This window comes from Pseudophryne corroboree, chromosome 9 (assembly GCF_028390025.1).
Source record: "Pseudophryne corroboree isolate aPseCor3 chromosome 9, aPseCor3.hap2, whole genome shotgun sequence".
NCBI classification, from domain to species: domain Eukaryota; kingdom Metazoa; phylum Chordata; class Amphibia; order Anura; family Myobatrachidae; genus Pseudophryne; species Pseudophryne corroboree.
The window spans coordinates 75717215-75837996 of NC_086452.1; the positions used below are offsets into that span (position 1 = coordinate 75717215).

The following is a 120782-nucleotide window of genomic DNA, read 5'->3' on the forward strand; positions in this document are numbered from 1 at the left end:
CGGACCCGGCCGCAGCGAATCTTCTTGTAGGCTGGGGTGTATGAATTGAGTCGGCGGGGGTGCGATCGTAACTGCAGTGCTCTATTTGCTGTCCGGCACCAGGCACTACAGTTACAATCGCACCCCGCCGACTCAAAATCATACACCCCCACCTGCAACAAGAAGACTCCGTACAGTTATGATGGCATCCCTCCCACCTGCTGACTCAAACATCATCCCACCCCTGCTGGAAGACTCCGCCATGGCCTGGTCCGTACGTAATCCATGCACGCCGGTCCCGTGACGTCATCCCTATCTCATCCACTGACATGATAGAGACACGCCGCATTCATACCTGCTCCTCCACTGCACCAAGCAGCGCAGTCACGCCTACACCTCCACCAACTACATGAGCCCATCTCAAACACACCTGTCTGAACACCACCGCCGCCGCCGGGCCCGTACTGACAGTCTCTCAGCCAGGAAGCCGGTGCCGCTGGCCACATCCTGCACACTGCCGCCGCTGCCTACGTCCTCCTCACCGCCGCTGCCCACTTCCTCCTCCACTGCCAAGGGCCTTCAACTCCGCTCCACCGCTGACTACACCCCCCTCCACTGCTCAGGTATTCTTACCCTGCTTCCCCATGTCTCTGTCACTCTTCCTGTTCCTGCTGTCACTCTCTCTGTCACTGTCCTTGTTGCCACTCTCTGTCATTGTCTCTCTGTCTCTCTCCCTGTCCCTGCTGTCTCTCTCCCTGTCCCTGCTGTCACTCTCCCTGTCCCTGAATTGTGGATCATACCATGTGGCATATGTGAATTTTGGATCATATTGCTTGGCATACTGTGAATTTCAGCTCATTTCGGTGCTATAATGTGAATTTCGGCTCATTCTGTGTTATATAATGTGAATTTCGGCTCATTCTGTGTTATAATGTGAATTTCGGCTCATTCTGTGTTATAATGTGAATTTCGGCTCATTCTGTGTGCTATAATGTGAATTTCGGCTCATTCTGTGTTATATAATGTGAATTTCGGCTCATTCTGTGTTATAATGTGAATTTCGGCTCATTCTGTGTTATAATGTGAATTTCGGCTCATTCTGTGTGCTATAATGTGAATTTCGGCTCATTCTGTGTTATATAATGTGAATTTCGGCTCATTCTGTGTTATAATGTGAATTTCGGCTCATTCTGTGTTATAATGTGAATTTCGGCTCATTCTGTGTGCTATAATGTGAATTTCAGCTCATTCTGTGTGCTATAATGTGAATTTCGGCTCATTCTGTATGATATAATGTGTACTTTGGCTCATAACGTGCTATAATGTAAATTTTGGCTCTTACGGTGTGGTATAATGTGAATTTTGGTTCATACTGTGTGCTATAATGTGAAAGGGGCTCCAGTGCTAGATAGTATAAGGGCCCTCATTCCGGGTTGTTCGCTCGCAAGCTGCTTTTAGCAGCATTGCACACGCTAAGCCGCCGCCCTCTGGGAGTGAATTTTAGCTTCTTAAAATTGCGAACGAAAGATTCACAATATTGCGAAAAAACATCTCTGTGCAGTTTCTGAGTAACTCGAGACTTACTCGGCATCTGCGATCAGTTCAGTGCTTGTCGTTCCTGGTTTGACGTCACAAACACACCCAGCGTTCGTCCAGACACTCCTCCGTTTCTCCAGCCACTCCCGCGTTTTTCCCAGAAACGGTAGCGTTTTTTTCCACACGCCCATAAAACGGCCTGTTTCCGCCCAGAAACACCCACTTCCTGTCAATCACACTCCGATCGCCTGAACGAAGAAAAAGCCGTGAGTAAAACACCTAACTTCTTAGCAAATTTACTTGGCACAGTCGCAGTGCGAACATTGCGCATGCGCACTAAGCGGAAAATCGCTGCGATGCGATGAAATTTACCGAGCGAACAACTCGGAATGACCACCAAGGTGCATAATGATAGTATTATGGGGTGCATAATGTGTATAAGGCAGGGCTGGCCAAACCAGTCCTCAAGATCTACTAACAGTTCACATTTTCCAGACCACCTAGCTGGTGCACAGGTGTAGTCATTACTAATTAAGATGTGCTGCATTCATTCCTAACTGACAATTCTACAGATCTCCAGGAGGCCTGGAAAACATGAACTGTTGGTAGATCTCGAGGACCGGTTTGGCCAGCCCTGGTATAAGGGGTATATGGTGTGGTAAACTACACTAAAGGACACGTCCCCTTTTGAGTGGCCACGGCCCTTTTCCGAAGGGGCGCACATAATTGCAACCTTCACTTTTTCATACCCCCACTTCAAAATTTCCGTGTGTGTGTGTGTAGTCCCGGCAACATGGGGGTTGAATGGGACACCTGTACCGGGTCTCGAAGTTTACAAGGGCCGCTGGAACAAGGAGCACAAAAATCAGGACTGGAGTGCCTAATAATGTTTTAATAATGCAGCACCTAATAATGATCCGCAAATTAAGTACATGGCCTTATTAAAAGCAAATTAACTGCAGAGACCCCAAGCACTGGAAGTAGCCACTGTGCGCTCCATAGTGCATTCCAGCACCCAGGAAGCATGCAGCAGAGTCGAGCGGAGCAAATGCAGCGGGAGCTGTACCATCACCACTGCACAACGTATAACAAATGTGGGAGAGGGAAGCCTAACACCGCAGAGAAGACGCCAGCAAAGAAAGGTTACCTATTAATCATAACGGCTGGTATAGTCATCTATACATCAGGACTGTCCGTTCTCTCCTAATCATCTTCGCTCTCTCTCTCGCTTTAAAATGCCTTAACACAGTGGTTCCCAAACTTTCTTTCTATCATGGTACCCTAGGGCACAGGTTGTCAAACTCGGTCCTCAGTACAACAAACAGTGCATCTTTGTTGTACTGGGTCTCAAAAATCCTAAAGCTAAATACAGTATTAATGGCACTATACTGGAAACTACTGAGGAGGAAAGGGATCTAGGAGTCACTATTTCAGATGACTTAAAGGCAGGTAAGCAATGTAACAAGGCAATGAGGAAGGCTAGTCAGATGCTTGGCTGCATTGGGAGAGGAATCAGCAGCAGAAAGAAAGAAGTAATAATGCCACTGTATAGGTCATTAGTACGGCCTCATCTAGAATACTGTATTCAGTTCTGGAGGCCATATCTTCAAAAGGATATTAATACATTAGAAACTGTACAAAGAAGGGCAACTAAAATGGTGCATGGCCTACATCACAAAACATACCCAGAAAGACTAAGAAATCTCAATATGTATAGTTTGGAGCAGAGAAGGGAAAGGGGGGACATGATAGAAACTTTCAAATATATCAAGGGTTTTAACAAAGTCCAGGAGGGAAACATTCTCCAAATGAAGAGAAGCAATAGGACACGAGGACATGCACTGAGACTGGAGGGGGGAGGTTCAGGGGAAATTTGCGGAAAAATTATTTCACAGAAAGGGTAGTGGACAAGTGGAATAGCCTCCCATCAGAGGTGGTAGAGGCTAAGACAGTAGAGCAATTTAAACATGCATGGGATAGACATAAGGATATCCTTACAAAGAAATAAGGATCAAATAAGGTGAGAGATAAAAAATAATATAAAAAAAAAAAAACGGGGGCAGACTAGATGGGCCAAGTGGTTCTTAATATATCTGCCGACAAATTCTATGTTTCTATCTTTTCCAGGTCTCCTCGCAGACTCACAAGTGAAATAATTAGCTCCATCTGTTCATCTTTTGAAATGTGTTTAATGAGTAATGAATATACAGACAGAGCCCTCCTCATCTATGCCTTTAGCAGGATTAATTGAGCCAGGGCAGTTGGACTTAATCCCCTGCTGTAATGACTAAATCCCCTGCTGTATTGGTCTCCCTGTATTGTATTGCAGCTGAGAACAATAGATGAAAGGCTTATGTGCCTCTTGGTGCACCTAGGTGCAGCAGAGAAGCCTAGATGAGCGTGGCTCCATCTGTACCTGTTCACATGCCTGATTATCTGCATAACGTGAGCTGTTTGTGGTCCTGAGGACCGAGTTTGAGAACCACTGTAATAGAGTATAGCATGAAGTAGCTATAATTGCTTTAAAATGTATTTAGTGAGTGTGCGCAGGATTAAATGTCACCCGTTTTAATTTCTTAACTACTTCTGCAACAACACAATACCATCTACACTTTTTAATGTGTTAAGTTTAGCTACTATGACATGCTCTGCCTTTTGTTGCTGTAACTCTGCCTACATTACATTTTAAAGCATTAATCCCGCCTACTTTGATATTGGTCCCGCCTACAGTTGATTTAGTGCCGCCCACAAGGCCACTTCTAGAAATGTTTCCAGGGCCACTTTTATCTCCCAATCCGTCCCTGCGTACACCCACTCTCTCTGCTCCCTACACCCACTCTCTCTGCTTCCCTCACTTACTGCTCCCTACACCCACCCTCACTGCTCCCTACACTCACCCACCCTCACTGCTCCTTACACTCACCCTCGTTGATCACTACACCCACTCTCTCAGCTCCCCTCACTCACCCTCACTGCTCTCTACACTTACCCTCGCTGATCCCTACACTCACCCTCCCTGCTCCTTTCACCCACTCTCTCTGCTCCCCTCACTCACCCTCAGTGCTCCCTGCACTCACCATCGCTGATCCCTACACCCATTCTCTCTGCTCCCTTCACTGACTCTCACTGCTCTCTACACTCACTCTCTTTGCTCCCCACACTCACTCTCTCTGCTTCCCTCACTCACTTCTCGCTACACCCACCCTCACTGCTTCCTACTCCCACTCTCACTGCTCCCATCACTCACCCGCCCTCACTGATCCCTACACCCATTCTCTCTGCTCCCCTCACTCACCCTGACTGCTCCTTACACTCACACTCGCTGATACCTTAACCCACTCTCTGCTCCCCTCACTCACCCACCATCACTGCTCCATACACTCACCCTCGCTGATCCCTAAACCCACTCTCTCTGCTTCCCTCACTCACCCTCACTGTTCCCTATACTTACCACCACTGCTCCCTACACTCGCCCCCAATGCTCCCTACACCCTCTCTCTGCTCTTCTCTCTCACCCACCCTCACTGCTACCTACAGTCACCCTTGCTGATCCCTTTACCCACTCTCTGCTCCCCTCACTCACCCACCCTCACTGCTCCTTACACTCACCATCACTGCACCCTACACCCTCTCTCTCTGCTCCCTTTACTCACCCACACTGCTCTCTACACTTAATCTCTCTGCTTCTTACACCCACTCTTTCTGCTTCCCTCACTCACTGCTCCCTACACCCATCCTCACTGCTCCCTAGACTCACCCTCATTGCTCCCTACTCTCACCCACCCTCACTACTCACTACACTCACCCTCGCTGGACCCCTCACTCACCCTCACTGATTCCTACACTCACCCTCGCTGATCCCTACACTCACCCTCGCTGATCCTTACACCTATTCTCTCAGCTCCCCTCACTCACCCTCACCGCTCCCAACACTCAGCCTCGCTGATTCCTACACCCATTCTCTCTGCTCCCATCACTCACCCTCACCTGTGTTGAACTATTTAATTGATAAGAAAGGTATTTCAACACAGGTGATTGCAATCATAAATTAAGAAGGAAGTCCAGGTAGAAAGCATTTTATCCCTCTTGGAATGGGTCATGTTGAGAGGTATGGATTGTGTATATTAAATGTAAACCAATGGTGTATATTAGTTTTAAACTAATAGTTTAATAATGCCTGTTTACTTTTTACAGCTCCCCCTAATTGAAAGACAACTGTTATATAAACGTCTCTTGTAGTGTAACAAAGACAACTTAACCTTAAAACACACATAGAAAAATTAAATAATTTATCTTGTCACATGCAAGAATAGCAGTAGCCTCTGTACTACTTACACACTGGGACAGGACTCTATCTCTAGACCCAAATGGTTTAGTTGCATAACAGTTTATACAAGACTCTGACACCCAAGCAGGGAGGAGGAGAAGCTGGGATCCCAGTGTCACTTACAGCTCTCTCCACCCTCCTATCTCTCCTCTGGTCGGTAAGCTCTATCGGTGGCTAATAAAACATGATACTCCTGTGTCTCTGCCTGCACTGCATACTGTCCTGCTTACATCCTGACAAAAGGGGGCCTGGGGTACAGTATGCCCTGCATCCCCCCCTTAATCTGGCTATGGCAGCAGCCTCCACCCAATCAGATTGCAGCATTAACGAGAGCGACGGTTGCCTGCAGCAATACCACGCTCTCCCTTTCTCCCTTTGCATGACGGACATCGTGAAGGGGGGACAGGTGCTACTGCTGCCAGCCCGATACCTCAGGATTCCTCTCCCCAGTATGCTCCACTCCTTCCATCTCCTCCAGTTTCTGAGAAGGGACTGGAGTATAGGAGCCATTCCTTGGCAGAAGAAATGTAAGTAGCAGCATAGCTGCCAACCACATTATATAGCATGACCCAAATGCCCACTGCACAGCCGCAGATAGCAGTCATGAATTTCTTTTGTGCATATGTTGAACATCAAACTTAGTGTGAGACCATGCATCTGACTGTTCTCTACTGTGGTATAAAATGTATAAAGTGTACTTCTATGTGGTGTGGGCTTTACATGGCGTATTGTGTAAAAGGAGCTCTACCTGGTGTAATGTGTATAAGTGGCGCTACTGTGCAGCGTAAGTTTAATAATGGAGACTACTGTGCAGCGTAATATGAATTGGTGGTATTTTGTGGTCACGCCCCTTCCCCATGAAGCCATGCCCCTATGCATTTGGCCCAGTCTTGAATATAGGGGGGGGGGGGGGCACCGATGCTGTTTCTTGCACACAGCGCTAAAATGTCTAGTTACGGCACTGCCTGGCAGGCAGTTTTATATTTTCGTTGGTGGATTGCTCTGTCTCCTGAACTCTGATCCCCAAGTCCCTAGTACCTCCTGAAAGGTGAGACTCTCTAGTTTGTTATCCCACTATAAATAAATCTATTTCCAGGAACTTGAGATATCTGCAGTCAACCAAGCTGCCCTCCTACTGGAAAATGATGAATATTAAGCCCACTCCACTGTCCACCGCTCCCCTGCAGATCATACACCCCCTACCACCCTGAAAGTAATGTACCTGGGACCCATTCATTCATCCCAATGCCCCCTTCTACAGTTTAGTGTTCTCCCACCCCATCTCCCACCATCTGTGCAGTAAAGGAGTAATTATCGGGAATTACTGCTCCAGGCCCTACATGCTGTGCAAAAGATAGAACACCCCCCTACCGCCCGCGGGAGATCAAAGCTGCCACTGATACACCCCTCACCCCTATCGCAGGAGGATGGGTAGGGGCCTCAGTGCATTGCTTTGACTGGGGGCCTAAACTGCTATTAAGACGGCCCTGCACAGCTGCTCATCGCCAGGTGACGTGAATTATTGGAGATGGAACGATGCATGATAGAGGGTCCATGACGTATAGGACATTCCATTTCTGGAGTTGTGCGGACATTCAACATTCCCCAATCCATACCAACCAACTTAAGCGAGGTACAGAGACTCCATCCGTAAAAGGGTCGTGGCCTCACAATAAAGTCAAGGCCACAAGCCACGCCCCCTTTTCCCGTCACTATGGGGGCATGGCCAGAGCTCTGTGAGCTGCTGACATGCCCCCTGTCCCTCTAGTCTCCATGAATAGACTCTGTGCACAAGCACACAGCGTCTATTCACCGCTGCTCTACTAAGCGAGTGACAGAGCATCCCAACCCCCCACCGCGGGACACTGCAGCCCGCGAGTGGAACAGTGGGACAGTACCAAAAAAATGGGACTGTCCTGCGAAAATCAGGACAGTTGGGAGGTATGCCCAATCTACAGTGTTATATGTGTACTGGGAATGCTTCATGGCAGGCATTACCACCCACCGTGGACAGCTCAGTGGCCAACCAGTCGTGTTTATTAATGATCATGACCAGTGGCGTCTGGCCAGAATTGTCCGTGGTAATACACAAGCGACACTGGCACAAATCACATCCACATATAATGCAGGAGGTACCAGATACATATCCAGCAGGTCAGTGCAGCGTTCTTTAGCTTACATGGAATATGGGAGTAGAAGACCATCCAGTGTTCCCTGTTAATCACCTAGGCTCGTGACGACACTGACTGGACTCTGAAGGACAGGCAACATGTGGTGTGGGCCGATAAGTCATGGTTGCAGTTGTTTCAGGCTGATGGTAGGGTTTGCTTGTGATGCAGACTCCATGACACCATATACCTCAGTTGTCAACAAGGCACCGTGCAGGCAGGTGTTTGTGTGAGGTGTGTTCAAGTGCCCTGGGTTGGGTCCGCATGTCTGACAACACATCACGCATACCTCCCAACATAACCTTCTCCAGGAGGGACAGAATGCTCTGCTTCTGGACTTCCCTCTTCATTTAAGATTGCCATCACCTGTGCTGAAACACCTTTCTTATCCATTAACCTGTTAAAAACAGGTGCCGGCAATCATAAATTAAGAGAAAAGTCCAGAAGCAGAGCATTGTGTCCCTCCTTGAGAGGGTCATGTTGGGAGGTATGACATCACTGACCGGAAAGCGCTATGTTGCAAGCGCTTGGTGACCATTTGTAGCCCTTCATGGACTTCATGTACCCCCACAACAATGGGATATTGCAGCAGGATAATGCACCGTATCATCAGTCCCATATACTGAGAATTACATGCTTTACAAAGGATTACACAAGTGGTACTGTGCAGCTGTCAGTGACATATACTGAGAATTACATGCTTTACAAAGGATTACACAAGTGGTACTGTGCAGCCGTCAGTGACATATACTGAGAATTACATGCTTTACAAAGGATTACACAAGTGGTACTGTGTTGCTGTCAGTGAGTTATACTGAGAAGTACATGCTTTACAAAGGATAGCACAAGTGGTACTGTGCAGCTGTCAGTGACATATACTGAGAATTACATGCTTTACAAAGGATTACACAGGTGGTATTGTGCAGCTGTCAGTGACATATACTGAGAATTACATGCTCTACAAAGGATTACACAGGTGGTATTGTGCAGCTGTCAGTGACATTTACTGAGAATTACATGCTCTACAAAGGATTACACAGGTGGTATTGTGCAGCTGTCAGTGACATATACTGAGAATTACATGCTCTACAAAGGATTACACAGGTGGTATTGTGCAGCTGTCAGTGACATATACTGAGAATTACATGCTTTTCAAAGGATTACACAAGAGGTACTGTGCAGCTGTCAGTGACATATACTGAGAATTACATGCTTTACAAAGGATTACACAAGAGGTACTGTGCAGCTGTCAGTGACATATACTGAGAATTGCATGCTTACAAAGGATTACACAAGTGATACTGTGCAGCTGTCAGTGACATATACTGAAACTTACATGCTTTACAAAGGATTACACAAGTGGTACTGTGCAGCTGTCAGTGACATATACTGAGAATTACATGCTTTACAAAGGATTACATAAGTGGTACTGTGCAGCTGTCAGTGACATATACTGAAACTTACATGCTTTACAAAGGATTACACAAGTGGTACTGTGCAGCTGTCAGTGACATATACTGAGAATTACATGCTTTACAAAGGATTACACAAGTGGTACTGTGCAGCTGTCAGTGACATATACTGAAACTTACATGCTTTACAAAGGATTACACAAGTGGTACTGTGCAGCTGTCAGTGACATATACTGAGAATTACATGCTTTACAAAGGATTACACAAGAGGTACTGTGCAGCTGTCAGTGACATATACTGAGAATTGCATGCTTACAAAGGATTACACAAGTGGTACTGTGCAGCTGTCAGTGACATATACTGAAACTTACATGCTTTACAAAGGATTACACAAGTGGTACTGTGCAGCTGTCAGTGACATATACTGAGAATTACATGCTTTACAAAGGATTACACAAGTGGTACTGTGCAGCTGTCAGTGACACATACTGAGAATTACATGCTTTACAAAGGATTACATAAGTGGTACTGTGCAGCTGTCAGTGACATATACTGAGAATTACATGCTTTACAAAGGATTACACAAGTGGTACTGTGCAGCTGTCAGTGACATATACTGAGAATTACATGCTTTACAAAGGATTACACAAGTGGTACTGTGCAGCTGTCAGTGACATATACTGAGACTTACATGCTTTACAAAGGATTACACAAGTGGTACTGTGCAGCTGTCAGTGACATATACTGAGTACTGAGAATTAAGGGCGATATCCAATTAGCCCCGGTAAAACATCAGGTTTTTCCCGATTTTTCCCAATGTTTCACCAATTTTCTTTTACAGGCTATCCTCATAGATCGCCTGTAAAAAAATGCCCTTTCTCCCGAAAACGCACATGTTCAGTGAAACCTGTGTGTTTTCGTGAGAAACAGCCCCGTTTTCGCTTGAAAACAGGGCTGTTTCCGGGGATTTGGTTTCACCTACGTGAGGCAGGCGAAACAAAATCCCAGAGAAGCTGGCGTGAGCAGCAGGCTGGGTCTGCCCTGAGGGTGCTGCGGCCCGGGAGCTGGCACTCTGTGCCGAGACCCCCGGCGGGGAAGCCGGAGCAGCACTGCAGCCCCCTTTACCCATGACCCTGGCAGCAATCATGTGACCGGGAAGCTGGAGGTCAGCGCTGTCCCGGGAGCTGTCAGACGCCAGCACCTGGTGCAGTATCCGAATCCCTGATAAGCCACCGCTCGTGCCAGCTTTTCAGGAATAGTATCACCCCCGGCAGAACAATTAGCCCCCGGGAAATTACCGGGGCTAACTGAATATCCACCTAAATCCAGTATACAGTCCATGTCGACCATGTCAATGTCGACCAATAGTGGTCGACCTAAGGACTGTCAAACATAGTCGACCATTCATACCGGAACCGTTGTTGTGGCACAGCTCTCAGTGAGATACACTGAGAATTACATCCACTATACAGCAATATAGAAGTGTTAGCTGTGTTATGTATAAGAGTAATTATTGTAGCTGGTCTGTGGGTTATAGCTCCCAGCACTGCAAAAATAAAAGAGCAACAATGTCATGTGAGTGACAATGGTGGTCATTCCGAGTTGATCGCAGCAGCAATTTTGTTAGCAGTTGGGCAAAACCATGGGGGTCATTCCGAGTTGTTCGCTCGCAAGCGGATTTTAGCAGATTTGCTCATGCTAAGCCGCCGCCTACTGGGAGTGAATCTTAGCATCTTAAAATTGCGAACGATGTATTCGCAATATTGCAATTACACACCTCGTAGCAGTTTCTGAGTAGCTCCAGACTTACTCGGCTTCTGCGATCAGTTCAGTGCTTGTCGTTCCTGGTTTGACGTCACAAACACACCCAGCGTTCGCCCAGACACTCCTCCGTTTCTCCGGCCACTCCTGCGTTTTTTCCGGAAACGGTAGCGTTTTTTCCCACACGCCCATAAAACGGCCTGTTTCCGCCCAGTAACACCCATTTCCTGTCAATCACATTACGATCACCAGAACGAAGAAAAAGCCGTGAGTAAAAATCCTAACTGCATAGCAAATTTACTTGGCGCAGTCGCAGTGCGGACATTGCGCATGCGCATTAAGCGGAAAATCGCTGCGATGCGTAGATTTTTACCGAGCGAACAACTCGGAATGACCCCCCATGTGCACTGCAGGGGGGGGCAGATATAACATGTGCAGAGAGAGTTAGGTTTGGGTGGAGTGTGTTCAAACTGGAATCTAGATTGCAGTGTAAGAATAAAGCAGCCAGTATTTACCCTGCACAGAAACAAAATAACCCACCCAAATCTAACTCTCTCTGCACATGTTATATCTGCCCCCCCCCTGCAGTGCACATGGGCCCTCATTCCGAGTTGTTCGCTCGCTAGCTGCTTTTAGCAGCATTGCACACGCTAGGCCGCCGCCTACTGGGACTGAATCTTAGCTTTGCAGAATTGCAAACGAAAGATTTGCAGAATTGCGAAAAGAAATTTCTTAGCAGTTTCTGAGTAGCTCCAGGCTTACTCAGCCACTGCGATCAGTTCAGTCAGTTACGTTCCTGGTTTGACGTCACAAACACACCCAGCGTTCGCCCAGACACTCCCCCGTTTCTCCAGCCACTCCCGCGTTTTTACCAGAAACGGCAGCGTTTTTTCGCACACACCCATAAAACGGCCAGTTTCCGCCCAGAAACACCCACTTCCTGTCAATCACACTCCGATCACCAGAACGAAGAAATTTCTTTGTTAAGCCGTGAGTAAAATACCAAACTTTTTTGCAAATTTACTTGGCGCAGACGCACTGCGAACATTGCGCATGCGCAGTTTGCGTCTAATCGCTCCGTTGCGAAAAACACTAACGAGCGAACAACTCGGAATGAGGACCATGGTTATGTCCAATTGCTAACAAACTTGCTGCTGCGATCAACAACCTCTATTCATAGGGCTGAATTCAATTAGGGGAGATGTTCTTGCCTCGCAAGTGCAAGTATATGCCGCAGTTACCGTACCGTTGGATTTGTAGATATTTTCTTGCAATATACTATATACATAGAAACTTAGAATTTTACGGCAGATAAGAATTACATGGCCCATCCAGTCTGCCCTTTAGGATTAAGGCATTAGCGATAACACTGAAAGATATGAACGTACTCATTCATTAATGAACGAGATATCGTTCATACTGTATCTTTCAGTGTGTATGCACCAATGATGAACGATGCTTTGCCCGCGTTTGTTTATCGTTGGTTCCGGGTCGCTTATACATGCATGCCAATATGGACAATCTCGTCCATATTAGCATGTATTGCTATGGATCCAGTCACGCACAACCCCCCCGCCACCGGGTCGCCCGTCGGCCATATCGGCCGTCACGCACCTCAGTGGTACATCGCGCTGTGTGTAGGGCCCATTGGGTCTGGGTTAGGGTCAGGACCAGCAACGGAAATCTTGAGGCCCGATATCTCTGGGGCTCCCAGCAACCCACCTTGACTATCCACTTTTTAAAGCAGAGGGTGGCTTTTAAAAAAATAGTAGTGATAGAGTGAAAATGAGCCCTGTGCAAGTCTGCGTACGCCGTACGAAAAGCGTAAAAAATGCCGGTCAGCTGCAAATCCGTTTGCGACCCACTCACCATTGAATGATTTTTCCAGTGTGTGCAGCCTGTGCGTAGCCCAAGACTTACTCCTACAGTGCGATACAAACAGGCTGGTCGGCTGACGTCACACACCCTCCCTGAAAACGCTTGGGAACACCTGCGTTTTTCTTGGCACTCCCAGAAAACGGCCAGTTACCACCCCCAAATGTCCGCTTCCTGTCAATCAACTTGCGTTCGCCTAGTGATCAAAAAAGACGCTGAGTTCTTTCACAGTTTGGCCTCGCACGTGCTCATTACAATCCACACGCATGCGCGGTATTTCTTTAATCGCCAGGTGTGAGTTCACCACTCTCCACTCGAGTCTTCGGGGCAAGGGACCTAATTCAGACCTGGTCACATGCAGGCTATTTTTTGCACTACTGCGACCAGGTATTCGCCGCCCACAGGGGAGGGGTTTGTGCAGTCTCAGCACAGCTCAGGACTTACTCACCAGCTGCAACGATCCGGGATGTTGATGCCGTCAGGAACCCTCCCAGAAAATGGCCTGGCACGCCTGCGTTTCTTCGGACACTCCTAGAAAACAGTGAGTTGCTGCCCACGAACGCCTTCTGCCTGTCAATCTTCTTGTGATCGCTGGTGCGATCACTTTCTTCGTTCGTTTCGTCGCTGCCCGGTGATGGCCAGCGACGCGCCTGCGCATTGCGACCCGTGCGCATGCGCAATACAGACCCGATCACATGGCTGCAAAAAACGGGTCTGAATGAGGCCCAAGGACTATTCCTTTCAGCTCTCCTTAACCGCTGTGCTCTATGAGACACCCTGTGTTAGACTACATCAGGAATATGGGAACAGTTTGGGCACCACACTATAAAACAGGCAACCATAGCGGATTTAGAGGTGGAGACAATCTCATTAGGATTACAATACAAAGAGTTAAAGTTTGTCGTTTTGGAGAAGAAAAGTATCTTACAGAGCCCTGATTAATGTGTATAAATATATTCAATGAGTTGGAATGCTGGTATTGTAATGTTAACAAAACTGTACCAAGATTTAATTGGTGATCTTCTCACCTATGTCTCTATATCTCAGACATTTTCCCCGGGTGTGGTATGAGTGACCAGCAGTCAGGAGACCGCCGGTCAGCATACCGGCGCTGGGATCCCGGCAGCGGAATCCTGGTGGGGTGGGGTGAGTGCAGCGGTTACCACGGGTTCTATTCCCACTCTATGGCTGTCATGGACACCTACGAGTGGAAAAAGTCCCTGTTGGTCGGCATGCCAACCGTCGGGATTGTGAGAGAGCGGGATATAGGGGGAGGTTATGTGACCATCGGTCTCCTGACTACATCCCATTTTCCCCCTCCTCTGTCCTTCAATAACCAAGCTAAAAAATCTAGTAGAAGTTATAACTGGACACGGGTACAATAGGGAAAGCCAGCAGCCGGGATGCCGACATATAAAATACCGACATTCTGATTGCGAAGAAGCCGGCAGGGGTGAGTAAGGGGCGTTATACCCTCTCCCCTACCCACCTAACCCTCTCTACCCGCTGCTTAACCCTTACCTTCCCCCATAAGTATCTAAAGCTAACCCCCCCCCCGCCTAAACCTAACCCTCCCGCCCCAAAGCCTAACCCTAACCTTCAGAGGGGGTGATTAACCCCCCCTAACAGCCCCGAGACACATGCTAATCCTAACCCTCCCCCTGCAGCCTAAACCTAACCTCCCCCCCTCCCCGTGTGAAAGGTATATGGTCGTAAGTACTCTGATCCAACAGCTGGAACCTATGGGCACCGTATGCATGGTCACATGATGACTTACACTGGATGTAATGCTGTCACTGTGACTGTCTGACTGTATTTACCAGCCACCCCAATCTAGAAGATCAGGATTGGAGTCTCTTTGGGTCTATCTGCATTTGTTTGTGAACAATTGCTTATACAACAACCAAACTGAGCAGTAGATATGTAACTTGTGTGGGTGCCGTAAGATCTGGTAATATGTTTCGTTTCGGGGTGTCCAATAAAGAATGACCCCAAACAATACAACATCCCAAACAATGCATTTTGTGTACTGAGACAGAACAAAGCTCTATTATATGTTCTTGTGTAAATTAACGGTGAATGAGGGCATGTGCTGTTATTGCAACCCTGCACAATGGTTATTTCTATACAAGAACATGACTGAAAATGGCCCTATAAGGTTCTAGCCACCAAATATAAGGCATAACATAGACATAAATTTGACACAAATATAAAAATCAATGTCTGCATGGTGTTGTCTTTGATTTCCGCTCACATTCTATATTTGCAGGCCTGTCTGAGAGCCATCAATGTTCATATCCTTCAGCTGCTCCTGGCAGTTAATGAGAGGATTGAGAGGCGGTGAAATGGATCCTGGAGGAGAAGTGGACCTTCTGACCATGTTCAGTTTCTCGACCAGGGCCAAGAAACTGAACATGGTCAGCAGGTTGTACAGGTTCCTCGGAGGCTGCGCAGGCCTCGTGTCACAACTGAGGGCCTGAGCTGACGGGAGGCAGCCTCAGTTGTAGGGGCTGAGATGTACCGGAACCTGGGAGGTTGTATCAGACCCCTGGACATGTAAGTAACATGAATAATAATAACTGCCCGAAGGCGTGACCACGACAACTTGGATAAAAGTCAATGATGTTTATTATGACAACTCCGCAACACAGCAGCAGTAAAAGAAAACGTAAAAGTCAGCAAAGAATAAATACAGTTCCTGGGTACTACAGGATGGCAGGAGCCACAGGGCACTGGTAGTGTGAGATAGTTCTTATGATCTTCTAGATGGAAAGTCCTTACCAGGCCCGACTGTAGCAATGGAGATAACCCAGGATTGTGCCAGCTGGTGTTCCAGGAAAAGCTGGGTTGCTGAAGATAAAACAGCTGCTGTGGATACTGGCTGGAACCAGACTGTTGTTAGCACGGAGTGGATACTGGCTGGAACCAGTTAAATAATAAATGAACTTGGGAGCGATGAAATATGAACTGAAATGTAGAACTTGAGAGCGGAGAAATAATAATACCGGTGGAGAGTGGTAAAGTGTAGAAAGGACACCGGCCCTTTAAGGGAAGCTGTACTCTGCTGGAAGCTGAGCTGGAAGCAGGCAATGCTGTAGCTGGAAACAGATGAATCCACAATGGATTGGAGAGTCAGGCTACACCGCAGGTGGAATGCTGGTGCGGGTCTCTATGGTGGAAGTCTTGAGACAGGAGCTGGAACCTGGAAGACAATCACAGGAGAGAGACAAACAGGAACTAGGTTTGACAACCAAAGCACTGACGCCTTCCTTGCTCAGGCACAGTGTATTTATACCTGCAGCAAGGAAGGGATTGGCTAGGCAATTATGCAGATTATCAATACTGAGAACAGATTGGTGGAAATGATCAGCTGACAGAATCCAAGATGGCTGCGCCCATGCAGACACTTGGAGGGAAGTTTGGTTTGTAATCCATGTGGTAATGAAAACAGTAATGGCGGCGCCGGCCACCGGAGACAGGAGGCGCCAGGCTGACAGATGCACATCCAACCACGCGGACACAGCGGAGGCCGCGGCTGACGTAATCGCCACTCAGACACTCTGCATGCAGAAGTTCAGGGACGGCGGCGGAGGCCGCGGGAGACGCCATGCCAGGTGTAATATGGCGTTTACTGTGACAGCGTCCCAGAGTGACAGGAGAGGATACAGGAATGTACACATCAGGACAACAGATGGAATCCGGTCCTGGAGCGCTGAGCCAGCCTTAGGAGGCATCTGATGGGTAAGAAATGGCGTCCAGATACCCGGATCGTGACAGCACCCCCCCCTTTAGGAGTGGCCCCAGGACACTTCTTTGGCTTTTGAGGAAACTTGGAATGGAATCTCCGGACCAAGGCAGGAGCATGGACATCAGAAGCATTGGTCCATGAACGTTCCTCAGGACCATAACCTTTCCAGTCAATAAGATATTGTAGTTGACCGTAACGGTGACGTGAGTCCAGGATCTTGGCCACTTCATACTCAACGCCTCGTTGAGTTTGGACTTTCGGAGTTGGAGGAAGTGAGGAATGAAACCGATTCAAGATCAGCGGTTTCAACAGGGAAACATGGAATGTCCTGGGTATTTTTAAGAAGGGAGGCAACTGGAGTCTGTAAGCAACAGGATTGATGACTTGTTCAATCTTGAAAGGACCGATATAGCGAGGTGCAAACTTCATACTGGGAACTCTTAACCTCAAATTCTTCATGGATAACCATACCCGATCACCCACCTTGAGAGCAGGAACTGCTCGACGCTTCTTATCCGCAAACTTCTTGTACCTGAACGATGCCTTGAGCAGAGCTGATCGTACGCTCTTCCAGATATTGGCAAACTGATGCAAGGTGATATCCACTGCGGGGACAGAAGTTGCTGGAAGCGGTTGGAACTCAGGGACTTTAGGGTGGAATCCAAAGTTAGTGAAGAATGGTGTTGAAGCAGATGAAGAATGATACTGGTTGTTATGACAGAACTCGGCCCAGGGAAGTAATTGAACCCAGTCATCTTGAGAGGAGGACACATAGATGCGGAGGAAGGCCTCCAAGTCCTGATTCACCCTCTCGGTTTGACCATTGGTCTGAGGATGGTAAGCCGTGGAAAACTTTAGCTTGACTTGGAGGACTTGACATAAACTTCACCAGAATTTGGCTGTGAATTGAACTCCTCGATCTGAGATAATTTCTTCAGGAAGACCGTGGAGTCGGAAGATCTCTTGTATGAATACTTGAGCCAACTTGGAAGCTGACGGAAGACCGGTGAGAGGAATGAAGTGTGCCATCTTGGTGAACCGGTCAACTACCACCCAGATGGTATTGAACTTGTTGCACATGGGTAAGTCTGTAATGAAATCCATTGACAAGTGGGTCCATGGTCGACGGGGAACGGATAGTGGAACCAGTTGCCCCACAGGCGACTGGCGGGATACTTTATGTTGGGCACACTTTGGGCAAGATGCAATAAACTCCAAGACGTCCTTTTTCAGAGTTGGCCACCAATAGGACCTAGAGATAAACTCCAGGGTTTTTTGGATACCTGTATGTCCGGCAAAACGGGAAGCATGGGCCCAATGCATGAGCTTCTTCCTTAGCATCGGCTTCACAAAACTTTTCCCTGATGGGGGCGTAGAGTCCATCCCTACCGTGGAGAATGCCAACGGATTTATAATAGGATGCTTGTCTGAAGACTCTGACTCATTTTCTTGCTCCCATGAGCGGGAAAGGGCATCGGCCTTGCGATTCTGAGAGCCCGGACAGAACTGGAGTTTAAAGTCGAACCTGGAAAAGAAAAGTGCCCATCTGGCCTGACGAGGGTTGAGACATTGTGCGCCCTTCAGGTATAAAAGGTTCTTGTGGTCTGTAAGTATGGTGATTGAATGAGAAGCTCCCTCCAACAGATACCTCCACTCTTCTAGAGCGAGCTTGATGGCTAGCAACTCCTGGTCGCCAATGGCATAGTTGCGCTCAGCTGGGGAGAACTTCCGGGAGAAGAAACTGCAAGGGTGTAAATGGCCATCTTTAGCCCTCTGAGATAACACCGCTCCTACTCCAACGGAGGAGGCATCCACCTCTAAGATGAAAGGAGAGTCGATGTCAGGCTGTTTCAGAACAGGCGCAGAGATGAACCTTTGTTTTAAAAGATGAAATGCTTGCATGGCTTCTTCAGACCACTTGGACGGGTTAGCACCCTTCTTAGTGAAAGCAGTAATAGGCGCCACAATGGTGGAAAAGTCTCGTATAAACTTTCGGTAATAGTTGGCGAACCCTAAGAACCTCTGGACCCCTTTGAGGGTTAAGGGTACCGGCCAATTTTGGATTGCTTGTAGTTTCTCAGGATCCATCTCTAGTCCGGAACCGGACACAATGTACCCTAGAAACGGAATGGACTTGACTTCAAAGACGCATTTTTCTAATTTGCAATAGAGATGATTGACACGGAGACGGGACAGAACCTCTTTAACCCAAAAACGATGTTCCTCTAAATCGTTGGCAAAAATGAGGATATCGTCTAGATAGACCACGACATGACGGTATAGAATGTCTCTGAAGATCTCATTGACAAAATGCTGGAAGACAGCTGGAGCATTGCTCAATCCGAAGGGCATGACGAGGTACTCATAATGTCCGTCACGGGTGTTAAAGGCGGTCTTCCACTCGTCACCCTCACGGATCCGGATGAGATTGTATGCACCTCGCAAGTCCAGCTTTGTAAAGATGGTAGCTCCGCTAACTCTGTCAAAGAGCTCAGTAATCAGGGGTAAAGGATAACGGTTCTTGATGGTAATGTCGTTCAAACCTCTGTAGTCGATGCACGGCCGCAGACCACCATCTTTCTTTTTTACAAAAAAGAAGCCTGCGCCGGCTGGAGAAGAAGAAGGTCGAATGAACCCCTTTGCTAGGTTCTCTTTAATATATTCCTCCATAGAATGCGTCTCAGGCAGAGACAACGGATAAGTTCGGCCTCGAGGTGGAACCTTCCCTGGAACGAGATCAATCGGACAGTCCCATTCTCTATGAGGAGGAAGGATATCAGCAGAAGCTTTACTGAACACATCCGTGAAATCTTGATATGGAGGAGGTGGAACATCAGACGACCTGGGGGAGGAAGAACAGACAGGCAATACTTTAAACAAACATGTCTCAGCACAGGAGGAACCCCATGCCAGGATTTGCGTAGTCGTCCAATCAATTGTAGGATTGTGAAGACGGAGCCATGGAAGGCCCAGGACCACAGGATGTGTGGCTCTTGGAATCACTAAAAAAGAAATAAGTTCGGAATGAAGAACTCCCACTCTCAGACGAACTGGTAGAGTCCTTAAAGAGATAACTGCATCAAAAATTTTGCTGCCATCCACGGCAGTTAAAGAAATGGACGAAGGAAGTCTCTCGGTGGGTAGGGACCACCGTTTAACATAGGCTTCGGTAATAAAGTTCCCAGCTGCTCCGGAATCAAGGAGGGCAATGACGTTCCGATAACGTTGAGCAACTTGAAGCGAGACTGGGAGATTACAATCTTGAGGAGATGGAGAGGAGATCATTACTCCTAGCCGGCCCTCTCCTTGGCGAGCTAGGATTTGGAGTTTCCCGGACGTTTGGGACAGGCATTAATGGTGTGAGACGGAGCTGCACAATAGAGACAGAGAAACTCGGAGAGACGTCTTCGGCGCTCAGCAGGAGTTAAACGGGAACGGCCAAGTTGCATGGGCTCATCTTTAGATGGTGACAGTTGACGAGGAGGAGGAGCAGAAGATTTTGGAGCAGATGATCTTCCACGCTCAGTTGCTCTCTCTCTGAAACGTAAATCAACTTTCGTGCAGAGTGAGATTAGCTCATGTAACTTAGAAGGTAAGTCTCTGGTAGCTAACTCATCTTTAATACGCTCAGATAAGCCATGCCAGAATGCAGCATACAGGGCCTCGTCGTTCCATGCCAGTTCGGATGCCAGGATCTGGAACTGTATCAGATATTGTCCTACAGTACGTGACCCCTGGCGTAAACTGAGAATCTCGGATGAAGCTGAGGTTACCCGGCCTGGCTTGTCGAAGATGCGCCTGAATGTTGACACGAAGGCAGTGTAGGAAGATAGCAGGGTGTCGGACCTCTCCCATAACGGTGATGCCCAATCAAGGGCTGAGCCACTGAGAAGAGAAATAATGTAGGCAATTTTTGTACGGTCACTGGGAAAATTGCCAGGTTGTAGCTCAAACTGAATCTCACACTGGTTGAGAAATCCCCTGCAGAATCTTGGAGATCCGTCAAATTTTGCTGGCGTTGGAAGATGAAGACGTGGAGCAGAAATGGGTAAGGTGGGTGGGGTTATAGCTGGAGTCACTGTGGTTGACGCACCAGACGCGCCTGATCCACGGAGAGTTGTCTGAATCCCATCCAGCCGAGTAGAGAGATCCTGGAGACAGCGGATGATGTGGCCCTGTGCAGCCTCCTGATGTTCTAGTCGGGCTGCCAGTTCTTGCATAGGCCTGGCCGCTTGATCCTGGTCTCCGGCTGGATTCATTAGGTCAGTGCTTACTGTCACAACTGAGGGCCTGAGCTGACGGGAGGCAGCCTCAGTTGTAGGGGCTGAGATGTACCGGAACCTGGGAGGTTGTATCAGACCCCTGGACATGTAAGTAACATGAATAATAATAACTGCCCGAAGGCGTGACCACGACAACTTGGATAAAAGTCAATGATGTTTATTATGACAACTCCGCAACACAGCAGCAGTAAAAGAAAACGTAAAAGTCAGCAAAGAATAAATACAGTTCCTGGGTACTACAGGATGGCAGGAGCCACAGGGCACTGGTAGTGTGAGATAGTTCTTATGATCTTCTAGATGGAAAGTCCTTACCAGGCCCGACTGTAGCAATGGAGATAACCCAGGATTGTGCCAGCTGGTGTTCCAGGAAAAGCTGGGTTGCTGAAGATAAAACAGCTGCTGTGGATACTGGCTGGAACCAGACTGTTGTTAGCACGGAGTGGATACTGGCTGGAACCAGTTAAATAATAAATGAACTTGGGAGCGATGAAATATGAACTGAAATGTAGAACTTGAGAGCGGAGAAATAATAATACCGGTGGAGAGTGGTAAAGTGTAGAAAGGACACCGGCCCTTTAAGGGAAGCTGTACTCTGCTGGAAGCTGAGCTGGAAGCAGGCAATGCTGTAGCTGGAAACAGATGAATCCACAATGGATTGGAGAGTCAGGCTACACCGCAGGTGGAATGCTGGTGCGGGTCTCTATGGTGGAAGTCTTGAGACAGGAGCTGGAACCTGGAAGACAATCACAGGAGAGAGACAAACAGGAACTAGGTTTGACAACCAAAGCACTGACGCCTTCCTTGCTCAGGCACAGTGTATTTATACCTGCAGCAAGGAAGGGATTGGCTAGGCAATTATGCAGATTATCAATACTGAGAACAGATTGGTGGAAATGATCAGCTGACAGAATCCAAGATGGCTGCGCCCATGCAGACACTTGGAGGGAAGTTTGGTTTGTAATCCATGTGGTAATGAAAACAGTAATGGCGGCGCCGGCCACCGGAGACAGGAGGCGCCAGGCTGACAGATGCACATCCAACCACGCGGACACAGCGGAGGCCGCGGCTGACGTAATCGCCACTCAGACACTCTGCATGCAGAAATTCAGGGACGGCGGCGGAGGCCGCGGGAGACGCCATGCCAGGTGTAATATGGCGTTTACTGTGACAGCGTCCCAGAGTGACAGGAGAGGATACAGGAATGTACACATCAGGATAACAGATGGAATCCGGTCCTGGAGCGCTGAGCCAGCCTTAGGAGGCATCTGATGGGTAAGAAATGGCGTCCAGATACCCGGATCGTGACACCTCGTTTTTTTAGGGGGCGTTTAAACTTGAATGCATTGTCCGATGACAGGGTCATACAGATGTTCCGTCTAAATCGTAACAACATTTTCCGTCTGTATGACCTTGTCAAACTGGGCCTAGACCCTGAGACAGAAAGCTCTCGCCCTGTTTCAGGCCTGCACAAACTCCTGGCTGTGTTGCATTTTATAGCTACTGGTAGCTTTCAGGCTGTGTCTGGGGATGTCATTGGAATCTCACAGCCCTTCTTTTCCAGAATACTAACACAGGTGACATATACCTAACAACCTCATCTGTTTATTTGTTGTTTTAATTACTGTCAGTGGCCAGTGATGATGTTATGTAATTTAATCTCAGTACCCTTTTTTTCACAAATATACACACAGGTGTTGGATGTTTTGCAGCCCCACATCGATGCCTCAATCTGCTTCCCTACGCAGGAGCCTCAGCGGCATGCCGTCAGGGTAGATTTCTATGAGCTGGCTGGCATGCCCAATGTGCTGGGAGCCATAGATTGCACACACATTCAGCTGAGGGGCAGGCAGCACATATATACTAATCGCCATCTAGACCACTCCCCAAATGTGCAGGTGGTTTGTGATGCAAATCTCAAAATAATGAGTGTTGTTGCTGGTTACCCTGGGGGCTGCCATGACTCCTTCATCCTCAGTCAGTCATCCCTCTTTCATAACTTTGAGGATGGACAAATGCCAGATGGATGGCTGCTGGGTATGTTATTTGATATGTGTAGGACTTTGTATACTACGCCAAAATACACTGTGTTACTTATGTGTTGCTGTATCTTAACATGAAACACGTTACTATATCTGTCTTTCAGGTGATGGAGGATATGGCTGTTTCTCTTGGCTTCTAACTCCATTGTCCCGACCTGATTCCCCTGCTGAACACAATTACAATAATGCACATAAGTCCACGCGGAATGTGATAGAAAGATGTTTTGGTGTGCTGAAATCTAGGTTTCAGTATCTGGATAAGTCTAGTGGTCTTTTGTTGTATAGTCCCTTGAAGGTGACCCAAATTGTGTTCTGCTGCTGCTTTCTCCATAACATGTGTTTGCAACAACATCTGCCACATGTTGATGAGGAGGATGAAGAAAGCAGTCAGCAAGCAGAGGAGTTAGAGATATCTGGCGACACTTGGAGTACAGATGTAGGGAGGCAGGTAAGGCAAGAACTTATAAACAGTCATTTTTTAGGTAAGTATGTTTTGTTTGTTTTATTTGTTGTGTAAACCTAAATTTATTTGTAAACTACAAAAACTTTTTAATTAGTCAGAATGTGTCTGAATCCTTTAGACATACAAACATACCCTGGCTTCATGACATACAAATGCAGCATGTGTATTGTGTGTTTAAATTTACAATAAACATCAGATTATGAGGCACATGTATGAAGCCTGGTGAAGCATTTAAGCAATTATAAATTGAAGTTATAAAAAAACCCACATAATCCTGATAGTTATAGAATATGTTATTTACTTTATGAATGTGTGCTACGTCTTAACGTAACACTTCGCCACATTTAAGATATTATCCCTGCTGAATACATGTGTCCCTATGTGTGGTGGTCCATGTGATTTAAGGAACACAAACTTAGTGTCATCCAAAACATTTTATTTGTTTCTGTTTGCTGGAGGAAATCTGCAGATTTGTAAGACACCTCACATTAAACAAGATATATCCATTATTACACACATTACTTAAGATTTTGAAATGTTTTCTATTTCTTTTGTTATGCTTCATGTTTTAGAATCAGATTACTCCTTTTTAGAACACACAAACATGGCAGAACAATAATGTAAATAATTTTTAAAAATATGCCCAAAAATGCCCATTCGAACGGATTCTTCGCAAAAACCCATGCAACGCGCCTGTGCATTGTGGTGCATACGCATGTGCAGTTTAGGCCTGATCGCCCGCTGTGCGAAAACGCAGCCTAGCAATCAGGTCTGAAGTACGATAAAGCCAGATAAAGTACAATACCTGCAAATAAATCTGGTATTATGGGACATAGTATAATATATGTATATGGAAAAATACTGTGTCACACTATATATATGACCCAGATGCACCTACAGTAGTCCCTCAGGGAACAGAAGATAGGGCCTAATTTGTTTTCGCACAGGTCTGAACTGCACATGCGCCGGTGCATGGCAGACAGTCGATGGCTGTCTCAGCCCTGCAATCGCCTCTGCCCGATTGACAGGCAGAGGCAGTCGCTGGGCAGAAGGGTGCGGGCCGGCAGCGTTTGCCTGCTGTTTAGGGGGCGCGGTCCAGGCAATGCAGGCGTGCCCGGACCATGCGGGGGGCGGGCCATGGGGCTGCATGACTTCACACGCAGCAGCTGCGACCCCCACTGTGACGGGTAGCTCCCTGCCAGCGCGCAGAAGCTGTGCTGCCAGGGAGCTGCTCTACAACTACAAAAGCATCGCCACTGTGCGATGCTTTTGTACTTGTGCATGGAGGGGTGTCAGGCCTGACATGCGGGGTGGACTAGCCCTGTGCTGGGCGTCCCCCTGAATGTCTGAGTATCTGATATTAGCCGTGCAAAATTTTGCACGGCTACGATCAGGTCTGAATTAGGCCTATAGTGACATATATATCTGGGAAACACTAAAAGTGAAACCACACAGCAGATACAGGCACCAGTGCCGTTTCTAGCGGCGGGCGAGCCGTGCAACCGCACGGGGCGCCCGCCGCGGCACTTTGTGACTACTCTGCTCGGGGGCGGGGCTTCGCGGAATGACGCGTTTGCGCCGTGACGTCACGACGCAAACGCGTCATTCCACGAAGCCCCGCCCCCCGAGCAGGAGCGCTCGGGTGGAAGAGAGAGGGAGGAGAGGACTGGAGATAACCATCGACGGAGGAGGCGGCCGGCGCGCGGGACCCGAAGAGCGGCAAGTTGTAAGTATTCTCTCTCTCTCTCCTCCCACTTGACACCTGCCGCACTGTGTAAAATGGGGATACCTGACGCACTGTGTAAAATGGGGACACCTGCCGCACTGTGTAAAATGGGGACACCTGCCGCACTGTGTAAAATGGGGACACCTGCCGCACTGTGTAAAATGGGGATACCTGCCGCACTGTGTAAAATGGGGGCACCTGCCGCACTGTGTAAAATGGGGACACCTGCCGCACTGTGTAAAATGGGGATACCTGCCGCACTGTGTAAAATGGGGGCACCTGCCTGCGTACTGTGTAAAATGGGGACACCTGCCTGCGTACTGTGTAAAATGGGGACAACTGCCTGCGTACTGTGTAAAATGGGGATATCTGCCTGCGTACTGTGTAAAATGGGGACACCTGCCTGCCGCACTTTGTTAAATGGGGACACCTGCCTACCGTACTGTGTAAAATGGGGACACCTGCCTGCCGCACTTTGTAAAATGGGGACACCTGCCTGCCGCACTTTGTAAATGGGGACACCTGCCTGTTGCGCTGTGTAATATGGGGACACTTGCCTGGTGTAATGTGTAAAAAGGGGACTTTTTTATTTTTTCCCCCTGTGGTGGGTGTGATATCAGACGAGGCCACGCCCACTGTAATGAGACCACGCCCATTTTAATCAGGCCACACAGCCTTCGGCGCGCGCATGCTTTTTTTCTGGCTATATGGGGGGGGCACGCAATTTTTTTTATAGCAATGGGGGGGGGCGCATTTTTAAATCTCGCACTGGGAGCCAAATTGTCTAGAAACGGCCCTGACAGGCAATGCAGAAATTATTACAACAATAAAGCTGCACTAGATTAGAATATATAATATTTTTAGATTTCTGTGGATCTATAACATGCATGTCCAAACTGTGGCCCTCCAGCTGTTGAGAAACTACACATACCAGCATGCGCAGACATAGCTTTAGCATTCTCTGACAGCAAAACTGTGTCAGGGCATGCTGGGATATGTAGTTTCACAACAGCTGGAGGGCCGCAGTTTAGACATGCCTGATCTATAAGGTCTAAATGGCCTTTATAGTATGGACGTATTGATATCCTTGTGTTTTGCATGTAATAGTGGCGATGGAAAAGGTACTGCCTATATATTTTTATATATCTTCTATTTATTTGTATTATTTTTATTCATTTTCATTTATTTATTTTTTATATTTATTTTCATATTTTTTTTTTATTTTTTTTTATTTTTTTTATTATTTGTCCGAATCACTCACACATATATATATATATATATATATATATATATATATATATATATATTGCACATTTTCATTCACTTATTTGGGTAATGCATAAGAATAGAATCTTTTAGTTTTAGTATTTATAATTGGACCAGAAGTGACGTATCCATGGGAGATGAGGGTCACATTGATTTTGTCCCATATTAATAATGTAAGACCCTGGGCACCTTGAGGTTTATTAATAATAAAATAAAAAAAGTGCATTTTTAAAAACTGATATTGCGTTCCACAACGAATGTTGGTGGAGCGCAGAGAGGGAGTGAGGTCACTTCCGTCACCTCATGCGTTCCGCCGCGGCCAGCGGGTGGAACGCAGAGGAGGCGAGGTCACTTCCGCCAGCATAAGTCCCATGCGTTCCACCGCGGGTAGCAGGTGGAGGGGATAAGGCCAATTCCGCGTGCATTCCACTGTTATAGTGGTGAGAGCGCTGGGCGAAAGTGATGTCATGTGCATTCTACCGCTATGATGGGTGGAACGCAAGGCGGAAATAATGACACTTCCGACGCCCTGGAAAATTTATAACGGATTGGTGGGCTTATTAAGGAAGTGATGTAAGACCTAGGAGAGGTATAAATAGCCCCATAGGTTGCACACACAAAATCATTCACACTTTGGGAGCCAAACACATCACTACACAGGAATTTGTAAGTACATGGAGGAGTTGGTCAGTTCCTCTCTCCCTTTATTTGTATCACTAATAATTAGATTATAATATTTAAAAGAACAGAAAAAAGGAAGGCACATGTATGAGCAGAGTATGAAATCTTTACTAGTAAAAAAGTACAAGCTCACGTACATCAAAGTAAAATAATACCAGCTCCCGTCTCCAAAACCCCACAAGAAATGTGTCCGGATCGCACCCAGCAGTGCTTCAGACAGGGGAACTTTAGCGGTTCACATTCAGCTGTGCTTCCATCCAAGCACTCAATCACAGTGCATGCGGCTGCTCGTTCAGCACGCTCACACCAAGTGCTGAACGAGCAGCCGCATGCACTGTGATTGAGTGCTTGGATGGAAGCACAGCTGAATGTGAACCGCTAAAGTTCCCCTGTCTGAAGCACTGCTGGGTGCGATCCGGAGACATTTCTTGTGGGGTTTTGGAGACGGGAGCTGGTATTATTTTACTTCGATGTACGTGAGCTTGTACTTTTTTACTAGTAAAGATTTCATACTCTGCTCATACATGCGCCTTCCTTTTTTCTGTTCTTTTACATGTATTTAGCCGGCGGATCGGCTTTTCAGGAACTGGCAGCATTTACATCGACTAAAAAGGACTGAATATGTTCTATTTGAATTGAACTGAGAGAAATATCCTATGCGCAGTTAATAACTGTGGTAGATTATATTTATTTATTTATTTATTCACAGAAACACTGAAATTAGTGATTGTTAGAAGCTCACCTAAAGTGGGTATGTAATGGTATTTTTATTTTCATATTTATTTATTTTAATTTATTTATTTTGTATTTTTGGATGAGACACTGATATACACTATTGCAGCTGTGGCCAACCCGCGGCTCTTTCATCCTCCGCATGCGGCTCAATCCGCTCCCGCCCAAGCGCACTCACAGCAAGTCTCCAGCGGCGGTGTCTATCTAAAATTCGGCGCCGACCCGTGAGCCAATCACAGCTCGCGGACCGGCAGCTAAGGCTCCTCATTGGCTGCCGGACCGCGAGCTCTGATTGGCTCACGGGCCGGCGCCGAATTGAAGATAGACACCGCCACTGGAGACTAAGGGGTAGGAGAGGCGCACGCTGCGCTCTCCTTCCCCTCACAGCAGCAGCGTGGTAAGCAGCACTTTTTTTTTTGGGGGGGGGGGGAGTGAGGCACTGTGGGGGCATGTGTATCAGCACTGGGGGCATATCTGGCACTGTTGTAGGCATTGTGGGGGCATGTGTATCAGCACTGGGGGCATATCTGGCACTGTGCGGGCATGTGTATCAGCACTAGGGGCATATCTGGCACTGTGGGAGGCACTATGGGGGCATATGTATCTGCACTGTGGGCATATCTGGCACTGTGGGGGCATGGGTATCTGCACTGGGGCATATCTGGCATTGTGTGGCATGTGTATCTGCACTGGGGGCATATCTGGCACTGTGGGGGAATGTGTATCTGCACTGGGGCATATCTGGCACTGTGTGGGCATGTGTATCTGCACTGGGGGCATATCTGGCACTGTGGGGGCATGTCTATCTGCACTGGCGGCATATCTGGCACTGTGGGGGGCATATGTATCTGCACTGGGGGCATATCTGGCACTGTTGTAGGCATTGTGGGGGCATGTGTATGAACACTGGGGTCATATCTGGCACTATGCGGGCATGTGTATCAGCACTGGGGGCATATCTGGCACTGTGGGGGCATACGTGTATTTGGCACTGTGGGGGCATACATGTATTTGGCACTGTGGGGGCATATATGTATTTGGCATTGTGGGGCATATATGTATCTTGCACTGTGGGGCATATATGTATCTTGCACTGTGGGGCATGTGTATCTGGTACTGGGGGCATATATGTATCTGGAACTGAGGGGGCATGTGTATCTGGCACTGGGGGCATATATTTATCTGGCACTGTGGTGGCACCCATTTTTTGCCATTTTTATATGTATGTGGCACTGTACAACATGACTAAACGGGGTTATGACACAAGGTCACACTCCTACAAATGTCATACCGAAAGGTGTGCACAAAATGGGGCGTGGCTTTGTGACAACTAGGCATGATAGTGGCTCTTGCCCTTGCCTATGGATCTTTTCTGGCTCTTTGCCTCTGACTGGTTGGCCACCCCTGCACTATTGTGATACCACTTTATCCCTGGTTTAGAGTACTCTATTTTGGGATATCCAATTGCGAATGGACTGGTTCACAGCATTAATGGGACTATTTCACTTTTAATTAAGTTAAGAAAGTTTGAATATAGAACTGTTTGGGAGTGACTTATTCCATCTAAACTAACAAATTAAAATCAATATATGTAAGCACTTCATAATGTATCACAAACCAGCTACATTGGCTGATTATTTCATCCTCCAAACTGATTGTGGCAATTATAACAATCCTTTATGTTTTATGTTAAATTCATCATGGATCTTAGGCTATGATGTGGACAGCTAAAATTATAATATATTGTGCTATGTATTATCCATATGATGTATTATTCATATGATTATAGTATATTATGATATGTATTATCCATATGATGATTCATATGATGTGATGCGTATAACATCTAGCACTACATTATATTATGCTACAGTATGTATTTTCCAGTTTATGTTTTATATATTTATACTCATGTACATATGGACATGGATATATTTATTCATTCCTACTTGTGTTTTTATAGTTATGTTTATCTTTTTGTGTATGTATTGATATGCCCATGTTTATGTCCTCTTTTTTCATTGTATGTTCTTACCAGCTGTACAGATCACCCCTCTGAAGAGGTCATTTTAGGACAAAACGCGTCAGGGTTGTGAAGAGCAATACCCCAGTGTCTCAGTCAGGGAGTGAGGGAGAGTGTGAGGCAGCTCCAGGGCGGGAAAATCTACTCAGAGATTGCGCCCTGGGCTGGGGGTGGGGCTAGAGTTAAAGCGCCACCTCCTCTGTGCTGGACTTCCACCCAGGTATTGTGAGTCTTATTAAATGGGGTGTTAGTACACCCGACCTGTACTCAGACGCCCCAGTGGTCTAGTGGTATCCCTGCTCGGAGACAGTGTCCACGCCAGCGCCGCAACCCATCTCCCTAGGTCACGGACGGAATGCAATTTAATGGCGGGTCCCCCTGGAGAACCCTCTTACATCCTCCCCAAAGCAGCCACGCGACCCAGAAGAGCGTCTGCAACCATGTGCCTAAGCCAGAGCATCTCCGCCACAAGTACACGGGAACAGAGCCATGGGAGTATGCAACGCCGCTTGGGAGGTGATGGAGCTGAAGCGCTGAAGTGTCACCCTGACATACAGTGCTGACAACCCAGAGAAGAAATCTTCTTAGCAAGCTTTTTCAGGGCTGCTCAGTGCAGCTCTCCTGTAAGGTGACCTTCTGCTGCGGGCACCAGCTCAAAACTGAGCTCCTAGTGCCTGGAGGCGGGGTTTATAAGGGAGGCGCCAATGCATCCTGGGACAGTCTAAAGCTTTAGCCTGTTCGTGCCTCTGGAACAAGATCCACACTACACCCCTGATGTTTTCCTGTGGAAACCAATGTATCCTGCTGCAGAAATAATAAGAATTTACTTACCGATAATTCTATTTCTCGTAGTCCGTAGTGGATGCTGGGAACTCCGTAAGGACCATGGGGAATAGCGGCTCCGCAGGAGACTGGGCACAAAAGTAAAGCTTTAGGACTACCTGGTGTGCACTGGCTCCTCCCCCCATGACCCTCCTCCAAGCCTCAGTTAGGATACTGTGCCCGGACGAGCGTACACAATAAGGAAGGATTTTGAATCCCGGGTAAGACTCATACCAGCCACACCAATCACACCGTACAACCTGTGATCTGAACCCAGTTAACAGCATGATAACAGAGGAGCCTCTGGAAAGATGGCTCACAACAACAATAACCCGATTTTTGTAACAATAACTATGTACAAGTATTGCAGATAATCCGCACTTGGGATGGGCGCCCAGCATCCACTACGGACTACGAGAAATAGAATTATCGGTAAGTAAATTCTTATTTTCTTTGACGTCCTAGTGGATGCTGGGAACTCCGTAAGGACCATGGGGATTATACCAAAGCTCCCAAACGGGCGGGAGAGTGCGGATGACTCTGCAGCACCGAATGAGAGAACTCCAGGTCCTCCTCAGCCAGGGTATCAAATTTGTAGAATTTAGCAAACGTGTGTTTGCCCCTGACCAAGTAGCTGCTCGGCAAAGTTGTAAAGCCGAGACCCCTCGGGCAGCCGCCCAAGATGAGCCCACCTTCCTTGTGGAATGGGCTTTTACAGATTTTGGCTGTGGCAGGCCTGCCACAGAATGTGCAAGCTGAATTGTATTACAAATCCAACGAGCAATAGTCTGCTTAGAAGCAGGAGCACCCAGCTTGTTGGGTGCATACAGGATAAACAGCGAGTCAGATTTTCTGACTCCAGCCGTCCTGGAAACATATATTTTCAGGGCCCTGACTACGTCCAACAACTTGGAGTCCTCCAAATCACTAGTAGCCGCAGGTACCACAATAGGTTGGTTCAGATGAAACACTGAAACCACCTTAGGGAGAAAATGAGGACGAGTCCTCAATTCCGCCCTGTCTGAATAGAAGATCAGATAAGGGATTTTACAGGATAAAGCCGCCAATTCTGACACGCGCCTGGCCGAGGCCAGGGCCAACAGCATGACCACTTTCCATGTGAGATATTTTAACTTAACAGATTCAAGTGGTTCAAACCAATGTGACTTTAGGAACCCCAAAACTACATTGAGATCCCAAGGTGCCACTGGAGGCACAAAAGGAGGCTGTATATGCAGTACCCCTTTTACAAACGTCTGAACTTCAGGAACTGAAGCTAGTTCTTTCTGGAAGAAAATTGACAGGGCCGAAATTTGAACCTTAATGGACCCCAATTTTAGGCCCATAGACACTCCTGTTTGCAGGAAATGCAGGAATCGGCCTAGTTGAAATTCCTCCATCGGGGCCTTACTGGCCTCGCACCACGCAACATATTTTCGCCAAATGCGGTGATAATGCTTTGCGGTTACATCCTTCCTGGCTTTGATCAGGGTAGGGATGACTTCATCCGGAATGCCTTTTTCCTTTAGGATCCGGCGTTCAACCGCCCTGCCGTCAAACGCAGCCGCGGTAAGTCTTGGAACAGACAGGGTCCTTGCTGGAGCAGGTCCCTTCTTAGAGGTAGAGGCCACGGGTCCTCCGTGAGCATCTCTTGAAGTTCCGGGTACCAAGTCCTTCTTGGCCAATCCGGAGCCACGAGTATAGTTCTTACTCCCCTCCGTCTTATAATTCTCAGTACTTTTGGTATGAGAGGAAGAGGAGGGAACCCATACACTGACTGGTACACCCACGGTGTTACCAGAGCGTCCACAGCTATTGCCTGAGGGTCCCTTGACCTGGCGCAATACCTGTCCAATTTTTTGTTTAGGCGGGACGCCATCATGTCCACCTTTGGTTTTTCCCAACGGTTTACAGTCATGTGGAAGACTTCTGGGTGAAGTCCCCACTCTCCCGGGTGGAGGTCGTGCCTGCTGAGGAAGTCTGCTTCCCAGTTGTCCACTCCCGGAATGAACACTGCTGACAATGCTATCACATGATTTTCCGCCCAGCGAAAAATCCTTGCAGCTTCTGCCATTGCCCTCCTGCTTCTTGTGCCGCCCTGTCTGTTTACGTGGGCGACTGCCGTGATGTTGTCCGATTGGATCAGCACCGGCTGACCTTAAAGCAGAGGTCTTGCTTGGCTTAGGGCATTGTAAATGGCCCTTAGCTCCAAGATATTTATGTGAAGTGATGTCTCCAGGCTTGACCACAAGCCCTGGAAATTTCTTCCCTGTGTGACTGCTCCCCAGCCTCGCAGGCTGGCATCCGTGGTCACCAGGACCCAGTCCTGAATGCCGAATCTGCGGCCCTCTAGAAGATGAGCACTCTGCAACCACCACAGGAGAGACACCCTTGTCTTTGGTGACAGGGTTATCCGCTGATGCATCTGAAGATGCGATCCGGACCATTTGTCCAGCAGGTCCCACTGGAAAGTTCTTGCGTGGAATCTGCCGAATGGAATTGCTTCGTAGGAAGCCACCATTTTTCCCAGGACCCTTGTGCACTGATGCACTGACACTTGGCCTGGTTTTAGGAGGTTTCTGACTAGTTCGGATAACTCCCTGGCTTTCTCCTCCGGGAGAAACACCTTTTTCTGGACTGTGTCCAGGATCATCGCTAGGAATAGAAGACGTGTCGTCGGGATCAGCTGCGATTTTGGAATATTGAGAATCCAACCGTGCTGCCGCAACACTACTTGAGATAGTGCTACCCCGACTACCAACTGTTCCCTGGATCTTGCCCTTATCAGGAGATCGTCCAAGTAAGGGATAACTAAAACTCCCTTCCTTCGAAGGAGTATCATCATTTCGGCCATTACTTTGGTAAAGACCTGGGGTGCCGTGGACAAACCAAACGGCAGCGTCTGAAACTGATAGTAACAGTTCTGTACCACAAACCTGAGGTACCCTTGGTGAGAAGGGTAAATTGGGACATGGAGATAAGCATCCTTGATGTCCAGAGACACCATATAATCCCCTTCTTCCAGGTTCGCAGTCACCGCTCTGAGTGACTCCATCTTGAATTTGAACCTTTGTATGTAAGTGTTCAAGGATTTCAGATTTAAAATAGGTCTCACCGAGCCGTCCGGCTTCGGTACCACAAACAGCGTGGAATAATACCCCTTTCCCTGTTGTAGGAGGGGTACCTTGATTATCACCTGCTGGGAATACAGCTTGTGAATGGCTTCCAATACCGCCTCCCTGTCGGAGGGAGACGTCGGTAAAGCAGACTTTAGGAAACGGCGAAGGGGAGACGTCTCGAATTCCAATTTGTACCCCTGAGATACCACCTGAAGGATCCAGGGGTCCACCTGTGAGTGAGCCCACTGCACGCTGAAATTTTTGAGACGGGCCCCCACCGTGCCTGAGTCCGCTTGTAAAGCCCCAGCGTCATGCTGAGGACTTGGCAGAAACGGGAGAGGGCTTCTGTTCCTGGGAACTGGCTGTTTGCTGCAGCCTTTTTCCTCTCCCTCTGCCACGGGGCAGAAATGAGGAGCCTTTTGCCCGCTTGCCCTTATGGGGCCTAAAGGACTGCGCCTGATAATACGGCGTCTTCTTATGTTGAGAGGCTACCTGGGGTAAAAATGTGGATTTCCCAGCCGTTGCCGTGGCCACCAGGTCTGTTAGACCTACCCCAAATAACTCCTCCCTTTTATAAGGCGATACTTCCATATTGGAATCAGCATCACCTGACCACTGTCTTGTCCATAACCCTCTTCTGGCAGAAATGGACAGCGCACTTACTCTTGATGCCAGTCGGCAAATAACCCTCTGTGCATCACGCATATATAGAAATGCATCTTTTAAATGCTCTATAGTCAGTAATATACTGTCCCTATCTAGGGTATCAATATTGTCAGTCAGGGAATCCGACCAAGCCACCCCAGCACTGCACATCCAGGCTGAGGCGATTGCTGGTCGCAGTATCACACCCGTGTGAGTGTATATACATTTTAGGATATTTTCCTGCTTTCTGTCAGCAGGTTCCTTAAGGGCGGCCGTATCCGGGGACGGTAGTGCCACCTGTTTAGACAAGCGTGTGAGCACTTTATCCACCCTAGGGGGTGTTTCCCAACGTGCCCTATCCTCTGGCGGGAAGGGGTATGATGCTAATAACTTTTTAGGAATTAACAGTTTTTATCGGGGGAAACCCACGCATCATCACACACTTCATTTAATTCCTCAGATGCAGGAAAAACTACAGGCATTTTTTTCTCACCCAACATAATACCCTTTTTAGTGGTACTGGTATTATCAGAAATATGTAAAACATTTTCCATAGCCTCAATCATGTAACGTGTGGCCCTACTGGAAGTCACATTCGTCTCTTAATCGTCGACACTGGAGTCAGTATCCGTGTCGGCGTCTGTATCTGCCATCTGAGGTAACGGGCGTTTTAGAGCCCCTGATGGCTTTTGAGACACCTGGACAGGCACAGGCTGAGTAGCCGGCTGTCTCATGTCATCAATCTTTTGTAAAGAGCTGACACTGTCACGTAATTCCTTCCATAAGCTCAGCCACTCAGGTGTCGACTCCCTAGGGGGTGACATCTTCATTACAGGCAATTGCTCCGCCTCCACACCATTTTCCTCCTCATACATGTCGACACAATCGTACCGACACACAGCACACACACAGGGAATGCTCTGATAGAGGACAGGACCCCACTAGCCCTTTGGGGAGACAGAGGGAGAGTATGCCAGCACACACCAGAGCGCTATATATATACAGGGATAACCTTATAGAAGTGTTTTTCCCCTTATAGCTGCTGTTTTATTAATACTGCGCCTAATTAGTGCCCCCCTCTCTTTTTTAACCCCTTTCTGTAGTGTAGTAACTGCAGGGGAGAGCCAGGGAGCTTCCCTCCAACGGAGCTGTGAGAGAAAATGGCGCCAGTGTGCTGAGGAGATAGGCTCCGCCCCTTTTCCGCTGACTTTTCTCCCGCATTTTTATGGATTCTGGCAGGGGTTAAAATACATCCATATAGCCCTGGGGGTTATATGTGATGTATGTTTGCCAGCCAAGGTGTTTTTATTGCTGCTCAGGGCGCCCCCCCCCAGCGCCCTGCACCCTCAGTGACTACAGTGTGAGGTGTGTATGAGGAGCAATGGCGCACAGCTGCAGTGCTGTGCGCTACCTTGGTGAAGACTGATGTCTTCTGCCGCCGATTTTCCGGACCTCTTCTTGCTTCTGGCTCTGTAAGGGGGCCGGCGGCGCGGCTCTGGGACCGGACTCCGAGGCTGGGCCTGTGTTCGGTCCCTCTGGAGCTAATGGTGTCCAGTAGCCAAGAAGCCCAAGCTGGCTGCAAGCAGGCAGGTTCGCTTCTTCTCCCCTTAGTCCCTCGATGCAGTGAGCCTGTTGCCAGCAGGTCTCACTGAAAATAAAAAACCTAAAACTAAACTTTCACTAAGAAGCTCAGGAGAGCCCCTAGTGTGCACCCTTCTCGGCCGGGCACAAAAATCTAACTGAGGCTTGGAGGAGGGTCATGGGGGGAGGAGCCAGTACACACTAGGTAGTCCTAAAGCTTTACTTTTGTGCCCAGTCTCCTGCGGAGCCGCTATTCCCCATGGTCCTTACGGAGTTCCCAGCATCCACTAGGACGTCAGAGAAAATGGTTTAATGTTAGGGCATGTGGTAAGGGGGGGAGGGGAGTCCTGTGGAAATGACAGCCTGGAGTGAGTGCGGTGAGTAAGGGGGTAGTCCTGTGGAAATGGCAGCCTGGAGTGAGTGCGGTAAGGGGAGAGTCCTGTGGAAATGGCAGCCTGGAGTGAGTGCGGTAAAGGGGAGAGTCCTGTGGAAATGGCAGCCTGGAGTGCTCTGAGTAAGTCCCCCCGACTTGATGATGTGATTCAGTGCAAATCGTGTCATTGGCTGCCAGAACCACCAAGTTTACTTGGGACGTGGACAGCTATGGGCAGACAATGGCGACTTGACTGCTCTTCCGGGCGGCTGCCAGAGACACTCGAGATATGGGAGCCTCCTAGCTGTGCCGGGGGAGTAGACAATATGGGGTGCTGTGATAAAATGTTTAGCTAAAGTCAGATATGTTGACGAGTTCTGTATTACTTGTGTCCCGTGTGCTCTGGATTTCAATAAACCAGTTGTAAACTAGAAACCTAAACTGCTAGACTTTGGCTCTGTCACCTGTGTGACTGCCCACGTGTGCTGCCATCTACCTCAGGAGACGGAGGAGCAGCTGGACGATACAATACATGTTTTAGTATTATTGTTCTCATTTACATACTCACCTGCCAGAGGTCTAGGCCAGTTACTCTAAGCTCATCAAGTCTGTGAAGGGTTGAGTCTGGGGGTTGGGTATGGGATACTGGCAATCAGGATACCGGCAGTCAATACCGGGACGCAACCTGAAATCCCGCCAGGGGCGCTCAGATAAAGGAACCCTAATCCCGACCCTCCCCTTCTGCAGCCTAAGGCTACCCCCTCTCCCCACCCCACAGCCTAACGCCTGACCCTAACCCTCCCCTTAGTGCCTAACCCAGTGATAGCTAACCTTGACACTCCAGCTGTTGTTGAACTACACATCCCAGCATGCCCTGCATCAGTTTTAGCATGGCCAAATAGCAAAACTGTAGCAGGGCATGCTGGGATGTGTAGTTCAACAACAGCTGGAGTGTCAAGGTTAGCCATCACTGGCTTAACCCCAATAATCCATGACATACAGTACTTACATTTGAGATATCGGCTGCCGGGATTCCAGTGCACGGATTCTGACTGCCGGGATCCCGATCACCAGGATGCCAACTACATCTCGAGTCTGGAACATAATCTGGGGACAAAGGGTCTGACATGCGGGGTGTACTAGCCCTGTGCTGGGCGTCCCCCCGCATGTCAGAGAAAGTGATAGTAGATGAGCACATCTACGGTCAGATCTCAATTACCCCTATAAGCTCCACTGTGGCAGGGACTGATGTGAATGGCATATTTTCTGCAAAGCGCAGCGGAATATGTGCGCGCTATGTACATTACGGTAATTAGAACTATCTTTATATTACAGTAAATGATCCATAACACAGAAAATCCTGCATACCCATTTGACATAGTTTCTTTCCATCCACCATGAGGAAACACCAGCTATTCACCAGTATGTAGGGATCCAGAGAGGCAGTACATCTATAGGCAGGGGCGGATTTAAAGGTGAGGTCTACCCTAGGCACAACAGAACCAGCTGCCCCTCCCCTCCCTAATCTTATTGTTTTTATTGATTGGCGATAAGCCCTCATTTAATGATAACCAAGGTAAAAGAATAATAAAGAAAAATCCACTATGACTTGTTTTATTTTTAATTACATACATATTTACTAAGTACTCATTTATACTCCATTCAAGATAGCATATGGTACAGTGGATATATTGTGCAGTTACTGGTACTTTTTGGGCTGACAGTACCAACACAAGCATTGAAGTGCCGCCCCTGGGCACGTGCCGAATGGGAAATTCACCACTGGCGGATGCCTTGAAGTCAGTGACGTGGTTTATTCAGCTGTAATCTGGATGTACAGCCATACTGATGTAACCGACTCTCAGCATGGAGCGGAGCTAGAGCAGAGCATATAGACCACCAGCCAATGACTGCATATTGGAAGCCGTGCAGGATGCAAGCAGTACCAGCGGTTGTAGCGGTAACAGCATTGGTAAAAACACAGGGTCTCACAGAGCTGAGGGAAACACGTCCGTGTCCCACTGTGGCCCCCTAACATAGCAACAAGATGTGCGCAGCACATTTGCAGAAGTACAGAAGGCGGCCATCTTAGTTAGGTATTGAATCGTTCCTAAAGCAGCCAGAATGGAGGATAGCTTCAACACAGTGTTGCATTGCAAATAAGATTATTTGATTTATATTCTACATTACAGGAAAATAGTGTAATTTAAAAAAGCCACTAACTATGAATATTTAGAAGCATGAAGGGACCTCAACAAGATGTATTAACATCTTGTTTGCCGAAGTGGGGGAGCGAAATCCCCCGATCACATAGCGTGTTAGCTCAGAGCTGACGCGCTGTGTCTCCTTCCTGGCCGGCTCCTCTGCGCATACGTGGAATATCGCTACACACGCGAGATCCCCAGCACAGTTCGCTCTGTTTCTTCTGTGGTGAATGGGCATCACCGCTTGCAGCTGTCAAAATCGTCAGCTGCAGGTGTCAGAGTGGTCAGCGATGCTGACCGTTCATACATTGCCTGCGCATATCAGCCTTCTATCTTATAGCCCACACAGCAACCATTATACATGTGGTAGAAGCGGTATAGCGCTCATAACGTGCGCTGATACCGCTTCTCCCCCATAGCCCCAGTTCATACAGTCTGCCTTTCTGTATTGCACAATGTCTGATTTGCGTGCCGGCGGCCACTAGATTGCTCTAGTGTTGCTCTGTTCGGCCGCGCACAGCCGGCGGCGCTGACATTACCGTTATGCTGTTCCGTCATTCTGACAGGCTGGTAACTAGTCTGTAGCATAAAAGCTTACAGCATGTAAGTAGTTAGCGGCTACATGTGAATGAGATGCACACAGGGAATAGGCCGCATACTACTGCATCTTAGTGGTGAGGGTTCACTACGATATGCCGGCGGTCGGTCTCCCGGCGACCAGCATACCGGCGCCGGGAGCCCGACCGCCAGCTTACCGACAGTGTTGCGAGCGCAAATGAGCCCCTTGCGGGCTCGCCGCGCTACGCGCGCCACACTATTTTATTCTCCCTCCAGGGGGGTCGTGGACCCCCACGAGGGAGAATAAGTGTCGGTATGCTGGCGCCGGTATACTGTGCGCCGGGATCCCATCAGTCGGCATACAGAAGACCACCCTAGTGGTGATGACTTTGTAATACATGGCTCCCCCTCTCTGTATCTACTCCAGCTTGATGCCAATTTCTGTATGAGCTTGACCAGGGACCAGAGTCCCTTTCTGGAAAGACTGCACAGAGAGAATCTGCCTTTTCTCTATATTTACATTAAAAAAAGGACTGTTCCTAGAACCGCTGTGCGAACATTAGAACAAACGCATTTCTCTGCAATTAGTTTTTGCAGTGTCTTCAGAGGAAAAATGAACTTCACATCTGCTGAGACCTGTGTAGATGAGTCTTACACTTCAGGCTAGTAGACTGTACTGAGGAAGCCTGATCTGGCTGGTTATGTACACAGCCGCTAAGTGACAATACAGACACCTTCATATAAAACATCCAGCAAAACAGCTTGCAGTGTTATCCAACATCTGGGTTACTTCCCCACTCTGCTACTGCCATCCCCATTGTAGAAGGAAACCACTGGGGATGAGCAGGTCACCACTTGGAAAATACACGCACCTGGGTTTTTTTTTTAAGTTTGATAGTAACACCTGTGCTCTAGAAAATATATTTGTGCCTACAATACAGTAGGTCAGCGGTTCTCACCTCCAGTCCTCAAGTACCAGCAGCAAGCCATGTTTTGGGTATTATTTAATCATACACAGGTGAGTTAATTTATTTTGCTGGGTCAGTAATTATCGCACCTGTTCCCACAGACAGAAATCCTGAAAACATGACCCGTTGGGGGTACTTGTGGTTGAGAAAAACTGCAGTAGGCTATAGATTGATCTATTCTGTATGGTGTGCGGCAGTTACGCTAGAGAAGGCGGCCAGAACGCACAGCTTCTTCAAGATGTGAGAAAGATTCATAGTAACCCTGGCACCAGCCATACAATCCCAGATTCATAACTCTCTGCGCAATACCTCCTGGTATCTCTTGTACCGGGCGGAGGGTGACCCTCTATTACTGTGTGATCCCGGAAACGAGGGGCATGTTTAATGTTCAATTTTTATTTATTCAGGTTGTATGTACGGACCTGATATTGTCACTTCCTGAAGCTTCTTCTCATCTACCTTCTAGAATGTTTCACAATTTATCCTAAACTCATCACTTGATTACAGTCTGTATCTTTCCCTGAACTGTAATGTTTGACTTGGACGGGTGGTCTTCTGTTTACCGGAGGCCGGGCTCCCGACGACCGGCATACCAACATCTTTTCTCCCTCTTGGGGTTCCACGACCCCCCTGGAGGGAGAATAGATAGCGTAGCGCGCCACCATGCCCGCAGCGGGCTCATTTGCGCTCGCCCAGCTGTCGGTATTCCGGCACCAGTATGCTGGTCGCCGGGAGCCCGGCCGCCGGCATACCCTACTACACCCGACTTGGACATATTAGCCCTAATGGGATTGTTTCTATCTGTGGATGATGCCTTGTTGCATTTCTAATACCGAAATGTATCACTCAATGGGGCAGATGTATGAACCTGGAGAAGGGATAAAGGCGTGATAAAGGCGTGATAAGGGCAAGGTGATAACGCACCAGCCAATCAGCTCCCAACTGTTAATTTACATATTGGAGCTGATTGGCTGGCTTATCTCTTCTCCAGGTTACTACATCTGCCCCATTGCTAGTTACTCTGGGCAACTACTCCACTTTCTCTCTCCCCCAGGCGTGATACAGGACCAGACAGGCTTTCTCTGTTTTTACAATGGATGTGATGTACAAAAAATAAACCGATGCTTGCAAATTAATCTCCCTTACATCCTCAGCCTTCCTCACTATCTCCTACTGCTCCATGTGGACGTCTAATTTCCTACTTCACTGTCCTATAGCAAACAAATGACAGAAAGGACAGAAAGAGGTTGGAAGATGAGTTGGAAGGATTGTGCATAAGGACACACATACGTTGGTGTACAATTCATAGCAGCACCATTAGACCGAGATATTAGTAAAATACAGCAATGGAATGAATTTTTTTCAACAAACAATTGTTTGCATTTAAGGAAAGCAGAACAGTGCATTCTCCTCTAACGCAACACAATCTATTGTAAGATTTAGGGCTAGATTTATCAAAGCTTGGAGAGAGATAAAGTACAAACCAATCAGCTCCTAGCTATTCATTTTTCAAACAAAGCCTGTACCATGGCAGTTGGGAGCTGATTGGTTGGCACTTAACCTCTCTCCAATCTTTGCTAAATCTAGCACTTAGGGCCTAATTCAGACCTGATCGATCCTATGCAAATTTGCAGAGGTTTGCGATCGGATAGTCGCCGCCCAGACAGAGTGAAAAACCGTGCAAGTCTGCGTACGCCAGGTGAAAAGTTTTGCAAACAAATCCTTTTGCAACTCACTCACCATCAAATGATTTTTCCAGTCTGTGCTTAGCCCAGAACTTACTCCTACAATGCGAAAAGATTCAGGCTGGCTGGGCCGGCGCTGACGTCACACACCCTCCCTGAAAACGCTTGGGAACGCCTGCGTTTTCCCTGACATTCCCAGAAAATGGCCAGTTACTACCCCAAACGCCCGCTTCCTGTCAACCAGCTTGCGTTTGCCTAGTGATCCATAGATTGTAAGCTTGCGAGCAGGGCCCTCCTTCCTCTACGACTGTTTGTTTTTACCCAGTTTTGTCCTCTAATTGTGTCCAGTTGTAAAGCGCAACGGAATTTACTGCGCTCTATAAGAAACTATAATAATAATAAAAAGACGAAGGATTTTTTTTGCAGTTTGGCCTCGCACCTGCGCATTACGAGCCGTACACATGCGCAGTTGTTCGATAATCGTCCGCCTTGCGATATTGCACAACAGCGATCAGGTCTGAATTAGGCCGTTAGTTCCATGTTAGGGCAGTACGGATGGTGTAGTGGTTAGCATTACTGCCTCACAGCACTGAGGTCATGGGTTTGATTCCCACCATGGCCCTAACTGTGTGGAGTTTGTATATTCTCCCCGTACTTGCGTGGGTTTCCTCCGGGTACTCCGGTTTCCTCCCACAATCCAAAAATATACTGGTCGGTTAATTGGATCCTAACAAAATTAACCCTAGTGTGTAAGTGTACGCGTTAACATGTGGTAGGGAATATAGATTGTAAGCTCCACTGGGGCAGCGACTGATGTGAATGGCCAAATATTCTCTGTAAAACGCTGCGGAATATGTGCGCGCTATATAAATAACTGGTAGTAATAATAATAATAATAGTGTGCCCAAGACTAATATAAATACACTATATCACTAGCCCCTTAGGAATAAATTTACTATGTAGCATTTTTAAAGCTTGGCGTCTTCGCCGGTTCTAGTTGCTGGATTTAAGGAGTAACAGTATTAAATACAAAACTTGTCTGGTTCGTATGTAATAGAAATTGCCCCATTCCTCCTACTCTCTTTTTATTTCTATATTCCTATCTATCTTCTCTGCACATTACCATATGCTATAAAATAATGAGTCTACCTTTAGTGTACATGAGATTTATAGACGGATGCTTATTATTATTGTACCATGTATCTGCCATGGGCCGCTGCGTAGGTCATGTGATTACTGTCTCTCATAACATTTCCAAAATTGCTGTTGTCCCAGTCAGTCCACTGGATGTGTACACACGGTGAGATTAATCTGTAAGATTTTGACTATATAGTCAAAATCTTATGAAAAATAAGAATTTACTTACCGATAATTCTATTTCTCGGAGTCCGTAGTGGATGCTGGGGTTCCTGAAAGGACCATGGGGGATAGCGGCTCCGCAGGAGACAGGGCACAAAAAGTAAAGCTTTAGGATCAGGTGGTGTGCACTGGCTCCTCCCCCTATGACCCTCCTCCAAGCCAGTTAGGTACTGTGCCCGGACGAGCGTACACAATAAGGGAGGAATTTTGAATCCCGGGTAAGACTCATACCAGCCACACCAATCACACCGTACAACTTGTGATCTAAACCCAGTTAACAGTATGATAACAGCGGAGCCTCTGAAAAGATGGCTCACAACAATAATAACCCGATTTTTGTAACTATGTACAAGTATTGCAGATAATCCGCACTTGGGATGGGCGCCCAGCATCCACTACGGACTCCGAGAAATAGAATTATCGGTAAGTAAATTCTTATTTTCTCTATCGTCCTAGTGGATGCTGGGGTTCCTGAAAGGACCATGGGGATTATACCAAAGCTCCCAAACGGGCGGGAGAGTGCGGATGACTCTGCAGCACCGAATGAGAGAACTCCAGGTCCTCTTTTGCCAGGATATCAAATTTGTAGAATTTTACAAACGTGTTCTCCCCTGACCACGTAGCTGCTCGGCAGAGTTGTAATGCCGAGACCTCTCGGGCAGCCGCCCAAGATGAGCCCACCTTCCTTGTGGAATGGGCCTTAACCGATTTAGACTGTGGCAGGCCTGCCTCAGAATGTGCAAGTTGAATTGTGTTACAAATCCAACGAGCAATCGCCTGCTTAGAAGCAGGCGCACCCAACTTGTTGGGTGCATACAGTATAAACAGCGAGTCAGATTTTCTGACTCCAGCTGTCCTGGAACATATTTTCAGGGCCCTGACAACTTCTAGCAACTTGGAGTCCTCCAAGTCCCTAGTAGGTGCAAGGCACCACAATAAGCTGGTTCAGGTGAAACACTGACACCACCTTAGGGAGAGAACTGGGGACGAGTCCGCAGCTCTGCCCTGTCCGAATGGACTAACAGATATGGGCTTTTTTGAGAAAAAACCACCAATTTGACACTCGCCTGGTCCAGGCCAGGGCCAAGAGCATGGTCACTTTTTATGTGAGATGCTTCAAATCCACATATTTGACTGGTTTTAAACCAATGTGATTTGAGGAATCCCAGAACTACGTTGAGATCCCACAGTGCCACTGGAGGCACAAAAAAGGGGTTTGTATATGCAATACTCCCTTGACAAACTTCTGGACTTCAGGAACTGAAGCCAATTCTTTCTGGAAGAAAATTTACAGGGCCGAATTTGAACCTTAATGGACCCCAATTTGAGGCCCATAGACACTCCTGTTTGCAGGAAATGCAGGAAACGACCGAGTTGAAATTTCTTTGTGGGGCCTTCCTGGCCTCACACCACGCAACATATTTTCGCCACACGTGGTGATAATGTTGTGCGGTCACCTCCTTTCTGGCTTTGACCAGGGTAGGAATGACCTCTTCCGGAATGCCTTTTTTTTTTCCTTAGGATCCGGCTTTCCATCGCCATGCCGACAAACGCAGCTGCGGTAAGTCTTGGAACAGACATGGTACTTGCTGAAGCAAGTCCCTTCTTAGCGGCAGAGGCCATAAGACCTCTGTAAGCATCTCTTGAAGTTCCGGGTACCAAGTCCTTCTTGGCCAATCCGGAGCCATGAGTATAGTTCTTACTCCTCTACGTCTTATAATTCTCAGCACCTTAGGTATGAGAAGCAGAGGAGGGAACACATACACCGACTGGTACACCCACGGTGTTACCAGAACGTCCACATCTATTGCCTGAGGGTCTCTTGACCTGGCGCAATACCTGTCCCGTTTTTTGTTCAGACGGGACGCCATCATGTCCACCTTTGGTATTTCCCAACGGTTTACAATCATGTGGAAAAAACTTCTCAATGAAGTTTCCACTCTCCCGGGTGGAGGTCGTGCTGAGGAAGTCTGCTTCCCAGTTTCCATTCCCGGGATGAAAAACTGCTGACAGTGTTATCACATGATTTTCCGCCCAGCGAAAAGTCCTTGCAGTTTCTGCCATTGCCCTCCTGCTTCTTGTGTCGCCCTGTCTGTTTACGTGGGCGACTGCCGTGATGTTTTTCCCACTGGATCAATACCGGCTGACCTTGAAGCAGAGGTCTTGCTAAGCTTAGAGCATTATAAATTTACCCTTAGCTCCAGTATATTTATGTGGAGAAAAGTCTCCATACTTGATCACACTCCCTGGAAATTTTTTCCTTGTGTGACTGCTCCCCAGCCTCTCAGGCTGGGCTCCGTGGTTACCAGCATCCAATCCTGAATGCCGAATCTGCTGCCCTCTAGAAGATGAGCACTCTATAACCACCACAGGAGAGACACCCTTGTCCTTGGATATTGGGTTATCCGCTGATGCATCTGAAGATGCGATCCGGACCATTTGTCCAGCAGATCCCACTGAAAAGTTCTTACGTGAAATCTGCCGAATGGAATTGCTTCGTAGGAAGCCACCATTTTTACCAGGACCCTTGTGCAATGATGCACTGTTTTTAGGAGGTTCCTGACTTGCTCGGATAACTCCCTGGCTTTCTCTTCCGGGAGAAACACCTTTTTCTGGACTGTGTCCAGAATCATCCCTAGGCACAGCAGACGTGTCGTCGGGATCAGCTGCGATTTTGAAATATTTAGAATCCACCCGTGCTGATTGTAGCAGTATCCGAGATAGTGCTACTCCGACCTCCAACTGTTCCCTGGACTATGCCCCTATCAGGAGATCGTCCAAGTAAGGGATAATTAAGACGCCTTTTCTTCGAAGAAGAATCATCAATTCGGCCATTACCTTGGTAAAGACCCCAGGGTGCCGTGGACAATCCAAACGGCAGCGTCTGAAACTGATAGTGACAGTTCTGCACCACGAACCTGAGGTACCCTTAGTGAGAAGGGCAAATTTGGGACATAGAGGTAAGCATCCCTGATGTCCCGGGACACTATATAGTCCCCTTATTCCTGGTTCGTTATCACTGCTCTGAGTGACTTCATCTTAATTTGAACCTTTGTAAGTGTTCAAAAAAAAATTTTTAGAATAAGTCTCACCTAGCCTTCTGGCTTCAGTACCACAATATAGTGTGGAATAATACCCCTTTTCTGTAGTAGGAGGGGTAATTTAATTATCACCTGCTGGGAATACAGCTTGTGAATTTTTTCCCATACTACCTCCTTGTCGGAGGGAGACTTGGTAAAGCAGACTTCAGGAGCCTGCGAAGGGGAAACGTCTCGACATTCCCATCTGTACCCCCGGGATACTACTTGTAGGATCCAGGGGTCCTGTACGGTCTCAGCGCCATGCTGAGAACTTGTCAGACGCGGTGGAACGCTTCTGTTCCTGGGAATGGGCTGCCTGCTGCAGTCTTCTTCCCTTTCCTCTATCCCTGGGCAGATATGATCTTATAGGGACGAGAGGACTGAGGCTGAAAAGACGGTGTCTTTTTCTGCAGAGATGTGACTTAGGGTAAAAAACGGTGGATTTTCCAGCAGTTGCCGTGACCACCAGGTCCGATGGACCGACCCCAAACAAGTCCTCTTCCTGTATACGGCCATACTGTGCCGTTTGGAATCTGCATCACCTGACCACTGTCGTGTCCATAACATCTTCTGGCAGTTATGGACATCGCGTTTATTCATGATGCCAGAGTGCAAATATCCCTCTGTGCATCTCGCATATATAGAAATGCTCTATAGTCAATAAAATACTGTCCCTGTCAAGGGTATCAATATTTTTAGTCAGGGAATCCGACCAAGCCACCCTAGCTCTGCACATCCAGGCTGAGGCGATCGCTGGCCGCAGTATAACACCAGTATGTGTGTATATACTTTTTATTATATTTTCCAGCCTTGTCAGCTGGTCCTTGAGGACGGCCCTATCTATAGACGGTACCGCCACTTGTTTTGATAAGCGTGTGAGCGCCTTATCCACCTTAAAGGGTGTTTCCCAACGCGCCCTAACTTCTGGCGGGAAAGGGTATACCGCCCATAATTTTCTATCGGGGGGAACCCACGCATCATCACACACTTTATTTAATTTATCTGATTCAGGAAAAACTATGGTAGTTTTTTCACATCCCACATAATACCCTCTTTTGTGGTACTTGTAGTATCAGAAATACGTAACACCTCCTTCATTGCCTTTAACGTGTGGCCCTAATAAGGAATACGTTTGTTTATTCACCGTCGACACTGGATTCAGTGTCCCTGTCTGTGTCTGTGTCGACCGACTAAAGTAAACGGGCGTTTTAAAACCCTTGACGGTGTTTTTGAGACGTCTGGACCGTACTAATTGTTTGTCGGCCGTCTCATGTCGTCAACCGACCTTGCAGCGTGTTGACATTATCACGTAATTTCCTAAATAAGCCATCCATTCCGGTGTCGACTCCCTAGAGAGTGACATCACCATTACAGGCAATTGCTCCGCCTCCTCACCAACATCGTCCTCCTACCTGTCGACACACACGTACCGACACACAGCACACACACAGGGAATGCTCTGATAGAGGACAGGACCCACTAGCCCTTTGGAGAGACAGAGGGAGAGTTTGCCAGCACACACCAAAAACGCTATAATTATATAGGGACAACCTTATATAAGTGTTTTCCCTTATAGCATCTTAATATATATATAAGCATATCGCCAAATTAGTGCCCCCCCTCTCTGTTTTAACCCTGTTTCTGTAGTGCAGTGCAGGGGAGAGCCTGGGAGCCTTCCCTCCAGCCTTTCTGTGAGGGAAAATGGCGCTGTGTGCTGAGGAGATAGGCCCCGCCCCTTTTTCGGCGGCCTCGTCTCCCGCTCTTAACGGATTCTGGCAGGGGTTAAATATCTCCATATAGCCTCCGGAGGCTATATGTGAGGTATTTTTAGCCAAAATAGGTATTCATTTGCCTCCCAGGGCGCCCCCCTCCCAGCGCCCTGCACCCTCAGTGACTGCCGTGTGAAGTGTGCTGAGAGGAAAATGGCGCACAGCTGCAGTGCTGTGCGCTACCTTTAGAAGACTGAGGAGTCTTCTGCCGCCGATTCTGGACCTTTTCTTACTTCAGCATCTGCAAGGGGGCCGGCGGCAAGGCTCCGGTGACCATCCAGGCTGTACCTGTGATCGTCCCTCTGGAGCTGATGTCCAGTAGCCAAGAAGCCAATCCATCCTGCACGCAGGTGAGTTCACTTCTTCTCCCCTAAGTCCCTCGTTGCAGTGATCCTGTTGCCAGCAGGACTCACTGTAAAATAAAAAACCTAAGCTAAACTTTCCTAAGCAGCTCTTTAGGAGAGCCACCTAGATTGCACCCTTCTCGGCCGGGCACAAAAATCTAACTGGCTTGGAGGAGGGTCATAGGGGGAGGAGCCAGTGCACACCACCTGATCCTAAAGCTTTACTTTTTGTGCCCTGTCTCCTGCGGAGCCGCTATCCCCCATGGTCCTTTCAGGAACCCCAGCATCCACTAGGACGATAGAGAAAGTTAGTGCATATCTCAAGGTGTTAGGCAGCTTGTGATACAGATTCGATCCCGATGCGCATTTATATTTTCTATTATTTTCTCTTTACAATTTTAGCTGATCCCTATCCCCACTTTCTCCTTATTACTGATCCTGACTATTTTTCCACCCAGGATTATTGAGGACTATTCAGAATACTTTATATGCCGTCATATCCTGCAATCCTCTGAATATTGTTTCTTCTTCTCTTGATTCTCTTTTATTTTCCTACCTTGTTACCCACTTCTTCTACCTCACCCCCTTTATTCTTTTTTTTTCTTCTTCCCCAATGGTAAAATCTACTATTGTTGAAAAGTTGCTCTATGTCTGGTTCCAAAGCCAAATATGTTTTCTACACTTGTAAGTAGATTATCTCAGACTTCCTTTGTCACGCAACCTTTATTGGTGATTTATATTTTGTTACTTGTGTCTGTTATTGATTTTTCAATAAAGTTTTACGATCAAAAACAAATAAAAAAATAAGTTTCTGTATCAATAAAGTCGGCATAACTCATGAACAAATTATAAATAAAAGACAAACAAAACTCGAATTATAATGGAGGCACAGGATCAAATAACACAGCCTTGAATCCTCTTCTCAGACTTATCACGGTGTTAGATGAGAGATTACAGCACCAGTAACAAACCACTTGTACGCTCCTCAGCACAATAAAATGTCCAGCTGTCCTGCTTTACTTGGAACACACAAATGCGTAGGGGGAATCCTCGTCGGAATAAGTGCAAGAGATGTATAACTCGTCTTTTCAATACGCAGTGATATATCAAAGTCACGTCCTCTGGGCTAGTGCTGCCCTTGGGCTTTGCCCAGTCCATACTGCTCCAGGGCAGAAACTACAGCCATGTACTTAAAATCACTGGAATTGTGATTGAAGGTCTCCACCAGTGTAAACAGGTCACCAGAATAGAAGAGCTGCACCTGATTGGCCAAGCACTGCGCTTCCTGGGCATTCTGCAAGATAAATATACTATAAACAGCCCGATAATACAATGACCAATAGATACGTCTCAACAGCTGTCGCTCATAGTCAGCTATTAAATGAACGCTGATCCGAAAATAAAAGGTCAGCTCACATATAACAAAGTTAGGCCCAGATTTATCAAGCCTTGGAGAGTGATAAATTGCACGGTGATAAAGTACCAATCAGCTCCTGTCATTTTTCAAACCCAGCCTATAACATGACAGTTAGGAGCTGGTTGGTACTTTATCACCGTGCAATTTATCACTCTCCAAGGCTTGATAAATCTAGTCAGAGGAACAGTCAACGATTACTCCCATTCTCCGCATAGTCACAAAAGGGTACAAGCAGATAAAAAAAACTACACTCTCCTAGCAAAACACATAAGACCTGATATTACATGACGCTACATAAATCTTCAGTTTCATGCTATATAGCACTTTCTACAGATGGGTGACAATAATAAGTACTTCATGTAGCCATTTCTCCCACAACATCAAAATTTGGCCCAGATTCCAACAAATGGAACCAATTTTGCTCCATGACAGGTCTACAAGAGATGCGAGTGACAGGATGGAAACTTTGTCATATGATCACCGCCCCTGCATGGAGAGATTATGAGCAAGTCATCGCCCACCCTGGAAGTAAAACCCCCTCACAGCTTGTCATACAGTCCAGCATGGTGCGGATAACCTGGTCTTCACCAGGCGCAGATGGGAGATCTCGACACCCGCTACGCAGCCAAAATCACACATTGTAGCAGCAAGAACAGTACTGTACCAGGAATTTGGTGTCATGTTCAGAGTTCATTAACACAATTCCTTTGTCCTTCTGGAGCTCGTTGTAATGATATAAGATCAGCTGACTGGGCGCTGTCTCACCGGCTGTCTGCAGATAGAACATAAAGACTTGATTATTATAATAGATTTGTCTGATGTGGGGACAATTATTTGGCCATTGGGGTTTATGGATTTAAACATACAGTGCATCCAGAAAGTATTCACAGCGCTTCACTTCTTCCACATTTTAGGTTATGTTACAGCCTTATTACAAAGTGGAATTGATTTTTTCCCTCAAAATTCTACACACAATGGGGGTCATTCCGAGTTGTTCGCTCGCAAGCTGCTTTTAGCAGCATTGCACACGCTAAGCCGCCGCCTACTGGGAGTGAATCTTAGCTTCTTAAAATTGCGAACGAAAGATTCGCATTATTGCGAAAATACATCTCTGTGCAGTTTCTGAGTAGCTCGAGACTTACTCGGCATCTGCGATCAGTTCAGTGCTTGTCGTTCCTGGTTTGACGTCACAAACACACCCAGCGTTCGCCCAGACACTCCTCCGTTTCTCCAGCCACTCCCGCGTTTTTCCCAGAAACGGTAGCGTTTTTACCCACACACCCATAAAACGGCCTGTTTCCGCCCAGAAACACCCACTTCCTGTCAATCATATTACGATCACCAGAACGAAGAAAAAAACGTGAGTAAAATTCCTAACTGCATAGCAAATTTACTTGGCGCAGTCGCAGTGCGGACATTGCGCATGCGCACTAAGCGGAAAATCGCTGCGATGCGAAAAAATTTACCGAGCGAACAACTCGGAATGACCACCAATACCCCATAAGGAAAACGTGAAAAAAGTTTGAGATTTTTGCAAATTTATTAAAAATAAAAAACTAAGAAATCCGGGCGTGGCCTAGCACCGGAGGAGAGCAGTTGCAGCTTGCATCAGCTCCTGCTTTTATACCTCCTAAAATACCCTCCTGGTGTGCTATATTCCTGTCCTGCACTCCCATTCGCCTCCTTATCCCTTTCCCTAACCCCTACTGCCGACAAACTGAACGGGAGCAGTTGTGGACGCTCCTGCGAGCCGAGGCCTACTCACCAGCTTGAAGCCGGGGCCTTGATTTTGGTGTCGGCCCGCCGGACCCCCGGACACCTCGTACTGCCAGCGGATGGGCTCACCCTGCCTCCTCCTTGGCGCTCCGGCTGTATTTCCACCCGTGGGCGGCCCTTCACGAACCTCAGACAGCTGCCTTACCCCTGCCGCCCGGAGGACTGAACGGAAACCTGCGTCCCCGGCACCTCACACTGACCGGCGGCCATCTTACCTCCGCTGCTGCAGGCTGCTCTCGGAAGACCTGAGACGGTGGGAGACGGGAGCCGTACTGTCACTGCTGCGGATCGTTGACGGTGCGGTGAGGAACTCTCCCACCCTAACTCCCTGTGACCTGACCACCTTCTCCCGCTGCATGCGGACCCGCGGGTCCGCCCGCAACGTGAACGCGGATTGGGGCCCACCATCACTCCTTCAGCCGCAGCCTCGATTTCCCGGCCTCCCCCGCCGCAGACATCACATTGGCACGGAGGTCCAGCCGAGCCTGCAGTTTGGATCACAGAATCCCCCTTCCAGCCTGGGGATTACTGTAATACTGGCCTGCAGCATCTGCATACCCCTGCTGTCTGGCTGACCACCTCTCTTCGCTTGGCTCCTGCTTTTGGGAAGTTAGTAGAGGTTCCGCACTGCCCAGCTGCACGCACCCCTCAATACCTGGGTACTTCCGCAAGATACTACGCAGCGACTTCTGCGCTGCTCCGACGCTCCTTCTCCGATAGAGGTGTGTTGTATTGCTGGTCTGTTCCCCATTTACAAACTCCCGGGCACCTGCCCCGTGTTCGCTGACGGGATGTGAATGTGGCTGCTCTCCACCGGCTATGCTGTCTGATTAGTGGGGGAATGTATCCCCCGCCATCCTTATAAGAATATGGTGTTGCCCTTTTGAGATGGTCCTTTTATTCACCCTCTTCTGATGGCCAGAGGCAAGAAAAATCAACAGGGAAAATCCGCCCAGTCTACACGTAGTACCCTGTCTCAATCGAATCTCCAATCCTACTTATCCATACCGCCGGTTCCTGACCCCCCTCCTACTGTGCCTGATACGGGTATTGCTCCGCCCACGATGGCTTCCTCTCCCACGACTGGAGATCTATGGGCCCAGATGACCCAACTGCGTGGTGAAATTGGGGAAATTTTGACTCACGTCCGCTCCCTTCCTTCCAAACAAGACATGCAAGCTCTTGAATGCAGACTTCAGGACTCTATCCAAATCCAGATCTCGTCGGTACAATCCAATATAAAACATCTGGGAACCAGAGTTGTCTCTTTGGAGTAGGAAAGGGACACAGTAGAGGACCAACTACTCCAGCTTCGGGACACAGTCGCTCAACAGGTGTCGGACATGGAACTGATGCAGAATAAATTGGACGACCTGGACAACAGAGGTCGTCGGAACAATATTAGAGTCCGTGGCCTTCCTGAAGAGGTTCCTCCGTCCGGCCTTGTTGACGCTCTGACCAAAATATTCGGCAAAATCCTGTGCCTGGACTCCTCTGACTCGATTGAATTCGACCGGGCTCATAGAGCCCTCAGACCAAAAGGGCCAGCTTCTGATCGCCCTGAGGGACGTCATCTGCAGACTCCATTATTTCTTACAGAAAGAGATTTTTCGCAAGGTACGAGATTTGGAAGGAGTTGATTTCAATGGTACTCGAATCCAGATCTTTCAAGACCTCTCCTGGCGTACGCTCCAACAGCGGAGGTTGTTGAAGCCTTTGACAGAAACGCTTGCAAACACGACCTGAAGTACAGATGGGGTTTTCAGTTCTCCTTACAAGTCTCCCATCCTGGTAGGGTCCTCTCTCTCCAATCCCCAGTGGATTTACCTGGATTTTGCACTGCCTTGAGACTGGAGGATATTTCCCTCCCTGATTGGCGAGCTTTTACTCTCCCCTCCCTGGCCTCTGCCAATCCATCCAGAAGAGAGAGGTGGCACAAGGTCCAGAATCCGAAGAGGAAATCCAAAGGCGAAGATCCCCCCCAATCGATGGATGCCACCTGAAGAGAATCCAGCTGGAGGGCCTTGCTAGCCCTTTTTGAGCTCTGATTTTGACAGTCTTTCATGTCGGGTTCGCAGATGGACCCCCTATGAGACTCATTTGCTTAGTTTCTCTGTTGATTCTGCCTCATGACATTTGATTTATTATAGGTTCCCCCCCCCCTTTTTTTTCCCTCTCCTCCCCCTCCCCTCAGTCACCTTAGACGACTTGACATTACCTATGCCCTGTTTCTCATATTTGTACCATGGCGTAGCTGTCAAGTACTACTCTGCATTAAGACCCCGTACCTTGTTCTTGCGTGTTCACTTAACGCAGTTGTGGTCCTCATTTATGCCCCTTGAAACCCCCTCTCTTTCCTCCCCCCTCCCTTTTTTTTTCTCTCTCTCTCTACCCTGAAAGGACCCTTACCATTATTGCCGTTATTACCATTAGTATTACTATTATTGTTATTTTTCATGTTATTGTTCCTGCATTGCTCAACCAACACCGGTTATCTTCATTGCTTATGTTCTACTTGAAATGATTGTTTTTAGGATGGCGGGGCTGTGGCCCCCTACTGTACCCCCTACCGCTATGGTTTTCCCGAGACAGGGGCACCCTTACGGTCCCTTTCCTGTCCGGCTGCGGTATCTTACTGTTCGACCTACTCTGGTATGTCGCTTCTTTTCTTTCTTGTTCTTGGACACTCCTCTTTCTTCTTTTATCTCCTTTGTCCTATCCTTCCTTTTCTTCCTCTCTTCATCTGGTCCAAGCCTGAGATCTTTGAGGCCCCCTACCTCCCCGACATATGGCTTCTTCACTTAGGATACTCTCCATAAATGCCAGGGGTTTAAACGTCCCTGAGAAGAGGTCCGGTGCTCTCCGTTCGTTTCATGCGGAGAGGGCTGATATTGTCCTTGTGCAGGAGACTCATTTCCGACACTCCCCCTCTGCACCTCATATCAAGAATAGGTTCTTTCCCACCCCGTATTATTGTAATTACTCCCATTCTAAGTCTAAGGGTGTGGCCATCCTTTTTGCTAAACATTTACCCATCACCAACGTGGTGGTCCACAGGTTGGAGGAGGGGAGATGCCTCTTACTTATATGCTCTATTTTTAATACGACTTTACAATTGTTAACATATATGCTCCCAACCAGGGTCAACCTGCCTTCCTCGAGGCTGTTCTGGACAGGGTCGACGCGTTGAAACAGGGGATCCTGATTGTGGGAGGAGACTTCAACTGGGCCCTCGACCACACCCTAGACACCTCCTCCAAGCCCACGTTAGTGCATCACCGCTCGTCCGGGAAGGTGCGGCGCCTCCTTCACCTCCATCAGCTGTCCGACGTCTGGCGCATATTCCACCCGTCTGACCGGGATTACACATATTATTCAGTTCCTCATCGCTCATACTCTAGACTGGATTATATTCTTCTTGACCACAGGCACTTGCCCCTGGCCTGCGATGCCTCCATAGGCCAGACAACATGGTCCGTTCACGCACCGGTCAGACTTGACATTGTCATCGGACCTTCTCCTGCCCAGCGATGCTCGTGGCGCTTTAACGAGTCCCTATTACACGACCCGTACTGCTCAAATTGAGGATGCCATTGATATGTATATTGAGTGTAACGCCACTCCTGAGATTTCTGACTTGACGATCTGGGAGGCTCATAAATGTGTAATCCGGGGAAAGTGCATTCAATTGGGCTCCTATCTAAAGAAACAACGTTTGGGACAAATTGAGGGACTTTTGCGGCAAATTGAAAACCTAGAAAACACCCATAAGGCCACTCTCTCCCTTGACACTTATGTAGATCTGGTCGCTGCCCGTTCATCCCTGAATAAATTACTGATGGATAAAGTGAAATTCTCCTTTTGGAAGTGTCGTAATCGGTATTACCGATAGGGCAACAAGCCGGGTAAAATGCTTGCCCGGGCTTTACGTAATCAGAGGGCGCTCTCGTTCATCCCCTCCATAAAAGACACACATGGGCATTCTCTCCATGACACGGATAAAATTGCGGAGACATTCTGTTCGTACTACACCTCCCTATACAATCTCCCCTCTTCCGATTCGAATGGCGATAGGTCACGCGACGTAGACGCCTACCTTACAAAGATTGGCTTCCCTAAACTCTCCGAGGATGCCGGGGAGGAGTTGGAGAGGCCCTTTACTTCCCAAGAACTCGATGATGCTATTAAATCCGCTCCTTCTGGGAAGAGTCCTGGCCCTGACAGTTTCACCATCAATTACTATAAAGCCTTTAAGGATAAATTGTTCCCTCTACTTTTGGACGTGTTCAATACAGTCTCCGATACTAATCCTTTTTCTAAGCAGTCTCTTGAGGCCCACATTGCAGTCATCCCTAAGGACGGCAAGGACCTCTCCCTGTGCCCCAGCTACCGGCCTATATCCCTTCTTAATGTTGACGTCAAACTCTTCGCCAAACTCCTAGCAATAGGCTCAGGTCCCTCCTACCCTCCCTTATACACAATGACCAAGTGGGGTTTGTCCCTGGCCGAGAGGCGAAGGACAACACGTCTAAGATCATTGCTCTTATACACTACGTCTCCTCACAAGATTCCCCGGCAATCCTACTGTCCACTGACGCTGAAAAAGCGTTCGACAGAATTGACTGGGGTTTTATGGCTGGGGTGTTGAGGCACATGGGACTGGGTCCGACCTGCTTACATCGCGTCATGGCCCTTTACACCTCCCCTTCGGCTAGAATCGTGATTAACGGTTCCTTAACCAGATCGTTCGATATTAATAATGGAACTAGGCAGGGCTGTCCTCTGTCCCCCATGATTTTTACTCTCTGTATGGAAGCCCTAGCTAGGGCGATCAGGCTGAATCCAAATATTTCTGGGATCAGGCTTCAGGACACTGACTATAAGCTTGCCCTTTTCGCTGACGATTTACTGGCTACAATCACGAACCCTATAGTTTCCTTGCCTAATCTAATGGTCGAGTTCAGGCTCTTTGGCGAGCTCTCTAACTTTAAAATAAATTACTCAAAATCAGTGGCCCTGAATCTTACTGCCCCGCCTACCATGGTATCTGGACTTAAAGCGGCACTTCCCTTCACCTGGCACACCTCTCAATTGAAATACTTAGGGACTACCATTACCAGGGATCTTTCACGTCTTTTCGACTCCAACTTCACTCCTCTCCTAACTAAGCTTTGTGCAGACCTCCAGTCCTGGACTTCCAAGTCTTTCTCTTGGCTAGGCAGACTGGGTATTCTCAAGATGAATTCCCTCCCTAAAATCTTATATCTATTGCAGACCCTGCCGATCAAAATCCCTTCCACTTGGTTTAAAGAGGTCCAACTGCTATTTAGAGAATTCATCTGGGGAGGCAAGAGGCCCCGCTTGAAATTCTCTATGATGGTTAGGCAGAGAGACAAAGGTGGCCTTCGCCTTCCAGACATACAAGGTTACTACCGAGCATGCCACCTCCAAAGGATTCTTTGGTGGTCTAGAGCTGCTCCATCGAAACAGTGGGTGCAGGTCGAGAGCCAGGCGCTCCCTTCGCCTATTGCAGTTGTTCCGTGGTTGCACACCCTCCCTGCCATTTCCCATACCACGGTGGGCCCCACTTTGGCGTGTTGGAAGGCGATTAGAAAATTCTTCCTCCTACATGTCTTTTCTATTTAATGAACGATTTCTCCCTGGTACGGACGCGCGGCCTTCCAGCATTGGTTTGATTTGGGACTCTGTAGGGTCGGGCAGCTGATGGACGGGGGTGGGGTTGTCTCCTTTTCGGATTTACAGGAGAAATGGCACTTACCGCCCAGAGATTTTTGGCGCTATCTGCAAGTTCGCTACTTCTTGGTATCCCAGGGGTACCCCGGAGGGAGGCCCTCAACCCTTACACCGTTCGAACGCCTCTGCGACGGCCTGTCACCCCCGCTTCACTCTATCTCCTTGATATACAACCTTCTCCTGACAAACTCCAGCTCAGCTCTCCCATCCTTTACTGAGACGTGGGACAAAAATCTCGGCCGGGAGCTCGGGGGAGACGTTTGGGAGAAAATATTCAAACTGGCTCATGCTTGCTCCCCTAGTACACTGGTAGTGGAGACCCAGTACAAATTGATCTCTCGGTGGTATAGATGCCCTGACATTCTTTCTAAAATGGGTCTTGGTCTCCCTGACACCTGTTGGCGCTGCTCTTCTGGCCCAAGGAACCCGCTCCATATATGGTGGTCGTGCCCCTTGCTCCAGCCCTACTGGCAGGAGATACTCTCACTTTCTGCTGAAATTACGGGGGAAGCGGTACCGACAGATCCTCTTTTTTGGCTGTTCCACTACTCGTCCAGACCCATCTCGAGCTATAAACATTCCCTGTTATGCCTTCTTAACAATGCCGCCAAAGCGGTGATTCCTGTCCGTTGGCGATCCTCCTCTCCTCCAACTGTTAGAGATTGGTTGACTAGAGTAGACCTTTATATGGACTTAGATGATACAATGACGTCCGCTGAGGGGAGCTATTCATCCTTCAGGGATACGTGGGCTCGATGGCTACTTTTCAAAGATTCCCCAACCTTTAGGTCCATCCTTGCTTCCAGTTCTTCCATGTCCTCTTAGATGCTTCTTCACCTCAATGTACTGCTTTCCACCCTGTGGTGAGCGGGAGACTCGCGCTTTGGACCAGGTGATTCTGATTCTGACTCTGATGCTTGTTCTTACCCTTTCCCCCTTCTTCTTCTTCTCTGCCTCTCTCCGTATCTTTCCTTTCTTCTTCTTCTTTATCTTGTTTTTTGCTTTGGGCTAATGCGGTTAACATGATGCGTCTGCTATCGAACTGTATCTGTCCATGTGCTGTGCTGTTATATAACTACATGCTGTTATATATATATACATGCTTTTCTGTTAATGGCCATGGGAGTTAAACAGGCCTCCAGTTGTATTGCAACACTACTCTCTATTACGATTGTCTATATTTTAACCGTTTGTTATTGCTATTGTTTTTTTAATAAACACATTTTGCACTAAAAAACTAAGAAATCACATTACATACGTATTCACAGCAGTCATGCTGTGGGGATGTTTTTCACCAGCAGGAACTGGGAGACTAGTCAGGATAGAGGGAAAGATGATTGCAGCAACGTACAGAGACATCCTGGATGAAAACCTGCTCCAGAGCGCTCTTGACCTCAGACTGGGGCGATGGTTCATCTTTCAGCAGGACAATGACCCTAAGCACACAGCCAAGATATAAGGAGTGGCTTCAGGACAACTCTGTGAATGTCCTTGAGTGGCCTAGCCAGAGCCCAGATCTGAATCTGATTGAACATCTCTGGAGAGATCTGAAAATGGCTGTACACCGACGCTTCCCATCCAACCTGATGGAGCTTGAGGTGCTGCAAAGAGGAATGAGGCAAAACTGCCCATAGATAGGTGTGCCAAGCTTGTGGCATCATAGTCAAAAAGACTTGAGGCTATAATTGCTGCCGAAGGTGCATCAAGGCTGTGAATACTTATGTACATGTGATTTCTTATTTTTTTGTATTTTTACTAAATTGGCAAAAATCTCAAAAAAGCTTTTTTCACGTTGTCATACTTGTTCTTAACTAACGCTGTCTGTATATAGACATGTAGAATACTTAAGTGTTTGTAAAGTCACAGCGCTGTATACAGGCGGCTTTACAAGGGAGACCTTGCCCTGCAGTCCCGGAGACCAGCCGCAGTTATGCCAGAAAATGGCACCCAGCGTCTCAGTCAGGGAGTGAGGGAGAGTGGAAGGCAGCTCCAGGGCGGGAAAATCTGCTCAGAGGTGGTGCCCTGGGCCAGGGCAACAGGTCAAGCGCCCGACTCCCCTATACTGGTCCTCACCGCCTGGTACTACAGAGTCTTATTAACCTGGGTGTTAGTACACCCGACCTGTACTCCAGTGCCCTGGCGGATATAGTTGAGTCCCTGTCCAAAACAGTCTCCACGCCAACGTCGCAGTCCATCTCCCTAGACTGCGACGTAACGCGATTTAGTAGCGGGTCCCGCCTGGGGGACCCTCTTACCTCCTTCCCCGTAGCAGTCACGCGAACCAGGAGAGCATCTGCGACCGTGTGCCCAATGCAGGAGCGTCTCCGACGCAAGCACCTGGGAACTGAGCAGCGGGAGTATGCGACGCCTCTTGGAAGGTGACAGAGCCGCAGCACAGAATGTCACTCTGACATGTAAGTGCTGCGGCCCCTGAAGTCTTCTTAGAAAGCTTTTTCAGGGCTGCCAAGCGCAGCCCTCCTGTTAGTAACCTGCTCTGCAGGCACCAACTCGAAACTGAGCTCAAAGTACCTCGAGGCGGGGTTATAGAAGAGGCCCCAATGCATCCTGGGACAGCCTAAAGCTTTAGCCTGTTGGTGCCTGGATCAAGATCAGTCTCTACACCCAGATGTTTTCTTGTGCAAACCAATGTACCTCGCTGCAGAAAATGAATTTATTCCATTTCGGAATAAGGCTGTAACATAACAATATGTGGAAAAAGTGAAGCGCTGTGAATACTTCAGGATGCACTGTACACTACACTGCAGGTAGCTATGGTTTAGCTGCATATAAAGACTTGTATACAGAGGAGCAGCACATGTATGCAGCATGTGTTCTGTCCTATTTCCCTTCTGCTGTATGACTGTCACATGTATGTGCTATCGGGAATGGTAAGTACATGAGAAATTGTATTGCTTTGCAGTCTTCCACGGACTGTGTTTAGTTATTTTGTGGTTAGCGTGATGAAGGGACAGAAAAAAGTCTACTGGTCTCACTGCAGTCACCTACAAACTATCCCAAGCCCAGACGTGGGCAAACTGCACCCACTTGTCCAATTCTATTGCCCTTCTACTACTTTACTGGCACATACCCCATGATACAGGTATAGGCAGACCAGGGGTCCCAATGTTTTCATACTAAGGCCCAGATTTATTAAGCCTTGAAGAGTGATAAATACCAAGTTGATCAAGTAACAACCATTTAGCTCATTTTCAAACACAGCCTGTAACATTGAAGTTAGCAGCTGGTTGGTTGGTACTTCATCACAGTGCTATTTATCACTCTCCAAGGCTTGATAAATGGGGGCCACAAAATCATGAAACTCAGGTGACCTAATGTTTGCGCAGACTGGATTAAACACTGCTGGGGCCCAATGCAGGGGATCTCCCTGTTATGTGACCAGCCAAGCATAGCATAGCATGGTAATGGTTGCCATCACTGCTGGGGGACACCCATGCTCATCTCCCTGCCGTCATGGTAATGAACCCACATTACACCACTGCTGCTGGCTATTCATGTGTGTTGGTGGTTGAGCATGTTGTTCATTTTCATTTTTTTCACCAGGAACAGATTTTTGAATGAACAATGTTTGCAGTGTGAGGCACAGGTTCCCCAAGTGGCCAGTACTGGTACTACAGGAAAATCAGTGAGGCCGATTTAGGGCCTTATTCAGGTTTATTAGCAAACCAAAAATGCAAACTAATTGGCAAAACCATGCTGCACTGCCCACATACAGAAATCTAACTCTCTCTGCACATGTTACATCTGCCCTCCCCTGCAGTGCACATGGTTTTTGACATTAGTGGGGTTTTTTTTGGTTTGCTAACAAACCTGAATAACCCCCTTAGACAGTTACTATGTATCTCAATGCAAAATCCAATCTCAGGAATGATGTGATGCAAACATGTAATGTATGCAAGGGTTGGGTATGTGTTGCCGACGTTCAGCATACAGACACCGGGATACCGGCAGCAGAATGCCGGGGGAGGGCAAGCGCATCAAGGCCCATTGCAACAAGGCCCATTGCAGGCTCGCCGTGCTCGCCAGAGGTTCTATTTACACTCTATGGGTGTTGTGAACACCCACGAGTGGGAACAGACCCTGTGGGTTGGCATTACATCTTGCCGGCATTTTGCTAACCTTCGGGTTCCCGAGTGGTGGTAACCTAACCGCATCCCGTTTGCAACATCTGTATAACGATACAGAGCAGGGACTGTTCCATACTGATCTGTGAGGGCTACAGTGACCTGACCTGGACATTGATAAGTGTAGTGAAATGAAGCTCCAATCCAGACCACTGACCCACATAAAACTCGTATCCCTCATTCCGCGGCAATGCATATAGGAACTGCAACAATAACAGAGAAAAACAAAGAATTGCTATAAATCCTTTCTAGACAAAACACAACTGGTTATAGTATACACAACAGAATGATAGACACAGAAATATAACAGTATGGGCCTGATTCTGAGTCAGCCGCAATGTGGATAACGCACGCAGCCGAACAATTTTATTCGACAGCGCATGTGTCCTAGTCGCACTGCGCATGCGTCTAGAGTCCGTGCGCAAAAAGTTGTGATTGAGCTGCACGGTCTCAGACATGACAGGAAAATATACGTTATGGTAAGAACTTACCATTGATAACGGTATTTCTCCTAAGTCCACAGGATCCACAGGACAACAATGGGATATGATGAAGCGACAGCGGATTTGCACCAATCGGTCAAAGCTTTTCCGGCCTCCAAGCATGTAACGGGCCCGTGCATATATACCCGCCTCCTTGCTCAGGCAAATCAGTTGTATTCCAAAGCTCAAGGCAGGAGCATCATAGATAGCCCTAAAAAGGCGATAAGAACACACATGCACACCCTTCCGTACAAGAAGGAAGAGGTTAGTGAGTAAAAGAATCCTCAAATCAGGTGCATTAGGGTGGGATCCCTGTGGATCCTGTGGACTTAGGAGAAAATAAGAATTTACTTACCGATAATTCTATTTCTCGTAGTCCGTAGTGGATGCTGGGAACTCTGTAAGGACCATGGGGAATAGCGGCTCCGCAGGAGACTGGGCACAAAAGTAAAGCTTTAGGACTACCTGGTGTGCACTGGCTCCTCCCCCTATGACCCTCCTCCAAGCCTCAGTTAGGATACTGTGCCCGGACGAGCGTACACAATAAGGAAGGATTTTGAATCCCGGGTAAGACTCATACCAGCCACACCAATCACACCGTACAACCTGTGATCTGAACCCAGTTAACAGCATGATAACAGAGGAGCCTCTGAAAAGATGGCTCACAACAATAATAACCCGATTTTTGTAACAATAACTATGTACAAGTATTGCAGATAATCCGCACTTGGGATGGGCGCCCAGCATCCACTACGGACTACGAGAAATAGAATTATCGGTAAGTAAATTCTTATTTTCTCTGACGTCCTAGTGGATGCTGGGAACTCCGTAAGGACCATGGGGATTATACCAAAGCTCCCAAACGGGCGGGAGAGTGCGGATGACTCTGCAGCACCGAATGAGAGAACTCCAGGTCCTCCTCAGCCAGGGTATCAAATTTGTAGAATTTAGCTAACGTGTTTGCCCCTGACCAAGTAGCAGCTCGGCAAAGTTGTAAAGCCGAGACCCCTCGGGCAGCCGCCCAAGATGAGCCCACCTTCCTTGTGGAATGGGCTTTTACAGATTTTGGCTGTGGCAGGCCTGCCACAGAATGTGTAAGCTGAATTGTACTACAAATCCAACGAGCAATAGTCTGCTTAGAAGCAGGAGCACCCAGCTTGTTGGGTGCATACAGGATAAACAGCGAGTCAGATTTTCTGACTCCAGCCGTCCTGGAAACATATATTTTCAGGGCCCTGACTACGTCCAGCAACTTGGAGTCCTCCAAGTCCCTAGTAGCCGCAGGTACCACAATAGGCTGGTTCAAGTGAAACGCTGAAACCACCTTAGGGAGAAATTGAGGACGAGTCCTCAATTCTGCCCTGTCCGTATGAAAAATTAGGTAAGGGCTTTTATAGGATAAAGCCGCCAATTCTGAGACACGCCTGGCTGAAGCCAGGGCCAACAGCATTACCACTTTCCATGTGAGATATTTTAAGTCCACAGTGGTGAGTGGTTCAAACCAATGTGATTTTAGGAACCCCAAAACTACATTGAGATCCCAAGGTGCCACTGGAGGCACAAAAGGAGGCTGTATATGCAGTACCCCCTTGACAAACGTCTGAACTTCAGGAACTGAAGCCAGTTCTTTCTGGAAGAAAATCGACAGGGCCGAAATTTGAACCTTAATGGACCCTAATTTTAGGCCCATAGACAGTCCTGTTTGCAGGAAATGCAGGAAACGACCCAGTTGAAATTCCTCTGTAGGGGCCTTCCTGGCCTCGCACCACGCAACATATTTACGCCAAATACGGTGATAATGCTGTACGGTTACATCCTTCCTGGCTTTGATCAGGGTAGGGATGACTTCATCCGGAATGCCTTTTTCCTTCAGGATCCGGCGTTCAACCGCCATGCCGTCAAACGCAGCCGCGGTAAGTCTTGGAACAGACAGGGTCCCTGCTGGAGCAGGTCCTTTCTTAGAGGTAGAGGCCACGGGTCCTCTGTGAGCATCTCTTGAAGTTCCGGGTACCAAGTCCTTCTTGGCCAATCCGGAGCCACGAGTATAGTCCTTACTCCTCTCCTTCTTATGATTCTCAGTACCTTGGGTATGAGAGGCAGAGGAGGGAACACATACACTGACTGGTACACCCACGGTGTTACCAGAGCGTCCACAGCTATTGCCTGAGGGTCCCTTGACCTGGCGCAATACCTGTCTAGTTTTTTGTTGAGGCGGGACGCCATCATGTCCACCTTTGGTTTTTCCCAACGGTTCTTTACGTGGGCGACTGACGTGATGTTGTCTGACTGGATCAGCACCGGCTGACCTTGAAGCAGAGGTCTTGCTAGGCTTAGAGCATTGTAGATGGCCCTTAGCTCCAGGATATTTATGTGAAGTGATGTCTCCAGGCTTGACCACAAGCCCTGGAAATTTCTTCCCTGTGTGACTGCTCCCCAGCCTCTCAGGCTGGCATCCGTGGTCACCAGGACCCAGTCCTGAATGCCGAATCTGCGGCCCTCTAGAAGATGAGCACTCTGCAACCACCACAGGAGAGACACCCTTGTCCTTGGTGACAAGATTATCCGCTGATGCATCTGAAGATGCGACCCGGACCATTTGTCTAGCAGATCCCACTGGAAGGTTCTTGCGTGGAATCTGCCGAATGGGATTGCTTCGTAAGAAGCCACCATCTTTCCCAGGACTCTTGTGCATTGATGCACTGAGACTTGGCCTGGTTTTAGGAGATTTCTGACTAGTTCGGATAACTCCCTGGCTTTCTCCTCCGGGAGAAACACCTTTTTCTGGACTGTGTCCAGGATCATCCCTAGGAATAGAAGTCGTGTCGTCGGGATCAGCTGCGATTTTGGAATATTGAGAATCCAACCGTGCTGGCGCAGCACTATCTGAGATAGTGCTACTCCGACTTCCAACTGTTCCCTGGATCTTGCCCTTATCAGGAGATCGTCCAAATAAGGGATAACTAAAACTCCCTTCCTTCGAAGGAGTATCATCATTTCGGCCATTACCTTGGTAAAGACCCGGGGTGCCGTGGACAATCCAAACGGCAGCGTCTGAAACTGATAGTGACAGTTCTGTACCACAAACCTGAGGTACCCTTGGTGAGAAGGGTAAATTGGGACATGTAGGTCTTTGATGTCCAGAGACACCATATAGTCCCCTTCTTCCAGGTTTGCAATCACTGCTCTGAGTGACTCCATCTTGAATTTGAACCTTTGTATGTAAGTGTTCAAGGATTTTAGGTTTAAAATTGGTCTCACCGAGCCGTCCGGCTTCGGTACCACAAATAGTGTGGAATAGTACCCCTTTCCCTGTTGTAGGAGGGGTACCTTGATTATCACTTGCTGGGAATATAGCTTGTGAATGGCTTCCAATACTGCCTCCCTGTCTGAGGGAGACGTCGGTAAAGCAGACTTTAGAAAACGGCGAGGGGGAGACGTCTCAAATTCCAATTTGTACCCCTGAGATACCACCTGAAGGATCCAGGGGTCCACTTGCGAGTGGGCCCACTGCGCACTGAACTTCTTGAGACGGGCCCCCACCGTGCCTGAGTCCGCTTGTAAAGCCCCAGCGTCATGCTGAGGACTTTGCAGAGGCGGGAGAGGGCTTTTGTTCCTGGGAACTGGCTGTTTGTTGCAGCCTTTGTCCTCTCCCTCTGCCACGGGGCATAAATGAGGCGCCTTTTGCCCGCTTGCCCTTATGGGGCCGAAAGGACTGCGCCTGATAATACGGCTTCTTCTTAGGTTGAGAAGCTACCTGGGGTAAAAATGTGGATTTTCCAGCAGTTGCCGTGGCTACCAGGTCTGATAGACCTACCCCAAATAACTCCTCCCCCTTATAAGGCAATACTTCCATGTGCCTTTTAGAATCCGCATCACCTGACCACTGCCGCGTCCATAAACCTCTTCTTGCAGAAATGGACAGCGCGCTAACTCTTGATGCCAGTCGGCAAATATCCCTCTGTGCATCACGCATATATAGAAATGCATCCTTCAAATGCTCTATAGTCAGTAATATACTGTCCCTATCTAGGGTATCAATATTTTCAGTCAGGGAATCCGACCACGCCAGGCCCGCACTGCACATCCAGGCTGAGGCGATTGCTGGTCGCAGTATAACACCCGTGTGAGTGTATATACATTTTAGGATATTCTCCAGCTTTCTATCGGCAGGTTCCTTTAGGGCGGCCGTATCAGGAGAGGGTAGTGCTACCTGTTTAGACAAGCGTGTGAGCGCTTTATCCACCCTAGGGGGTGTTTCCCAACGTGCCCTATCCTCTGGCGGGAAAGGGTACGATGCCAATAACCTTTTAGGAATTATCAGTTTTTTATCAGGGGAAACCCACGCCTCATCACACACTTCACTTAATTCCTCGGATACAGTAAAAACTACAGGCAGTTTTTTCTCACCAAACATAATACCCTTTTTAGTGGTACTTGTATTATCAGAGATATGCAATACATTTTTCATTGCTTCAATCATGTAACGTGTGGCCCTAGTGGAAGTCACGTTTGTCTCCTCATCATCGACACTGGAGTCAGTATCCGTGTCTGTGTCTGCCATTTGAGGTAACGTGCGTTTTAAAGCCCCTGATGGCGTTTGAGACCCCTGGACAGGCACAAGCTGAGTAGCCGGCTGTCTCATGTCGTCAACTGTCTGTCGTAAAGAGCTGACACTGTCACGCAATTCCTTCCATAAGCTCATCCACTCAGGTGTCGACTCCCTAGGGGGTGACAACTCTATAATAGGCAATTGCTCCACCTCCATCTCATTTTCCTCCTCAAACATGTCGACACAATCGTACCGACACACCGCACACACACAGGGAATGCTCTGATAGAGGACAGGACCCCACTAGCCCTTTGGGGAGACAGAGGGAGAGTATGCCAGCACACACCAGAGCGCTATATATAGACAGGAATACCACTATAAAATGTGCTTTTCCCTTTATAGCTGCTGTTAGTATTAAAACTGCGCCAAATTAGTGCCCCCCTCTCTTTTTTACCCTTTTCTGTAGTGCAGGACTGCAGGGGAGAGTCAGGGAGACGTCCTTCCAGCGGAGCTGTGATGGAAAATGGCGCCCGTGTGCTGAGGAGATAGGCTCCACCCCCTTCTCGGCGGCCTTTTCTCCCGCTTTTTGGGGAGTTCTGGCAGGGGTTAAAATACATCCATATAGCCCTGGGGGTTATATGTGGTGTATTTATGCCAGCCAAGGTGTTTACATTGCTGCTCAGGGTGCCCCCCCCTAGCGCCCTGCACCCTCAGTGACCGAAGTGTGAAGTGTGCCTGAGTAACAATGGCGCACAGCTGCAGTGCTGTGCGCTACCTTGTTGAAGACTGATGTCTTCTGACGCCGATTTTTCCGGACCTCTTCTTGCTTCTGGCTCTGTAAGGGGGCCGGCGGCGCGGCTCTGGGACCGAGCTCCGAGGCTGGGCCTGTGTTCGGTCCCTCTGGAGCTAATGGTGTCCAGTAGCCTAAGAAGCCCAAGCTACCACCACTTAGGTAGGTTCGCTTCTTCTCCCCTTAGTCCCTCGATGCAGTGAGCCTGTTGCCAGCAGGTCTCACTGAAAATAAAAAACCTAAAACTAAACTTTCACTAAGAAGCTCAGGAGAGCCCCTAGTGTGCACCCTTCTCGGCCGGGCACAAAAATCTAACTGAGGCTTGGAGGAGGGTCATAGGGGGAGGAGCCAGTGCACACCAGGTAGTCCTAAAGCTTTACTTTTGTGCCCAGTCTCCTGCGGAGCCGCTATTCCCCATGGTCCTTACGGAGTTCCCAGCATCCACTAGGACGTCAGAGAAATACCATTATCAACGGTAAGTTCTTACCATAACGTATATTTCTCCGGCAGGGTCCATAGGTTATCTACAGGATAACAATGTGATTTCCCAAAGCAATTTAGTGGTGGGAACGCTCCTGATTGGACAGGAGAATCCTTTGCCCGAATTCAGCATCATGAGAGGCAAAGGTATCAACGGCATAGCGTCTAATGAATGTGTTAATGGAAGACCATGTGGCTGCCTTACATATCTGTTCTGCTGAAGCACCACGTTGTGCTGCCGAAGATGGACCTACCTTACGAGTAGAGTGAGCAGAGACATTAGCCGGAACCGGGAGATCAGCCTGAGAATATGCTTCTGAAATAGTCATCCGAAGCCATCTTGCCAGCGTTGTTGGCACTGGTACGATACACGTAGATCCTTAATGCACGGACCACGTCCAGCGATGCATCTCCTGCAGAAAGGCCCAGTACCTGGAAAGCCGGGACTACAATTTCTTCATTAAGGTGGAATTTAGACACCACCTTCGGAAGATACCCAGATCTGGTTCTGAGAACTGCTTTATCTGGATAAAAAAAATCAGAAATGGGGAATGACATGATAATGCCCCTAATCTGATACTCTTCTAGCTGACGCCATAGCCAGTAGAAAGAGAACTTTAGCTGTCAACCATTTAAGATCCACTTTATTAAGTGGTTCAAACGGGGCAACTTGAAGGGCTTTCAGGACTAGACTTACTGTAAGTCCCAAGGCACTGTAGTAGGAACAAAAGGAGGTTGAATGTGCAGCATTCCCTGGAAAAAAAGTATGCACATCCTGTAAATTGGCAATTTTCTTTTGGAACCAAACAGTCAATGCTGATACTTGCACTCTCTAGGAAGCCACCTTCAAACCTTTATCGATCCTGCCTGAAGGAATGCTATGAACCAGGAAACTGAAAGATTTAGGGTCCATTTTCCGTTCACTGCACCATATTCGGGGATAAAAGCAAATAATGAGCATAATTTGAATTACCTGTGGTGAGAAGCCTCTCGACTTCAGGATAGAGGTTTTAAGAGCCACGCCGTCGAAGACAGTCGATCCAGATGTCTGTGAGAACAAGGAGCCTGCATCAGTAGATCTGGACGCTGAGGGAGTAGAAGTGGAACATCGAGCGACACCCTCTGCAGATCTGTGTACCAATGTCTTCTGAGCCAAGCCAGAGCTATTAGTATCACGGCACCTTTCCCTTGCTTTATCTTTCTCACCACCCTGGGTAATAGGGTGATTGGAGGAAACACATAAGCCAGATGAAAGTCCCATCTCAACGACAGGGCATCCACAAAGATCGCTCTGGGATCCTTTGTTCTTGACCCATATGTGAGCACTTTGTTGTTCAGATGGGACGCCATGAGATCTATCTCTGGCAACCCCCCACTTGTCTACTAGAGTCTGGAAGACCTCCGGGTGTAGAGCCCATTCGCTTGCCTGAATGGCGTGTTGACTGAGAAAGTCGGCTTCCCAGTTTAGGACTCCCGGAACGAACACTGCAGACAAGGCTGGATGATGAAGTTCTGCCCACTTTAGTATGTGACTTACCTCCATCGCTTTTCGGCTGCGAGTTCCTCCTTGATGGTTGAGGTACGCTACTGCCGTCGCATTGTCCGAGTGGATCTGGACTGGTATTCCCCGAAGATGTCCTTTGCCTGAATCAGTGCCATGTATATGGCCTGAAGTTCCAATATGTTTATTGGCAGGCAACCTTCTTCCTTGGTCCATTGCCCCTGAAAACACAACCTTCCTGACACTGCTCCCCAGCCCTGGAGACTAGCGTCTGTCTTCAGAATTTCCCAATCTGATATCCAAAAGGGTCTCCCCTTGTCCAGATGGGATGTCTGTAGAGACCAGGCTAATGACCTTCTTACTTCTATCGTAAGAAACATAGTCTGTGTTTTTATCGTCTGATGCAACCCATTCCATTTGGCAAGAATCAGACGCTGCAGAGGCCTCGAGTGGAATTGTGCACACTCCACCATGTCAAATGTTGACACCATCAAACCCATCATGTGCATTGCTGCGTGAATGGATACCTTTTGACTGTGTATCAAGTCCCGAATCCTTGACTGGACCTTGGATATCTCGTCCAGAGGTAAAATTACTCTCTGAAGACTTGAATCCAGTACAGCCCCCAAGTGAGTCATCCGTTGTGACGGAACCAGAGACGATTTTGCCCAATTTATGAGCCACCCGTGGTTCTGCAGACACGTTATTGTCTGTTGCAGATGACATAAAAGCAATTCTTGTGTCTGTGCCAGGATTAAAAGATCGTCAAGGTATGGAAATAGTCTTATCCCCTACTGGCGGAGATAAGCTGCCATTACCACCATAATCTTGGTAAATACTCTGGGAGCTGTGGCTAACCCAAAAGGTAGGTCCTGGAACTGAAAATGCTGTTGGAGGATAGCGAACCTGAGATATCACCGATGGGACAGTGCTATAGGAACATGTAGGTAAGCATCCTGTATATCCAGGGATACCATATAATCCCCTGGCTCCATGGCCAAAATTATGGAACGTAACTTCTCCATGTGAAACAGAGGTACCCAAATGTATTTGTTCAGTACTTTGAGATTGAGAATGGGCCGAAATGACCCATTTGGCTTCTGAACTAAAAACAGGTTGGAGTAAAAAACCCTGTCCTCATTGTGCATGAGGAACTGGAATGACTACTCCTGACTGAAGCAATTTCTGAACTGTTTCTAACAAAGCCCTGGCATTCGTCTCTACCAGAGATGGGCTGGTACGAAAAAAACCTTAGAGCAAATGCATAACCTAAAGATACCGCTTCCTGCACCCAGGCATCTGTTGTAGACTGCTGCCAGATTTGTGCAAACTGAAGAAGTCGGCCCCCCACCCTTGGGTCCCCCCCAGGTGGAGGCCCGCACCATCAGACTGATTGCTTATTATCCTGTTTTCCCAACCGGACCTCTGGTAGCACAATGCTTTTTAGTCTTACCAGACTTGATGTATTGGGGCTGCTTGCCATCACTTTTTCTTTTAGCTTTTCCTTGAGACAAAAAGGGCCGAAAAGCTGGAACTTTAGGTTTGAAATAGTATGTGGAAGGAAACTTGACCTTCTTGGAGTCTGCTTCTGGCTCCAGAATATCTGTCAATTCTTTACCAAAAAGAATATCTTCAGAAAAGGGCAAAGATTTCAAAACTTTCTTAGATTCCGAATCAGCTTTCCATGTACGTAGCCAAACTGCTCTGCGAGCAGCTATTGTTGAAGCTGATGCCCTGGAGGATATAGTACCCATATCCAATGCTGCTTCTTCCAGGAACATTGCAGCCTGTTTTATATGAACTATATGGGATTTTTGCTCTCTAGAAGCTACAGAAAAATCCACCTCCAATGCATCAGCCCAGGCAGCCACTGCCTTTGCCATCCAAGCTGAAGCCATGGCTGGCCTTATGACTGCCCCAGACAGGGAAAAAATGTTTTTTAGAAAACCATCCACTCTCCTATCCGTGACATCATTTGATGATGTTGAAGGCAAAAGTAATGTAGATTTTCACACTAATCAAATTACATGCGTATCTACTTTAGGAGCCACCTCCCTTTTTAAACAATCCCCAGCTGGAAGAGGATAGTTTGAATTCCATCTCTTAGGAATTCTAAACTTCTTATTGGGCGTAGCTCAAGCCTCTTCCATAATTTCCATCAGCTGATCTGACCCTGGAAACTCACTCAACTGTTTTGGGACGTTTAAACAAGGGTGCCTTGGTTTTTAACACAGGGTCTGCTGAATCCTCTAAGGATAGAATGGCTTTCATTGCTTGAATTATCTCAGCTATAGCCACTGAGCTGAGACCTTCCCCCTCTTCATATGCCGAAGTAGAATTAATTGAGCTTTCATCTTCCGATGAATCCTCATCTGAATCATGTGTAGCCTGTGAGGGTGAAGATTTATTTACCACCGGCTCATCAGCTTGTTTCTTTTGAGTAGCTGCTGCTAGAAGTGATACACCATAGGTGGGGAGCTGCATGAAAGGGTTAATAGTGTAACCTATCCCTGGGACAGGAGTTGGAGGTATTATCCTGTCAGCTGTACTGGATAAAGTCTGTGCAAACATAGCCCAAGGTGGATCCATCTGCACCTGAATCTGCCTTGTATTTTTCATTAACCCCTTGTGAAAGCTAAACAATTTGCACACAAACCATCCTGAACCAGATCCTGAGAGGATAACACACCTTTGCAAGACAAACATGATATGAGTGTTGGTGTTGCTGGGAGTGTACATTCCTCACCTTTGCCGCTCTTAGACATTATAAATAATTAACACTTCTACAGCGTACTACACAATTTGTGACTGTAATCACTTTAAATTTCTTAAAGTGATATACAATCCGACCCTACCCATGCACCAGCATTGAGGATCGGAATATATACGTTATGGTAAGAACTTACCGTTGATAATGGTATTTCTCCTAAGTCCACAGGCTCCACGGGATAACAATGGGATATGATGGAGCGACAGCGGATTTGCAACAATCAGTCAAAGCTTTCCGGCCTCCCAGCATGCAACGGGCCTGTCCATATATCCCCGCCCCCTGGCTCAGGCAAATCAGTTGTATTCCAAAGCTCAAGGCAGGAGCATTATGTAGAACCCTAATCAGGTGAGAAGAACACACATGCACACCCTTCCGTACAAGGAGGAAGAGGTTAGTGAGTAGAAGGATCCTCAAATCAGTTGCGTCTGGGTGGGATCCCTGTGGAACCTGTGAACTTAGGAGAAATACCGTTATCAACGGTAAGTTCTTACCATAACGTATATTTCTCCGGCAGGGTCCACAGGTTAACCACAGGATAACAATGGGATTTCCCAAAGCAGTTTAGTGGTGGGGACGCTCCTGATGCTCAGGAGAATCCTTCGCCCGAATTCAGCATCGTGAGAGGCAAAGGTATCCAAAGCAAAATGTCTTAATGTTTTTCTGGAGGTATAGCCGAACCTTGGATAACACTGATGGACAAAGGTATAGGAACATGTAGGTAGGCCTCCTGTATCTCCAGGGATTCATAAAGAACCCCCTGGCTCCCTGCCACACATAAGGAACATAATGATTCCATGTTTCCAAATGTATTTGCTCAGCATTTTTCGGATTTAGCATGAGCCGAAATTACTCATTTGTCTTCTGATTAAGCCAGGATGAAGTAAAACCTTGTCCTTGTTTGCCAGAGGAACTGGAATGACTATTCCTGACCAAAGCAATTTTCTGACCTGCGTCTTGCAAAGCCAGGCCTTCGTCTAAAGCCGAGATAGGCTGTTTTGAAGGCGAAACATAACTAGAGATACCATGCCAGGTCTGTGACCTAATGAAGTCAGCCCCCCAACCTGGGATCTCCCAGGCGGAGACCACACCATCCACTGATGGTTTTATTTTTCTACAGCACTGGGTATTCCCTATATCCGAATACTAACCAGGCCCACACTGTAGATCTTCTGGTAGCTCAACAGTTTCCTAATTTGAAATCACACTGACGTGGGATTCAGCCTATGGCAGGCTTCTATTGATAGTGTAATATCAACGCGTGAACTGTATGTGGAAGGAACCTGACTTTCTTGGAGACTGCTTCTGACTCCGGAGTATCTGTCAATTCTTACCAAAAAGGAATATTTTTAGAACAAGACAATGATTCCATCTACAGCACCTGGTATTTCTCACCAGGCCCCACACTGCATAGCTTCCAAGATCTGGTGAGATTGGGCATATCCAGAGTGGTGTGGCTGTAGATCTTCCATGTACCCAGCTAAACTGCTCTATGAGCAGGTATAGTTAGGGCTGATAACCTGGAGTAAATATTTTGCGCATATCCAATGCTTCCAGGACGATTGCAGTCTTTTATATGAGCCATATGATATTCTTATTCTTGAAAAAAATCTCCTTCCATTGCATCAGCCCAGGCAACCACTGCCTTTGCCATTTAAGCCGAAGCCAAGGCTTGGCCTCATGACAGCCCTAGACAGGAAAATTGAAAGCAAAGCTACTGTAGATTCTTCTTATCAACTTTAGGAGCCATCTCCCCTTTTTTTTAAACAATCCCCAGCAGATCATAGGAATTCTAACTTTTTACTGGGCGTAACCCAACCTCTTCCATGATTATCTTGGAACTCAAGTATTGGGATGTTTAGACACAGGTGCCTTGGTTTTTTTTAGCACAGGCTTTACTGTATCCCCTAAGGATAAGACGGCTTTATTGCTTTCAATTACCTCAGGTATATTCGAGAGCTGAGACCTACCTCTTTTTCATATGATGAAGTAGAATATTAGGGCTTTCATCTACTGATGAATCTAAACAATGTGTAGTCTGCGAGAGTTAAGATTTACTTACCACTCATTCCGAGTAGCTGCTGCTGTATGTAAGGGCTTGTAACCCTATTCCTGGTACAGGATTTTGGGGGATTATCTATCCGACTTCCTGGATAAGCTTGTGTAAACATAGCCCCAGGTAGATACACGTGTTCCTGCATCTGCCTTGCTGAGCTAAACATTATGCATACAAGCCATCCTGAACCAGATAATAAGAGGATAATGCAGCTTCAAACATGGTATGAGTGTCCTCACCATTGTCGCTTTATTACATGATAATCAGCACTACACAATTTTGTGACTGTATCAGTTTACCTTTTAAAATTATATCCATTCGATCCTCCTCATGCACCAGCATTGAGGATCTGCAAAACAAACTGACAAACCTGTAGCAAAGTCAGCATCATACTAGCAGTCAGTCACATGTTATACATTAGTATTTTATGCAATATGAGCATATTGTCAACTACATTATTATTTTAAGTATGTAGGAGAACACATTTACTGAATCATGTTTAACATATGTAACATATTCAGACGCAATGCGAAAGAAACAACAGTAATGGTATACAGACTCATATGCAATAGGCACTTATCTAACTATTCATATTCAAAACAGTAGAGATGTATTGCTGTATAGCCCGTACTCAGAGTGGGATACAGGGAGACTTACCCCGCTTCCAGGATCGATCAATGCGTTAGCAAATGCTGAGTGGATCCAGACGCTACTAGTGTACACTGCCGCTCCATGAAGCTATAGTGAACACAGAAGCACCGGTCACACACCCGCCTATGCTGCGACCGGGCCTTCAGTGAACTCGGACGGACCGGTCACGCAGCCGCCAATGCTGCGACCGGGTCCCCTCGTGGTAGCAATCAGTGAACACAGACGCCACGGTCATACAGCCGCATATGCTGCGACCGGATCCCCTCGTCTCCCAGTGTAGCTGGTAGCGTCTGAGACGGAAGCGAGAAAACAGTTCATGGCGGGAGACTCGGAGGAAACTGGTCATGAACCGGGGGGGGCAACCAGGAGAGCGTCTGACTCCCCACTGCTGACATCAACCCTAGGGATCGCAGCCTCATACTATTCCTGCAGCCTCTGATCCCTAAGGCCTAGCGCTGGTGCACCAGAGGTGGCAGCTGTGTCAGCAACTGGTGGTCTCCTCCTAAAACAGTGCGGCTGTGTCCGTATTCCCCTTCTAAGCGGAACCGAAGCCTTACCTTCTTCCCGTGCTCCGGCCACAGCATGGTAACGTCTGCTGGACCTGCTAGTATATCCGACACAGAGGCCCGCCGAAACAGCACTGTACTCGTGGGTAAGCGTTGTCGCGACCCGGCAGAGAGTTGTTGGAGCGACTCTTTCTAAGTTACATATAAGACGCTATTTAGAAAGATCACTCAGAAAAATAGTAAGACTATAAAAACAAAATAAGAAAGCTTAGGGCTGCTATAAACCAGCAGCCCTCTGAGCATGGTCCGGCTCCTGCCGCTCCAAACAAAAAACTGATTTGCCTGAGCAAGGAGGAGGGGATATATGGACGGGCTCGTTGCATGCTGGGAGGCCGGAAAAGCTTTGACTGATTGGTGGAAATCCGCTTCATCATATCCCATTGTTATCCTGTGGATAACCTGTGGACCCTGCCGGAGAAATGTAATGGTTGTTCCTGGCAGTGAGTGGGAGACGGTAAAGCAGAAGCACAGAGACTGTACATCGTATGGGGGTGTTGCTAACTCACTGATTGCGAACTCAAAATCGCCGAAATTGGAGGCCATATCCTGACGCACAATCGTGCATAGGGCTGGTGTAAGTTTCCATGATACAACCGATGGTGGCATATAAAGACGCAACAAACGGTATTTTAGTGTCTGAAGTGGGTGCCTCAGTCCTCACATGTGCTGAACACGCTTGTACAAGTCACAGAAGCAAACGACACACACAGACACTGCAGCGTCCAATCAGGCCCTACAAGTGCAGACTAACAAAACAATTCGTCTGTACGATCAGCATATGGATCAGGCCTGTCACAGCACACTGTTCTGGTATATCTGCACAAGTCCACACTGCAATGTTATACCCCCCTAGTGGACAGAAGTATGAATGGGAAGTCTGTGAGAACATGCATAGGATAAGTGTGACAATCAGCTCACTTAGGAGTGTAGTAGTATTGTTTGGTGCACTCTGTTATTATATACACAAATAACCTGTTGTTTAATTAAATAGACACTGACTGATTGTCTGCTGTAATACATCCATATATCGGACATATCCCGCACAGCACTGTTACAATTTACCATCAAAATAACATTTTTACATTGTAGAATACAAGAACGTGAATGTCTCACTAAATAATATGTCACAATAGTGGACTGTAGCCCTCCATGTAAAATCCGCCAACCCGATCAGTGTCAGTGAGCCAGATGAAGTTGTGTGACTGCACTGGCTTCGGTGTGACTGGCTGTGACTTCTCATTGGAAATTCTACCAGTCACAGACATTACAGACAGTCCCATTGGGAGGTGTTTCCACCCTCTGGGTCTGCCAGACCGAGCTGCGATAAGCAGCAAGCTGGCTTCCTGTAGGAAGCCACTCCCTGACTTTCGCAGACACAAATCCGGCTTCTATGGGCTGCAGCCAATGCAGTCCAAAGAAGCCGGGTGTTTGTGCATGCGCTAGTCCCAGCTCCTGCCAGATACACTGCGCAGGTGCCAGGATCTGGGACCGGCTGCCTCCTCTCCGGGCATGGGGCAGTCCCCATTCCATAAGTAGGAGCCGACGCAACAAAGCACCCATACATCTCGAATAACGTCTGAGTTTATATTAAATCACATTAAAGATACTGATATAATCCTCTAAGAAAACCAAAACTTAAATCCTAGTCCAAACCAGATACAGTAAGAAAACATTGATGGGAAATCAAAAACATAAATACTTTGCTGCATGTTGCCTCCCTAATGGGTTTTTGTCTCAGGTTGCCATCTGCCTGTGGAGGGGAACTCCTATAGAGAATAGGTGTCCCGGTGGCTTACACAGGAAGGTCTTGCTTTTATGTAGAAAATTAAAATATGCAATAGGTTTCTGAAAGATGACAGGCGGTCAGTAATATATGACTCTGCCGGCGGGAGGCCAAGCTGTGCTAACAACGCAGGACAAAGTGCTTCTCACCACAGACATATGCAGACATCTGTGTAGTGTTTGTGGACCCAACGTGACCAGGAGCTGCACACTGACAAACTAGGAAAGGGCTTCACCGGAAGATGATGTTACTTACAGAGGGACATGACTGCGCTCGTCGCCATATGAGCTCAAACGCCTCTCCCTGCAGAAGGAAGAAACAGAAAGTTATGATCCCCAGAGATAAGAAGAGAACACAGACAGGAGACTGGGCTAGTGTCTCAGGATAGTGCAGTATATCAGCCCCAATAAATGAAATGCATTAAGAGGCCCATTACAAAGGGCCAGATACCGTCAGTATGTAAAGAGTATGATGGAATGATGAGGTGCAATACACTCTCCAGCCTGTAGGTGGGACTATGGGGCTGATTGCGAGTTGGGAGCAAAGCAATAAATGAAAGGAACTTTGCAACTTAGCAAAACCATGTTACCCTGCAGGTGGGGCCGATATAATATGTGCAGAGAGATGACATGTGAGAGGGGCATGTCCAAACAGATCTAAACTGCAATGTTACAATAAACCTTCCAGCACTTGTGGGCTACATGCAGAAGCAGCCAGTGGTTACCCCGCATGCAAAAGCAATTCATGTATTTACACCCCTTGTATTGCAGCATGGATTGTCTAATTGCAGAGTTACAGAACCTGAGCTTTTTGCTTAGCTTCCAACTCAGAACCAGCGGGAGATGTACCAAGCCTTCTATAGAGTGGGGACGTGGACACGTTACCCAGAGCGGTTTGTCAAGCTAACCAATCAGCCTCTAGCAAGAGTTTATCAGTGCATTCTCTAATATGTTAGATATGGTCAGAGCCATTTTGGTGCCCTGTGTCAGGAAGAGAATTTGTACCCCCACCCCCCCCCCCCTATTATAAACAGGGACAGTATGCACAAAAATATAGGGGCATGGCTTCATGGGAAAGGGGCATGGCCACAAGATAGTACTAATTCACATTACACCGCACAGTAGTGCCATGACCCTTATATATACACATTAGGCCACACAGTAGTGCCCCCTATGTACGTTATGCCACACAGTAGTGCCCCTTATACACGGTACAAAGTAGACCTCCATACACATTATGCCAGGTAGAGCCCATTATGCCAGATAGGGCCCATTATACACATTATGCCAGGTAAAGCCCCATATGCACATTATGCCAGGCTGATTTTGCCTGGTCTACAATGCTGCTTTAACAAAAAAAGGGCAGACTTGCACAAGTCTCACACCTGCTGCAACTCGGAGGCTATTACTTTTAGCACCTGGTGTAAGTGAGCCACCAGGTCCCGAGTGACTCTGCTAACGCTGGCTGTCATTGTGATTTGATAAGCAACACTTGTACATCTGTGTGCGACTGATTCTCAATCTGTATAGCAGGCTTGTGATCTCAGAGGGATTGTTTGGCATGGCTGTAATAATAGTGTATGTGGGCACATATTTATAGGTAATGGCATTCTGTTTGAACTTTGGGCCTGATTCAGACTTGATCGCTGTTGTGCGAATTTGCAAGCCGGACGCTTATTAATCGACTGCGCATGCGTACGGATCGAAGTACGCATTTGCTAGGTCAAACAGCAACTTTTTTGATCGCTAGCCATACACAAGTTGATTGACAGGAAGCGGGCGTTTGGGGGTGGTAACTTGCCATTTTTCTGGGAGTGTCCGTAAAAACACAGGCGTAGGAGTAGGTCCAGGGCTACGCACATGGCGAGTGAGTTGTGAACGGATTTGCAGCTGACCAGCGAACGCCGAGATTTTCGCAAAGCGTACGCAGACTTGCACATGGTGGGTTTTCATTCTGTCTGAGCGGCCGCTATCTGATCGCAGATCTAGAGGAGCAATCAGGTCTAAATAACCCCCTTAGCTCCCCTCATCCCACCAACAACTCGTATGCCCCGTGGAGCCGGGACCTGTGTCAGGCTAAGCTTTGTCTGACCAGTTTTTGCTAATACCCTGTGCAGAAACAAAGGTTCAGCCATGTTAATGCTTTACAAGCTTAAATCAGTATGATGACAGAGAATGGTTTATGGCAGTGAGTAGTAAATGTCTAGGTCCATTAACTCAATTAAACACCTAACAGATCAATGTTCGTAGGGCACAAAATTGCAAAATCCCTGAAAACGGTGTAACATCATGAGTATAAGTTCACAAGAGAAATGGCGCTATGAAGGGGATGTCATAACTTCTGAAGTCAACAGAATTCCACTTTCTTGTTTCCTATTCCTTTGCTCACAGCCTTTTTCTGCCGTGTGTAAACCAGGTACAGAACCAGCCTATGGTCCTTACAGTGAGAGACCGTCACAGCCAGTGATCACATGATGCGTCGTCATCATCATCATCATCTCTATACAGAAACAGTTTCTTCAGAAATCAAGTTGAATATATAATTGTTACACACACCCTGAGCGCAGAAACACAGAGCCCTGTACAGTATAATGGGATCCTCCTTATTCCTGATGTCTAGAAACACGTTCCAGAGCTAGATAAGGTGATCCTATGTTTGGTACACCACCACGTGTGTATGTTACCTTGTGCAGGCGCTTGCAACGTTTACTAAACACATTGCTTGTTTTATGCTTTTTCTTCTCTCTAAGCAAGATATTGGGCCTAATTCAGACCGGACCACTTCTCTGCGAAATTTGCAGAGGTTAGTGATCAGATGGTCGCCAACCAGACAGAGTGAAAATCCGCCCGGTGCAAGTCTGTGTACGCTGTGCTAAAAGCTTTGCAAACGTCTGCCAGCTGCAAATCCATTCGCAACTCACTCACCATTGAATGTTTTTTCCAGTGTGTGAAGTCTGTGCGTAGCTCAGGACTTACTTCTACAGTGCGAAAGAAACAGGCTGATCGAGCCGAAGCTGACATCAAACACCCTCCCTAAAACCGCTTGGGAACGCCTGCGTTTTTCCTGACAATCCCAACGGGCAGTTACCCCCCCTAAACGCCCACTTTCTGTCAATCAACCTGCGTTCGCCTAGCGATAAAAAAAACAACGCTAACTTTCACAGTTTGGCCTCGTGCATACGCATTACGATCCGTACACATGCGCAGTTGTTCGATAATCGTCCGCCTTGCGATTTCGCACAACAGTGATCAGGTCTATTGTCGGGAAGTAGAAATGCCGACTCTTGTTGTACAATTCTGTTGTGTTCTCTGCACTGGATACAGTGAAAACACAGATCTACGTCTTAGTGCAAACAAACGGCTGAAAAGCACAGTAAGAGGCAAGACAATGCACAGTTTTTCATCAAAGTTTCTATACGGTAAGTCAAATCCAGTAAATAAAGTGAATCCATTGTAAGGAAAATCCATTTAAAACAGTTGTAAACAAAATAAGCGTTTGTGGTACTTACAGGTATAACTGCATATACGGTGTCTTTTGTGGAAAAATACTCATTCCATATCTATAGGGAAATACAAAATCAGGTTTCTAGGTTAGCAGACTATAGCTCAACACTGGGAGAATGAATGTTCCATTATAACTATACAAACACAATTTTAGCGAATGAAAACGACCTACACAATATTAAAATGCAGGGACTCCGTAAGTACAAAAAAAGGACAAACCCTGATGTATAAATATCACAATATAATAGAACAAATCAATACCCCCCTATTCTCCCTGACTGTAAACATAGGGCAGGTGCAGACGCTGCATGGGATTTTTTTTGTAAACAAAACCACGCCCCTCCTACTTTAACACTTAAAGGGGTATATGCAATTGCGGTCGAATTCCCGAAATTGACGAATTTCGGGAATTTTTCGCCCAAAAAAAAAAACGTCAATGCAATTCAGTGCTTTCTGTCCAAAAAACGGACTTTCAAAATTCGACTTTTTGAAATTCGACTTTTGTCAAATTCGACTTTTCTGCAATGATATAAGTGCTGCAATTCGACCAAAGTGTATTCAATTGAAGTTTGGAAATTCGACAACAGTGCTTTTAGACAGTAAATTCAACATTTTCAATCCGCCACATTTTGGTGGGTGAAACTAATAAAAAAAAAAAATTTTTGTGTTTTTTTTATTGATAATAGCATATCTATTTATATTAGAAGGGATTAGGTACTTGGTTGTCTTTTTTGGAGGCACAAGTATTATTTATATATTTTTTAAAATAATATATTTTTTTTTTAGATGGAATGTTAAAATCCCGGAAAAAAATGGCGTGGGGTCCCCCCTCCAAAGCATAACCAGCCTCGGGCTCATCGAGCTGGTCCTGGTTCTAAAAATGCGGGGGGAAAATTGACATGGGATCCCCCGTATTTTTAAAACCAGCACCGGGCTCTGCGCCTGATGCTGGTGCAAAAAATACGGGGGACAAAAAGAGTAGGGGTCCCCCGTATTTTATACACCAGCATCGGGCTCCACTAGCTGGACAGATAATGCCACAGCCGGGGGTCACTTTTATACAGTGCCTTGCGGCCGTGGCATTAAATATCCAACTAGTCACCCCTGGCCAGGGTACCCTGGGGGAGTGGGGACCCCTTCAATCAAGGGGTCCCCCCCCCCAGCCACCCAAGGGCCAGGGGTGAAGCCCGAGGCTGTCCCCCCCATCCAAGGGCTGCGGATGGGAGGCTGATAGCCTTGAGGAAAATGACAGAATATTGTTTTTTCCAGTAGTACTACAAGTCCCAGCAAGCCTCCCCCGCAAGCTGGTACTTGGAGAACCACAAGTACCAGCATGTGGGAGAAAAACGGGCCCGCTGGTACCTGTAGTACTACTCGGGGAAAAAATACCCAAATAAAAACAGGAGACACACACCGTGACAAGTACAACTTTATTACACACTGCCGACACATACTTACCTATGTTGACACGAAGCAGTCGGTCCTCTTCTCCAAGTAGAATCCACGGGTACCTGAAAATAAAAGATAATTATACTCACCTGAACCATGGTCCAGAGATAAATCCACGTACTTGTCAAAAAAAGAAAACGAACACCCGACCAGCGTACTGAAAGGGGTCCCATGTTGACACATGAGACCCCTTTCCCCGAATGCAGAGAGACCCCCCCGTGACTGCTGTCACTGAAAGGTCTCGTAAGCCAATCATCGAGCGCAACGTCCTTGCACTCTGCTGATTGGCTCTGTGCGCGTCTGAGCTGTCAGCGCATCGCACAGCTCCCTCCATTATATTCAATGGTGGGAACTTTGCGGCTAGTGGTGGAGTCACCCGCGGTCAGCCGCTGACCGCGGGTAACCCCACCGCTGACGGCAAAGTTCTCACCATTGAAAGTAATGGAGAGGCTTTGCGATGCACTGTCTGACCTCAGACGCGAGACAGCCAATCAGGTGAGCGCCACGAAGTAGCGCTTCCTGATTGGCTGAAGGGACCTCAGTGACTGGAGTCACGTGGGGTCCCGGCATTCGTGGAAAGGGGTCCCATGTGTCAACATGGGACCCCTTTCAGTCCGTTGGTACGGGTGTGCGTGTTTTTATTTTGCCAAGTACGTGGATTTATCTCTGGACGTGGATTTATTTCTGGACACTGGCAGGTGAGTATAATTTTTTTCACAGGTACCCTCGGATCGTCGGAGACTGTGGCAGTCGGTGTGTCAACATAGGTAAGTATGTGTGTGTCGGCAGTGTGTAATAAAGTTGTACTTGTCACGGTGTGTGTCTCCTGTTTTTATTTGGGTATTTTTTTTCCAGTAGTACTACAGGTACCAGCGGGCCCGTTTTTCTCCCGCATGCTGGTACTTGTGGTTCTCCAAGTACCAGCTTGCGGGGGAGGCTTGCTGGGACTTGTAGTACTACTGGAAAAAACAATATTCTGTCATTTTCCTCAAGGCTATCAGCCTCCCATCCGCAGCCCTTGGATGGGGGGGGGGGGGGGGGAGACAGCCTCGGGCTTCACCCCTGGCCCTTGGGTGGCTGGGGGGGGGGACCCCTTGATTGAAGGGGTCCCCAATCCCCCAGGGTACCCTGGCCAGGGGTGACTAGTTGGATATTTAATGCCACGGCCGCAAGGCACTGTATAAAAGTGACCCCCGGCTGTGGCATTATCTGTCCAGCTAGTGGAGCCCGATGCTGGTGTATAAAATACGGGGGACCCCTACTCTTTTTGTCCCCCGTATTTTTTGCACCAGCATCAGGCGCAGAGCCCGGTGCTGGTTTTAAAAATACGGGGGATCCCATGTCAATTTTGTCCCCGCATTTTTAGAACCAGGACCAGCTCGAAGAGCCCGAGGCTGGTTATGCTTTGGAGGGGGGACCCCACGCCATTTTTTATCGTTTTTTCCCCGTTTTTCCCCGTTTTTTTTTATCGCGGCAAAAACCGGCAAATCGGCCGTTTTTCGCCCGCGGGACTGTCGAATCCGTTTTTCATTGAATATGGTGAATTTCGGAAGCCACCTGCCGGAATTCACCTGTCGAATTGTGTCGAATTAAAAAACGGCGATAATTTGCCGCGATTCGCCGCTAAATGCATATACCCCAAAGTGGGACAGCATTTTTGTATCTGCATCTCTAATACAGGTATCAATGTTTCAGGACACACAAAAAAAACCTTTTTATATTGCTCCACTTGTCACTGCCTGCTCCCACCTCGATCACCTCTTTAACCTATCACTCTCTACATTCATCTTTCCCTCACCATTCAAACGTGCTCGTCTCACCTATCCTCAAAAAATCCAACCTTGACCCTTCCTCACCCGCTAGCTATGTGATTTCTTAGTTTTTTTATTTTTAATAAATTTGCAAAAAATCACAAAAAAAACTTTTTTCATTATGGGGTAGAATTTGGAGGGGAAAAAAAGAATTTATTCCTATTTGGAATAAGGCTGTAGCATAACAAAATGTGGAAAAAGTGAAGCGCTGTGATTACTTTCCAGAACCATACATCTCCAACCTCATCTCCCTACATACTCCCACCCACCCACTCCAGTCGGCCAATGACCGTCGCCTCTCATCTACTTGGTCACTACATCCCATAAACGAATCCAAGATTTTGCCCATGCTGCCCCTCTTCACAGAAACAAGCTCCCTTGCTCTATTACACTCTCCCCAGCCTTGGAAAGCTTCAAATGGGCACTGAAAACTCACCTGTTCATCCAAGCTTACCCATCCGCATAACCCAGTATTGAGGACGCTCTCCCATCCCTACGCCTTGGCCATCTCTGCGTCACTTACTTCCTGACACCAGGCCACCTTCCGCTTGCTTGTACCTCATGTCACCTGTCTGTCTCCCTCTTCCCCTAGATTAGGCATGTCCAAACTGCGGCCCTCCAGCTGTTGAGAAACTACACATCCCAGCATGCCCTGACACAGCTTTAGCATTCTCTGACAGCAAAACTGTGTCAAGGCATGCTGGGATATGTAGTTTCTCAACAGCTGGAGGGCCGAAGTTTGGACATGCCTGCCCTAGATAGTAAGCTCCTTGCAGCAGGGCCCTCTTCCTGCTGTTCTCACAGCCCTCTTCTCTTAGACTTCAATTACATCTCTCTCCTACTCAGTGACTGTCTATACCGGTGTTTCCTCCTGCTCCTGACTGTTTATCTCTTCCAATGGCCGCCCGCCCCCGGTAGTAGGCCGAATACTCCTTTGCTTCCTGACGTCTCAGCTGTATTGTGTAATGAGAACTGTGATGCTCATTGTTACCCGTGCTCTGTTTAGTTTTCTATGATGATTAAGGGGTACATTTACTAAGCAGTGATAAGAGCAGAGAAGTGAGCCAGTGGAGATATTTCCCCATCAACCAATCAGCACTGAAGTAACATCTATAATTTGCATACAATAAAATGATGCAGAGCTGCTGATTGGTTGATGGGGAAATATCTCCACTGGCTCACTTCTCCGCTCTTATCACTGCTTAGTAAATGTACCCCTAAGTCTGTTTACCCTGTGCTGTTCTAATATACGGTGCTGCGAAACACTTGTGGCGCCTTGTAAATAAACTGTAATAATAATCACATTCTACAGCAGCAGTTCTCAACTCCAGTATGCAAATACCCCCAACAGGTCATGTTTTCTGGATTTCAAAAATCACGCATAGATGACTTCATCTATTTTGCAGAGTCAGTAATTACCACAACTGTTCCCCCAGACAGAAATCCTGAACATGACTTGTTGGAGGTACTTGAGGTGAGAATGACTGCTTTAGAGGTACAGAAAATTTGGTGAAAGCAGACTGTCACTGTAACAGATACCGGTCCAGGGTAACCCACCACCCAATAAGCCATACACGCTCAGGCACTGTGAGAGACACCACATTTTGTATGTACATCATACGGACTAGACTAAGGCAGCCTAATACACTCAGCCCTGTGGAGATGATGAAAAGCAAAGAAGAAAGATTTTCACTTATAAAAAGTTATCAGTATTTTTTTTATTCTGTTCCTGAGAAGTTTATTATCACTGCTACCAGGGCTGAATTAAGTGAACGTAAGATATAATAATTTCTATATTATATGATGAACATGAACACAAGATAATTCCGTTCTCCTGACTTTCCAGGATGATGTTAGAAAGAGGTCAGTAATATAAACTTACATGCTGTTTAATACATAGTATAAACAAAAACATTACGTTTACCAAGTAACCCCCTTCCCGCCATATCATATAGGGCATTTGTGTGTTAATAATAGGTCACTGAGATCAGGCACCAGAGAAGGAGGGAGGGGGCAGAAGGGAATAAATGTGAGTGATAATAGGATTTTAATACCTACCGGTAAATCTTTTTCTCCCAGTCCGTAGATGATGCTGGGGACTCCGTAAGGACCATGGGGTATAGACGGGCTCCGCAGGAGACATGGGCACTATAAAAAACTTTAGAATGGGTGTGCACTGACTCCTCCCTCTATGCCGCTCCTCCAGACCTCAGTTATAGGAACTGTGCCCAGGGAGACGGACATTTCGAGGAAAAGGATTTTTGTTAACCAAGGGTGACAAACACACCAGCTCACACCACAACACACCGTACAACATGGCTTCTAAGCGGGTGGTCTTCTGTATGCCGAATCCCGACACCCGGCATACCGACAACTATTCTCCCCCCTGGAGGGAGAATAAAATAGTGTGGCGCGCGTAGCGCGCCACCGTGCCCGCAGCGTGGCGAGCGCAGCGAGCCCGCAAGGGGCTCCTTTGCACTCTCCCCGCTGTCGGTATGCTGGCGGTCGGGCTCCCGGCGCCGGTATGTTGGGCGCCGGGAGCACGAGCGCCGGCATACCGTACGACACCCCTTCTAAGCAATACCAGTTAACAGCATGAACTAAACACAGCAACAAGCTGAACATAACCGATACACAACCTCCGTGTAACAGAAGCAATAACTATCAATACTGCAAAAACAGTCCGCACAGGCGCCCAGCATCCTCTACGGACTAGGAGAAAAGGATTTACCGGTAGGTATTAAAATCCTATTTTCTCTTACGTCCTAGAGGATGCTGGGGACTCCAAAAGGACCATGGGGTCTATACCAAAGCTCCAAACCAAGCGGGAGAGTGCAGATGACTCTGCAGCACCGATTGAGCAAACATGAGGTCCTCATCAGCCAGGGTATCAAACTTGTAGAACTTAGCAAAGGTGTTTGAAACCGACCACGTAGCTGCTCGGCAAAGTTGAAGCGCCGAGACTCCTCGGGCAGCCGCCCAAGATGAGCCCACCTTCCTGGTAGAATGGGCTTTCACTGACTTCGGCAACGGCAATCCAGCCGTAGAATGAGCATGCCGAATCGTATTACAGATCCAGCGGGCAATAGCCTGCTTGGAAGCAGGAGCACCAATTTTGTTGGGAGCACATAGGACAAACAGAGCCTCTGATTTCCTAATCTGAGCCATTCTGGCGACATAAATTTTCAAAGCTCTGACTACATCGAGAGATTTTGAAACAGCCAAGGCATCCGTAGCCACAGGTACCACAATAGGTTGCTTTATGTGAAACGAAGAAACCACCTTCGGCAGAAATTGTTGACGAGTTCTCAATTCCGCTCTATCCACATGGAAAATCAAATATGGGCTCTTGTGAGACAAAGCCACCAATTCCAACACCCGTCTTGCGGACGCCAAGGCCAAAAGCATGACCACTTTCCAAGTGAGAAATTTCAACTCAACCTTTCGCAAAGGTTCAAACCAGTGAGACATAAGAAATTGCAACACCACGTCAAGATCCCACGGTGCCACGGGTGGCACAAACGGAGATGGATGTGCAGTACTCCCTTCACGAAAGTCTGAACCTCTGGAAGGGCGGCCAATTCTTTCTGAAAGAAAATAGATAAAGCCGAAATCTGCACTTTAATGGAACCTAATTTCAGGCCTGCATCCACACCAGCCTGCAAAAAATGGAGGAAACAACCCAGCTGAAACTCCTCCGTAGGAGCCTTCTTGGCTTCACACCAAGACACATACTTTCTCCAAATACGGTGATAATGCTTCGCCGTGACCTCCTTCCTAGCCTTAAGGAGAGTGGGGATGACTTCCCCGGGAATATTCTTTCAAGCTAGAATTTTGCGTTCAACCTCCACGCCGTCAAACGCAACCGCGGTAAGTCCTGGAAGACGCACGGCCCCTGCAGTAACAGATCCTCTCTGAGAGGAAGAGGCCAGGGATCTTCTATGAGCAATTCCTGAAGATCCGGATACCAGGCCCTCCGTGGCCAATCTGGAACAATGAGTACCGCCTGAACCCTTGTTCTTCTTATGATCCTTATCACTTTTGGAATGAGTGGAAGTGGAGCGAACACATATACCGACTGAAACACCCACGGAGTTACCAGGGCGTCCACTGTACTGGCTTGAGGGTCCCTCGACCAGGAACAATATCTCTGAAGCTTCTTGTTGAGGCGAGACGCCATCATGTCTATTTGAGGAATTCCCCAACGACTTGTCACTTCTGCAAAAACCTCTTGATGAAGACCCCACACTCCTGGATGGAGATCGTGTCTGCTGAGGAAATCTGCTTCCCAGTTGTCCACGCCCGGAAGGAAGACTGCTGACAGAGCACTTATATGTTTTTCCGCCCAGCGGAGAACTTTTTGTGGCCTCTGCCATCGCCGCTCTGCTCTTTGTTCCGCCCTGGCGGTTTATGTACGCCACCGCTGTTACGTTGTCCGACTGAAACAGGACAGGAAGACCTCAAAGAAATTGTTCCGCTTGCAGAAGGCCGTTGTAGAGGGCTCTTAATTCCAGAACGTTTATGTGCAGACAAGCTTCCTGGCTTGACCATTTTCCCAGGAAATTTTTTCCCTGTGTGACTGCTCCCCAGCCTCGGAGACTTGCATCCATGGTCACCAGGACCCAATCCTGGATCCCGAACCTGCGTCCCTCTAGGAGGTTAGAACTTTGAAGCCACCATAGGAGAGACATTCTGGTCTTGGAAGATAGACTTATTTTCCGATACATGTGCAGGTGAGACCCGGACCACTTGTCCAACAGGTCCCACTGAAAAACCCGGGCATGAAACCTGCCAAACGGAATGGCTTCGTAAGCTGCAACCATCTTCCCCAGCACCCGAGTGCATTGATGGATCGACACTCTTGCCGGTTTCAGAATCTCCTTGACCATGCATTGGATTTCCAGAGCTTTTTCCGCTGGGAGAAACACTCTCTGCAGTTCCGTGTCCAGGATCATGCCCAAGAAAGACAGCCGAGTTGTCGGAATCAACTGTGACTTTGGCAAATTTAGAATCCAACCATGTTGTTGCTGAACTGTCAGGGAGAGTGCCACGTTTCTTAGCAAATGTTCCTTTGATCTTGCCTTTATCAGGAGATCGTCCAAGTACGGGATCATTGTGACTCCTTGCCTGCGTAGGAGTACCATCATTTCCGCCATTACCTTGGTGAAAACCCTCGGGGCCGTGGAAAGCCCAAACGGCAACGTCTGAAATTGGTAATGACAGTCCTGTACAGCGAATCTCAGTTACGCCTGATGAGGAGGATAAATGGGGACATGAAGGTATGCATCCTTTATGCCTAGTGACACCATAAAATCCCCCCCTTGCGTAGGAGTACCATCATTTCCGCCATTACTTTGGTGAAGACCCTCGGGGCCGTGGAAAGCCCAAACGGCAACGTCTGAAATTGGTAATGACAATCCTGAACCGCAAACCTCAGGAAAGCTTGATGTGGAAGATATATCGGGACATGTAAGTAGGCATCTTTTATGTCGACTGACGCCATAAAACCCCCCCTTCCAGACTGGAGATCACTGCTCGAAGAGATTCCATCATGAAAGTTTTCAAATACAGATTGAGGGATTTTAGGTTCAGGATCGGTCTGACCGAGCCATCCGGCTTTGGTACGACAAATAGGCTCGCCCCCTCACCGGCGCGCTGTAGTCCCGCTCAAATTTTAAATCTTTATACTGGCGGGGGCTACATCTAGTGCCTAGGCACTTTTGACATATATATTTTGGCCAGATTCATTGATAAAACTCCAGTAAGCATGCTGCCCAGGGCGACCCCCCCTGCGCCCTGCAAGTGCCGCCAGAAGTGTGTGTGGGAGCATGGCGCGCAGCGCGACCGCTGCGCTGTACCTCATACTGAAGTCTTCTGCCGTCACTGAAGTCTTCTGATCTTCTTTATACTCACCCGGATTCTTTCTTCTGGCTCTGTGAGGGGGTTGACGGCGCGGCTCCGGGAACAAGCAGCTAGGCGCACTAAGTGATCGAACCCTCTCGAGCTAATGGTGTCCAGTAGCCTAAGAAGCAGAGCCTTTGAACTCAGAAGAAGTAGGTCTACTTCTCTCCCCTCACTCACAGGAAGCAGGGAGCCTGTAGCCAGCGGGTCTCCCTGAAAATAAAAAACCTAACAGAAAGTCTTTTCAGAGAAACTCAGGAGAGCTCCCCTAGTGTGTGTCCAGTCTCTCTGGACACAGAATCTAACTGAGGTCTGGCGGAGGGGCATAGAGGGAGGGAGCCAGTTCACACCCATTCAATGTCTTATAGTGTGCCCATGTCTCCTGCGGATCCCGTCTATACCCCCCATGGTCCTTTTGGAGTCCCCAGCATCCTCTAGGACATAAGAGAAAAAATACGATTTTACTCACCGGTAAATCTATTTCTCGTAGTCCGTAGTGGATGCTGGGGACTCCGTAAGGACCATGGGGATTAGCGGCTCCGCAGGAGACTGGGCACAACTAAAGAAAGCTTTAGGACTACCTGGTGTGCACTGGCTCCTCCCACTAAGACCCTCCTCCGAACCTCAGTTAGGATACTGTGCCCGGAAGAGCTGACACAATAAGGAAGGATTTTGAATCCCGGGTAAGACTCATACCAGCCACACCAATCACACCGTATAACTCGTGATACTATACTCAGTTAACAGTATGAAATATAACTGAGCCTCTCAACAGATGGCTCAACAATAACCCTTTAGTTAGGCAATAACTATATACAAGTATTGCAGTAAATCCGCACTTGGGATGGGCGCCCAGCATCCACTACGGACTACGAGAAATAGATTTACCGGTGAGTAAAATCTTTTTTTCTCTAACGTCCTAAGTGGATGCTGGGGACTCCGTAAGGACCATGGGGATTATACCAAAGCTCCCAAACGGGCGGGAGAGTGCGGATGACTCTGCAGCACCGAATGAGCAAACTCTAGGTCCTCCTCAGCCAGGGTATCAAACTTGTAGACTCTTGCAAGAGTGTTTGAACCCGACCAAGTAACAGCTCGGCAAATTTGTAAAGCCGAGACCCCTCGGGCAGCCGCCCAAGAAGAGCCCACTTTCCTCGTGGAATGGGCTTTTACAGATTTAGGGTGCGGCAGTCCAGCCGCAGAATGTGCAAGTTGAATCGTGCTACAGATCCAGCGAGCAATAGTCTGCTTAGAAGCAGGAGCACCCAGCTTGTTGGGTGCATACAGGATAAATAGCGAGTCAGTTTTCCTGACTCCAGCCGTCCTGGAAACATATACTTTTCAGGGCCCTGACTACGTCCAGAAACTTGGAATCCTCCAAGTCCCAAGTAGCCGCAGGCACCACAATAGGTTGGTTCACATGAAAAACTGCTACCACCTTAGGAAGGAATTGGGAACGAGTCCTCAATTCCGCCTTATCCATATAAAATACAGATAAGAGCTTTTGACAAAACCGCCAATTCTGATACACGCCTGGCCGACGCCAAGGCCCACAGCATGACCACTTTCCACGTGAGGTATTGTAGCTCCACGGATTTAAGTGGCTCAACTCAATGCGACTTCAGGAAATCCAACACTACGTTGAGATCCCACGGTGCCACTGGAGGCACAAACGGGGGCTGACTATGCAGCACTCCCTTAACAAAAGTCTGAACTTCAGGCAGTGAAGCCAGTTCTATTTTGGAAGAAAATCGATAGAGACGAAATCTGGACCTTAATGGAACCCAATTTTAGGCCCATAGTCACCTCTGACTTGTAGGAAGTGCAGAAATCGACCTAGCTGAAATTCCTCCTTTGGGGCCTTACTGGCCTCACAGCACGCAACATATTTCCGCCATATGCGGTGATAATGGTTTGCGTTCACTTCTTTCCTAGCTTTAAATAGCATAGGGATAACTTCCTCCGGAATGCCTTTTTCCTTCAGGATCCGGCGTTCAACCGCCATGCCGTCAAACGCAGCCGCGGTACGTCTTGGAACAGACAGGCCCCCTGCTGCAGCAGGTCCTGTCTGAGCGGCAGAGGCCATGGGTCCTCTGAGATCATTTCTTGGAGTTCTGGGTACCAAGCTCTTCTTGGCCACCCGGAACAATGAGTATTCTTACTCCTCTCCTTCTTATTATTCTCATTACCCTGGGTATGAGAGGCAGAGAAGGGAACACATACACCGACTGGTACACCCACGGTGTTACCAAAGCGTCCACAGCTATCGCCTGAGGGTCCCTTGACCTGGCGCAATATCTTTGTAGCTTTTTGTTGAGGCGGGACGCCATCCTGTCCACCTGTGGCCTTTCCCCACGGTGTACAATCATTTGGAAGACTTCTGGATGAAGTCCCCACTCTCCCGGGTGGAGGTCGTGTCTGCTGAGAAAGTCTGCTTCTCAGATGTCCACTCCGGGAATGAACACTGCTGACAGTGCTAACACATGATTTTCCGCCCATCGGAGAATCCTTGTGGCTTCTGTTTCCATAGGCCTTGGAAGTTTCTTCCCTGTGCGACTGCCCCCAGCCTTGAAGGCTGGCATCCGTGGTCACCAGGACCCAGTCCTGTATGCCGAATCTGCGGCCCCCTAGAAGATGAGCACTCTGCAGTCACCACCACAGCGACACCCTGGCCCTTGGAGACAGGGTTATCCGCCGATGCATCTGAGGATGCGACCCGGACCACTTGTCCAACAGATCCCACTGGAAGATCCTTGCATGGGACTTGGCGAATGGAAATTCTTCGTAAGAAGCTACTATCTTTCCCAAGGCTCGCGTGCATTGAAGCACCGATACCTGTATTTGTATTAGGAGGTCTCCGTCTAGAGACGCCAACTCCTTGGACTTCTCCTCCGGGAGAAACCCTTTTTATCCTGTTCTGTGTCCAGAACCATACCCAGGAACAGTAGACGCGTCGTAGGAACCAGCTGCGACTTTGGAATATTCTGACTCCAGCCGTGCTGTTGTAGCACTTCCCGAGATAGTGCTACTCCGACGAACAACTGCTCCCTGGACCTCGCCTTTATAAGGAGATCGTCCAAGTACGGGATAAGTACTTCGGCCATTACCTTGGTAAATACCCTCGGTGCCGGGGACAGACCAACGGCAACGTCTGGAATTGGTAATGACAATCCTGTACCACAATTTTGAGGTACACCTGGTGAAGAGGGTAAATAGGGACATGCAGGCAAGTATCCTGGATGTCCAGTGATACCCTGAAATTTTCCAGGCTTGCAATAATCGCCCTGAGCGATTCCATTTTGAACTTGAACCTTCGTATATAAGTGTTCAAGGATTTCAATTTTAGAATGGGTCTCACCGAACCGTCTGGTTTCGGTACCACAACATTTTGGAATAGTAACCCCGGCCTTGTTGAAGGAGGGGTACCTTGATTTCACCTGCTGGAAGTACAGCTTGTGAATTTCCGCCAGTACTACCTTTCTCCGAGGGCAGCAGGCAAGGCTGATGTGAGGCAACGGCGAGGGGGAGTCGTCTCGAACTCCAGCCTGTATCCCTGTGATACTACTTGCAGAACCTAGGGATCCACCTGTGGGCAAGCCCACTGGTCCCTGCAGTTCCCGAGACGCGCCCCCACCGCACCTGTCTCCACCTGTGGAGCCCCAGCGTCATGCGGTGGACTCAGAGGAAGCGAGGGAAGATATTTGATCCTGGGAACTGGCTGACTGGTGCAGCTTTTTCCTTCTTCCCTTGTCTCTGTGCAGAAAGGAAGCGCCTTTGACCCGCTTGCTTTTCTGAAGCCGAAAGGACTGTACCTGAAAATACGGTGCTTTCTTAGGCTTTTGTGAGGAAACCTGAGGTAAAAAATTTTCTTCCCAGCTGTTGCTGTGGATACGAGGTCCCAGAGACCATCCCCAAACAATTCCTCACCCTTATAAGGCAGAATCTCCATGTGCCTTTTAAATGCAGCATCACCTGTCCACTGCCGGGTTTCTAATACCCTCCTGGCAGAATGGACATTGCATTAATTCTGGATGCCAGCCGGCAAATATCCCTCTGTGCATCCTTTATATATAAGACAACGTCTTAAATATGCTCAATGTTAGCAAAATATTATCCTTGTCTTAGCGTATTAATATTATCTGACAGGGTATCAGACCACGCTGCAGCAGCACTATTTATGCTGAGGCAATTGCAGGTTTCAGTATATAACCTGAGTGTGTAAATACAGACTTCAGGATCGCCTCCTGCTTTTTATCAGCAGGTTCCTTCAAGGTGGCCGTATCCTAAGACGGCAGTGCCACCTTTTGACAAACGTGTGAGCGCCTTATCCACCCTAAGGGATATCTCCCAAAGTGACCTATCCTCTGGCGAGAAAGGGTACGCCATCAGTAACTTTTTAGAAATTACCAGTTTCTTATCGGGGGAAACCACGCTTCTTTACCCACTTCATTCACTCATCTGATGGGGGAACAAAACACTGGCTGCTTTTTCTCCCCAAAAATAAAACCCCTTTTATGTGGTACTTGGGTTCATGTCAGAAAATGCGTAACACATTTTTCATTACCGAGATCATGTAACGGATGTTCCTAGTGGATTGTGTATATGTCTCAACCTCGTCGACACTGGAGTCAGACTCCGTGTCGACATCTGTGTCTGCCATCTGAGGTAACGGGCGGTTTTTTTTTGGTTTTTTTTTGAGCCCCTGATGGCCTTTGAGACGCCTGGGCAGGCGCGGGCTGAAAAGCCGGCTGTCCCACAGCTGTTACGTCATCCAGCCTTTTATGTAAGGAGTTGACACTGTCGGTTAATACCTTCCACCTATCCATCCACTCTGGTGTCGGCCCCACAGGGGGCGACATCCCATTTATCGGCCTCTGCTCCGCCTCCACGTAACCTTCCTCATCCAATATGTCGACACAGCCGTACCGACACACCGTACACACACAGGGAATGCTCTGACTGAGGACAGGACCCCACAAAGTCCTTTGGGGAGACAGAGAGAGAGTATGCCAGCACACACCAGAGCGCTATATAATGCAGGGATTAACACTATAACGGAGTGATTTTTCCCCAAATAGCTGCTTGTATACATATATTGCGCCTAAATTTAGTGCCCCCCCCCCCCCCCCCCCCTCTCTTTTTAACCCTTTGAGCCTGAAAACTACAGGGGAGAGCCTGGGGAGCTGTCTTCCAGCTGCACTGTGAAGAGAAAATGGCGCCAGTGTGCTGAGGGAGAAGCCCCGCCCCTTTTCCAACTGACTTTCTCCCGCTTTTTCTGGAATACTGGCAGGGGTAATTTTACATCTATATAGCCTCTAGGACAGTGATTTTCAACCTTTCTCAACTCGCGGCACGCCTAACAAGCATTTAAATTCCCAAGGCACGCTATCAGTTACCCACGGGGGGAAAAAACACATTGGCTCCCACAGATATCAAATACATTGGCCTCGACATTTATCAAGCACATTGGCCCCCACAGGTATAAATCAAACACACTGCCACCCCATACATTACCCAGGCTCACCATCACTATCTGAACTCATACCCATATATGTGAATATTCTGCTTAATGTCTGCATGTTCTGTATTTGTTTTCACCCACTCCTATCTGTAGGTTTTGCAAAAAGTGTTTTGCACTATAGTTGTCTGTATGTTCTGCATTATAATCTGTATCATGTTTCCACCCCCATCTATACAGTATGTCCAGTATTATGTGCCTGAAACCCCCCTCCCTCTGTATTGCCAGTGATGTGCCCCTTAATATGGTGCAGTGATGTGCCAGCTCCCCACTGTACTCTCAATAGTGTGGTCCCCCTGTTGTATTTATATTAGTGAATGCTCCTTCTCCCCCTCCGTTTTCCCAGTACTGCGTCTCCCCCCCTCCCCATGTATGGCCATTAATGTGCTTCTCCGGCCCTTCAAACTCCCTGCCTACCCCAGGTAACTTACCTTGTTCTGCTCTGTCTTGACAGCCTGTACCCTACTTCACACTTAAACTCACCAGACGCGCGGGTCTCTTCTCTTCTGCGACAGCACGGCGGCAAACATTAGGCATCAGCGTCGTGCTATGACGTCTGCACGACACTGCTCAGGGGATAGAATTGACTACGGAGCGGGGAGCGGGCTACCCCTCCCCTTACATTCCAGAACTGCTTCCTTTATGGCGCGGAGGTCGCCGGCAGCGTCTCATTAGTAATGAAGCTAGTAGTTCCGCCACTGGGTGGAGCACTGTGCAAGGCATCTCTGGTGGCCGGTGAGCAGCAGGCTGCGGCACACCTGACAACCGCTGGCGGCACACTAGTGTGCCGCGGCACAGCGGTTGAAAAACGCTGCTCTAGGACTATATAGGATGTAGATTTGCCAGCCAAGGTGTCATATATTGCCCTCAGGGCGCCCCCCCCCCCAGCGCCCTGCACCCATCAGTGACCGGAGTGTGAGGTGTACATGAGGAGCAATGGCGCACAGCTGCAGTGCTGTGCGCTACCTTGGTGAAGACCGAAGTCTTCTGCCGCCGATTTTCCGGACTCTTCATGCTTCTGGCTCTGTAAGGGGGACGGCGGCGCGGCTCCGGGAACGAACACCAAGGTCGGGTCCTGCGGTCGATCCCTCTGGAGCTAATGGTGTCCAGTAGCCTAAGAAGCCCAAACTACCACCTGTTAGGTAGGTTCGCTTCTTCTCCCCTTAGTCCCTTGCTGCAGTGAGTCTGTTGCCAGCAGATCTCACTGTAAAATAAAAAACCTAAATATACTTTCTTTCTAGGAGCTCAGGAGAGCCCCTAGTGTGCATCCAGCTCAGCCGGGCACAAGAATCTAACTGAGGTCTGGAGGAGGGTCTTAGTGGGAGGAGCCAGTGCACACCAGGTAGTCCTAAAGCTTTCTTTAGTTGTGCCCAGTCTCCTGCGGAGCCGCTAATCCCCATGGTCCTTACGGAGTCCCCAGCATCCACTTAGGACGTTAGAGAAATAGTGAAGAACATACTGAAAAAAACTTTAGGTCATCAGAGGCCAAAGTATCGAACTTGTAAAACTTAGCAAACGTGTTCGACCCAGACCAAGTAGCCGCTCGGCAAGGCTGTAAAGCCGAGACACCCCGGGCAGCCGCCCAGGAAGAACCCACCTTACGAGCAGAGTGGGCCATAACAGATTTTGGACACGGCAGTCCTGCCGTAGAATACACATGCTGGATAGTGAACCTGATCCAGCAAGAGATCGTCTGCTTAGAAGCAGGACACCCAAGTTTCTTGGGATCATACAAGACAAACAGACAGTCCGATTTTCTGTGACGAGCAGTCCTCTTCACATAGATTTTCAGAGCCCTTACAACATCCAAGCACTTTGACGGAATTGAGGAGTCAGTAGCAATTGGCACCACAATAGGTTGGTTGATATGAAAAGCCGACACAACCTTTGGAAGGAACTGCTGACGTGTCCGGAGCTCAGCTCTATCTTCATGGAATATCAAATAGGGGCTTTTACAGGACAAAGCCCCCAACTCAGACACACGTCGAGCAGAAGCTTAGGCCAACAAAGTGACATCCTTCTACGTGAGAAACTTTACTTCAACCTCCTGTAGAGGCTTGAACCAATCCGATTGGAGAAACTGTAACACCACGTTAAGATCCCAGGGTGCCGTAGGCGGCACAAAGGGAGGCTGGATGTGCAGAATCCCTTTCAAAAAAAGTCTGAACCTCAGGGAGGGAAGCCAGTTGTTCCTGGAAGAAAATGGATAAGGCCGAAATCTGGACCTTTACGGATCCCAACCTCAGGCCCATATCCACACCTGCTTGCAGGAAGAGGAGAAACCATCCCAGTTGAAACTCCACCGTAGGAAACTTCTTGGATTCAAACCAAGATACATTTTTTTTCCAAATGCGATGGTAATGTTTAGACGTTACTCCTTTACTAGCCTGTATCAGGGTTGGAATAACCTTGTTCGGAATGCCCTTCCGAGCTAATATCTGGCGTTCAACCTCCATGCTGTCAAACATAGCCGCGGTAAGTCTTGATAAGCGAACAGCCCCTGTTGTAACAGGTCCTCCCGAAGAGGAAGAGGCCTCGGATCTACCAGCAGTAGATCCAGAAGATCCGCGTACCAAGCCCTTCTTGGCCAGTCCAGAGCAATGAGGATTGCCAGAACTCTTGTTCTCCTTAAGAGCTTTAGAATCCTTGGGATGAGTGGAAGTGGAGGAAACACGTACACCGTCTGGAACACCCATGGAGACACCAGAGCGTCCACCGCCGCAGCCTGTGTGTCTCTCGACCTGGAACAATACCTCTGAAGCTTCTTGTCCACGCGGGAGGCCATCATGTCTATTTGAAGAACCCCCAAAGATCTGTCACCTCCATCCAGAGTGGGGCCTCTGGATGGAGGCCCCACTCTCCTGGATGGAGTTTGTGTCTGCTGAGGAAGTCCGCTTCCCAGTTGTCCACTCCCCGAATGAAAATTGCTGACAGCGCTAACGTGTGTTGTTCTGCCCAGAGGATGATTCTTGTTACCTCTGACATTGCAGCCATGCTCTTCGTTTCGCCATGTCGGTTTATGTAGGCCACCGTCTTTACATTGTCCGACTGCACTTGAATGGCTCGATCTCGCTGAAGATGTGCCGCTTGGAGAAGACTGTTGTACACGGCTCTTAGTTCCAGAATGTTTACTGGAAGACTGGATTCCAGACTTGACCACTTTCCTTGGAAGGTTTCCCCTTGAGTGACTGCGCCCCATCCCCGGAGGCTTGCATCCGTGGTTAGAAGGATCCAGTCCTGAATCCTGAACCTGCGGCCCTCCAGAAGGTGAGACATTTGCAGCCACTAGAGGAGTGAAATCCTTGCTTTCGGCGACAGACGAATCTTCAGGTGCAAATGTAGATGAGACCCCGACCACTTGTCCAGGAGATCCAGTTGGAAGGATCGAGCATGAAATCTTCCGTACTGTAGAGCCTCGTAGGAGGCAACCATCTTCCCCAGAAGGCGAATGCACTGATGAACCGATACCCGGGCTGGTTTCAGGATATCCCGGACCATTGTTTGAATCACCAATGCTTTCTCCTCCAGTAAAAACGCCCTCTGCACTTCCGTGTCGAGGATCATCCCCAGTAAAGACAATCTCCTTGTCGGCTCCAAATGTGACTTTGGAAGGTTCAGGATCCAACCATGTTCCCTAAGCAGACGAGTCGTGAGAGCAATAGACTGCAACAACCTTTCTCTGGTCGACGCCTTTATCAGCAGATCGTCCAGATATGGAATTATGTTGACCCCCTGTCAGCGGAGAACCATCATCTCCGCTATCACCTTGGTGAACACCCTCGGTGCAGTGGAGAGGCCGAATGGCAGTGCCTGAAATTGCTAGTGACTGTCCAACAGTGCAAATCTGAGATAAGCCTGGTGCGGCGGCCAAATCGGAATGTGGAGGTACGCATCCTTGATATCCAAGGATACCAGAAACTCTCCCTCCTCCAGACCCGAGATCACCGCTCTCAGGGACTCCATTTTGAATTTGAACTCACTCAGATAAGGGTTTAACAACTTCAGGTTCAAAATCGGTCTGACAGAATCATCCGGTTTCGGTACCACAAAGAGGGTTGAATAATAACCCTTGTTTTGCATGTGACGCGGAACTGGGACAATGACCTGTGACTTTTCCAATTTTTGGATGGCTTCCTGTAGGATAGCCCTGTCTGCCAGCAAAGCTGGCAAGCCTGATTTGAAGAATCGGTGAGGCGGAAGTTCTTGAAACTCCAGTCTGTACCCCACCCCTGGGACACAATATCCTGTACTCAGGGATCCAGGCCGGACGTCACCCAGCGGTGGCTAAAACGTCTGAGTCTCGCACCCACCAGCCCGTCCTCCAGGCTTCGCGGTCCACCGTCAAGCTGAAGATTTTGAAGTGCTAGAAGCAGGTTTCTGGTCCTGGGAGCCTGCAGGTGCAGATTTTTTGCATGTCCACCTCCGAAGAAAGTGGAAGCAGGTTTGGACTTTTTTGTCTTAGCGGTCCAAAAGGACTGTAGTTGAGGGAAGAAGTAGTTGAGGGAAGAAAAGGTGACTTACCAGCGGTTGCCGTGGAAACCCACGCATCCAACGCTTCCCCCAAATAGAGCCTGACCTGTGTAGGGTAGGTTCTCCACACCTCTCCTGGATTCCGCATTGGCGTAGCAGAGTCCCCTGCGAGCTGAGACCGACATGGAAGATATCCGTGCATTCAGCGTACCCAGGTCCTTCATGGACTCCACCATGAACCCCGCAGAACCCTGTATATTACGCAAAAACAGTTCAATGTCACTTCTATCCATTGTATCTAAATCCTCTAGTAACGTGCCTGACCACCTTACTATAGCTTTAGAAATCCATGCACAGGCAATAGTAGGCCTTAACGCCACCCCTGTAGCAGTGTATATGGATTCGAGCGTAGTGTCAATCTTACCATCAGCCGGTTCTTTTAACGCGGTAGATCCAGGGACAGGTAACACCACCTTTTTTGATGGTCTGGACACAGATGCGTCAACTATGGGTGGGTTTTCCCATTTTTTTCTATCCTCCTCAGGGAAAGGAAAAGCAACCAGAACCCTTTTGGGAATCTGGAATTTTTTTCTCCGGGGTTTCCCAGGATTTTTCAAATAGAGCGTTTAATTCTTTAGACGCAGGGAAGGTTAGCAAGGCTTTCTTATTATCTGTGAAGTAAGCCTCCTCAACCTGCTCAGGTGGTGCGTCTGCAATGTTTAACACATTTCTCATGGCCTCAATCATGAGCTGCACCCCCTTAGCAAGGGGGAATCTGGTCTGAAGATCGACACAGTTTCCCCCAAGTATGCCACAGAAAAACACAGAGCTTGGAGCCAGCACACACAGCGCTTCTCAAGGTAGATATAATACAACTACCTGGCGCTGACTGTGTACCTTAATAGACTACACAGTAATTACACAGCCTCCCCCACCTTCTACAACCCCTGGTACTGCACAGGATAGCTGGATTTGCGTGGAGGGACAGCTCTCCCTGTCAGCATCTCTTAGCTGTATCTGCAGGCAGGAAAATGGCGCTGAACGCTGCTGGGTCTGCTCTGAGGAGAAGCTCCGCCCCCTGAACATGGCACTGCTTCCCACACTTTATATCTTTATACTGGCCCGAGGAATGGTGCTGGCAGCGTTACCGAGGTCCCTGACAGCCTGAGTGACCAGTGTAGGGTACAGGCGCTGGCTCAGGGCACCCCTCATAGCGCCGCACTGTGTACCGCTGAGCCTCCGGAGCACAGTTTGCACTGCGCCCCCACCCTGTTGCCGCCATCTTCCCACCGGCTTGCCAGGGGGGCCAGTGACTCACTCGCCACCGGAATCTTCTGGCTCTGTTAGGGGGTGGCGGCATGCTGCGGGAGCGAGCGGTCGCCTGGGGCGGCTAACGATCATCACCCTCAGGAGCTCAGTGTCGGGTCAGTGGAAATAGTGGCCACTGACCTCTCAGGGTTGGACACTACCCCCCCCCTCCCCCCAAAGTCCAAAGAAGCAGGGAGGCTGTTGTCAGCAGCCTCCCTGTGCCTAACTTTAAGAAAAAATAATAACACTAGAAAAGCTCCTCTAGCTGTGACCGGCTCTTACGTGCCCATTTTCTAAACTGAGTCTGGTAGGATGGGCATAGAGGGAGGAGCCAGCCCACACTGTTAAACTCTTAAAGTGCCAATGGCTCCTAATGGATCCGTCTATTCCCCAGGGTACTAATGTGGACCCCAGCATCCTCTAGGACGTAAGAGAAACAAGTTAAGTCTGTGTCTGGGACAAACCATGTTGCCATGCAAGGGGAGCAAATAAATGTATATTTTCTGTGCAGGATAAATACTGGCTGCTTTTGTATGTAGTCCATACATTTTTCTACGTTTTCTGTTGTAAAGTTTGTAGTCCACAGCTTTATTTTTCAGTTTGAACACACCCCACACAAATCTAAATCTCTCTGCACATGGTACATCTGCCCCACCTGCAGTGCACATGGTTTTGCCCAGTTACTTGCTTTTTTAAAAAATTTACTTCCAAATCAGAACCAGGCCGTACATTTTAATGACATAATGCAATTCTCTGGTCCTCTGCCTCACATCCACCACAGACTAATCACAAGGCAGTTTTAATCTGGCATTTGGAACAGGCAATTATAATTGCCACTGTCCAGTCTCCAGGTTTGGTCTGGGAAGCGCTCCCCTTCCTAGTAAAGGATTATAATGAGAGAGAGAATAGCTATGTTTAAGAATCTAATGGTGGAGGTAGATCTGTCAGACCAACGCAAACCAGGATAAGGGGAAGAAGCCCCAGGAATGGCGCACACAACCCTCTCATCCAGCTTCCTTGCAGAGAAGAGGATAACGGACAGATGTAGCTGCGGCTTCTGTGCAGGCTTGGCAGGTTGGAAGACCACCCAGCAAGAAGGCACTGCACAGAGATGGCACAGTATCCATGGTGACTCATCCATATGGACAAACCTGCTTCCGTTTCCCTTAGGCAGAGTGTATGGCTGCCGTGAAAGGCCCCAGTTTTGGATTATTACATAGGTTTTGTTTCTTTACTGCCTCGTTATATTGGAGTAAGGTTCCGGGAGCACTGTCCATTATCGGAACCACTGGGGTAGCACATTTGCTACTGGACCTAGTCTTCTTCAGTACCTCAGCACATAAATTTTGGGAAGGGGGTTGAGGACAGTGTTTTTTTTAGTTGAAAAAAGGATAACTCAAGAAGCCAAGTACCAAACATTGTTGTGCCTATGTGCAATTCACTTGGAGAAGCTGCAAAACATGAGAGTATAGCGACTTTGACAAAGTGCAAATTTTACTATAGCAGTATAGATGGTGTAATGGTTAGCATTACTGCCTCACAGCACTGAGGTCGTGGGTTCGATTCCCACCATGGCCCAACTGTGTGGAGTTTGTATATTCTCCCCGTACTTGTGCGGGTTTCCTCCGGGTGCTCCGGTTTCCTCCCACAAGCCAAAAATATACTGGTAGGTTAACTGGATCTCAACAAAAATTAACCCTCACGTGAATGTGTGTGTGTGTATATGTGGTAGGGAATATAGATTGTAAGCACCACTGGGGGCAGGGACTGATGTGAATGGCCAAATATTCTCTGGAAAGCGCTGCGGAATATGTGTGCGCTGTATAAATAACTGGTAATAAATAAATAATAAATACTATGGAATCCTGCATGTAAAATCCAAATTTTTCCTGTTTTAGAAAGATAGACTAATGTGGCAGCAAGAAGCACAAAGTGGTGGTGGTCAAAAATCAAAAATATTTTAATTTCTTGCAATTTTTGTTATGTTAGGTAGTGAGGGGAGAAATATGCAAACTAATGTTACAAATTAAAAATCTAAAAAAACAAAACAAAAACAATACTATAAAAACCGATAATGATGTCTGAGTGTAACCACACCAAAAAGTGCCAAAATAGGCTCAGGAGTGAAGGGATTATTACTGACACTTCATACACATCACCTGTTTAATATCCTCAGCATTCTTGTCTGTCACTAGCTCTAGATTTAGGAGTGAGTTCAGCATCTGGAAAGAAAAAGAAAAAAACACCAGCATATACAATTGTCCTTATCACATCAAAAAGACATGGTTCAAATGACAACGTAATATGCAAGCTGCTCCGCCCGACCTCTGTAATCCTAGATCTCTAAAATTTGTATTATATGCTTTGCCAGAAACAGGAAGTGCTAGAAGATACTGGAAGATCTAGTGTAAAGGCCCATATAGACGGGCCGATGTGGGAGAGATGTGTGCTGAGCGAACCGCTCAGCACACATATCTCCCGCCGCTCAGCACAGCTCGATCTGTGCTGAACGTGCGGGGGGAGCCGGGGGGGTCATTTCACCCAGCGGGTGAAATGAGCGACCTGCTAGATTGGCCTGCACGGCAGGCCAATCTAGCACCAGCGATAGCGATGCACGGGGCTACGCATCGCTATCGCTGTAGGGGGTACACACGGAGCGATAATGCTCAAATTCTAAGCAATCTAGTCAGCTTGCTTAGAATATCGCTCCGTGAGTACCCCCCTTAAAAGATTTATGGAGGTCCAAGAACACAATAGGCTATTGATAGTAATTAGATATATGAAGTCAAAGACTAGATAATGGAAAACTATGGCTATATCTATTTCAGGATTTACAGCACACAAGCTGTAAAGCCAGTAAGGGGGTAGAAACTGTAGAAAATCCACATTATGATGTTGGCACAGATCTAAAAGACAATACGTGGGCATTTATTGAATAATTGTTTTGATTAATACTTAACTTGTAAAACAATGTTAAAAAATCACTGTGTCTCACAAAAGAGTATATACGTATTAACAGTATTTTATTTGAAATGTTTTCCTGGTAAAACTCTGTTCTTAACCTGGGTGAGGGGCATTTTAAGATTGGAGGTTACTACTGGCAGAGGTCTGAGGACCTCTCTCCTATGAAGAAAAAACAAAGTGCACACAGGGAACGTACAGACCAGTACAGGTATCAATTTATTATTATTTATTTATTTATTAACAGTTTCTTATATAGCGCAGCAAATTCCGTTGCGCTTTACAATTTGAAATAACAATAACAAACTGGGTGATAACAGTCATAGAGGTAGGAAGGCCCTGCTCGCAAGCTTACAATCTATAGGGAAATAGGCATATGTACACAAGGAAAGGTGCTATCTATTGCATAGAATGAAAAGACATGTGAGGATATGTGTGGACTGTACAGAGTGGATGTAATTTGATAGGAAGGTTTATGAAAGTTATGTGGGCGGTTCAGGAATTTGATACGCTTGCCTAAAGAGGTGAGTTTTGAGGGAACGCTTGAAGGTTTGGAGACTAGAGGAGAGTCTTATTGTGCGTGGTAGGGCATTCCACAGAGTGGGTGCAGCCCGATGAAAGTCCTGCAGTCGTGAGTGGGAGCGAGTAATGAGTGTGGATGAGAGACGCAGGTCTTGTGAAGAGCGAAGAGGTCGGGTTGGGAGATATTTTGTGATAAGCGAAGTGATGTACGTTGGTGTAGTTTGGTTAATGGCCTTGTGTGTGAGTAAAAGTATTTTATATTGAATGCGGTAGAGTACAGGTAACCAATGGAGGGACTGACAGAGTGGATCTGCAGACGATGAACGTCTAGCGAGGAAGATAAGCCTCGCCGCTGCATTCAGAATGGATTGTAGTGGTGAGAGTCTCGTTTTGGGAAGACCAGTTAGGAGACTATTGCAATAATCAATGCGGGAGATAATGAGAGCGTGGATTAGAGTTTTAACAGTGTCTTGTGTAAGGTATGGTCGTATTTTGGATATGTTTTTTAGATGCATGTAACATGATCTTGAGACAGATTAAATGTGGGGAACAAAGGACAGATCAGAGTCAAGGATGACACCTAGGCAGCGAGCTTGTGGGGTAGGGTAGATAGTCGAGTTTTCAACAGTGATAGAGATATCAGGTTGGTACCTACTATTGGCCGGTGGAAATATAATTAACTCTGTCTTTGAAATATTAAGTTTGAGGTGGCGAGAGGTCATCCAGGATGAGATGGCAGAAAGGCATCAGTGACACGGTCCAGTACAGATAGGGACAAGTCAGGGGAGGATATGTAGATTTGAGTATCATCTGCGTACAGATGATACTGAAAACCAAAAGAGCTGATTAGTTTACCAAGAGATGAGGTATAGATAGAGAAAAGCAGAGGACCCAAGACTGAGCCTTGCGGTACTCCAACTGAAAGAGGTAGCGAAGAGGAGGTAGATTCAGAGAAGCGAACACTGAAGGAGCGATTAGATAGGTACGATAGGAACCAAGAAAGGGCTGTGTCTTTAAGACCTAGGGATTGTAGTGTCTGTATGAGAAGAGAGTGGTCTACAGTGTCAAATGCAGCAGATAGGTCTAGAAGAATAAGTAGTGAGTAGTGGCCTTTAGACTTCGTAGTGACCAAATCATTAACCACTTTAGTCAGTGCTGTCTCTGTGGAGTGTTGGGAACGGAAGCCTGACTGAAGTGGGTCTAATAAAGTGTATGAGTTAAGAAAGTGTGTGAGTCGAGTGTAGGCAAGTCTCTCAAGTAGCTTAGAGAGACAAGGGAGCTGAGAGATAGGGCGGTAGTTTGAGAGAGCATTAGGGTCAGAATTTTGTTTCTTTAAAATGGGAGTAATCACTGCATGCTTGAAGAGTGAAGGAAAAATACCAGTAGAGAGAGAGAGATTACAGATGTTAGTTAAGGTAGGGATGAGCACCAGAGACAGAGCTTTACTTATTTGTGAGGGTAAAGGATCAAGAGGAGAGGTAGTAGAGAAGCAGGATGAGAAGAGTGATGATACTTCATCTTCATTTGTGGGATCAAATGAAGAAAGAGTGCCAGAGGGTTCAGGTAAAGAACGGAGCAGGTCACTGGCTGCCGAAGAGCATACCATTTCATCTTGGATCTTATCAATCTTCTCCTTGAAGTAGGAAGCAAGATCCTGTGCCTTGATAGTGGCTGGTGGGGTAGGTGCGGGAGGATTCAGAAGTGATTTAAATGTATTAAAGAGTCGTTTGGGGTTAGAGGCTTGAGCAGAGATAAGAGTTTGGAAATATGTTTGTTTGGCAGTGTCCAGGGCATTTTTATAAGAATGGTAGACTGTCTTATATGTGAGGAAGTCACTTGAAATACGAGATTTACGCCACTGACGTTCAAGTTTTCGTGTGAGTTTTTGTAGTTGTCTTGTTAATTTGGAGTGCCATGGTTGACATCTAGGCCTACGTGGAGTGTGATGGGTAGCTGGAGCCACTTCATCAAGGGCTAGTTCTAGAGTCTCATTAAGGTGTGATACAGCCATCTCAGGAGAGGTGAATGCAGAAATAGGTGAAAGCAGTTGTTGGAGTGAAGTGGAAAGTTCTTGAAGATTAATTGTGTTAATATTTCTGCGAGTTTGAGGAAGATTGGAGAACTTCCGCAACACAGGGTTTGAATTAACAGAGGAAAGCATGCAGGTGATAAGGTTGTGATCTGAGAGGGGGAAAGGAGTGTTAGTGAGTTCAACAATGGAGCATAGTCTGGTGAATACTAGATCAAGGCAGTGGCCCGCCTGATGAGTAGAGGAGTCAGTCCATTGGGAGAGGCCAAGAGAGGAGGTTAGAGAGAGTAGTTTGGAGGCATGCGCAGCAGATTTTGGACAATCAATAGCAATATTGAAATCACCCATGATAATGGTGGAGATGTCAGAGGATAGGAAGTGAGGGAGCCAGGCAGAAAAATCTTCCAAAAATTGTTTTGGATGCCCAGGTGGGCAGTAGATAGCTGCAACACGCAGAGAGAAAGGAGAGTAAACCCTAATGGAATGTACTTCAAATGATGTAAATGTGAGTGATGGAACCTGTGGTAGAACAGTATATGCAAAAGATTGGGAAAGTAAAAGTCCTACTCCTCCTCCTTTATGGTTATCGGGTCTGGAGGTGTGTGTAAAGTGGAGACCACCATGTGCCAGTGCTGCAGGGGAGGCTGTGTCAGATTGTGTGAGCCAGGTTTCTGTTATAGCCAGCAGATTGATGTTGTTAGATATGAAAAGGTCATGAATGGATGTTAATTTGTTACAAACAGAGCGTGCATTCCATAAGGCACATTTTAGTGATCTGGAGGGTGATGGAAGACATGTGATGTTTATGAGGTTAGCTCAAAACAATTGTACAAAATCACCCATAAATACCCACTACAGTGTCTTTTATATGTCTTATTTTGCAAAAGGCTGAAGAACAGAACACCAAAGAATAACATACAGACACATATACTGTAATAAACCACATACCAGGAGCTGATTGGATACTAGATACAGGATCTCCTAGTGTGGCTGTGTGTTTCTTCTGCTGCATATTGCTGTATGGGGTACCTGGGTCCTGTTGGAGGCTTAGCAAATGTTTCCTTAATGTGACTATGTTCTATCAAATATCTTATTCCTTTAGCAGCAATTATTACAGACAGAAAGTAATATTTATGCACCATTAGTTGGAGTGCTCTCTGGCTGCGGACGCCCATGAATTTGCAATGTGCTACACGGACAAGCTCACCTTATTTTTTGTGGAACCGTCTTTCACTGAACCTGATGTCACCTGTGTGAGGATAGAAACAAAAAACACACTATAATAGCACAACTGCCCTGGCTATCAGAACACTAGAAAGATAAGTTCAGTATGTATCGCTTGTGCAATTCCCTGCGTAGTTTCCCAATTATGGGGGAAACTGCACAGATGCAGGGCCTGTTCTGTGCATGTGCAAGGCGGGACCTGCATGTGGCTCGCTTTTGTCTGATAGCCTCTACCTGACTGACAGGCAGAGGGTTTGGAAAGCGGGGTGGAGGCAGAGACGGTCGGCGTTTCCGTAAACGGGGGGCGTGTCATCCGCATTTTCCGGGAGTGGTGAGGCCAAGGTCTGCGTCTTGTATGCAGATTTCTTGGCCTTGCAAAGCCCCCTGCGACGGCCAGCCTGAGTAAGCTGAGGTAGTCTGGGGGAAAAATCGCGACAGATGGTTGCAGCCTGGGATCGCAAATGCAGCTAGGAGGCGTTTAACACCCCCTACTGCATTTACATTACTATGGATTGCATTTACAAAGCTGCCTGCGAGCAGCTATACAAAAGTGATCTATGCTGAATGAGGGCTTTGGACACCAATTTTCTAATAGCCAAAATAATAAGATTTTACTTACCGATAAATCTATTTCTCGGAGTCCGTAGTGGATGCTGGGGTTCCTGAAAGGACCATGGGGAATAGCGGCTCCGCAGGAGACAGGGCACAAAAAGTAAAGCTTTTTCCGATCAGGTGGTGTGCACTGGCTCCTCCCCCTATGACCCTCCTCCAGACTCCAGTTAGGTACTGTGCCCGGACGAGCGTACACAATAAGGGAGGATTTTGAATCCCGGGTAAGACTCATACCAGCCACACCAATCACACCGTACAACTTGTGATCTAAACCCAGTTAACAGTATGATAACAGCGGAGCCTCTGAAAGATGGCTTCCTTCAACAATAACCCGAATTAGTTAACAATAACTATGTACAATTTATGCAGATAATCCGCACTTGGGATGGGCGCCCAGCATCCACTACGGACTCCGAGAAATAGATTTATCGGTAAGTAAAATCTTATTTTCTCTATCGTCCTAGTGGATGCTGGGGTTCCTGAAAGGACCATGGGGATTATACCAAAGCTCCCAAACGGGCGGGAGAGTGCGGATGACTCTGCAGCACCGAATGAGAGAACTCCAGGTCCTCCTTAGCCAGAGTATCAAATTTGTAAAATTTTACAAACGTGTTCTCCCCTGACCACGTAGCTGCTCGGCAAAGTTGTAATGCCGAGACCCCTCGGGCAGCCGCCCAAGATGAGCCCACCTTCCTTGTGGAGTGGGCCTTTACAGATTTAGGCTGTGGCAAGCCTGCCACAGAATGTGCAAGTTGGATTGTGCTACAGATCCAACGAGCAATCGTCTGCTTAGACGCAGGAGCACCCATCTTGTTGGGTGCATACAATATAAACAACGAGTCAGATTTTCTGACTCCAGCTGTCCTTGCAATATATATTTTTAATGCTCTGACAACGTCCAGTAACTTGGAGTCCTCCAAGTCACTTGTAGCCGCAGGCACTACAATAGGCTGGTTCAGATGAAATGCTGACACCACCTTAGGGAGAAAATGCGGACGAGTCCGCAGTTCTGCCCTGTCCGAATGGAAAATCAGATATGGGCTTTTGTAAGATAAAGCTGCCAATTCTGACACTCTCCTGGCAGAAGCCAGGGCTAGAAGCATGGTCACTTTCCATGTGAGATATTTCAAATCCACCTTTTTTAGTGGTTCAAACCAATGAGATTTTAGGAAGTCCAAAACCACATTTAGATCCCACGGTGCCACTGGAGGCACCACAGGAGGCTGTATATGCAGCACTCCCTTAACAAAGGTCTGGACTTCAGGGACTGAAGCCAATTCTTTTTGAAAGAAAATCGACAGGGCCGAAATTTGAACCTTAATAGATCCCAATTTGAGACCCATTGACAATCCTGATTGCAGGAAATGTAGGAATCGACCCAGTTGAAATTCCTCCGTCGGAGCACTCCGATCTTCGCACCACGCAACATATTTTCGCCAAATTCGGTGATAATGTTGCACGGTTACTTCCTTCCTTGCTTTAATCAAAGTAGGAATGACTTCTTCCGGCATGCCTCTTTCCTTTAGGATCCGGCGTTCAACCGCCATGCCGTCAAACGCAGCCGCGGTAAGTCTTGAAACAGACAGGGACCCTGCTGAAGCAAGTCCCTCCTTAGAGGTAGAGGCCACGGATCTTCCGTGATCATCTCTTGAAGTTCCGGGTACCAAGTCCTCCTTGGCCAATCCGGAACCACTAGTATCGTTCTTACGCCTCTTTGCCGTATAATTCTCAATACTTTTGGTATGAGAGGCAGAGGAGGAAACACATACACCGACTGGTACACCCAAGGCGTTACCAGCGCGTCCACAGCTATTGCCTGCGGATCTCTTGACCTGGCGCAATACCTGTCCAGTTTTTTGTTGAGGCGAGACGCCATCATGTCCACCATTGGTCTTTCCCAACGGGTTACCAGCATGTGGAAAACTTCTGGATGAAGTCCCCACTCTCCCGGGTGAAGATCGTGTCTGCTGAGGAAGTCTGCTTCCCAGTTGTCCACTCCCGGGATGAACACTGCTGACAGTGCTATCACATGATTCTCTGCCCAGCGAAGAATCCTTGCAGCTTCTGCCATTGCCCTCCTGCTTCTTGTGCCGCCCTGTCTGTTCACATGGGCGACTGCCGTGATGTTGTCCGACTGGATCAATACCGGTTTTCCCTGAAGCAGAGGTTCTGCCTGGTTTAGAGCATTGTATATTGCTCTTAGTTCCAGAATGTTTATGTGAAGAGACGTTTCCAGGCTCGTCCATACTCCCTGGAAGTTTCTTCCTTGTGTGACTGCTCCCCAGCCTCTCAGGCTGGCGTCCGTGGTCACCAGGATCCAATCCTGTATGCCGAATCTGCGGCCCTCCAATAGATGAGCACTCTGCAACCACCACAGAAGAGACACCCTTGTCCTTGGAGACAGGGTTATCCGTAGGTGCATCTGAAGATGCGACCCTGACCATTTGTCCAACAGATCCCTTTGGAAAATTCTTGCGTGGAATCTGCCGAATGGAATCGCTTCGTAAGAAGCCACCATTTTTCCCAGGACTCTTGTGCATTGATGTACAGACACCTTTCCTGGTTTTAGGAGGTTCCTGACAAGCTCGGATAACTCCTTGGCTTTTTCCTCCGGGAGAAAAACCTTTTTCTGAACCGTGTCCAGAATCATCCCTAGGAACAGCAGACGAGTTGTCGGCATTAACTGGGATTTTGGAATATTCAGAATCCACCCGTGCTGTTTTAGCACTTCTTGAGACAGTGCTAATCCCATCTCTAGCTGTTCTCTGGACCTCGCCCTTATTAGGAGATCGTCCAAGTATGGGATAATTAATACGCCTTTTCTTCGAAGAAGAATCATCATCTCGGCCATTACCTTTGTAAAGATCCGAGGTGCCGTGGACAATCCGAACGGCAGCGTCTGAAACTGATAGTGACAGTTTTGTACAACGAACCTGAGGTACCCCTGGTGTGAGGGGTAAATTGGAACGTGGAAATACGCATCCTTGATGTCCAAGGATACCATAAAGTCCCCCTCTTCCAGGTTCGCTATCACTGCTCTGAGTGACTCCATTTTGAACTTGAACTTCTTTATGTACAGGTTCAAGGACTTCAGATTTAGAATAGGCCTTACCGAGCCATCCGGTTTCGGTACCACAAAAAGAGTGGAATAATACCCCTTCCCTTGTTGCAGAAGAGGTACCTTGACTATCACCTGCTGAGAGTACAGCTTGTGAATGGCTTCCAACACCGTCTCCCTTTCGGAGGGGGACGTTGGTAAAGCAGACCTCAGGAAACGGCGAGGTGGATCTGTCTCTAATTCCAACCTGTATCCCTGAGATATTATCTGCAGGATCCAGGGATCTACTTGCGAGTGAGCCCACTGCGCGCTGTAATTTTTGAGACGACCGCCCACCGTCCCCGAGTCCGCTTGAGAAGCCCCAGCGTCATGCTGAGGCTTTTGTAGAAGCCGGGGAGGGCTTCTGATCCTGGGAAGGAGCTGCGTGTTGCTGTCTCTTCCCTCGACCTTTGCCTCGTGGCAAATATGAATAGCCCTTTGCTCTCTTATTTTTAAAGGAACGAAAGGGCTGCGGTTGAAAAGTCGGTGCCTTTTTCTGTTGGGGAGTGACTTGAGGTAGAAAGGTGGATTTCCCGGCTGTAGCCGTGGCCACCAAATCTGATAGACCGACTCCAAATAACTCCTCCCCCTTATACGGCAAAACTTCCATATGCCGTTTTGAATCCGCATCGCCTGTCCACTGTCGCGTCCATAAAGCTCTTCTGGCCGAAATGGACATAGCACTTACCCGTGATGCCAGTGTGCATATATCCCTCTGTGCATCACGCATATAAAGAAATGCATCCTTTATTTGTTCTAACGACAGTAAAATATTGTCCCTGTCCAGGGTATCAATATTTTCAATCAGGGATTCTGACCAAACTACCCCCGCACTGCCCATCCAGGCAGTTGCTACAGCTGGTCGTAGTATAACACCTGCATGTGTGTATATACTTTTTTGGATATTTTCCATCCTCCTATCTGATGGATCTTTAAGTGCGGCCGTCTCAGGAGAGGGTAACGCCACTTGTTTAGATAAGCGTGTTAGCGCCTTGTCCACCCTAGGAGGTGTTTCCCAGCGCTCCCTAACCTCTGGCGGGAAAGGGTATAATGCCAATAATTTCTTTGAAATTATCAGCTTTTTATCAGGGGCAACCCACGCTTCATTACACACGTCATTTAGTTCTTCTGATTCAGGAAAAACTATAGGTAGTTTTTTCATACCCCACATAATACCCTGTTTAGTGGTACCTGTAGTATCAGCTAAATGTAACGCCTCCTTCATTGCCAAAATCATATAACGTGTGGCCCTACTGGAAAATACGGTTGATTCGTCACCGTCACCACTGGAGTCATCGCCTGTGTCTGGGTCTGTGTCGACCGACTGAGGCAAAGGGCGTTTCACAGCCCCTGACGGTGTTTGAGTCGCCTGGACAGGCACTAATTGATTGTCCGGCCGTCTCATGTCGTCAAACGACTGCTTTAGCGTGTTGACACTATCCCGTAGTTCCATAAATAAAGGCATCCATTCTGGTGTCGACCCCCTAGGAGGTGACATCCCCATATTTGGCAATTGCTCCGCCTCCACACCAATATCGTCCTCATACATGTCGACACACACGTACCGACACACAGCAGACACACAGGGAATGCTCCTAATGAAGACAGGACCCACTAGCCCTTTGGGGAGACAGAGGGAGAGTTTGCCAGCACACACCAAAAGCGCTATATATATATCAGGGATAGCCTTATAATAAGTGCTCCCCTATAGCTGCTTTGTTATATAAAAATATCGCCATAAATTTGCCCCCCCTCTCTGTTTTACCCTGTTTCTGTAGTGCAGTGCAGGGGAGAGACCTGGGAGCCGTCCTGACCAGCGGAGCTGTGAGAGGAAATGGCGCCGTGTGCTGAGGAGATAGGCCCCGCCCCTTTTCCGGCGGGCTCGTCTCCCGCTATTTTGAGAAATCAGGCAGGGGTTAAATATCTCCATATAGCCTCTAGGGCTATATGTGAGGTATTTTTAGCCTTTATAGGTACTCATTTTGCCTCCCAGGGCGCCCCCCTCCCAGCGCCCTGCACCCTCAGTGACTGCCGTGTGAAGTGTGCTGAGAGGAAAATGGCGCACAGCTGCAGTGCTGTGCGCTACCTTTAGAAGACTGCAGGAGTCTTCAGCCGCCGATTCTGGACCTCTTCTGTCTTCAGCATCTGCAAGGGGGCCGGCGGCGCGGCTCCGGTGACCATCCAGGCTGTACCTGTGATCGTCCCTCTGGAGCTTGATGTCCAGTAGCCAAGAAGCCAATCCATCCTGCACGCAGGTGAGTTGACTCCTTCTCCCCTCAGTCCCTCGCTGCAGTGATCCTGTTGCCAGCAGGAATCACTGTAACATAAAAAACCTAGCTAAACTTTCTCTAAGCAGCTCTTTAGGAGAGCCACCTAGATTGCACCCTTCTCGGCCGGGCACAAAAATCTAACTGGAGTCTGGAGGAGGGTCATAGGGGGAGGAGCCAGTGCACACCACCTGATCGGAAAAAGCTTTACTTTTTGTGCCCTGTCTCCTGCGGAGCCGCTATTCCCCATGGTCCTTTCAGGAACCCCAGCATCCACTAGGACGATAGAGAAAAGAAACATTGTGTACCTTCTCCTCCACTGATCGGATGTACTCTGCTTGTCTAGAAGTGCCAAGTGGCTGCTGCTTAACCTCCTTCTGCTTTTCCATGCGAGCCTCAAACGCTCCTGGGTCCGAGCTACAGTGATAAGGTAACATAAGGAGGATACTGGAAATAACAATCATATCTAATGACTATAGAGCAGACCTCTGCGACGCTGCCGTAATGACAGACATCCAGAAAGAGAATGTACAAAATGAAATAGAAACAAAGGGGTCTATTTATGAAGCAGTGAAAACTGTGGAGACGTGAGCCAGTGGAGAAGAACAAATCAGCATTGAAGCAACATTTATAATTTCCATACTATAAAATCATACAGAGCAGCTGATTGGTAGCCATGGGCAACTTCTGCACTGGCTCACTTCTCCACTCTTATCACTGCTTCATGAATAGACCCCAAAGCCTTTATCAGTGTCTGCTTCCTCCGCCTGGGGATGGGGTGGTCTTCAGTGCACCCAGTAACTCACAGACAATAATGCTTAATCTCACTGTAATTTGTCAATCCCGTGTTTCTGCTACTATTACTAGAAGCACCCACCCTTAATTAGTGTTATCAGCATGATGATCATGCTATTTAACATTTACATTAATTTTGTACCTATATATGCATTTATGTTTACCATTCATACAGTTTATAGAACGTGTGCATGCTGTGTATTGTATATAGACCAAGCCTCCAGCGGGTGTAGTATGGCTGACCGGCAGTCAGGAGACCGCCGGTCAGCATACAGACGCCAGGATCCCGGCAGCATACCAACGCCGGGATCCCGGCGGGGAGGAGCGAGTGCAGCAAGCCCCTTGCGGGCTCGGTGGCGACCTGCGGTCGCCACGGGTTCTATTCCCACTCTATGGGTGTCGTGGATACCCACGAGTGGAAATAGTCCCAGTTGGTCGGCATGCCGACCATCGGGATAGTGAGGGGTCGGGATGCTGGAGGAGGTCATGTGACTGTTGGTCTCCCGGCTGCCGGTGACATGAATACCACCCCCTCCAGCAATGCTGAAGATCCCCATTGAGGATATATAAACAGACCAAACGTGTAGGGAGAGAGTGTTGCGTTGCTCACCAATAATATACCCAGTCTCTGTGTGTAGCTCAGATGCCCAACCCCTGCTCTAATGTGACTCTCGCCACAAGAGGCAGCAGAGAGCTGGCGGTGTCGCTGCATTTTCTGGGCCTCATTGCGGCACTGGGGGGGGCGGGCCGGCCCGGACAACGGAGGAATGGCCTGACCGTTTGTGACCCAAAACATTTCAGCCCGGAAACTATCTTCACAGGTAGGCTGCGAAAAAGCAGGGGGCTTCCCGAAGGATTCGGCATGCGGGGAGGCCTTGCCCTGTGCTGAGCGCCCCACCCGCGTGTTAGTGGAAGGAGTTGTGGTTTTGCGTCATGCTGAATTAGGCCCTATACCTGAAGGACACTATTGGCAGAGCTACATAAACACCCTCACAGATCACCGTTTGTCATTACTTGGTAAGTTCAACGGTTATGGATCATAGGGTCGACCTGAGTAAGGTCGATACCAAAAGGTCGACAGGCACTTGGTCGACATGGTTTTTTTTGTGTCATTTACCTTGTGAAGTAACCAGGAAGCCCAATTAGTGCACTGCGTCCCCTTGCAAGTTAATATTCCCAATCGTAGTCCACATGGATAGTAAAGTATGAATTATTTTTTTTTTAACTCATGTTGACCTTTCCATGCGTAGACTTAGCATCTGGATTAAGTTCAACACTACTACTACAAAAGGGCCACACACTAATAGCAATGGAGTGAGCATCATTCATATGTCTCACCTAGCAAGATTAAAAGAATTTATGCACTCATTTACACTCAACACAGTGGGGTCACTTCAATTATGTGAGTTTGAAAATGCGAGTTTGTTTCTCGCATATATTACTAAACGGGAGCACCTGCAAAAAGCGAGATTTAATAGCCGTACACAGGACAGGGTGGGGGACGGCTACAAGACACATCAATTATCTAACACTACCCCAGGGGACGGCTTAGGATGAGGCACCCACCGGCGCAGCTGCTGGATCTTGTCCCGATATTTCCCGTAGTAAGGGTTTTCCTCCAACTCCGGCTCCTTCCGCACCGAGAAAGTGCGAAGCTGCGAGGACACCAGACCGAGTGCCCCCGCTCCCCCCACGCGGCTCCTGATCGCCAGGACACCTCTAAATCCCAGGCACATTTGCACTACGGCGGCCGCCATCTTGCCGTCGCTAGCAGGCCACATTCGGGCCGGCTGGCGGTGCACCCGTCACTCTACCGTCCTGAAACAGGCGCTCGGCTCACAGCGTTCCGCTCACACACTGGCTAGTACTGCGCATGCGCAGGTGTCTTCTGGATGTATGCCTTACATCAATTGCTAATACTGTCTTTGCTATGGTAAGGTACCAGTGATGTCAGTACTATAATACTGTGTATGAACATTCTGTCATTTTGAAATTTTATCAATGATATGTAATATTTTTTATTATATTACTGGTACGTTATCCTATATACAGCATATATTATGAATATGCATTGTTGTAAGTGAGAAATGTATGACTGCATACCCTCCAACTGTACCTTTTTAATAGGTACAGTACCTTTTTTCATGGTCTGTACCGATTTTTGGCTCTCCAAACTTCCATTGAAAGTATAGGAAAAGGGTAGATGCTAGAATCAAGTGGGCTAACTAAGGGACCTTTTCTGTGGCCACGCCCCCTTTACCAGCGGTCACGCCCCCTTGTCGGATTTGTACCGATTTTTCTATGTAAAATGTTGGAGGGTATGTGACTGGTGCATACCTGTACAAATCAAAGGTGTGCATGGCCACGTCACAGAGGAGTATAGCCACACACGCTGGGACATTTGGGGTGAGTGGACTGTGAGGACACCCTGGGGACATACTGTATGTTATTATACTTCAATACCTCTAATAAATATGTAATGTACTTTTGGCCAGAAAGAAAGTGGAGAAGTTGAATTGGACGTACTCAGGTTACTGAGGATGGAAGTCACGCCGCCACAGACAGTTGCTATGTTCTCAGACGCAGCATCACTGCCCCAGTGATACTGTGTCCATATGTAGCAACGGTCTGCAGCATGCAGAATGCGGGAGGGTAGGCAACTGTGCATAACTTCTGTGAAAGGAGCCGTTGCTCTGCCCTGTTTGCAGTCTGTACATGCAGTACAGACTGGGTACAGGATTCTGAAGCACACTGCAACATCTGCTAGAGGTGAGTACTCAGGGGACACAGGGGGGAGGAGGGTACGGAGGGGGATGTGGGGTAGGTGCACTGTGTAGCATACAGGGAAGGTGCTGTGGTCATATTGGAGGGGGTCCTCACAATTTAATTGCCCCAGGGCCCTCACTACCCTTAATCCAGCTCTGAGAAAACATATAGGTATAAGGTTGGGTTCACAACGAAACAATTGTCAGACATTTCTTTCATTTCCCGATCAGTTCATGAGATATCTTAAAAATGTGTATGCATCTGCGATCATGTTTTCTCAGAGGAAAATTGGTCGCATTTGTTGATCAGGTTTAATGTGAAGTTTAATCTTCATCCGATCATGTGCCCTGCACCCTATGTGAGGGCACCTGGCACACACACCCCCTAGTTCTAGTCTCCTGAATTGAAATCCAATGATAGTTGAGACTTGAGGTTAAGTGGGAGACCGTTACCCAATTCCAGTCTTTCCTGAATTGGTCTTGAAATTGGAAACCTCGCCAAACAAGATAAATTCTCATTCCAGGTTAGGCACAAAAGGAAAGGGGAGACTTCTTTGTGGAACGCTGCACTCATTTTTTTCTATATTGTATAAAATTGTTTTCCTTAACTTAAGACATAACTTTTATTTAAACTTACACAATAGTGCAGTTTCTCCTCACAATTCTCTTGTACCAGATGTATAATTACAGTACCTCTGAACAATTGCAGTGATCCATGAAATATACAATGGGATTTAGACAGAATAACATCATTTATTTCTTTATTACCAGTTATTTATACACATATTCTGAAGCCGCAGCGCTTTACAGAGAATATTTGGCCATTCGCATCAGTCACTGTCTCAGTGGAGCTTACAATCTATTTTCTCTGACGTCCTAGTGGATGCTGGGAACTCCGTAAGGACCATGGGGAATAGCGGCTCCGCAGGAGACTGGGCACAAAAGTAAAAGCTTTAGGACTACCTGGTGTGCACTGGCTCCTCCCCCTATGACCCTCCTCCAAGCCTCAGTTAGATTTTTGTGCCCGAACGAGAAGGGTGCACACTAGGTGGCTCTCCTGAGCTGCTTAGTGAAAAAGTTTAAGTTAGGTTTTTTATTTTCAGTGAGTCCTGCTGGCAACAGGCTCACTGCATCGAGGGACTAAGGGGAGAAGAAGCGAACTCACCTGCGTGCAGAGTGGATTGGGCTTCTTAGGCTACTGGACATTAGCTCCAGAGGGACCGATCACAGGCCCAGCCATGGATGGGTCCCAGAGCCGCGCCGCCGGCCCCCTTACAGAGCCAGAAGACAGAAGAGGTCCGGAAAATCGGCGGCAGAAGACGTCCTGTCTTCAACAAGGTAGCGCACAGCACTGCAGCTGTGCGCCATTGCTCTCAGCACACTTCACACTCCGGTCACTGAGGGTGCAGGGCGCTGGGGGGGGGGGCGCCCTGAGACGCAATAAAAACACCTTGGATGGCAAAAAATGCATCACATATAGCTCCTGGGCTATATGGATGAATTTAACCCCTGCCAGAATACACAGAAAAACGGGAGATAAGGCCGCCGAGAAGGGGGCGGAGCCTATCTCCTCAGCACACTGGCGCCATTTTCCCTCACAGCTCCGTTGGAGGGAAGCTCCCTGGCTCTCCCCTGCAGTCACTACACTACAGAAAGGGTTAAAAAAGAGAGGGGGGCACTAATTACGCGCAGTATTAAAAATACAGCAGCTATAGGGGAAAAACACTTATATAAGGTTATCCCTGTATATATATAGCACTCTGGTGTGTGCTGGCAAACTCTCCCTCTGTCTCCCCAAAGGGCTAGTGGGGTCCTGTCCTCTATCAGAGCATTCCCTGTGTGTGTGCTGTGTGTCGGTACGTTTGTGTCGACATGTATGAGGAGAAAAATAATGTGGAGACGGAGCAGATTGCCTGTAATAGTGATGTCACCCCCTAGGGGGTCGACACCTGAGTGGATGAACTGTTGGAAAGAATTACGTGACAGTGTCAGCTCTGTATAAAAGACAGTGGTTGACATGAGACAGCCGGCTACTCAGCTTGTGCCTGTCCAGACGTCTCATAGGCCGTCAGGGGCTCTAAAGCGCCCGTTACCTCAGATGGCAGATATAGACGCCGACACGGATACTGACTCCAGTGTCGACGGTGAAGAGACAAATGTGACTTCCAGTAGGGCCACACGTTACATGATTGAGGCAATGAAAAATATTTTACACATTTCTGATAATACGAGTACCACCAAAAAGGGGTATTATTTTCGGTGAGGAAAAACTACCTGTAGTTTTCCTGAATCTGAGAAATTAAATGAGGTGTGTGATGATGCGTGGGTTTCCCCCGATAACAACTGATAATTTCTAAAATGTTATTGGCATTATATCCTTTCCCGCCAGAGGTTAGGGTCCGTTGGGAAACACCCCCTAGGGTGGATAAAGCGCTCACACGCTTTTAAGAACAAGGGCTCTACCCTCTCCTGAGATGGCCGCCCTTAAGGATCCTGCTGATAGAAAGCAGGAGGGTATCCTAAAATGTATTTACACACATACTGGTGTTATACTGCGACCAGCAATCGCCTCAGCCTGGATGTGCAGTGCTGGGTTGGCGTGGTCGGATTCCCTGACTGAAAATATTGATACCCTAGATAGGGACAGTATATTATTGCCTATAGAGCATTTAAAAGATGCATTTCTATATATGCGTGATGCACAGCGGAATATTTGCCGACTGGCATCAAGTCTAAGTGCGTTGTCCATTTCTGCCAGTAGAGGGTTATGGACACGACAGTGGTCAGGTGATGCGGATTCCAAACGGCATTTGGAAGTATTACCTTATTAAGGGGAGGAGTTATTTGGGGTCGGTCTTTCAGACCTGGTGGCCACGGCAACAGCTGGGAAATCCACGTTTGTACCCCAGGTCGCCTCTCAACATAAGAAGACGCCGTATTATCAGGCGCAGTCCTTTCGTGAGCAAGCGGGCAAAAGGTTCCTCTTTTCTGCCCCGTGACAGAGGGAGAGGAAAATAGGCTGCAGAAATCAGCCAGTTCCCAGGAACAGAAGCCCTCTCCCGCCTCTGCCAAGCCCTCAGTATGACGCTGGGGCTTTACAAGCAGAATCAGGCACGGTGGGGGCCCGTCTCAATGAATTTCAGCGCGCAGTGGGCTCACTCGCAAGTAGACCCCTGGATCCTTCAGGTGATATCTCAGGGGTACAAATTGGAATTCGAGACGTCAACCCCTCGCCGTTTTCCTAAAGTCGGCTTTACCGACGTCTCCCTCTGACTGGGAGGCAGTTTTGGAAGCCATTCACAAGCTGTAT

General features: G+C 47.9%; 1 protein-coding gene across 4 annotated transcripts; it reads right to left on the reverse strand.

Moving 5' to 3' along the window:
• Positions 1-49230: 49230 nt before the first annotated feature.
• Positions 49231-116582, reverse strand: ATPAF1 (ATP synthase mitochondrial F1 complex assembly factor 1). Of its 4 annotated transcripts, XM_063939534.1 has the most exons (10): positions 116274-116576; positions 114221-114329; positions 107920-107961; positions 103360-103422; positions 80749-80799; positions 77496-77543; positions 62107-62340; positions 61723-61818; positions 50608-50715; positions 49231-49820 (listed from the first exon to the last, which is right to left on the reverse strand). In XM_063939534.1, the coding sequence occupies exons 1-10, from the start codon at positions 116486-116488 to the stop codon at positions 49653-49655; spliced, it is 1134 nt and encodes a 377-aa protein (XP_063795604.1). In that variant the 5' UTR covers positions 116489-116576; the 3' UTR covers positions 49231-49652. The 4 variants fall into 4 exon arrangements, with proteins under 4 accessions (XP_063795604.1, XP_063795605.1, XP_063795607.1 ...); XM_063939535.1 differs by lacking the exon at positions 62107-62340 and having other exon boundaries at positions 116274-116571; XM_063939536.1 differs by lacking the exon at positions 49231-49820 and having other exon boundaries at positions 50623-50715; positions 61773-61818; positions 116274-116582.
• Positions 116583-120782: the final 4200 nt, after the last annotated feature.

Bases quoted from the DNA above. Each gene is read 5' to 3' on its own strand.
- ATPAF1 (XM_063939534.1), bottom strand. From the start codon at position 116,488: ATGTGGCCTGCTAGCGACGGCAAGATGGCGGCCGCCGTAGTGCAAATG. The intron at 114,330-116,273 runs GTGGGTGCCTCA...TTATCACTGTAG, and splicing joins AAGATCCAGCAGCTGCGCCG to CTCGGACCCAGGAGCGTTTG. The intron at 49,821-50,607 runs GTACAGTACTGT...TTTATCTTGCAG, and splicing joins AACATGACACCAAATTCCTG to AATGCCCAGGAAGCGCAGTG.